Source organism: Molothrus aeneus, chromosome 26 (genome assembly GCF_037042795.1).
Source record: "Molothrus aeneus isolate 106 chromosome 26, BPBGC_Maene_1.0, whole genome shotgun sequence".
NCBI classification, from domain to species: domain Eukaryota; kingdom Metazoa; phylum Chordata; class Aves; order Passeriformes; family Icteridae; genus Molothrus; species Molothrus aeneus.
This window is the reverse complement of record NC_089671.1, coordinates 4,819,534-4,963,712: the sequence shown is the minus strand read 5'-3', so window position 1 is coordinate 4,963,712 and position 144,179 is coordinate 4,819,534. Positions and strand designations below refer to the sequence as shown.

At 39.6% G+C, this 144,179-nt stretch overlaps 1 protein-coding gene across 1 annotated transcript; it reads left to right on the top strand.

Annotated features, from left to right (window-relative positions):
• Positions 1-65,638: 65,638 nt before the first annotated feature.
• Positions 65,639-131,814, top strand: ANKFN1 (ankyrin repeat and fibronectin type III domain containing 1). Its single transcript, XM_066565981.1, has 18 exons — positions 65,639-66,106; positions 70,767-70,968; positions 78,076-78,286; positions 83,072-83,266; positions 85,280-85,393; positions 99,189-99,286; positions 99,887-99,977; positions 103,265-103,372; positions 109,614-109,713; positions 110,851-110,983; positions 111,591-111,707; positions 114,918-115,133; positions 117,197-117,363; positions 118,784-118,934; positions 120,724-120,892; positions 124,318-124,484; positions 127,660-127,879; positions 130,005-131,814. The coding sequence occupies exons 2-18, from the start codon at positions 70,783-70,785 to the stop codon at positions 130,796-130,798; spliced, it is 3,237 nt and encodes a 1,078-aa protein (XP_066422078.1). The 5' UTR covers positions 65,639-66,106; positions 70,767-70,782; the 3' UTR covers positions 130,799-131,814.
• The last annotated feature ends 12,365 nt before the right edge of the window (positions 131,815-144,179 follow it).

The following is a 144,179-nucleotide window of genomic DNA, read 5'->3' as shown; positions in this document are numbered from 1 at the left end:
GCTGTACCAACACAGAGCACCCAAAGATGCTGCAACACTTTTACCCACAGTGTCCCCTGTGTAAAAGTGTTGCAGCATCTTTGGGTGCTCTGTGTTGGTACAGCCCTGGAATTGCTCAGGACACAAAAGAAGGAGGCATTTAAAGAAGGATTAGTCTGGGGAAATCAGTAATTACAATCTGTCTTAAGATGAGAGAAAGGTTGGCTAAAGTGAGTATATTGCAAGGAAAAACACATTTTTGACAGTCTGAAAAGACATAGACACTTCCATGGTATGCTTTTGAAAATTTATTAACTTTTTCTGCTAGACTTGACCATAGACATTGGGATTTTTGGCTGAGTTCTGCTTCAACGTTTATCTGTGTCCTGCAGGTTCAGCAAAGCTGCTTTCATTTCCCTTTGTCCACTTGCTTGCTGTGAAAATAGATTTTAATAGCCCAGCCAGGAATTGTAATTTATGTCACTCAAACTGCATACAACATTTGCTATCCATGTATAAATATGCATCAACCTGGGCACCTACAGCATTACTTCTCTCTGTAATAATTCATGTCTTATTCTTCCTTGGGCATCTACAATAATCACAGAGGGCATGTAGACATAAAAAGTATGACAGAGACAAATTGTGAAAAAACAATAAGGTAAATATGTATTTAACTGACCCCTTCAGTTAAACAGCAATAAAAATATTCCATTATACAATAAAAGCAACAGTGTGGGTTGTCACAAAGAGTGTCAAGAAAGAAGGGTCCTGAAGGCATAATATTCCCTTCAGACATGAGATCTGTATTCACCTCCTCTCATAAATATTTTTTATTTCACAGAGGACTAACCACTTTTTCTATGCTTTATTTCTCCATGTGTAAAACTCACCCTCTCTCTGTTACACTAAATGAAGGTTGTTTGGGACAGAGGCTGTGTAATTGCACTCTTTGTAGAACCTTGTAGCAGTATTGGCTGATAGCAGCTGGGGCTGCTAAGTGCTGTGTGTGAAACAAACATTCTTGGGTTTGGTTTGATTTCACTGCCAACACTTCAGGTCAGCCCCTAAGCTACTTTAATTTTTAATTAAAGCGCATCAATAATACCCTTTGAATGCTTGCTTCTCTGTTGTTTCCAGCTACATGCTAATTGGTTTTTGTCCCCATTCACACAAAATTTAATTTTCTGGTTGTTATCTGGAGAATTTCCATAGTAATTTTAAGAGCTTTTTTTCCTTGCTGCTGTGGGTATGCTGACTTTTCCCAAAAGACACCTGCTCTAAAGTTAAATCAGATTCTTTGCCACCTTCTGACCCACTTCCCCCATGATTTCCATAGAATAAAAGCATTAGTCATTGACCTGTAATTATCTTTAATTCACTGGTACTTTCCTTGGACCAGCTGCATGAAGGACTGAAAATGGTGCAATGAAAAGACTGAAGCAGACACAGACAGTATCAGAAGAGTGAGCTACACACACTAATACACAACCGCATGTGCATCACTTAGCCACAACACAATTAACACTCTTGCCCCAAAGAAATTATGATCCAAGGCATTCTGCAAACTTTCAACAAGTGCTGTGTTGTCTGTAATGTCAACTCTCTCAGGTCCTACCAAGAATCGTACAATGTATGACATCTGCCTAAAATCTCATGTCTGAAAGTTGTAAGTCTGCATGAGAACATCCAGATTCATTTTAGGAGAAAAAAAGGGTTTCTGTCATTGCAAAAAAAAAAAGACTGGAAAACATGACACAAATGTTTCCTTAAGGTTCAGTAAACAGAAAGCGAAGTAAAAAATACCTTTTTAAAAAGTTCTTTTGTTTAAAAATCAATTTTTTAAAACTTAAGGGTAAGCCTGATGATGTTTTAGTACTTCAGGTTGACAGAATGATCAGTGGGACTATTCACAGGGTATAAAGATAAAAATGTGCAAAAGATCTTTGTCAGATCTGGGCCTACAGCCAGCCTCTCACTCCCCAAGAGCATGTCATATGGCACTGCTTCTAAATTTGGCTCAACTTTGTTTTGGTGAGTGCAAAATTTGTCTAGATCCAAAGCTTGTTCTGCATCTACCATTTAAAGCCTTTTCATCCCATGTAGAAACTCCAAATAAATAAAATTTACAAAGAAGCTTTTATCTGGCTGTAGATGTGTTTATAAGTAAGAGTGAAAGCAAAACAACACTGGGCAGGGATCCAGAGGCTGATACCCGAGCTATAAACTACCACTGAGCACAGTATTTAGTAAATTAAGTAAAAATACCTACCTCAGTTTCACTGCCTGAAGTCAGATAGCATCCTCCCCTTCTTTCCTTGATTAAAGTTTGCCCCAGGGAATCAAGATAAATGCTATGGCAGAAATTGAAAGGGATCGTTTCCTTCCTCTCCAACATTTTCCATGTAATGTTGGCAGCTCAATCTGCAAAGTTTCAGTTAACAAAAGAAATCTTTGACAATGACCTGTGTCTCCTATTGCAGCCCCATCCTTCTCCTTTACAACTGTTTATGCTGAATCACTTTTTATTTGCCACCTGGAAAAAGCCAATGCACAAGATAAGGATACGCTGTGCATGCAGCGCCTCCCTTAAAGCCTTACAAACTCCAGAAAACTCAGGAAAAAAAAGTGGAGTTTGCTTATCTCTCAAGAAAAGCACAAAATGTAACGACCAAAAGAAAAACTACTGCCAGGCAGAAAAGGGTTCTTGACTTGCTGAACCACGGGATATCACATAAACAATGCCCCTCCTCCATCCCTTCCTAAGGGATTCCTCCTCCTTGTCAGAACAGAGGGGGAATGTCACCTGAGGGAAGGCCCCTGTGCAGCCATCTGAGGGAAAACTCTTGTCACCTGAGGGAAAAAATGCTGTCACCTGAAGGAAATCTGTCACCTGAGGGAAAGCTCCTCTTCTGTCACCTGAGGGAAGGCTCCTGTTCTGTCACCTGAGGGAAAACTGCTGTGAGTGAGGGAAAACTGCTGTCACACAAGGGAAAACTGCTGTCACTGAGGGAAAACTCTTGTCACCTGAGGCATGTGGTGGAGGGCAGGGAGAGAAACACTCCTGGCAGGCCACATTCCCCATAAGTTTCTGAAATATTTGTACAACTTGGTGTCTCCTCTAAATGATGGAGTAAAGCAGAGGCAGGGAGGATATAGAAAGGGGATGTATTGTCAAAAAGAAAATGGCATTCCGAAGCTCAGAAACCAGAAGTGGAGCTGCAAGGCCTTGGAATGCAGTATGCTCTCCTGGACAATAATCAGCGGGGCCTCAGCAGCCCAAGTGACATTTTTGGGATAGCAGTGAGTCTTTTGAGGGTTTAATGGTGATAGAGCCAGATTTCAGACATCTTTCTTCTTGACTGCACAGTCCCCAGGGCTGGAGGGCGGCTGTGGGATGGGATCCAGGGCAGGGCCGGGGGCTGTGAATGTTGGTAAAAGCTGTGTGGGCTCCTGGGTGAGGTGGGACTGCTGAGGCTGCACAGACACTCCTCCACAAAAATCTCTGCTTAAATTTTAAGATGCAGTTTTGAACTTCAGCCACGTGATGGCCACATTTAAAAATTCCATTCCTAACAATGCTGGTGGTGTAGTGGCTGAGATAATGAGACCAACATGGATGTGGTCAGAAAACCCTCTAGGCAGCCCCACACAGGAGGATGTTTGTTTGTGTAAATATTTTATACACAATACACAATTTTGATTGTGTAAATACTTACTTCAATACCTCTTTGAAACAACTTTGTAATGAAACGTGGAGAAGAGGCAAAGGTTTTATAGTTGAGGTGGCATTGTGAGTTTAATGCTCTGGCCTGTGGTGGCATCTAGAGCCTCAGCTCTCACATTAGCTGAGCCGTGACCCCTCAGAGGCTTGGAATAAATGTAGCTTTTTCTATGTATACTTGTACACAACATAATAATATCAAAATAGAAATGTTATAATGACATTATAGCAATATAAGAATAGAAATATTATTTTACACTGTTTGTGGAAGAACTAGCCATGGTGTGGGACAGTGATTAGCCAACCCACCTCCTAATTTCAATATTGAAAGAAATCACACTAGCTTATATTTTGAAGTTTGTAAAGTTTTTAGATTTATAAAGAAATATGGAAGTCTAATGGTAGTTTCAAATAGAAAAAGGAAAGACATTCCATGTGGAAAGTGGGTGCAAAATTGGCATTCTGAAATTTTTCAGATTTAATTTCTTATTAAATAAAACATTAGATAGATCCAAACTATTTTCTTGGCTCTAGTAAATTTATGCTTTGAGCCTTTGATTGAACCCTAAACTATTCTGTCTGAATGGCTCACAGTCTGAGGCTTTTACCTGCAGACCTGCAGTGCTTTTGACCTTTTATTTATTTTGAAAGTATTAACCTTCAAATGATTCAAGAATATAATCTTAATAGATGCAATTTCCTCTTGCAAATTTCTTCTGACATGGCACATAAAAATGTTGTGGGACTGACTGTCATTGTTTGTACCAAAGTTCTTTTACTCCTACCATAACTTCAGGATTACAAGGGCTCATTAGCAGGATAATGGCAGTGTTACTTCAAACAGCATGGTTCCTTTTAATTGTCTTGAGACAATCTGACCTTCTTTTAAAAGGAAACCAAATAAGTTTATTGTTGCCAAAAGATCTTGGGAAATAAAAGGAAAAGAGGCTGCAATGGTACTGATTTTTTAAAAATTGAACAAAAAACCCCATATATGTGACTGCTAAAATTTGATAACATCTGGGAAATTTAAAAAAAAATCATTCCTCTTTGGATTACTTTAAAGTTTCTTGTGGTATTTTTAGACTTTGGAATATTTCTTTTAAACTTACTACAAAAAGTCTGTTCAATATTTTTTTTCACCAGAAAGTTGATTATCAAAGACTTTGAGACAGTCTCCTGAAAAAAGATCTAAAAAAGTTAAAAACTTGGAGGAAAACTACAACTTAATTTGTAGTGGTTCAGAAGTGTGGGGCTGGAATTTGGTTTTATGAAAAGCTGATTCATTTGGCTGAATTCTTCTGTTCAACTCCATGTGTATGTCAAATGATGGACAAGAAGAGCTACTTATTGTTCATTCCTAAATTTTAATCTCTTTGAGTCTTTGATCAATATAATCAAAAATAACCTGTCTTCACTTTGGCCACTTTGAGTTCTAGTAGTTGCTCATACTTAATAATGAAGAAAAAGAAAACATGCTGCAATTATTACTAACCTTTGCTTTCTTCTTTCACTCCTTTTTTCCCTTTCCTCACCCTCCAATGTGACTGTGGCATTGAATACAGCTGAGACAGAGCTGGTTCCAAACTCTGGTACTTATTTTTGGTTCATTAATTTTTGGCAAAGAGGGGGCACTTAATAGTCTGACATTCCCAGCAAGGTGGTGATTGATCAAAAGTCACCACAGTCAATGTTGTTATTTTTTCCAAATTTGTAAGTGTGTTATTCCCTAGGAGCCCACAAAAACAAAGCAATTAGTCTGGCTTGACAGGAATGATGGTGGCTAAACCAGCATCAGAAGTGAAGGCATTCCATGGGATTACCTTTTCCCTATCTAAAGTCTGCTGCAGCCTGATTTACAAAATGACAAGGTAATGTGTACTTTATTTAAAGTGCATTATCTGCATTATGCCAGCTGCACCCTTCAGGAATGTGGCATTGTTAAATGAGATTTCCACACACCTACAGGAATGTGCAGACACTGTTAGCCTAGTAAACACACAATCTTTTATCAATGACACCCTGTCTCTCCCTCTCCATTTCTTCCTGTTTGTGTTGTGTGTCTGTGTCAGCCTTGTTCTGAGCCAGTGCTGTCAGGTGAACTCTCCAGAGTCTGCTCAGCTGGAGCTGGGAATACCAGCCAGAAATAGCCAGCCCTGCTCAGATGCCCCTGCAGTCAGTAAGTGCCTGTGGAAGGTGCCCACAGCCGTTGGCTGCTGGGATTGAGCTTCTCCACTGGAGATGAAGTTGTAACTGCTTTGGGACAGTGGGAGGCTGGCAGCTCTTGAGAGGCTGATTAGTGAGGATCTGGGTGGTAAATTCAAATATTCAGGTGCTAATCCAACCTTAAGCCGCTGAGCTACTGGGTACTTTTATGTAGCCAGTACCTTTCCTGTGACTTGATTTCCCCAACTCTGAAGTAGAATTATGCTGCTCCTGAATTGGAAAGATTAGACATTATAAACAAAAACCATTATTGCTCTTATTGACAGGGAAAATACCCCAGTGGATTGATTTAGGATTTCATAATGTTGGTAATACACTCCTGAATAAGGTTATGTTGCAGCTATTCAGTGGGTGACACCTTGGCGCAAACAAGGCTTATGTGGGAGTGGTGAAATTGATAATACAAATTTGCTTCATACACATTTCAGTAATTCCACTTTGAATCTGTGGAAGATTCTCTGTGGGTGTTGATCGGGTCGAGAATATTGGACCCCTGCCAAAACTCTGGCGGAACTTATTTTCCTTCATTTGAACATGTACAACAACTCAGAAAATTGAGAATGTCCATTTTGATCTTATCTCAGAAGGTTTAGTGTCTCCCTAATTCTGATAACTGTATTTGGAGAATACGAGGATTTGAATGAGCCCTGAGAAACCGTGCCTCCAGGGTTAATGAAAGGAGTTAATGAGTGTGGTCTGGTACCCAGCAAAGCACTTCTGGATTGCTTGCTGCAGCTGGTAGACTTCCAGGAGGTGCAAGAAAAAGGAAAACTCAACTTTGTTTAGGAATACAGTTGGATGTCAAAGGCATGAGAGCCTGGAATTTCTGTCCGAGTTTTCCTGCATAGTGATAACGCAGCAGGACATTGCTTTCTTTGGATGTCAATGTCTGACTCATTCTTGTCTGAGCCTTAGTAAAGCTGAATAATTGGTGCTTCAGAGAAGCAGGGAGCTAAAAGTTGTCTGCTGAGGTTTGATCTTGAAGGGAGTGAAAGACTGTATGTGTATTATTTGAACTTTAGGAAGAAATGAAAAAAATATTATCTATCTGTAGTGTTGAGTCATCTTAGCCTGGCAAGTGTTAGGAGCTGCTTAGGTCAGCTGAAAGATTGGGAAGGAAAATACTGACTCAAGAATTTTCCTGTGTCAGCAGAGGGTCTCTGCTGCATTATGGGCTGGGATTTAGAAGTGGAGATCTAAAGGAGAGCATTATAAACAGCAGCTGCCTTAAAAACAGCCTCATTCCTTTGCTTCCGACAATTGCATGAAGTCATAGGAAATCCTACCATAGCTATCCCTTTGAATTTTTCAACAAACAATATTCACACCTCTGTTATTTTCTAGCCTAGTTACATTACTTAGTGCTTGTTTTAGAAAAGCTTGGTTATATATTCTTTTCTTAAATTGGCTTTGTCTCAAGCACAAATTTCAAATGCATCCAAGTGATTTGTAAGCCTAATCTGACTGAATCACTCCCGAAAGTTAGACCTGACATTTTTACAAGTTTTATTTGTGGGCTATTGCTAAAATGAATCTGAATATATTTTTTCAACTTCTTTGGCTGAAGGTTTCAAGAACCTTGTGGACTTCTTGACAAATAATTCTATTCTAAGTGTGAAAATATTAATTCACCTGCCCCTCATAGGATGACAGCAGTATGGCTTCTCCTTGGTGATGGGAAAAGTTTGGGAGTGCTTTCACAAAAAATTTGGAAAAGGCTTCAGCTGGGGCTCTCAAGGCTTCACTTACTGCATGTTCTACTGTAATTCCTGTGAGCTCCACTGACTAAGACCTTTGCCCTGGGCCTTGAACACAATTTGGTGTGTGCCTGAACACTTTGTTGCATTATAAAAAAGTCTCCAAGTGACAGCTACTTCAGTGTCCTTTTTGCTTTTTTCCTTCCCCCTGAAATAGAAGACACACCATGTTCCATTGCTTCTTCCAGCTATACATGCTGCATCTTCAGCATGCCAAGATCTGCTCTATTAAGAGTTGTAAATAGCTCAGCTGTGGGAGGATTTTCTTTACCTATGCTATGAAATGGTTTGTCTTCTATCAGTTCTTTGCATGAAGTGAAAGAAATAACGATTTACAGAAAAACATGTTCTCTTTGGATTGCACCAGAAAATCTTTCTTACAAACAAGGGAGACAATGAAATTTCTACCAGGTTCCTTTCTCGTCCCTTCTTCTTTAGCCTATTATGTATCCAGGGGATGAAAACAGCCTGTCACTGGCAAGACTTGTCCATAGAAGGTCACACTTAAAGCCTTGAGACTGTAATTATTTTGTCTCCTTGCTCTCCAACACTGCCATGTGAATGAGGTAATGGTATTAAGTGATTCTAGCTGCTTAATATCTTCACTTTATGTCCTAAAGGATTTCTGGCACTTGAGCACTGTGTTTGGGGACTATTAGATAGGAATATTTTGTTGAGAATTTACTGACATTGTTGAATTTATATCCTTATGTGTTTCCCATCTTTAAGTTATTATTTCCTCCCAATAATACAAATGATCCAAATGTCAAGATTCTGATTCTGCGTATTCTGCAATGAGTGTGGGGGGCAGAAATCCCAACTCATTGATTTCAATTCAAAAAGGTAATACCCTCTTCTAAAAGCTGTGTTATCTCAGTCAGATTCCAATGCAGAAAAATTAATCTAGGAACTTAAACTTTTCTTCTGCCACTGTGCTTAATATTTCTTTCTTTTTTCTCTAAAGTGTCAGGAAGTGGTGCCGAGTTGGCAGCAGTATATACCATCCCAGAGGAGGCTGTAAAGTAAGTGTTAGAAATGTTGAGTCCTGTCTATAAAAATGAGTTTTACTGAACTCTAAAAAAGTAGTAACAGAACTGCCTCTTCTAGCAGTTTTTGTGGCTATTAATAGATGTTAGTGCATTAATTATGTTCCAATGGAGATTTAAATTCTAATCCAAACTCTCCATCCAAATTGAATGCTTTTTTAACCTTAGCATTATCTGATAAAATTTCTGTCAACTCCTGTATGTAGAATGAAATTTACCACTGTATAAATAAGTAGGCTTGTGGGAATGATTCTTGATTCATATAACTAAATATTGAGGAGGAGACCACTTTTTGATGGAGAGCTTGCCTTGAAGATTCATGTTTCAATTCATCTGTTCACTTGTTTCACCACAGAAGTTATTGAAATTGAGGTATCTCATACAGTAGAATGAATTTAAGAGACTGTGTTAAAAATATGGCCCTTCATCAGAACATCAGAATTATTTCTTGTTATTCCTTCAAAACAGAAATTTTATTATTTAAGTAGTTACACTGCTTCTAATCCTCATGCAACATAATTGTCAATGTGATGGTGCTAATATTAACAGAGTAATTTAACTTATTGAAGGGAATATAGTATCTGTCAGGAGTATTTCAGCCTTTGCTGCAGTTCTGGTATAGAGGAATTGAGAATTTTTCCTTTTATGAAGACATAATTTCATTTTAAAGGAACATCTACTTTTTGAATATCATTATATTCATGAGAATTATTGCTTTAAAATCCATTTCCAGCATTGTTGTGCCCTCCCAAGCTTATTGTCAGTATTTTGCAGTTTTTCTGGGGGTTCAAAATGCCACAGGAGGACAGATGACACATTTCAATCTACCCTTACCATCTAATGTGTTACTTTCTGGTCTCAGGTTGCTTTTCCTTGAGCAGTTGGGCACTATCAGTTGTCGGTTTCCCCTCTATTGTTTCTTTGCTGCAGAAGCTCAGCAAGTGGGAGATGAGAGAACGACCGTGCTGCCTCTGCTTGGGGAGCAGGAGAACTCTGATAGGGATATAAATTATTGGAAGAGTGTCCATCTCAGGAATTGCAGACAGACAGAGCAGCTCTGAGGAAATACAAACTGTCAAACACAATTTGTTTCTGTTGAGGCTTGAATAACAGCAGAAGAGAAAAGGGGCAAAGCACACTGGAGTCACTGTATGTAAGTATTCTCAAATACATTGTTGAATTTACCTGATGAACAGATTACCACATACATTTCTACACACTACTTTTCATCTTTGAAGAATGAAAATTGCATTTCATTTAATGTGATGCATGAGCACAATATTTCTTTGCTGTTCTCTAAATATGTAGAATATTTTTTATGAAGAATGGAATTTGAAGTATTTGTTGAGGAGAAAACACTTTTGTTATGCCTCCCAAGGAAATGCTACTGTTTTAAACTGAGTATATACTGATACTATGATGAGTGTTCAATACCTTTTAAAGGGACATACTTATAAACCAGTAATCATCATATTTAAGACTGGATGTCCATAATTTCTATTTATGGAACTGTTTATATTTCTACTGTTTTCTTCAAGAGCCAGTTTATGGGAGGGTGTTAATAGCAATAATTTACCTGCATTTACACATGAGCAAACCCACTGAAAAAAACTGGCAACCTGGAATGAATATGCATAGAGTTTATGACAGTCCAAGACAAACTGGGGGTTTTTTTTAAGGAAAAGTTCTTATTTCCTTTGATTCTCTGCAGAAATGTAGGGGTTGGGTGTGTGAGCATGTGTGTGTGTGTTTGTGATAACAAAAGAAAAGTAATTTTGAGAGTTATCAAAAACTTCAGGGGAGCAGTTTTGAACAGAACCAATCAACTCCAGCCAATAGAAGATTAAGAGACCTAATTAAGATTAGGTTGCACTGTATTGTACCCTCAGACTGCTATGACACATGAAATAAAAGAGAATCCTTTGGAATTTCTGAAACCTGGTTATTAACCTGCAGTTATTTCTCATTATGTTTTCCACACACTGTCTATTAGCAGCAGATTCAAAGCTCATGTGCCTTCTATAGCAACAGCACTTCAGGTTTTTAGAACATTTATGTGGCACTGCAACAGGCTAGATTTTTTTCATGTTTTATAAACTGATTAAGATGCCTTTTGGAAGTGAAAAAGAGGGATATAAGTTTGCATGGATCTGTCTTCTCTGAAAGACTTTGATTTGACTGTCACTTGTCAGAGGCTTTAGATAAAGAGTGATTCATGTAACTAAACATTTTCCACAGAACTTACCTAAAACTCTGTCCTGAGCTCAGTATAAGCAATGATAGAAGGGTGGCCAGTAATTCACCAAGGAATCAATACCCATTTCCTTTGTTTTCAATGTGATGGCATGTCCAATTACACTGACTCTTTACTGCTAATCTCAACAGGCCCTCTCTTGCCCCTCTTGCCTTTAGTGTTCCTGCAGCTTTCCTAGTGTAGACTTAGTGGATGATGCTATTAGATATTGTAAATATAGGTTCTTACAACTACTTTCTGCATTTATAGAATAAATTGAGGACGTCTTGTTCAGTCAAACTGAATGATGACAGAGAATTTTCCCAACTATTAGGACTGACTAGAAATCCTTTCCCCTACTATTAGGACTGACGAGAAATCCTTTCCCCTAAAATCAAATCAGTTTTGGTATTTTTGCTGTGAAATCCAAAAACTACAGCTCTTTTTAGGTTTTAGGAGAAACCTGGTCACCCCCTAAAATAAGACAGATTTTTGTTTTAGTGACAACAACTTTCACCACAGATTTATGACTGAAAAAGTTCCTATATAAAATAATATTAAACTTCACCTGTTAGCTATATTTAGGATATTTTGCAGAGTTTAGTCCATGCAAAATTCATGTTGAACTCTAAACTGTTTTTTAGTGTGTACCTATAGAACAAATCAATGCATTCAGCGAAACTGTGGAATATATATAAAAAGCTTTTTACAACAACTGTGTTAATTTTGTGTAAGTCATAAACTCAATAATACTTGATGTAGAAAATTAATTACTCTCTAAGGTGAAGGGATTGGGAATTACTAATGTTTTGATTGCAAGTTCTACTGTTAATTATCATTGCAATAGTGTTCTTGTGGACTCTGCATTTATCAAAACCAGAAAATATCAGTAATGATGGTCAGATAGGGTTAAACTCACAACTGAATAGATTAACCGAGCTCCAAAATTTAAACCAAGCTAGCAAAATTTAAATCCATTCTTCCTCTGTAATTTTGCTCTTTCCAATGTTTGTCAATGCCCTTTGAGTATCTCTGTTAAAGAGGGAAAGTTCTTCTAAAGGTGCCCAGTTTGGGGATGTGTTTACCTCCAATTCCAATGTTCCATGCAGCTGAATGTACCTTGTAGAAACACTTCAGGGACTTGAAAACTTTGTTACAGAACTGAACTATCAAAACTAGGAAACAATTTTTCATTTAATTTTCCCCTCATAGTTTTGGGGTTTGTTCTTTTTTTTTAAGGTTCATTGTAATCTGAAGCTATCATATAATGCAGGAAAAAATCCCAATCCTCCATGAAAGCTAAGATTAGATTAGATTAGGTATCTGCAGCAAAAAACCTTTGTGGTATATTTTTATTGGGAGATCAGGTATTTTGAAATCACACAGCTAATTAATTTCTCCAATTTAATATTAAAATCTATGCACCTGGATTATGATGTCTCTCTAAGAAATAAGGGGGCCCAGGTTTCAATCTCTTTGAAAAGATCCATTTATTATGAAAAGCATTAAATCTCCCAGGCACTATTTTTGAAAACAGGATTCAGGTGTGTGAGGTCATTCGAGTTGCCAGGATAATGATATTTCTAAATGTGCTCTAAATGTGTGTGATTCTGGCATAAATGACAGACTTTCACTAAACTTGGAGAAATTTTCTTCTGTTTTAGCTGCCAGTGCTTGTGGGGCACAGTACTAGACAGCACTTGTTTGATGTGTGGCCGGACAAAGGTGAGAAGAGGAAAAGGGCAACCAGAAAACACTGATTGTAAATTTGTTCTTTTTCAAACAGTTAGAGCTACATTTTAACTTAGTTTATTTTTAGGTGAAAAACATTTTATCAACTGGAAGCCATTGGTGAATCAGTGTGAAACTTCCCAACAGTTTATCAGAAAAACTAAGCAAAAATGTTGCTCTACTATGTTCCCCACCCACTTATGTAGAATTTCTGCTTTGCAACCCAAACGTACAGCTTAAATGGCCCAGCTGATTATATGATTTGTTGCAAATACTGTTAGGCCTCTTTAAGTGGTATTGGAAAAATGCAGGAAATATTGGAAAAAATACAGGCAAGGTAGCCGTGTTGATGTTTAAAAGACACAAGTTTTGTATTTAAAGCACAGCTTTCAATATTTTTATGATATCTCTTATAGCAAGTCTCCAGCATCTGGATGTATTCATGAGTCCAGTACTGGATCCTCTGTTTTCAGCTTTAACAAAACAGTGAAAACTCATCAGAAGGTCAGATGAAAACATTCTGCAGTCTACAGCAGATTCTGAGCTAAATGGCCTTTAAGCTGCCTGAAGAACAATTGGGAAGTGTGGGAATTGCTCTAGAGAAGTCATGAATTGTTTTGGGATTTACTCAACATATTCTGATTTGGAATGAAAGATGTGATTATGGAAGCACATAATAAGCATTCTCTCCTACACTCACAAAGAGTTTGTTTTCAAATCATTCTCTGTTATACATGCTCAGATTCTGTGGCATTATATCAGCCCATGCACGGGCTTCAGCCAGGTTCCAGAATGGATTCCTAAAGATGCAGTGGTTTTTTCCTTCTAAAAGAATAAACAAACAGAATTCCTATCTGTCCTGCAAGTAGCACTGTTCTTGTGACAGCTGCTGTGCAGTGAAGCTGGGCATGTTTCAGGTGCCATGCCTTCCACCCCTCCTTAGAGCACAGAAAAGGGGTGAAGAGCACAGTTTATTTATCAGGTGGAACTTGTGTCTCATGTTCTATGAAAGAATGAGCTGACAAAACCTCAGGGCAGCAGTAGGTGGGGATGTTAGGCCAACCTCCCACCCAAGCAAAATAACTGAATTAAGACCTTGGCTATGTTGAGTCCCCACACCATAAAAAGGGACTTGGTGGTACAACAAGATGAATCTAAATCAAAACATGGCAAAGATAAGAACATATCTTACAAATCTCTGAGCCATGGTAAAACCCAGAGGCATTTTTTTCTTAGCGTAAGGGAGCACTTAAAAAGTTTATTGCATTTGACAATTTTTTTTTAAGCACTTTTGCAACCATGAGGAAAACTCTGTATCAGTTGTCATTGCTTCTTTGTGTCCTTCATTAAGGGCCAGGAAGTAAAATAAAAGCACAGAATTAAGCTCAGCAATCCACAGCACTGATTCATGTCCTCTATATGTAAAAAATTATTCATTGTCCATATATAGATATCAAGACAGCTACAGACTGCTTAATGACAGCCTTTTGGTCCAATGAATGTGTCAGTAAAGGAAACCAAGCATTTCTCTTAATAAAATGGTTTTCAGCATCCTTGAGGACTCATTAAGTGATCTCTTTAGAAGTCATATTCACTGAGCTAATTAACATGATCAGAATGTGCATTCCTTCCTTATGATTAACTTCATAGCACTGAAAGGAAAACTCTAAGTAAAAGTCTTACAGTGACACTAAATACATAGATCCTTATATTCTGTATTGGAATGCATGACACACTGGCTACAGTTTGAATAACTGTTTAAAGTATTTTGAAAGCAGCAAGGACATAATTCAACTTAAGCTCTCACTTTCCCTCAACAGAAATACACAGGGCATTAAACAGCTTGGGCAAACAGTCTGGAAAGTTACATTGCGGTTCATCTTGTTACACTTGGTGCTTTATATGTAATGGTGGTTTTTACTCTGAGTTCCACTCAGTAAACCTGGGACTTCAGCTTTTTTATGGAGACATAAAAGTTTGCAATGCCTAATCTTCTTTATTGTGATAATTTGCTCACCATGAAGCAAAGATAAAAGATATGTAAGGGACAAGGATTGCTTTCATCACTCTTAGAAGTTTGGTATCTCAGAGATTAAGAATATTAAAATATTAACCACAGGAAAAAATGTTACTGATGGCTTTTTAAAATTTTAAAAACTGAAATATGAGTGACATGATTTATTCCTGAGGCACTTGCATTGAAGTTTATTGGCACAGTGACATTTTTATAGCATCCACATGAACACTGTTCTATAGTATTGTCCTTTAGGGTTTTAAATCAGTAGTGACACTCAAGTATGCTGTTTCCTATGAACTACTGTAATCTTGGTTTAGTTCACTGAACTGTATTTGAATTATTGGAAGACAATAGTCTTTAGTGATACAATTTGATTGTAATAGGATGGAAAACTAAACGTTGTATTCCACAGAGTCTGTGACTGGAACAGATGAATGGGATGGAGTTATTTAATACTGCCCACACAATTTGGGCAATGAGTTTTTCAGAGAATTGCACACCTTAAATATTCTATTTTCCTCTGTGTCTGATGTGGTGCACTGACAGCCTGCCCTTCTTACTTTGCTTGAGCAGATGTCTTGTTCCAGCTATGATGAAATACATCAGTGTAGCTCCCACTAATACTCTCTGATTTCTATCTTATTGCTGGTTTATGTCAGTCTGTCAGTCTGCCTCCATTTGGAGATCTCTCCATGTTTGGAGAGCTGGCTGTTGAACAACTTCTAGTTGAAGCCATACTAATATATTTATTTAGATTAAACTTTTTACTGGAATAAGAATGAATGGAATTTGGTAATTGAAAGAGCTTTGAAGGTATCATCCCTGGGAAATAAGTTTTGAAACAAAAATGTGCAGATTAATGCAATTAATTGTGCCTTATATAAAGATTAGCTTTCTAAAACTAGAAGAAGATGCAGGTCAAGTAACAGACTAATGATGTTCATTTGCAAATAATACTAATTATGGACTATTTTAAAGGACTAACCTGCATTGTTTTCAGTAAGAAATCATTTATATATTTGGCATTATGGCACCATAATAATAAAAATAAGGTTTTAATGCAAATACAGATGCCCATTCAGACTCCTGGTTATTGGGCATGTTCTGCCCATGGTCATGAACATCTCTTTAAAGGACTAATATACTTGATTAATGACCACGATTTAGGTATTAAAGCTGACAATTAAAAAAAAAAAGCCCAACCACTAGATCAGTATACCAAGGGTGAGTTTGCTATTAAATTAAATCTGGGATCAGAAGAGCTGTCCTGATTGTTTTCAGCACTTAAGTCATTCCATTTCTTTTTTAGCATGTTTCAGTCTCTGTGAATTTTATCAGAGAATGCTGCTTTATGGGACAGTGTAGTTACAAATTACTGCCTCTGAAGTTTGTCCTACAGAGCAGGAGAAGGGGAGAATTCAGCTATATGCTCCATCTTTACTACTGCATTCCTTGGAATGTTCCATATGTTTACCTTTATCTGACTTCAGATTTTGTGCCTTTGTGGTTACTGGCAAGAGCAGTTGAATTCTTTCATGCCTGTTGCTTTAATAAGAAATGTGAAGCCACATACACAGTAACATGAGAACACAACAGCATGAAGCAGAAATAATCCCTGATGAGATGCATATCTTGAGTAGGGATTAGGAATGCTTTGCACCCAATTCTTTATGTGGACTGTTACTCTGAAAAATTCCAAAAGGGGGCAATCTTACCCTCTGCCTGGAAGTCTATAAATATAATTCAACTGAGAAAATACAGCACACTACTTTCTAAGTTCTCATTTACCTTAGAGAGCTGAAGGTTAGTGCAATGGTAAAAAACATTGAAGGATTTGGTTTTCTTTTTGAAAAGCAAATTTTAAAAGTGACACTGGATTTTCAAACTTCATTAACTGCAACAGTATGGATACATGTAATCACTTTCAAATTGTGATGGTTAAAATTATCTAATGCCCTCACTTAGAATAAAAAATCATGTTGTTGAGAGGGAGATACATTAAAAAGTAATATACTTAAATTCCTTATGAACATAAGGCAAATATGCTTATGCTGGAGACTGAGAGGAAAACAGAATCTCAAATTCATCCTTCTTTACCAGATGATTGGTGCTAACAAACTTGACATGAAATCTCTATACTAGCTTGGAGGAATGAAAATTTTGTTTTATAATTTCTTATCTTTCTGTAGTGAAGTAGAAGAAATTAATTGTAGCCACGTGCTTGCCATTAATTTGTAGTAACTTTTTTACTTCATAGAGTATTTTCTGTAAGAAGAATGCCTATTTTCTTTCTACATGCTGCCTTAGCAATGTGTTCTTGACCCATCTTTTGTAACTTGATTGCAAAAATAATTTAATTTTACAACTAGAAAATATTTCATATATATTATATATCTGGATCTACTAGCCCCCCAAAATAGTTTAAACAGATATTAGAAAGTCAACACCAAGCCAATATTCTTTGGCTGAACCCACTGGATGTTGAGAAGGAAGGCTGCAGGAAGCTGGTGAGGAGCACTCTTGCTGGTGACTGTGTGGCGCCGGATGCTGCAGTGCCAGCCCTGTGGCTTTCCCCAGGCAGTGTGAGTGTCCTGCCATGCCCTCAGACTGAGTGTCTGCTGCAGGTTCAGAGCTCTGGTACCTCACTGACAGCTCCCTGCCTCAGAATTCAGGGAGTTCTTTCAGGCCTCTGCTGAAGAGCCTGGCGTGCTGCAGGGACAGAGCTGGCACTGGGGAGTGTGGTTTGTTATGGGGCAGGTGAGAGCTGTGTGAGGGAAGGAAATGGACCCATCCAGCTCAGAGGAACAGCTGAGCTTGGCTTTGTCTTACATTTAGAGAACATTTCTGATGTTTTAAAGATACTCAACATTTGAAGAGACTTCTGAATGCTGACCTTTATGAACTGTCCAATAAGTTCTCTTTTTTACCCGCGGTTCATCCCCATGACACTGGGGCTGGGTATCCAGCCATGATACAGCCAAATCCTATCATGAGTCATTACCATGTGGAGCCTGGCTAAAGCTGATAGATTACCTGTAGTTAAATGAAATTCAGTATGTGATGTTTGGAGTCTTGGGCTCCAGTCCATACAGTATGAATAAAGAGGCACAGACTGTCAATCTGTGTCTGCTGCAGTGGCTCTGACCTCTGATTCACAGCCAAGAGGGAGCTGGTACAGCCACAGCTCCATTAAGCATTATGGCTAAATATGTTTTCATAAGATGTATTTGAAGCTAAAAAAAAATATAGCACCACTTTATTTTTATTGTGTTAAGCAGTGTACATAATTCTTTTTTTTTTCTTTGCCTTGCTTCACATTCATATGGTATAGACTATTTTAAACTCAGCCACATTTTTCTCCCCTCTAGAGAAGATGACCATACCAATTGCCTCACTATCTGTTTACATTCTGGAAAGAGTCATTTGGGATTTTCTCTTTCTGAGATAAACGTTTGCTTATGGATTTTTTTTTATTGTCACATCCATGGCATTTTTAAAGTAAATATGAGTACAAGGTTTATATTATTTTAAATGTATATTGTATTTGTCTTCCCAACACTGTGGTTTTTAGTACTGTGAATAACGTAGTATGGAGCCAGCCTATTAAACAGCCTGTTTTTGTAAGGAAACTGTTAGTCCACCTACAATATTCTATTGCTTACTGTGTTCTTCCAATATGCTTAGCATTCCACAACCTAAATGATCATTTGTTGAACAAATTCATGCTTTTATTAGTCAAAATACAGAGAAAACAGAGCCCCCCTGTTTCAAGATATTTGCTAATGCACGGTTAATTATCACATATAGCTTACTATAATTCATTTTACAGGGAGACCTCCTGCAGGTAACATACTAGCAGTTTATGAAGCAAAATAACCTCACTATAGATTAGAACTGTTTCACTACTGGTCAGACAGTTGCTGCTTCTAGGCCTTCTCACTTCACATTGCTAATTTGAACAAGGCTTTATTTTTATATTTGTCAGCAGCAAGACTGTAGCATGGTTGTTAAACCTCTCCCAGGCCTAATTAGAGTAGCAATGCTAGCATTCATAATGAATCTCGTGTCCTGGGTTGGAGGAGGTAGCCATGGTGCTACAGTAGCTTCCTGGCAGACAGTTGCTGGCAGGTTTAAGGTAGCTTGTGGCTTGCAATATTAAGTGACTGTTGAAATTCATTGACTCCACTGCGGCTTATGTGTCTAGATGACAACAAGTTTACACGGTTCTTTTATAGTTACAGCAAATGGGTCCATTTAAATATTTATTAGGTGATTATGGTGATGTGAAATGGAAAAAAATTGCAAAGTACAGTATTGCATGTATAACTGTTTTAACTGTTTGTACAAAATAGGCCTGTGGTATCATTTGAAATTACAGCATCTTTTTTTCCTCATAAATATTTATAGCATATCAGTAGCTAGGAATGCTAATTTATTTGCATTTTGTTTCTTATTTAATTTGACAGCCTTTTGGGTAGCCATTAAAGGCACTCACTCTGATTTGAATGAAGGATATTTCAATCAGCAGTTGAGTGGCATTTTGATTGGAGTGGATGAAGTTCAATTTTAGGAGTTCTTTTTGCTTTATGAGACACAGAAAGGAGTATTACCTGTGTGTGCTCGATGACGGGAGCACCCCCAGAAGGCCTTCTCTGAAACTCTTATTTCTGAGCAATTTGTCATAGCTGCTGCATTAAATGTAGTCAGTTTGGTTTATTTTGCTCTTTTTTTCTGGCTTAATAAAGATGAAAGTAACACAAGGGCCAGGTATAAATTTCTGCAAAAAATTGAGCAAGAGTTGTTGTAACATATAAATATGACTTGGATGACAGAACAAGCTATTTCAGGTCTATAGATAAAAGGATTAAAAACAGACAGAAGAAGAAATCAAATTCTTTGACAGCTTTGCAGCCACTGTTTATTTTTTCACAGCAACAGAAGAAATGGAAGTGAGTCAATCTCACTCAAGGGCATGAGAGAGCATGATGATATCTAGAGGTGTCAGAGCAAATATATACATTGGAAATGCCTTCAGTGATGGCACAGAAAATAGTTACAGTGAAGAGAAATCAAGCATAGTACAGTAAATTTAATGTGAATGTATGTGTGTGTCTACCTCTATGTGTAAGCTTACACATAGTATGAGAGACTTGCTCCTTGTAAAGAGAATAATTATGCTTCAGCAGCTTCTCTCATAGTGCTATCACTGAACTTCACTCTTGTTTAGGTATTTAAATTTGCTGCAAGTGGGTGGCAGAACTTTCTGAATCTGTATTTTTTAAAGAACAGAAATAAACAGCAGAGATAAATCTGAAGTCAACTCTTGTCAGAGGAGGTGGAAAATGTGCATCATTGTCAAGTAGAGGCAGGGAACACCAGCTGGAGTTCTTTGACTGTTTTGAGATATCGAGCAACATGTATCCACAGGTCTGACTTTTGCTTTGCTAATTCTGTGCACATACTCTCTTTGATAGTTTCACATCACTTTCAGCAGGCTCAGAATACTTTCTATTTTCTTCTGCTGAAAAATTAATTGATTATTTGGGCCAATTTTGCCAATTTCACTTGAAGAAAGTGGTTACACAGCCTGGAAATATTGACAGCCACTTGAAACAGAGATGAAGAATTTTCATACGTTTGAAAATGAGGTGGATTACTCTTCCAAACAGAAGAAGAAATTCTAAAAAGCAAAATGGAGACATGGAGTTGAATTAACTCTGCCCCATGAAGCTACTGGAACACCCAGAAGCTTCCTTAAGACATGTTGTGCTATGCCTAGGATTGGGATATAGTCTCCTTATAGAGCTCAAGCTTGCATGACACTTGGTTACTGCATTAATGCTTGTTTCATTACCAGTAGGAAAAAGCAAGATAGAAATCCTATAGGCATATGTTTAATGCTGGGTTTAGCTCAAATTTGGTGCCCATATTCAAAATTGAGAGAGCTAGTGACCAAAGGATACTGTTACAGTACCAGTATTAACAATTATGTATTACAGCTCAGTTGAGAATGGTTGTGCAGTTTCTTTTTTGCTATGAGAACTCAAAAGATAGGGGATGAATTATTGTATGATTATTTATGATTATAAAGTTATTTATTCTCAGGCTGAAGAATTCTGTGCTTATCTCTGCACTAGTTTTGGGTGAAGTCCTGTGATGCCCAAGATGGGAAGTTTAACACACAGCTCAGAGTGAACATTCATTGATGTGAAATGAGGACCATGGAAATGTGTCCTTGTGTGTCCACAACAGCTCTGGTCCTTAGGGCTGTCTATCAAATTATTTTCACAAGGACTAAATTCATTTAAAAGAGGATGAAGTGGCAGGGGGATAAAGAACATTCCTTAGCTTTTTGATCCTGGAATTTCTGTCCTATGCTTTGCTCAGATTTTCCAGTGAGATCACTTCCTGAATGGGGTGTAATATGAATAAGTGTTCTGAGAGGCAGGTTCAAAAGCTGAGCGCATGAAATTGGCCCAGCTTTGTTGCATCCCATTGGTGACAAAGCTGAATTTTGTTCAAGGTTTCCAATAAGCTCAGAATTGTCACTCATGCAGCTTGAATGAGATGAACTAAATTATATATATTGCATACACTTTTTTGTGTCAAAGAATCTGTGAAATCAACTTTTGAAGTGTGCATTGCATTCAATATAGATTTGACTGTTCATCCAGCGCTGTATTCTTCCCTACTTTGGTTTTCTGCCACAACTTTGTGCCATCTGTACTCAATATACTGTTAAATACTTTACTTTCCTACAGTTTAGTAGTTGAAGCTACTGTATTTTATACATTTCTTAGAACTGTTACAGGTTTATTGTTATAATCCATATTTATGAATTTCAATAACACTTCAAGGTGGGGATGTACTGGTTTCCCTACTGAACTAATATAGAAAGTAAGATGGAAATCTTGTTCAAGACAGAGTTATTTAAATCTGTCTCTGAGTACAAAGTGGTGCTTTCACAACTGAGTCCCTCGCCTGCTGACATTCCTTCTTGTGATCCATTTTGATGAGATAAAGAGGGGTGGGGAGATGGCAAAAACCACAGAGTCATGAGACAGCAGCACTCACTGCAGATGGCAAAATAAAGTATCTTTTTACAGTATCAGGAGAAGTTATTTTAGACAATCAGTAGTACAGTAAACTACATTCTGTCTCTGTGCATGACACCAGGAAATAAAAATCTGTTTTTCAGTTGAATGAAATATACAAGGTCCAAGCATCAAGATCTTAGCACTAGGACAAACTGGAAACTTTCCAGTGGAACATTTTTCTCTCAGCTAATGCCAGTTCACCAAAACCTAACACGTTGCATGAAAATGTCTATTCCAATGAAATTTTTGATGGAAATGTTCTTGGTTTGCTGCCAGCTCACCCGCTTTTCCCAGCTCTCAGCTCCCCGGCATCTCACGTGGAACAGTGCCAGAAAGTCAAGTTTCTTCACGTTCCTGGCCTGTTTGGCAGACTGCCACGAGGGATGGGAGTCTGGGCTCTCGAAAGTGGACAAGAAACCTTATACATGCACATACAACTGTACACATACTCTCACAGGTCATTTAAATCCATGTCAGTTCATTCAAAGTAAAGGGCTTTTTTTATATAGAGGGTCTTTTAAATATGACCCTCCTATGGAAAATTTCTCATGTTGGAATTTTAATTCTAACTTGCAACTGAAAAAAAAAATTGGAGAATATGAAAAATTCTCCTTATAGGGTGAATACTGGTTCCTGTGCAACAGCATGTTGCACTATTGTCACTGAGGCTATCAACAGCTCCATCTGCCTTCTCTCTTTCACTGCATAACAAGAGGTATATTTGTAACAGCTATAGTGCTTCACACTTAACCTTAACAAAACAAGATAATATTTTTAGAGCTTTGTAAATATTTGTTTTAAAAATTCCTTGTAAGCTATTTTATATAAGGCAGACAATCTTTTCTTGCTCACTAAGTGGACTGAGGGGATAGGGTTTCAATGTTGTTGCCTGAACGATAAAGAGAAAATAGGCACATATACTAAAATTCTGACTGAGAGGGCCCTGAAGCAGGAGCACTGTAATGTACTTTTCCATAGCCTCACTTCATGCACTGCAAGTTGCTTATTATATGTAATTAAATCAATAAGCTTCAATCACACTGTGTAGGTAATTTCTGACTGCAGGGATGTGTTCATATTTGGGACAAAAAGCAGTTGATTCAAGTAGCCACTAATGAATTCCTTTTCTGACTATTCTTAACACCTTGGATTAGCATAACAAAGTTGGGCTCTTTAGGACACTAGTACTTACTGCAGTTTATTTTTCAGTTGAGAAGATGGGATTTATTGTAATAGATACAGTTCAAGATTTCACTGAAGAAGGGTTCCTGAGTAGAGTTTCACTTCTTGTAAATTCGCATTGTTATCATCAAATCTGAGCCTCACTGCCAGTCTGACAAAAATTGATTGCTTTTGTAATAATGGAAAAATAGTAAATGTCCAGTATAGAATGCTAAAATCTCTATTAAACAGAGAAAATACCTGCCTTTGTTAAAATAAGGAGGAAAATATTGGTATTTTGTTTTATTTTGTTTTCTGGGGGCTAACATTGTGTAGTAATGCAGGAGGCTACATTGGTGCTGTCCCTTACTCTTTCACAAATGTGATCTGAATTTATCCCCCGTGTCTTTTTATCATGAAGTGACAAAATGGCAATGATCAGCAGAATGCCCTTGTATTAATAATAGCATTATATACCCAACACTTGTAAAAGGCTTAGATAAAGTGCACTGTTAGACTTACTATGCATTGATCTGTGGCATTGAAGAATTTTATTATGGTAGGAATTAACTTTGAATCTCTAAACATGTGTGGGTTTGCTTTTGTCATTGTAATTACACTGAAGAAGGTTCAATGGGTTGCAAGCAGCAGAAGAAAGTGGGTAAAGTATTGGCAGAAACTTCATTTCAGTCATAAAATCCATTGTCTCCCTTGCTGAGGCTGTAGAGAATCCCAAGATCTTTTATTTGCACTTGCCTTGACATCAGTCTATCCATGAGCAGGAGAAAATGAGATGAGTGTATTTGTGTGCACACATAAACAGCAGGATTGAGCAATTCCAATTAATACCCTGAAAGGAAAATAATACATAAAATCCCAAACTTTTAAAATGGTTTCCAATCAAATGTTCCTTGATAAAAATGATGCAACAGAAACCCATTTACAGTTGCTTTCTAATGTCCCTAAACTGAAGTCTGGGTTGCATTCTCTAATCTCCTAATCTTTTGAAAGGAATAGCAGAAAGGCCTCTCTACAAAGCAATTCTGACTGCTTTATTTGACTCACTGGGGCGAGAGGAAGATGGGAGGGTGTTGCAACTCTTATGCTGCAAATACAATTCAACATGTGCAATGAAGTGACAACTGAATTCTTCATGTCAAAGAGTCAGTGCTGGACTGGGGTATGTGAGCAAAGACATCTTATTACTCTTATCTGACTAGTGTTCTCTAAGAGCATCTCTGGTGTTCTCTAAGATTATACTCTAATCTGGCTGAGGGGAAAAAAGCTCAGCTCCCTGGAAAACAGAACACTGGCACTGATTTTCCTCAGCAGCTACCTTGCATTAAGTGAAGCTCAGCTCTTTACTGTAAGACTGAACTGACCCCCTCCACTGTTGCAGGCACTCACAGCTGCTCTCTGGTGGAAAAAGAAAATTCTGCTTTCCATACAGAAGCCCATCATCTAAGATTTTGAACTAAGATTTTGTAACTCATTTCTCTGACTGTTCTCTGGATATGTTAAGAACCTTAAAGTCTATGCTTGAAAATTTCTATCGGGATCTAAGTCTTTGACCATTTCTACCCCAGAATACTACAGTATTAAAACAGGTAAATTCACAGAAAAAAAAAATTGCACTGACGGTATTTTGGGGTGCTGGCTTTGGCATCAGCTGAGAGAGAGCAGGATATGAGTGTGCTGTGCAATGCATGTTGTGCTGTATATTGTCAGAAAGAGGCTGACATTTTGCAAACAAAATGTTTAGACTTGGGGGATTTCTGTTCCCATGTACCAACCTTCCTGACAATTTCTATCAGCTCTTCATGTTTTAGGGCCTCAGACTCACAGTGAAATCACATTTGTACTGAAGTACACATCCTACTGTATGCCTTAATAGCACAGAGGGTAAGATAAGAAGCAGGGGTTCCTAACTCCATGTGCTGAACTGGACTGAGCCCAATGGGCCTGTACAGAAGGCTGATTCTCAAATATTTGGGGGTTCAGAAATATGGCCAGTGCTGGGTCTGGGGACAGAGAGGCAGCGGGGCAGAGCAGCTACAGAAATCAGAGTTAAGGATTTGGGTTTGGATTTTTATAGGAGCCCATATAAGTAAAGGCACCTCTCTTCTATAGCCCATCATGAATACCTGTTAAATGCTTATATTTGTTACTCCTGATCTCTCCCCATTTATTGTAGTAAACTGGACCTGATTTCTTGATCAATCTCTCTGTAATCAGCTATCCTCATCCACAAATCTGATTACAATAACTGAATTAAACTGTGTGCAGCAGTGTATTGTCCCATCAGATGGCACAGAGGAGTTCTACAGTCTCCTTGGAGTCACCCAGATCAACTATTAATAGATGCTTTTAATGTAAGAATTCCTAGGTGGTTCCATTTTTCTAAGGTTGCAAGACATTCTGGACTTTTTATTTTCTCTCTGAAATTGTTGTGCTGTTTTAGGTACTTAAGAGACAGACTCCAAATGAAGCAGCCATTCCTAACCTATGCAGACAAAGGGAGTGGTTCCCTTAGCAACAGGAACCATGTGGAGGTTCTCAGAGAGCTCTCTTTTCCCCCTACTCGTGTTTTCTTTTAACTCAACATTTTGCACAGCATCTTGCATGGAGACTCCGACAGCTGGGCTGGAGGCAAGCAGCTCTTCCGGCTCTGGCTAACCCGTGCTCGAGGGGCAATTGTTCTACACTCATCAGACAGAAAAAATGATAATCATGGGTAAGTGAACTGGCAGACAATCAGAGTTCATGCTGAGGAGGGGGAAAGTTTACTGGCTGGCAACCAGAAGTGTCCAGCGCTTCCCAGTGGGCACGTATGCTTGAAGCAGGGGCACTTGTGTGATGCTTGCCTGTTTTTCTGGTGGGATTGCATGTCTGCATTTAACATTTCAGGGGTTGGAAACATTAGTACAACTGGGTTCCATCCTTAGCATGCTACTGACTTCCTTTACAGTCCTGAACATCTCATCTCACCTCTCTGTTTTCCTTCCTCATCCATTAAAAAGAGATTATTTGCCATGAGGATCTCAAAAGGAGTGTAAAGTACTGGATTATATTGCTTGTCAAAATTGTATTTGATTTTGAAGTTGATGATGAGGTGTGCATAACCTGAGATAAAGTATTGATCTTTTATAGTGAATTTAGCTAAATTAACTTTCCTGTAGATAGATCTAGTTGCTTTTCTTCCCGGTACTGGAGAAGAGATGTGTGCATGTAGTGCTTTTACATATATGTGCCTAGGTAAAAGAATTTGTGTATGCTGGTGTATAAGTAACAGAAACAGAGACGTTTATTTCCCTCAAAATAGCTACAGCATGGATAAAGTAGTAGCTGTGATTCAGTGAAATCCAGCATACTATAAAATAATGAAATTTAAGCTTTGTAGTATTGAAGTTATCTGCTGTCCCTAAAGTGTTATGCATTACCAGCGCTCTAGCCAATCTCAGTTGGAAAAGCCTAATGCATAAACCCCTAAGTTTGTATTCATTTTACCTAAAAAGAGACATCTGAATGATTCCAATGTTAAGCCAGTTTATTTTGTGGGGGACTTGCATAAGGGATGAATTTGTCTCTGTTTTTCCTAATTGGATGTAGAAAGTTCCTCTGGTCACAATTTTTCATCACCTTTGAATTAAAATTCAAGCATCCAAGTTCATATTTCGACAAATTGTGCAGCATGCTGATCATCTGGATGCAGGCTCCCTTTGATTCCACACTCACAGAGTCTCAGTGTCGCAGTGAATGCGTTCCCACTACAGGCAACTTAGTTCTTGTATTTCAGATGTGATTTGATTACTGCAGGCAAAAGCAGTCGCTGTCCCTGTATGCGCAGAGCAGCTGCAGAAGTGTCACGCACCAGCTCCCCACAGTCCTGTCAACAAGGAACTGTCATTGCTCTTCCTATTCCTTGTCCAGCACAAACCTACAAACCCCCTGCTCTGTGCTGGCACAGCAGCCAGCACCTCTGAGCTCTTCCTGGGGATCACAGGTGACAACAGTCACAACACTCCCATGTGCCTAGGTACTGATGATTTGTCTCTCAGCTCCAATTTAAATGAAGAAAAATTGCCCTGTTTGCACCTTTATGAATAATATCAGGTTATGTGTCTGAATAAAGAGGAAGGCAATAATGAGTCACTGAAATTAATTGTTTCCTTTTTCTGTCTAGGGTTATATTTCTATCCTTTTATACCCTACTTGATTTTTATTTTATATTGATTATATTGATAATATTGATTTTATATTACTGCTTGAATAGCTAGGTAGCTAAGGTACAGGATTAAAATACTGTATATTTAGTGTGAACAGTTTGAGTTCCTAATAACAATTTGGCTTGTACATTTTGCAATATGTGAAGAAAATCCTGGGTTTAGGGTGTGAGGGTCCTTTTAGCAAAGATTTTAAGTCATTGCATATTGATCTTCTGAATTACTTTCCCCATCCCTATTTGATATCTGGTTCTGCAGTTTTTCCTTGTTCAGTGTTTTTGTTTAGAATTTATTTTCAATTTTTATTCAGATGAACAAAAATGTCAGTCCTTTTGCCAGGCCTGTGGTTAGAGATTTTGTACGAGTAAGCCACTGAGAGCACTTTTAGTAACTTTACATTTACTAAGTTTGTCCTGTTATTAGCAATTGTTATACTGTAGCTTTTATCCCAGCATTTGCAGTGCACTGGATAAATGAAGCCTACCCAGAAATCTGAAGACAAGGAAGTAACACCAAGGGATCACTTTATCCAGAAACTAAGTAAATAATAAAAAGTCTAATGATTTACAGAACTGTTATATGTCTTAGAAAATGAAGCAAAGATAAAGCAGAACAGATTGATAACAACACCTATTTCAGCTGATGCTTTTCATATAGGACTAAGCTGAAACAGGAGAAAAAGTGGATGTTAGTCTTAAAGACGTGTATAGGAAGAGGTATGAGAAACTGATTTATGTGGCTGGCAGCCAAGGAGTTGGCAAAGGTTCATGGTTTTAGCAAGAAGAATAATCTCCCACAGATCAAATATCAAAATCTCACCATTTTTATATACTATATGATTTTTCAACACCAAGTAAAAGCCAAGGTTTATAACATAATTCTTTGTTCAATCTGACTTACTCATTAAAAGATCAGCAGATTAACTCCTCCAAGATACCTCTGGATACAAAGCAGATAATATATTAGGTTGTGTATGGCTTATGGCTTTTTAGGTTGTAGTCCTGGAAAAAGGACTGGTGTGATGGTCTGGGGTGGTGCTGCCCATTGCAACCTGTTATCACTTGTCTGGTCCTTCACTAAAATACATCACTACTGCATCAAGGTGGGCATGAGGCATCCTCTTCTGTAAAAGCTTTTCAGTATCTTTCGTGGGAAGAGCCAGAAAACCTAGGAACTGTGGATGGTTTCTACACAGGTGTTTCCAATCCTGGAACTGATCTGGCTTTCTCAGCCTTAAAGGATTTAAGAAGCCAGGACCAGTGACCATGTACAGTCTATGGCTGTAGCTACACTGAATACTTGGGTCATGTAAGTCCTAACTCTGGGTATTGTCTAATTTGCAGACTTTGTATTGTGGCTAGAGAGATGCATGTGGATCAAATGCCAATTAGCCTATGGGACTAACAGCCCAGCTACATGCTTAAACAGATGGAAGGTTTCAAAAAGGACCAGTCACCCCAAATCTTTCACTGGCCCTTTCCCCATCCCCCATTTAGTAATGTTGTATTGCTGAGCCATGCACAGTTCTTGCTGTAGCATTAGGTAGAGCAGTGTGCTCTTACTGACAGAGGTAACAGCAGCTGGAAAAACACTGCAGCAATGAGCTTAGCTTGTTCCAGGCTGATGAGAGGGCAAACTCTTCAAAGACCCATAAGAACACTCTTGTTTCTAAGGTGTACTAAGTCCAGTGTTTTCACATCTTCATTCCTAGTGTTGCCATTGTTAACTCATTAATGACAAAATTTTCTATAATCCCATTATGTTAAATTGATTATTGGACATTGTGTAAACTGTACTGAATAAACAAGTAGAAAATTTTAGAGCCCAAAGATTTATTTCACTGAAACATACATATTCCCCAGCAATTAAGATGTAAAACTAACAATGTGATGTGCTGAAAATATGATGGCAATGAGAAGCACACATACATTTTCTAAAGTGCAAGAGTAGGTGGGACATCTGAAAGTGTTCAAGCAAGGAGTTTGGATAAATAAAACTCATCTTAAAGTCTTTTCAGATTCATAAACATTATGCATATGAGAAGATTTAGATTAATGTTTGATATCTCCTCTTGAATGTTATCAAGAGAGTTTTAATGGACAGCTCTTTGGAGAACCAGTATTATTTCCTTATGTCCTGTTTCATTTAATTCTTTAGCCATGGGATTTGAGGAGCTGTTTTCTTCTCTTCCTATGTCATGTCAGTTTTCCCTTTTTGTTTTTTTGGGTTTTTGTTTGTTTGGTTTTTTTACCAGAAGAAAGCCTATCACTGATTTTATGGCCTCCTCTTGTGTCATATTCAAGCCTGTGTTAAGGATCATCTCATGTGTGATTCAGATTGGGTTTGTTCTGTGCTAATAAACCTTGAGAATTTGGAGTGCATTTTAGAAGAGTTCAAGATGAGCTTGAAGCTGTTGTCTAAACTTGCTTTCCCCAGAAGCATGTCAAGAATGCACACAGAACAGCTCCAAGGTCAGTGTTTGTGTCCTGCCTTACAGCAGAGGCTGAGCTAGGGAAGATGGAAATCTGCAGAGGGATCCTAAAGCACTCCTTTCTAAGTCTTTTAAGGCTAATGTCTCCTTTTCCTTTTGTGTCCTGACAATATTGAAATTAATGATTTACGGATTTAAATTTCACATGGAGTCAAGCTGAGAAGATGTACCTGACTCCAAGTTTCTTCTAAATGCAAAGTTGCTGCAGCTTTTGTTCCAAGCTAATCTTTGTGTGACTCATATGGCAACGCTCAGCAGGTCTGGGCTCCTGAAGATGTTCCTTTGAGGTCAGCAATTGTCTCAAGCAAATATTTGCCACTTCATAAATCTCTGCTTGTATAGGCTGGATTCTATAGCCTCTCTTTTGGGCAGTACAAGATTATACAACAGCCATCATGCATCACCAGGGGAGGAACAAATTCTTTTAGAAAAGGAGAGTAGATACTCAGACTGAAACACAATGTTTTTTGTAGCTAAACTAAGTTTTAGATCAGTCAGATTGTCCCTTGAAACAGATAGAAATTTCAGGTCCAGCATTTTAATGACTAAAGTAACATGTTGTGGAAGCTGAAATATGCAACCAGTGCACATTTAAAAAGTGAAGGAGAAGTTTGAAATATTTCACTGAATGCATGATTAGAGTGGTTGGGGCAGTTTATGTAAGAATATTGAAAATTATGACCATATTTCAAAAATTGTTAAAATGAAGTTCATCAAATTGGTTCAGAAGGCAGTGCTGAGTTAGAATTCCCATTTAGCCATTTATATCTCTTAAATATATATATATATATAAATATATATATCTTACTAGGCATTTTGTATATGGAAAATTTGATCTATGATCATTTCAAAAGAATATGAAAAAGAACTTGCCATTTTTATTGGATTCTGTCCAGTGTGACAATTGAAAATACTTTTTGGCTCAAAAGTGAAAATAATCATTCAATTTTTATTTCATACATAGCCAGAAAATTATTATTATTTAAAAATAATCAACATACCACTTTACTTTGAGTTGGAATTTCAAGCAGATGATGATTTTTAGGGGCTTTTGGAAACTGAATGGGCTGACATAGTATGAAATATGCCACATCTAGCTAGTTAATGTTGATAATTTTAGAAGTGGCCTCCATTGTCTAATGCCTCCTGATTGCTTTTCACTGCTGTACTGTGTATAAAGAAAACCCTGTGGCATCACTGGGCAGTTGAATGTCTCTATGTAGTTTATTTAAAATGTTCTTCAGTTTTCTGGCATAAATTTGAATTGGCTTAGACTGATGCTGCCTAAACTTGACCATGGTGGCCAATTTGGGATTGAAAGTGAATGCCATAATAATGGTATGTTCTTATATAAATTACACTTTGTGTCATTATCTGTATCTATTTTGAGCATTTAGGACAGCAAGTGGCTGTCTGAGTGCTCACAGGGGTAAGGATTGAGCCTCAGCTGTAACAAGTTTCAGCACTACTAAATTTAATTGAACTACTACAGGTCATATTAGCTAAAGAATGGTTTCTTGAAGCAGTACATGAACAATAACTCGATTTCATTCACATGATAAAAAGCTGAGAATTGCAAGACTTGATGTCTTATAGAGAGGCATGTTATTTTACATCATGACATGCTACAGGCATTTTTAAATTCCATAAGTTGAAGGGAAGATGAAGTTTCAGAGAGCATACCAGATTCTGAGCAGTGGAAGTGAAGGGAAAGAATGGTGCAAGCAGTTGAAAGAAATTTCTTTTATTTTGTCACTGCTTGTCTGCAGTTTAGGGATGACTATTGCTCTGGACAGCTCCCATCCCATCTCATTATTGTCCCTACCAAACAACTCTAACTCCTTGCTATTTTCTATTTAAGGGAATGGAACAGAATGGTAAAAGCTTTCCCCACTTGATATTTGCTGTCATGTTCATAGGGCTCTTTCTTTAAACCCACAAGATGCCACATTTAAGCTGTGAAAGTGGTGTTATTTACACTGAGCATAGTTAGTCCTCACAGCCTGATTACAGTGCCAGTTAGGATCAGGTTTAGATTCATCATTCAAGAGACAAAGAAAGCATTGGGGTAGAGACAGGAGAGATGCTATAGAAGGATGGTAATGGGAAATGTAAAATATTTTAGCCTGCTACCCCCAGCCTCCCTGGCTGTCCAGTCAGTGTACAGCGTGCCTTTCCAGGTGAGGTGGCACACTAAGAGATAAATGTATGTGATTTTATACAAACTTCATAACTTGCAGCTGAACGTTAATTATAGATATTAATTAGTTCTCTGTCTTTGCTGTGTTGTTATGAACCTCTCTTCAGTTTCTGACATGTTTTTCATTAGGTTGATTAATAGTGAAGTTTTTATTTAAAAGCTAGCTGCCCTGCGGGAATATGTAGAGAGCAGAAAGGTGATAGTAATGCACAGCTTTAGTGCTAGACAAACTGCACGTTGAGAATAACTGTGGTCATTGTTGCAGGGGACTTTTTTTCCTTTGAAACGTTTTGCTGAGCTTAATATTGATATTGAAAAAGGTGATGCTTTAGACTTCGTATTGCAGCTGTTGACATAAAGTGTGCTTTATTGTAAGCTAAACTGAACAAACTCTCTGTAAACTGTCTCAGACCTTACTCTTGCAAACACCTTCTCATGGGTCTTACCAAATTCAGCTCTTTATACATATAAGTGTGTTGATTTGCTTTCTTGCTTTAAATCAATGAGCTAGAAAGAAAACTGCCTTCAGGACACTGATGGGTTTGTGCATGTGAGCAATAAAATATGTAATGTACCAGCATTCTTTCAAAGTGCCCAACCAGTTTTATTGTCACTTTTATCCTACTCACAAAGTTTCCTTACAGGCCCAGGTTTCAACACTGACAGACTTCCCAAAAAGTGGCTGAATTGTTTATTGCAAGTTAACTAAACCCCTACATTTCTTAAAGAGAGTATTTAGATTTATCTTGGAATTTCAAATAAATTTTATAAAGGGGTTTTGTTAGGACAGAAAGGTAACATAATGCAAAAGCCTCTGAACTTTATGGAAGGTTTTAGCTGATTTCAATGAGCTTTGAACTTTCAAGGGATGTTTTAGAGAATTAGTGTACTTAATTACATACGACATTTATGAAACTGATAATAATTTTTTCTGTCATGCTAAAAACTCCATGGTCTTTAGGATCAGAATCCTGAAATTTTTGGCGCCCATTAACAGAGATGAATTAGTAGCTCATATTCATTTTACATTTGTTGCTGTTGTTCTTAAAGTTCAAAATTACATGTAAAACCCAAGACACCCAAGTGGTGAGACACAGGAATGGAATTAAGCAGGATCAGCTGCTAATCATGTCTCCAGCACAGATAATTAAACCCACAGATATCTCTTCACCTGGCTGATTCCTCTGTGTCTTATTTATACTGAATGCTTGAAAGGGAAAGTATTCTCTCTTGCTAACTGTTTGTAGAGGGTATAGACCCAGTTTCAGCAGGCTCTCTTGATACTGTAGCAATAAAAAGAAACCATTAAAGCCTAGAATAATTTCTTTAATTAGATGCTTTAGAGCTGACCAACTTGCGATTGCAGTAGAAATGTGCCATGCTGGCTGCTGTACTAAGGACAGAATAACTGGTTTGTGTCCTTGAGCTTGCCAACAATAGTCTTTTCAACTGGAGTTACCTTTATTTTCCCCAAACTGAAATGCAATACCAATATAGTAACAAACAGAACAAAAATGCAAGCCATGTGTCCATGTGTTACCAAATTGTTTTATTTTGAAAAATAACCCAAACTACTCTCTAGTATATATTCCTTCCCCCATCCGAAATCTATTATGTTAGGGATCTCCACAGACTTTAATTCAGTCTTTGCATTCAACACAGTTTTTATCATTGCCTTCAGATTTTTGTATTGCAAGCATAAGAGTAATTTTGTTCAAATCCAGAACTTTTCTCCTTTCTTGAACTATTGGTTTCTGTCCATAGTTCTCTGTTTTGTGGAGTTGAAAAAAAAATGACATTAGTAACAGTTTGTCATTTATAAAGTACCAATTTGGATGGAGGTCTGAGCAAACTGGTCTATAAAAAGGTGTTCCTACCCATGGCAGGGGGATGGAATGAGAGGAGCTTTAAGGTCTCTCCAAGCCCAAGCCATTCTATGATCCTATGAGTTTTACTGAATTTGTGTTGTCAATTTTCAATAGTTCAATGCTACAACACAGAATGTGCATCATGTTTGGTAAGTGTGAGAAATTAAAGAGAGACACATCTTGATTTTGTCCAAAGATTTACTGTCCTTGTCTCTCTGGCAAGATCAGGGAAATTCTTGTAGACAATTTAAAAAAAAAAATCAACTGAGGGTTAGAAGAGTAGAGTAAATCAGATCAATTATTGCCTTCCCCTAATGAAACATGAATAGTTTGTACATGATTCTACAGGTGAAATTCACCATTAATGGTTTCCTGTTCTTTGGTTGAATCTTAAACAGGAATGGAGAGCTTCCAGAAGTTCACACTCACGGTTCTTACTATGGCCACTGATAATGGCTTCCCCCAAACATGGGGCAACGTTCCCTGTGTGTGAGACAGCTCTGAGTGTTGAGAGATCAGTCAGCATTTCATAAAATAGGAGCTTGTTCTCCTGTACAAGGAGTATTTTAAAACAGTGGCTTTTAGAAATCTGTTTTTCTTGGGAGTCCCTTCATTTCTTGATTTAAAGGTTAGACTCAGAGATTTGTACAGGAAGAACTGGATTATTAACATGCAAAACCAGGCACCAGCAGACACATATTATACCTGTCTGAAGATATTTTTGAAATGTCACCTAGGATAGGTAATGGCTAATAGCTAGTAGAAAAATTCTGCAAAGGAAGCTGAGGTGTCAGAGTTTGTGTGCTAGAGAATGCAGCAACTCTGTGTAGTCACACTTAGAACACTCAGTAAGTACCAAAAAGTTTATTCCACTTCCTAAAGCTTTGGGGCATGATGAGTAGAATAAGACAGAGAATTTCTGCTAAGGAATTGGCATGTTGTAAATTTGTGTCCCAGAGTAATTTGCAGTGATTTCCTGGATAGAAAAATGCAACAGAAAATGAAAGGGAAATAAAGGAACAGACAAAAGCCAAGCTAACCTCAGCTTGCAGTCGAGACTGCAAAGCTGGAAAAAAACCCCAGTTTCCATCTGGCTGAACAGAAAGGGAACACGATCCATAAAAGTGGATATTGAGATCTCCTACAAGTTCAAACGAGGACAGCTATGCATCCTTAGAGAGACCATGACCAAACTTGTATGGGTAGAAATGTAAAAATAGCCTGTCAGCAACCTTGTGGGTTTGTTTTCATGTTCTGTAAGACAATCACTGGTGGCAGACAGACCTCCCCTCTTTGCTTCTGACTAATCTGCACAGGAGGTTCAAAAGTGAAATATGATTTTTGCCTTGTTTATCATAGTGAATGGTTTGTGGGGAGGGCTTATACTTGGTCAGATGTGTTAGGAAAAAGTGCCAAAACTAAATTATTTGCTAACTATGAAAATGAAATGCAGCCCCCTTTATGAGATAGGTGGAGATTTTTGCATTTAATTCTGTTTTAGTGAACTGCAGCCTCACAAACTGCTGTTGGTGTAGGAGTAGGACCATCATTTCTGCCTTGGTTCAAAAAGATTAGAAATGGCTCACATAAGCCAGGCACCTGAGCATGTCTTCATTTTAACTGCTGCAGTCTGATCTTCTCCTAAATTGTTTTCCAAAGGAATTCCATAGGGACATGGCTTTAACTGGAGGAGGGAAACTGTTCACAGGTGGGCTCACTTTCCCTTCCTCATTACATCTTCCAACAGAGCTGTCATCAGCATTTTGATTATAGGATTGATTACATCAGCATTTTGATGACAGGATTTTTCTGCCTCTCAGGTAAGTATTTATTGCACTTTAAACTTTTATGTCATTAACAAGACTGCATCTATTTTTACATAAGTGCATAATTTAGTATTTTACTGCTTGGGAGAAAAAAATATTTTCCCATACTGATTGAAAGAATGCTAGAAAAGAGACTAATGCAATAGGAGATTCCAGTCTTGTCTTACTGACTGCTCTAGGGATGCTTGCCTACTTGTTCCATGAAATCAGGATCTGAGCCAAATTTTGTCAATGTTTTAAAGCATAGATTTTCACAGTTTGCAAGTGATAGAAATCTGTTGCTCTGAAACTTCTAGGTTGTTTTCAGGCTGTCAAAGATCAGAAAGAAACTAAAAACTAAAAAGCCAAAAACTAACTGAGAACCCAAACCTTGAAATTTTCGCCAAACTGGAAAATGGGTTGAGGTTCACTTGTCACAGTGTAAGAACACTGAGACTGACACTTATAGCAGAAAATACTCCTTTCCTGTTTAGAATTGTAAAGCTTTTAAAGTAAGGTTCTTCAACTTGAGTATGGTGACTTCTGTGAACTTCTTCCAGTTTTCAGCTGCAAAATCATTGGGTCTCTGGAAATAAACAGTACAAGTTTCTAAATAAACCACTTCAGGTTTTCAGAAATTACCATCTTCCCCGTAAAGGTTTCTTCAACTGGCAGAGTAAATTCCCTTTATATTTAGGCTTTCTCTACACATCAATTTTGTTGACATCAGTGGATTCTTTATATGAAACAAGATGAATGTACAGTGGAGAAATGTCCTGAACAGCAAGAACATCTTTTCAGTAATTGAGCTTGCATACAGAGCAGTAAAGAATTTACATGGTTACAGATGTTTTAGAAGATTAAATATAAAGGCACTGTTACCTGCAGGAATGAAATCCATCTTGTCAGCTAGTTGGAAGACTCACTAGCAGGAATTTCCTGTTGTGGCCAATTTCATCCCTCCTTCCTCCGCCCCCATTACGTCTTTGCTGTGCCTCCCTCTCCAGCTCTATCCGAATATATTTTCACTACGGCACATTTAGGTATCAATCAACAGGAATCTCAGCTGCTGTTGTGCTTAGGGGACAAACTGTTCTTTCTTCATACTAACAAGGAATGCCTGAAATAGCCAGACACACAGCACTGATTGATGCAGCTACAGTTTATACACCTAGATTCAGACAGTCTGAAACTGCCAGAATTAATGGCTTATTATTAGAAAATTATATACTACTTAGAATATTATATACTGGCTTATATACTTCTGCTAGACTTATAATTTAAAACCATTTAAATGCCTCAGGCATAATCACTGAAGTTAAAGTTTTAGCTTGTAAAGTGCTTGATGGTGCAAATTAGACACATCTGCCTGTCTCAGGTGCATTTGCTCTTAGTGTTTTTGCTGTTTGAATAGGGTTTTTTTGTATTTCTCTGATGTGATATCTGGGATTATGAAGATTGATGCACATCTTTTTATAGATTAAGGTATGTCCCTATATTAACAGTTTAATTTGGGGAAACTTGGAAGAAAGAATACGGGACCCCAAAAGTTTAGGACTCTTAATGTTTCTGCATGAACAGAAAACAACCAAACATTTTCACTTGACAGCCTTGAGCTATGTGGTTTGCTTAGCTTGTGGGTGCCACTGCTCAGGGAAAACACCAGGAGGATCCTGAAGGAATCCTGCATTTGCTGTAGTGTTGGCAAACACAGCAACCGCTGCTTCTCCTGGATTTATTCCATGACATATACCAGAATTAAGGGCTCCAAAGAGAACCTGTTGGCAGTGAAGGGAAAGTACCCAGTGAGGTGTGACAGGAGTAAGATACTACACAAACAGGCTCTATGGAACAAGCAGCTCAGTTTTGCCACACACACGCTTTTTGCCTCTGCCTGGGACTCTTAACCTAATGGTGAGCCTTTCTAGTTTATACAGGGGAGTTTAGGTTTGTGGCTGGCTTTCATCACAAAAATGAAGCATGATTTAAAAGCTATGGCAACACAAAATACAGAATATTGAGCTATGGGAAGCCTGTCCAAAGGCTGCATTAGCCTGAGTGCTCAGAAATAGGCCATGGGCTGCCCAGGAGGGGAAATCAGAAAACATGAGGGACTAAAAGAGGCTTGTGACTCCAGCTGAGATTCAAGGCCATGTGCTGCCAAAACAACAGTCTGCACTCTGAAAAAGCTGCCAAATGTTCAGAGTACCAGGACACCTGAGCAAGGACAGTCCCTTCCATCATGTAGAGCTGTGGGTGGCTGCACCTTTGCCACCTGTGCTAATGCAGTGCTCTGAGTTTGTGTTACTGTGCAAAATTGTCAGAGAAAATTATCACTGCAGTTAAGGAAGTTTTTAACTGATGGATTCTATTAACTAAAAGAACTTTTCTGGGAATACAGAATACCTCAAAATATTTATGAAGGCTGATGGAAATACTTATTTATTTATCACCTGATGGATATATTATTATCATCCCTATTGTGTTTTAGCCTTGTCAGTCAGAACATCTGCTTGAATCATGTAGAACTTGTGAATTGATAAACTAGAAAAGGTGTTTTATGCTGAGCAGCAGATTTCTTTCATAAAAAGTTTATGCTTTAAAACCCCCTGGTTCTGTTATTTTAGCAGTCTTCTTTTAAAAGAGGATGTTTTTCTTTTTCATGGTCCACTATCCCATTCTCTCTGTCATCATTTAAAAAAACAAAAAAGAAAGATCTCTTCACTATTTCACTATTGTATATTACTTTTGAACTGTGCTATTCACCAACTTTCAAAGAGAGAGGAAGAACTTAAGAGTTGATCCAGCGGAAGTCAGAGCCCCCTGTGCAACCCTGAGGTTGTGTGGGGCTGCACCCAGGGCTGGCTGTGTACTGGGGGACACAATGTCAGCCTTCCTGCTCTGGCAAAGGGCATATTTTTTCCCTGTTTTTACTCCTGGTAGCTGAGCTCTGTGTGTTGGTCTGTAGAGCCCAACAATCCCCACAGTGGTGGCTGTGCCAGACCATTGTCCCCTGGTCTGTCAGAGCACTGAGTCACCCTGTAAGCAAACGTTGGGTGTTCAGTACATCCCTGTTCTCTTTCTACAAGAACTGCTTCTGAAAAGGTCCTTTGAACTTGAGCAGTGCTAGGAAAAACACAGTACTGATTTCACAGGTTATCTGAGGCAAAATCTTGTTTGCATTCTCTAGATAATTTGAGGTATCCTTTATAACGAAGACTTTCAGACACCCCTCAGAAAATAAAGCATTTCAGAGCCTTTTTTACAAGTTAATTCTAGTAAAAGTCCTTTATATTTAGCATGTCTTGGCGAATCTCAATACATGTACTGTATTTAAATGAAACATGACTTTTTTCTCTATTTATTTACATTTCATTTGTTTCAGACATAAATTCCTACTATAGTCACAATATGCAAGTGTTTGTGGTATTTTTTAAATCTGGCTCTGAATAGCTAATATACTTTTATATAAATTAGGGCTAAATTAATGACATGTTTACACTAGGAACATTAGGACTTTTTGCGCTCTCAAAGCACTAGGAAGTTCATGCAAGGATATATTTCTTATTTTTATTTAACATCCCAATTTTTTTTGACTCAGAGTCTTAAGGTTAATAGGCACATTTATAAATATAACCACATCAATCTATATTGTGGCTCTCAGTAAGTGCTAGAGAAGAGTTGTTTGCACAGGAAGTTAAGACAAATTAACTAAAGATATGATTTTAAAATATATTAGTTAAAGTGCATTAAAGCTTGGTGTGAATGTTCTCATTCAGAATAAAGTGACTGTAGTTCACTTTACCTTAATGCACTTTAAATTCACACCTTTCAGCTAATTTAGCTTAACTTCCTGTGTAGACAAGCCTTAAGATTGTTCCCATTAAATGGCTCTGCTGAGCTTTATTTTCTACTTCTTAAATCCAAACACGTAAAATAGTCTTACATTCTAAAGAGACTATGTTTTAAAAAGAGAATTTGTTTTGAGTTTTCCAGTCATGAAATTTGTTTGAATGGAGTTATAAGTGGTAAATTTTAATGCAAACTATATTTTGTCATTTTTATTTTTAATTTCAGGTATGACATTACTGAGAGATAGGATATATTTATTAAGCAAAAACCATAAGACCCTATGGGCAACACACAAATTATGACAAATCATACTTAATGAGTCTGGATTATTTTTACTTGGGAACCTATTGGAGCAGAATAAAGAGAGTTTGAACTATTTTTTTTTCAGGATTTCTGAACTTCTAAAGCTCTGGAGAAAAGATGCTGCACATGAACAGATTGACTCACACATACACAGTGATTTTGGTGCTGTGCGGATGTGAAACTTGGAGTGAAATCTGCACACAGAGCTCTGCCCACAACCCCTAGTCCCTGACATGGCAGTGCACAGATATTTTCTGTTTAAAAAAGTGACTTCCTTTCACTGTTGCTTAGCAGTAATTTTGGTAGAGGTATTCAATCTTAAAGATAGATGTTTGATGACTACTTACTGCAGTACCTTTGTGTATTTTAGGGCGCCTAAAGTATAGAAACTACTCATCATATTACTCAGAATAGATTTTTCATTAGTTTAGGTTTAGGTTTGTACCTTTTTGTTCTCATGTTTATTACCAGATAATAAACTGTTTCTGCAGTTCCCTGTAAGTTCTTGTCCCAAGCACTTCACAAGCCTTGGTGATTGAAATGGAACCAAAAACAAGGATGTGTATTAGTGGTTGGATCTACAAGAGTGTTGATCCCGTTCCAGCAGCCTACCTGAGCTTCCACTTACTTTTCAAGTATTTAAGTGGTCTCATTTTCAGTGGAATACTGAGACTTTTGAGGTGTTAAAGAAAATCATGTGCTTAATGGTTTCCAGGGTTAGGGCCAGAATGCTGAACAAATGGACACATTTTAGGGTTTAGCACATTGAATTTGACTCTGCTGATGGCATGAACTGTAACCAGGGAGTTCCGATCAGAGCTGACACGTGGCTCAAGAGACTGTGTGGCAGCTGATAGCTAAGTATGTGTGTAATAAACACTGTCATTCTGGTCTTCAGATAAGGGTGACAGAGCTCCAGTTATTCTTGCTATTTCTCTTACTGTTCACATTCTTAGGAAGTTGTGTTACAATCCTTAGAGCAGTCTTTATTAGCTTTGAACATGACTTCTGTTCCCTCTTTGCATTGTTGATAAAAGTTACAAATGTTTGAGACAATGAAATTATCAAGTACCAGTAATTCCAGATGGCCTTTTCCATAAAAATCAACCTCTCTGTGAAATAGAGGAACAATAGATGAAATTGTGGGTTTAAAATATGCATAAACTATAGTAAGCAGATATGGTAGTGACCAAAGACCAACTTTTTCACGCACTTCAATAAGATAAAATACATTAATTGGTGCTCAAAAATGGATTGGCATCTGATATGTGGTAGATTTTACAGACTATAAAGGAAACAACAAGTCTTTAGCATCATGTCGTGGTTTGAGAGGAAGTAAGTTTTCTGGGATATGAAGTGGTCAGGCCAATAGGTGTTCAGATTTGAATATTGGCACCTGGTTTGGCCACTGGGGACATGGATACGCCTCTGAGAACACAGGGGTTAAAAAGCAGAGCACTCCTGGGGGAAGAAGCCCTCTTGGGTTCTGGTGAGGGAAGCAGGTCAGAGCTCCCCTGGCCCAGATGCTGGCTGGGCAGGGGAGGGGAAGCCATGCGGCCGGGTGAGGTAGGCCTGGCCCCGAGGGTGGAAGGGTGCAAGAGCACCGAGAGGCATCGGGCAGCCCCCCCTGTCCCCCAGGAGACAGAGAGAGAGCCTGTGCCACCTTGAAATTTGATATCATGTGCTGGCAGCAAAGCCCGGTGGAGAAGGGAGGGGGTGCAGCGAGAAGGTGTCCGGCCGCTGTGGGAGATTCAGGTGGGCAGAGCCCGAGTTTTTAACCCTTTTTTTGGACAATGAAAACTTTACAGAACATTAACCTTTCCTAGAAGAGAGATAGAGATGGAATAGAAGAAGGAAATGTGCAAGTGTGAAGGTCTGGGCAAGTGAAAGATGTCGGGAGAGTAGAGAAGAACCTTAGGTGGGAAGAGATGATGGACTGGCCTTAGCTGGACTCTTCTTGTTATAGCCATGAACAGAACCATGTTTCCTGTGACACAGAGACTGCATCCAGGGGGAGGCAGTAGCTCAGAGCCAAGAGGGTTCAGTGTTGGTACCCCTCGGCCCCAGGGGCTGAAATTTGGGGGGGAGAGGTGTCCCAAAGGTGAGACTGTGCTCTTTTTGGAAGGGGACAAAGCATCCTTAAAAGGATGACCCTAGAAGCAGCTGTGGTCCATGGGCAGTGGTGAGAGCACTGGGCATGGAAGGAAGAGGTCATGATGGCAAATGTTCTCTGGGCGGTGCCACAAGTGACATGGAAACACAAGAGGTTTCAACTGTGTTTCCTGGGGAAGCCCATGGCACAAGAAGGACTCTTCTCCTCTTGATGAACTGAGAATTGATTACCTAAAGGGTGGTGATGGACTGAGAGTTGGTGATTTTGGGGGATAGATGTACTGTAAATTTGGTGGGGGGAGGAGGAAATGTTTTTGGAAAGTTTTCATTTTCCATGTGTGTTTCTTTTTACTTAGAGTTGTAGTTTAGTTAATAAAGTTTTCTTTTCTTTATTTCTAAGTGGGGGCCTGCTTTGCTTACTCCTGGTCACATCTCACAGCAGACACCAGGGAGAATGTATTTTCATGGGGGCACTGGCATTGTGCCAGCCTCAAACCATGACACATCATTAATGGTTCATGTAAGACTATTTTGCCACTGGCAGTTAGGATTGTAATAATGTTTTCTGTGAGTCTGACAGTAATGTGTTGCCATTTCTTGAATCAACCATAGAATATCATGGAGGCAACATGTCTTACTAAACACAGGCAAGAGGCATTGTACAGGTATTATTGGTGAAACAGGATCACCTACAGACCCTTTCTCATTAGGTTTTGCCTGTAAGAAGGCAGGCTTGCTGTGCAGGCAGATGATGGATGGGGATAGAAGGGGTCAGAGAAACAGGAAGCAGCTTGGTCACAGTCATGTAACAAGAATAGAAATGGAGTCTCCTGGCTCCAAAGCCCAGTGTGTTATCCAGTATTCCACACTGCTGCTCCACCTCTCTGCTCACTTGTTTCCTAAGCTCAGCCACTGAAATTGGACCCCCTGTACCCTGCATGTGACAAGGAGCACCACCAAAATTTTCAGTTAGTTGAATGGGCAGGTTTACCATATTAGTAAGTGTAATATCAAGTTTCTAATTTTGTGTGCAAAGACCATCATTCCAATTGTATTTTAACTCCAAAATAGCACATCAGGCAAAATGAATTTGGCACAACTAGTGAGTTTATCATGTCTTTATTTCCTCTGTGCATATGATAGGAACAAAGTTGCATTTCTAGTTGCTTCCAGACAAAAGTGTAGTGTGTGGGAAGGACTGTAAATTTCTTAGGTTTCTGCAGCCAAGTGTTTAGATAAAGGGATGACTGTCAAAGGAAACCTTTTTTCAAGCAGTTTTAGCTTCAAGATGAATAATTAACTTGTACCAGCTTTTAAGCTTAAGTCATAAACTATGTGGACTCTTCCCTGGTACAACCTTTTAATCTTACAGTAAGTTATTTTGTACAAAAAAAAGAAAAAAGGAAAGTTAATTCTATAATTCTGAATCAAACATTCAAACATTCAATATTGCATCAAGCTGTAGTGTGAGGAGGAGCAGTGAGATTTCTTCATTTACGCTGCACTTTGTGAGTAGCAAAGCATACAGGGAGAGAAATTAACTATCCCACAGCTACAAGAAACATTGTTCATGCTGTACACAAGGACATCAGCTCACAATTCCAGTATGGGAAAGTTCAGCTGTTGTACTTGGGCCACAACATGCTTTAATATTATCATCATTACAGTAACTCAAGAATTTCTATTTGGAAACAATTATTCATGCTGGCATTTAATGTGAAGAAATATGGGATACTACACCTCCAGATTTTAATTTCTAGATTAAAAGCCTCCAATATTTTGAAAGCTCTAGCTTCAAACTTTGACCTTCCAATGTTTTGACACATTCAAACATTTATCCAGGTACCATGAGAGGCCAACTGGAGCATCAGCAGCTGCATCCATTGGCAGTTTCAGTGAGACAGATCTTGCAAGAAACATTTGGGTGCACTCTCTACAGCTGATGTCTGCCTGCAGTTGAGCTGGCACTTTCCAGACGTTTTGGGCAGACCTGCCCTACCACATGTGCTTTCAGTTCCAGGTACACTCAGTAAGTCACATCCTTCAGGAAGGACCCAACCCACTCCACAAGCTCTCTTTTTTCCCTGCACCCCCAGATTTGCTCCATTCCCCATGTGCACAGCAAGATCCCCACCCAGGAGTTCTGACATGATGTTTCCCAGGTGTTGTTGAGCTGACAGCACAGGTGTTGCACAGCAATCTGTAAGTATTGCAATCTGGATTTCCTGTAGGAGCCCCAAAGGCTCTGTCTCACATTTAGCTGAAGCGCATGCAATCTGTAGAAACAGAGCATTGAGTTGTTATAGTATGGATGAATGAGAGATGAGGGAGGGAAGGAACACCTCAAACCAACTCTGCTGTCACAGAAAGTGCTCCTGACTCTCCAGTTTTATGTGCATGTGCTCAGGTAACTACAAGCACGTGTGTTGATGCAGCACTGCTCCTCAGAGCAGGAGATGGGGTCAGGGCTGGACACCCCAGCAGCAGCTGTGCCTGGGGCTGAGGGTGTGCCCAAGGTTAATGCAGGCTCAGGCTTGCACAGGGCAGTGCTCAGGATGGATGGGCTGAGCAACACCAAACAGCCCTGTGCTGCAAACACTCTGAGTACCTCAGAGTGAGCTGCAACTTGTGCTTCACTTGCACTATTATTTAAAGATTCTTTTTCTTCTGAAATACAGAAGAAAATTATTTCCTGAATCTCCATAGAAAAAGAAAGTTGACCTTTTTAAGTACGGTAGATGATTTAATTGTTGATGGAAATAAATTGCATTGTGTAGCCACTCCTATGCATGGTTTATTTACACTGCATGTCCTATAAACATCTCATAACCTCACTAAATTCTCTGTTCACTAAAAGAATGTGGCCAGTATGTTCAGATCTGCTTCGTTTTTACTTTTTACAATCTTCTTTGTCTGCTCTTAAGAAAATTAATTTGCTTTAGAAATTACACTTGCATGCAAATTATTGTCAGATAATAAATACAGCCTAAGTGCCAGCCAAAATACACCAAGGTCATGGCTCTCATATTTGCATTCTGTATTCCTTCACTGTCCACTAAGGCAAATTAATTACCCTGTGTTTCTTTTGCAAATCAGCAGGAGGTAAATTGGTATTGTAGAAATGAAAGGGAAGAGTCTAAAAGAAAATTGTCAATCAATTTGTTAAGTTTTAATTTCTCCTTCCTGCATTGTTTTGCAACATCAAAGCCTGAAAATTAAATGCCTGTCATTGCTCTGAGCATTGTCCTAGTGCTGCTGGCACAGGAACTGTGAGCAGTCAGAGAAAATGTCAGATGGCTTTTTGAATAGCAGCGAAAGGGCATTATGAGAACTTGAAAAATCTGTTTCCTTTAAGTTCTAAAAAATCATTCATTATTTGTAGAGCTATTGAATAATTTGAACTTTTTTTTTTTTTGAGAATTCTGGTATCTTGGTCTTTCCATGTGGGAGAGATTCCATCTCAATTATTTCATGAAGATGATGATGTGTCTTCTGCCAGTCTAGGTCATCCTCCATTATATTCACTGGCCTTTAAGTTGGGTTTATATATAAAAACAGTGAAGTGTTTTAAAGTGTGTGCCTTGCTCTTACTCTTTACACCTGGGTTTAAAGAACTGAAGGATGAGGCACAACCACAGTGTCTGTGTATAAAAGGGAGAGGCACTAGGGTTGAAAAGGAGCTGAAAATATTAGTAAAGCCTATTTTTTTTTAACTTTATATTTATATTTACAGGTAAGTCTGGTGAGTTCACAAAAGTCAAGTGGGTTGGTTCCCTCATTGAAAGGGTTAAAGATCTGACTGATCTGAACCTTCAACACTAGTGCAAATTGAAAGATGTAAATCTGATCTCACAAGTCTAGACATAACTGTCAGCTACTTCTAGCCATTGTTCTGTATTTATTTTTATGTTCTTATTTTTATTTAATGAACAGGTTATTTTTCTCTTCCTCTGTAATTCTGACTTCATTCAGTAGAATCTCAATCTGCAACTCCCCTTTAACTTTCAAAAAAATCTCTTCCAAAACAGGTTCAGAAAGCAGTTTCCTGTGAATTTTTATGAGGATGTTATGAAAATTAGGGTTGCATTTTTGACCCCATTTAATCTCCAAGCATCTGGCTTGCACTGTTCTGTTTGGTGATGTTTCTTTCCCCCAATATGACTTTGATAAATACTTTTGGTAGGCTGCTTACCCTTTGCAATTCAAAGCATTAGAGTTATTTACTACACTCCTGCAAACTTTCCTATTGTTTCCACTGTCCTTTGTATCAAATAAGTTGAAGACCAGCACCAGCTTTGCAGGAGATTGATTATGTGGCTGTTGATGGCTGCTTCTTTGGTAGTTTTGAATTTCAGTGCAGAGTAAGAAGAACTGTGCAAGTACTATAAAATTATATCTTTCTTGCTTTTATTTTCCCTTTGCACATGATGCTTTTATTAAGATGATATACTATTTTTATTTGCCATGAAATCTTAGTTCTACAAAACTAATTTAGTTCAGATGGAAATACTTGACATATGAATTTTTAAGAACTTTGATGTCCTACAGGACAAAATTCTTTTCCCGCACCTTTAGTCAATGAGCTGTATTTTTACCATCAGTAATATTTACTTTTTTTTTTTTTTTTGGTAGCATAGTGGTACCCCACTGTGAGAAGATACCCATTGTAGTAGGCACTAAACCAGCATTGATCAGCAGAATTCTTGCTCAGAAGAAGTTAGAGTCTGAAAATGAACATAGAGAGGAGAGGAAAGGAAGGAGGTTTTATCCTACTTTTACAGAGGAAAAACTTGAATGGCATAAAGACATTTTACTGCTGTTAAAATCAACTAATTGCTTCAAAGCCCAGAGTCACTCTCTGTATAAGTAATCAAAGTGAAGACACCTAAGTTAGATATACATGTCTAAACAAACATACTGGGGAAAAATTAGCGTAATATAAGCTACCCCCAAATACATAGGATTACATAAGGTAAATCAGGATGTGACCATCTGCTGGTGGAAAAGACACTTCCAGTGGGAGTATTGGCAGTAAAAAAACAAATTATATTCGTGGACATGTATAGTTCAGTGCCCTGATGATCAAAGAAAATTAAGAGGCATCTCAGGTCTTGTGTTCATCCTTAAAAATTTATTGTAGAGCCTTAAAGTTTGTTGACCCATAGTTGTGTGGTGGTTCTGTTTGTTCTACAGCAGGGTTATAAATAAATAGTCTATAATGCTTTGGTTTACTGGGAAATAGCCTTTGGAAGCACAGAAAATGTGACATCTGCAGTGTTTGCCTGCAACAAAATCTCTCATTTACCTGTGGGAAATCTTGGTCTTGGGATCTGTCCTTTCTGGATATCCCTCACCAGGAGATATCCTCATGAAAATAAAATCCTGATGTTTTTCTAGGAACTTGTATAAAAAGCCCTTTCGATTTATTCATCTTAGAAGAAGATGGAGAGAAGACTCACTAAAATTAAGCACTTGAAATGAGAGGAATATTTGGGAACCTTGTAATGTGTGTGGTTATGTCTGCCAAAAAAACGCCAATGTTTGAAAACCAAAAAATATATCTAATCTTAGGTTTTTGCTCCACCACGTTTAGCAGCCAAACCAAGGTTAGCAAATTCATTCTGTGTAAAACAACAAAACTCCAGATGGCATCCTTTCATTGAGATATCTAAATGAATTTTGTATTTTTGAGAAAATCAAATGTCTCATAATTTGAAGAAGCTTCAACTTGGTTATTCTCTTGGCACAGATTATGACATAAACTAATAATCATTTGAAGATCTGTGTAAAATCTCAGAAGTTAATTTTCCCTAAAATCACCTCACTTAAGCCATATCTCTGTATTTAACTCACAGATCACTCTCTTTCAAGCTCGGTGAGGAACTGCTTTTACATTATCTCACTGGATAACAGACAATCCCCAATAATTAATGCCAGATCCTCTGCTCTGATACTTTCATGGAAACCATTAGGCCAATGCCAGTTTACATCATTTGAAGATCTGATCCAGCAGGTATAAAAATGAAAATGGCAAGGCAAAAAAATATGAGCAATTTGATATCAATAAAAATGTGCAGGAGGTCAGGGAGGAGAGAGCCTTTTCAAGTTTTCCTTTGACTTTTTATCCTAAAGAAGAACGTTGGTTTTTTCCAGTCATTGAGCAAGATAATGCACAGCAAATGATAAATTACAAAAGAAAATAATCTGTTGCAATAAAACCTGGGCAGAGCCCCAAGTATTTGTTCCCAAAGTATTTATTTTTCCCCAGCTGTATTTATGTGTGAATTCAATGATGTTTGTAAAACAAGTATTAAAAATTGTAACATTTGGAGTTATGCGCATTTCCAAAAAAAGTTTCTCCTCTTTCAAAATTCAAACTTTGACCTTTCTGAAATTTCACTATCACAACTAACAAGGTCCAACTGGTTTTTATTTTGCAACGTTTTCAGAAAAAGAAATTTCAATTCAGAAGTTGGGATCAAATTTCTAATACAGAAAGTTACTCAATTGCCCAGAAAAGAAGCTATAATAGATCAGAGAAGAGAGCACAAGTTATTGTCTCACTTTGAGTAGCAAATATATTTTGGCTTGTATTGAAATTATTGTTGCCATAACTTATGCCCAGAAAATATATATTAATAATTATTTACAAAGCAAAAATTGAGTCAGTGACAAATACAGAATTAACTCAAAGAGGGGATGATTTCTTTTTGTAGCAGTCGTAGAAAGCCTCAAATGCAAGTTCTTTTGAGGAAAATTACAGCTTCAATGATGAAGTGAGTGAAAAAAAAGAAAAAGAAAAAAAGAAGAAAAAAAGAGAAAAAGAAAAGAGAAAAAGAAAAAGAAAAAGAAAAAGAAAAAGAAAGAGAAAAAGAAAAAGAAAAAGAAAAAGAAAAAGAAAAAGAAAAAGAAAAAGAAAAAGAAAAAGCTCAGATGTGAGACCTTTCAGTGGTTTTGGTTTGTTGATTAAAGATTTTTTTAAATTATAAGATTTTTTGGTTTAATGTATTAGAGAGTGTGATAGGTTTTGGTGTTGGTTAATTATTAATGTATTCATTTTTTGTTGTGACATAGGATTAGGAGAAATGTAAAGTAGGTTTAAAATTTTAAAAGGGTATAAAGAAAATTTATTAATAGTAATTTAAAGGAGGAATTAAAAGAAACTTTTTTGAATACTTTTTTTTGTTTTATAACATTTCTGAATGTAGAAAATGAAAAGTTACAATTGGGTCCACCTGCTGGGGGGACAGCAGCAGAAAGGCAGAGGGCAGCCAGGCTCTGCTTGAGCCCTTTCCCTTCTGGTGGCCCTGAGGAGCCCACGGTGACACCCCGGGTGCTCCACTGCCTCCCCAGCGGGGAAACTGAGGCAGGAGGGCTGGGAGGGGGAGCTGCTCCTCACAGGGCAGTGAAACTGCTCAGTGCCCCTGAGCCTGCGTACGACCCCGGCCAGCTCTGCTCTGTCAGGAGCCGTTTCCAGCCTTTTCCTGAGGTGGATGACAAAGATAACCCTGCCTGGTGGGAGCTGCACAGGCAACTGGGAACAGAGGCTTAAACATCTTCTCCTTCACAGTGGATCCTACAGAGGAGGAGTTCCCTGTCTGGAGTGGTTTGGGTGTATGCTGGGGCCTAGCCTCACTATAAGGAATGGAATATATGGAATCAAATGAAATTCTATATGGGACAAGAAATGGGGTGGTCTTTATAGCAGGGTGGTCTTAAACTGAGGTTTAATGTATGTACAATATACAAACATTTTTGACAGACCATTAACACCTATAATCTTGTAAATATTTGCAATTTTCTAGATCATAAATATAGCTGCATAAGCAGTTCTTTCAGGACATCATTTATACTCCATTAAAGGTTAATTTACAAGTTAGTACCTTATAGAAAGAAGATATGTGTACTTTTATGTTAACTTTCTGTAAAGGGAGACTGGTGTCTCCAGCAGCAATTTGTAATTCTCCTGTGACACTCCCAGTGGCACTATTCAAAGCACTATTTGAATTCTTTTCATCAGCTCATGTTCACAGCAAACTTAATCTTCTGTTTGGAAGGTGGAGGGAGAAAGAAAAGAGAGGGAAAAAAAAAAAAAGCAAGCTAGGTCTTAGCTCTTGTGTCTGTGTTCCCAAGCATCCAACTGTTTGTTTGCACAGCCTCCCCTGACACACATTCTCATTTGTCACAGTGTGATGATACCTGCTGCTGTCTCTGAGCCCAGCTAACCAGCCTGCCTGGGCTGGGGCTGGCTCGGGGGGGAGGTAAATAGTAGGGGATTGACTCTGTGGGCTATGACTTTATTCACTGTAATGGCATTTGTGCTTTCTAAAGATCAAAGGCCAGGAAAAAAAAAAAAGGTGGGGGCAGGGGAAGAGAAAGAAAATTGTTCACTGTAGACCTAGTCAGGAGCTTTCAGAAGTGCCTGTGAGAAATTAGGTGCCTCTCTTGCACATTTGATCATCTAACATTGAAATCCTGGTGAGAGAGCTTAGAGAAGGATCTGAAGAGAAAGGAGAATAACCACTCGTAAGTCAGGACTGCTGGGGAAGAATGAACAAGGAAGGTGCCAAATTTAACTGGATTTTGATTTATTTTCTTTTTCTAAATGCCAACTTTGCTTGTTCAGCCTGGTAGTTAAACAAATGAGAGGCTTTAAAACTGCAGTTAGCAACAGATTAAAAGGAAAAAAAAAAGAAATCTGTTGTAAATGCATATATTTTGTTGCCAGCTATTGGGATAAAAGAAAGCTTTCTCAAATGGTATGGTATGGGTTCTACAATGGTCTCTATGGGTTTATTTGCCTTCCATAGGATTTCCCACGAAGAAAGATGAAAGCTTTATGCTCATTAGTCACCAGGTACTACATGTTTATGTTCCTTATTAATATCTTAATACTGTAAAGACTTCAGCAGCATTTTTTTTCCTGTTTCGAACCACTGAGCACACTGCAGAATGTTCCAAGCTTCTGTATTTCATATATGGAGCTTCTTTCAGCTGGTTTCATGCACAAAACAGAGGGTGGTCATTATGGTGCATTCACATTACACTAAATAGGAGTTAATGATGTATTCTCACTGTACTGTTTTCACTGAAAGATCTTTATAAAAATTGAGGCTTTTATCAAAACACAATGATATCAACACTTCAGTAATTTTCTTGGGCTTAGGGATGAATTTCTCACTAAGACATGTGAGAACTGGAAACTTTGACCACTGTATATTGCTTTTGTAATTTTCCAATCCATACTTACATTTCTTCTCTGAAAAAGGCAGATCAAGGAGTAATTAGAAACTCACAGGCTGCAGACTGGAGTGGAGAGGAGGGGCTGAGGTACCGCCTGTAACCTCAAACTAGTTGTTCCCAATATTTTTAAAAACACATCTTATAAATCCAGGAGCACCAGCAGTGTTGAATGAAGTGACTGCCTTCTTGAAGCCTGAACAAATGGGGGTGTATTTTGGTATGAAATTCAGTGAAAAGCTGCAGTGAAAAGCTGCTGCTATGAATGTGGCTGGAGTTGTACAGGACAGCCCTGTGACTCCTGGTGTCACACCCCTGCTTGGAAACCTCAGTATTTTTTCCATGACCAAAGGTGCATCTTTGATTATTTTGACAGGCTCATTGATCCTGATACCAAAGAGCAGCTGTGTGGATGCTTCTGCTGTTCTATGCCATGTGCTGTGTGCCTTAAAAATCACAAAAAAAAGGTTGAAGAGGCACACATTAAAATGGCAGAACTGCACTTCTCAGTCACACATCAGTCAGTGCCCCCCTGAGGCACAAAGGTTTGTGCTCTGGGTTTGTGTATGCGAATCACAAATGTGGGTTTAATTTATCTTGTAGTAGTTACCATAAATAGCCTTATTATAGTTGATGTTGTAAGTGGGTGGGCAAAACAAGAGTAATCATAAAGGAAAATCTAAAATTATTCATTCACAAGGGAGGTCATCAAAGAACAGTTTCTTCCTACAGTCACTGCTGCAGCAGCTCTGGGGAAGGAATGTGAGGTTTAATGGCTGTGTAGGTGCTTTAATATAATTTAGAAGAGAAATCATGAGCCTCAATGTGTGCAAAGCCTCACACTATTCGGTGGAACTGGGCCTGTAAGTCTCTTTGCTGTTGCAGGCTGAAGACAGCTGAAAGAAATATCAAAACCACAACTTTAATAAAAGCCTGAAAATGTAGATTAAAGCAGGATTCATTCTATTAATTTTTTTCCTTGGATGGAAGTTATTTCAGCTACATTCAAAACTTAAAGGAGTGTCTGTTAACTGTTAAAGTCACTGTTTAATAATCTAGCAGACTTGCTTGGAATTGCATTAAAAACTGTTTCATGTAAATTGACTCAAAAATACATTCAATTGCCTCATTTTTGAAGCAGTTCTATGTCACACAGTTATTCAAGCTCCACCGAAGGTTATTTGAGGACACCATGTCTGTGGGACATCTTTCTGCTGATAATTTTATATATTTTATCATGAATGTGTCTACATTTATCAAGCAAATGTCTTTTCCCTTTTAATTTACAGAGTAAGGAATATATGAAAGAAAACAGTTTTTCTTTGCTGTTGTGAGGGAAGGGAAAGGTACCAGTGCTTATGAAATTACTATCTTATGGTTTGTTTAGGACACAATTAAGACATCAATCAGAAAGGGCTGCTTCCTTCAGTAGCAAAGTTAATGAGATATTAACCAGCACTTTGAAGCTTGAAGCTATCATTCTACTATTTCACAAATCCCCCAAATTCCTACCTTTATGGTCAGTGGTAGTGTGAAAGAAGACTTTTAAATTTTTCCCTATAATTAAAAAAAAATGCATTATTTTAAATTCCAAATGTAAGAAAGCAATTTTGATCATTGAAATAAATTTCTGGGTATAAGTTATCACTCAACTGTTTTGCTTTAACCTGCTTGCAAATTGACAGTGCAGTGTCTTTCTGGGTGGCAGCCAGCTCTGCTGAACAGGAGCTTGCATGTTCTGAAGGCACTGACAACCCTTGCTGAGTGAATGCACCACACTTCTGATCATTCAATAGAAAGCATAAACAAAAGGAAGAGCTCCCAGAGCAGTTTGTCCCAATCCCTCTCTGAAGGACTGTATTTCACAGGAATTTTGTCACCAAGGTGACCATCAAAGCAGGGAGAAAATCAATCCTGATTTTCTGAGAGAAGGACACAATCTAACAGGTATCTAAATATTTTCCTTAGGAAACTTGATGCAACTTTTTAAAAGGAATCTTCAATGACCTTCTAACCAGGCAGCACAGAGTTGATAATTGAAGCATCTTCAGACTGTAATGAACAGCTGCTGAATTGCAGCAGAAAACTGCAAGTTGAACATTTGCACAGATTTCTTATCATAAAATACCATTTTGTTACTTAAAATCTCCTGGACAGCTCTTTATCCATCTCTTCAATAAGTAGCTATCATTTCTATTTCCCTACATAACAGTTCATCCAAATGACTGAGATTGTGGAGGCTTTCCAGAAAGACAAAAAGCTTGAGATAAATTCATGTTTACCCATTCTCAAGCAGAGATCCTGGATTGTTTGCTTATATTTTCAAGATACAATAAATTGGTGTTGCTTTCATTGTTACACAGAATCCATGTAGTTTTGCTTCATTTAGCTTTTGGAAAAGCAGATTCCTATTTCCTCTGACACAGAATACACTTAACAGAGAGGGTGTCCTATTTTTTCAGCTGTTTATGAACTGCTGCTGTAATTGAAGAACTATGATCAGAAGTTGCTTTTAGAATTCCCCTGCACGTTTTCCTTATCCTGTCATAAACCCATTCTAAAGATAAATCTGAACACATCCTACACTATTTCTTTTAAAGTTTTCTCATTGAATGATACACATCTATAGGAACTTACATAATTATTTACTAAAATAGCACCTCACTTTCTTCTACTGACTGAAATTGTATCATTTTGTACTGGTGAGAATTATTTATCTAAGAATATGGCTACTCCTAAGGCAAGGAATTATTCCATCTTTGAACTTAAACCTCCATCTCTTTTGGTTTCTCTATAATCTATCCTTTGTCTATCTTTTGGTACTGATTCAATTTTCAGCATCTCTTCCTGCCTTGAACTTTATCTTGAAGAAATTGTGGACACAAGAGTGATTTCCCTTATGAAATCACTATTGCTAAGCCTTTGCAATTTTTAAAGAAAATGTGTTTCAAGATTTTTTTTTTTAAAAATCTGTCTCCAAACGAGGGATAGATGGATGCTGCACATTTGGATTCCCTGACAGCTGCTGTGATGGTATCAGTGGAGGTTAAAGAGACTTTCTGCCTGGCTGTTCAGATTTCATACAAGGTGCCAATAAGGAACAAAGACACTTGAGTAGTGGGTATTAGCAAAAAGTTGCAGAATGTTCAACCTGTGGCTAAGAAAAGGCTTCCACATCTTCTGCACTGTCCAGCAAAAGAATCAAACCAATCAAAACGTGCTCCTGGAGCAATTGACTGGCTCAGGGCCTGTTGGAGTTTATGGTGCTCAGTAGCTTTGGATGGGAATTTCTGATCCTTGACTGATCACATTCATTTCTCATTTGTTAAGATTTTTGATTATAATTTTTGTATCATTTATTCTTGATACAGTGCTATTTTCAGGACAAGACAGATAATGCAAATGTCATTTTCTGACCTTTTTTAATATTGACACATCAATTGTAAAGAAACACAATTTGGGGTTTTTTATTTCCTTATCCATTTGTTCCTGGATTGAAAAAAAAGTCTAAAATCTGGTGTTATTTCAAAAAGGTGATATTGTGTAACAGTTTCCTGCTTGTTTTGTCAGAGACAGTGTTGAAAATGAGTTTATATTGAACTGATATAACATACTCTTTATAGAGAGAAAATGGGGGAAAATCCATTGTAATTACTTTCAGATTTCCATTCCTTTCATACTTCACTCATAAGCTTAATTTTCTCACCCATCTGTGTATGCTAATTGGCTGTATTAATTATTTCATGTTGAAAGAGACTACTTCATAATTAGTTGGTTGTATAATTTGAAGCAAATGCTACAGTGAATTGTACCTTTTTTTATTTGGAAATCATCTGCAAGCAGCTTTCTCAAAAGTGCTATTTACAGCAAATTATTTACCTGGTACTTATACTTCAGGAATTGCTAATAATGTCTGAAAACTGATTTGGGGTATCTAATATTTCATTTTTTAATGTATTCTTACTGTCAGTTACTTTTTTTTAGATAGACACCTATCTATGTATTAATTTTCACTACAGTAATTCCTTAATTTTCCTGATTGCTTTTCAAGGAAAGGAAAACTTTTCTGAGAAGACACCTGGTTTTATATAATTGTTTGCTTGGAAATACAGATGCTGCTTTGTGTAGACAGATAGATGAAGGAAATTAAAAGGAACTGACTGTGCTTTGCAGCATGCACTGGAAAACCATATTTTGCAGGGAAACAACTTTCACTGCAAATTCAAAACTTGCCACTGCAATCCTATTGGATTTTCTTGTATCCTCGTGATCACTCCTTTATTTCCCACTTTATGTTCAGAAGTATTTCTGGAATGCAAGTGACATTCAATTCTTGCACTGTCATCTCCTGTGAGCACCACGTGCACGTTTGGAAATACTCTCTGAAAGTAGAAAGAGTTTTCTTTTCCATCTTGACAGCTGATTGACAGCACAGAACAGCAGTAGCTCAGTACTGCCAAGGTTTGTAGGGCTGGTTGTTTGTGCTGTGATTTTCTGTTTTGAATAGCTGAATCTAGGGTTGAAGAAGGAGATGAAAGTAAGTATTTCTCATGTTTCATATCTGTAACCCACTGGGAGGCTGTCCCTATCCAAACCTAAGATCTGAGCCATCAGATCTGTGGGAGATATGCAAAAGGCAGTAATTTAGAGAGTTTGTTATTTTTTGCTAACTAAATAGGAGCCCCCATTATGGAATGAAGATCATATTACATGGAGCTGTGGAATTTCACATAAAATTAGAGAAGATTCATTTCACTTTTAAGCCTGAACTCCTTATTTTTCATGAGGGCTCTATGAATGATTCTGGCTGAAAATACCAGTTGTATTCTCCATATTATTTTCAAAAGCCTACTGAACAAAATGCTGCTTATTAAAATGCCCTTCAATGGTTCATAGATAGGTTTGTGAGAAAAACTCTGACCAAAATTTCTGGTTTCAATGGTGTATAACTATTTCTTTAAACTCATATTAAAAATATTTGTAATTCTTTTAATCGGGTTTTCCTACTACTTATATTTAGAGGCTAAATTCTGTATAAGTAAAGGGGATTTTATGCAATCTTTGTGGTGATGGACTGGTACTATTAAGCTTGAATCTGTGCTTCTTTGAGTGTTAAAAACCACAACTGCTTCACTTGTCTTTTTGTGTGTCTCACAAAGTCGTATTCTCCCAGCACAGCTTGTGTGCTGATATATCAGAGCATTCAATTTTTAGATTGCCTATTTTCAGGAGAGGCTGGTAGTTAGGCTGGGATTTCTCACCTTTCTAAAAAATCATTCTTGAAGTATTGCACCTCTTTGAACATTTTTTTTTTTTGAGTGTTTGGGTGTTCTTCAGAAAATCCAAAGAACTATATTATGAGAATATGATATCACAGTCTCACAGTTGTATTTAAACTGTGAGACTGTGACACAATAATGGGCTCAGTAACCAAACGTTCCTATGATATCAAAATATTCATGCTCTAGCTTTTGCTGAAGTGCAGGTTCATTTCTTAGAGTTAAGCTGGTTTTTAATATAGACTAATTTAAAGAAAAATGATGGAATCATGCACTGGCCATCAGATTTATTCTGTTGTAACTTCATGTAATCTAATCTGTGGGCTTTTCAAACACAAGTACCAATGTGGCATGTCAGTAATTTGAAAATTCAGTTCCATGGTAACTTCTTGAAGGGAGGCGGGTGTACAATAAAAGTTAAATGAGCCAAAATTGGACAAAATTCCAACATTTCTGTTAAGCCATATGAGGAAGGATAAATAGGCACTGGAACAATATAAATGTCCAATTCCAGCTCTCTCACAGGTCGACTGAGTAACCATTTAGATAAACTCTCCCTTCACTCTCCCTGCTTTCATTTTCCTGTCCGTCTATTTGCAATCCATGAAACTTTTGAATGTTTGTACTGAGAGCAGTAATTCCAGTACAAAACACTCATCTCACAGAAGTCAGTGAGAAAATGTGTCTCAGTCTTCTGGTAGAATATTGTAAAAGAAATTACTCTGTCATTGAAAGCTTCTTTGTTAAAAATTTTAAATGGATTTTTAATATTTTTTTCGTGGCTCCTCCTTATCTATGATTCAAAGTTGTTCATATCAGCTTGGCTTTTTTCCCCCTTCTCTGTAGTTCAATATTTCTCTCAAGAAAAGTCACCTTATTTGCACTGAACATTAGGCAACAAAGCCATCTGCACCAGCAATTCTTAGAGCAAACCCAGTGATTCATGTTGAACTCTGCTTCTTCCCAAGTGCAGCTGGAATAACCAAATCAACCTTCTGGTTTTAATCCAATTTAGATAAAAGACAAAGCCAGACAACAAATTCACCCTGCATACTGATAGTGGCTAATTTTCAAATTCTTAATAATTATGGCCCCTAATTAAAACCAAACTACACGGTTTTATTACACAGTACAGGCAAGAGAACAGATAAGGTGCTTCCAAACTGCTGGAGCACAAGATTGTCTGTTACAGGATTGTATATATTAAATTGTTATTCACCTTATTGCAAATCCATGGCTTTATTGCTAGCTGAGTAGCAGCACTGGATATTGCACGGAATTTTTTTGCAGTTGTGCTTGTTTGGGAAAGTGGCTAGAGGCCCAGAATGAATTCTCCCAGAATGGTGTCTGCAAGGAGGCAAAATATATTCTCAGTTGCAATCATTCAAAAGACCTTCATTGAGTGAAATGCTGCAAAACATGGCCTAAAGCATATTATTTACCAATTTTAAAAATGTCACAAAACAGGTATCAAAATTGGTGTGATAAATGTGGACATTTCTGTGTTTGTGCTTTGTGTGTGTGTGTGAGGGGCTGTTTTGGGAGGAAGGTTGAAGCTGTAACCAAGAAGAGCATCTGAAGTAAAACCCTGAGCATTTCTTTCTGTCCCAAGGCTCAGGTGCCACACTGATCAGGGCTGCTTGAAGGGTAATTCTCTTGCCAGAGAGAATATCTGTAAGATTTCACTTGGGCTCAATGTTGCCTATAGCTGAGACTGGCTGCATTACCATGTGAGAATTCAGTGCAGGTTTGTGGGGAGCTCATTACCAGTTTTCAATGACGCACATTCACACAGACCATGCCCCTTAAAAAAACAATGCAGAGAAAAGGTACCCAGTGAGAGGTCTCACATTGTGTGAATTCAGTTAATTTTTCCTTATAGCACCTCATAATTTTCCAGAACAGAGATCATTAATCATCCCAAAGTGTGTAGAAGTTTGGGCAATAGCTGTAAGACCACCAAATGCTGACCCTGAAGGAAATTAATTACTGAAGGTGAAAAGCAAGTGTTTTCTTAAATAAGCCACCTAAGCTGCCTGGTTTTGCAAATATTTATTAACACAATTCAGATGAAATCAGATCAGCACTTCTGGCTGGAGAGAGTGTTGTTTCATTGGACCAGGAGTCCTCATTTCCAAATCCATATTCAATCTTTTAACACAGCAGCAAATTATATTCCCCATCTGTCTCCTGTGACAGCACAAATGAATGTAATAACTGGATGGTGATGTACAAACACTTTTGAAGTACCTCATTTATAAAATATAGGAAGTAGTTATTTATAATAAGCTGTTGGGGAGTTGGGGTTTTATAGTTTTTGAAGTTTTTAATATTTTCAATTTTCTGCATGTAACTGAAACATAAGTGAGCATGTGATAACCAAACATTTCTGATACCCGAAACTCTTAGGGCAGGGTGAGCCTGATATCTCAAAGGTTTTCCCAGCCAATGTCTCTGTTCTAGGACTAACAAGAGCTTTACCATGATTTGAAGAACAAAAGGTCCTGAGACTGAAGCAGCTCTGGCCTTGAGCTGTCCCACCCACGGTGAATCTGGGCACTTGCCAGAGCCCTGCTGTGTGCTTTAAGCACCTCCTGCCCTGAGGTTAACCAGCATTGTTCTTTCTGATTTGAGGGTGAGTGAGAAGGAGTAAAACACATCCCAGAGGGTCTATGAACAGGATGGAAGTTCATATAGACTTTTGCCAACACGTCAGGACTTGGCCTATGCCCCAACCCCTCCTTGAAGAATTGGCCTGATAGCTGTTTCCCAAGGACTTTGCTAAGTCAGAGTTTGAATATGGGAGATAAAGCCCACAGTTTTATAGTCTGAATCAGATTCTCTTTGACCTGCTGGAAAACAGAGTAAGTCATGTTGCAATGAAACAGAATGAATTAACATTTCAGCCATGAAAAGTAGGGAGTTTATTTCAGATTTTCTCACCTTTGGAGTTGGTGGATGCATTAGTTCAATGTAATAAAGAGAGAGAAATGGGAAGAGGGGCTGTGCACTAAATTAATCCAAAAAGTGTGTGCTCATTAGGGAGCAATTATCACTTTGTATTCTATTTTGTTTGTGAGATGGAGATGGGACTTGTGGCAACATGGCAACACAGCAAGGCCAAGTACTGATGTTTATTGCTCAGTGAGAGGCTGGCATGACTAATTGAGAGGGAACAGATTCATCAGGTTTAGACCTTAAAAAAAGTGATGGCAAGATATTTTCATGAGCTGCTATTCTCACTACTACAGTTTTTAAAAGCTTCCACTACAGTAAAAAAAGAATTATTTTTGTTAAAGCATTATATAGATCTGCTATATTCCAAACAGACAAGATTTGATTGCACTTCTTACCTTTTAATTTCACTTTTATTGAAATGTTACACTTGAGGTAAAAACAATTCCATCTTTTGAATTTTGCCACTGATTTTGCTGTGCCCCACACCTCTTGTAAAGGATAAACAATTATATGTCCTTGTCTCCCTAAAGTATAAAAAGGTCTCAACAAAAACTGTTATGTCCATGTGCATTGCCTCTGCAGTAAACCTTGAATCTTCATGATTTGAAGCTATTATAATTTCTCAGAAAAAAAGGAATGTTTAAATGTTCATTTGAACTTATTGTGAAAAAGAATGGCAGTTGCAAATCTAGAATTACTTCACAGCAATCTTTTCTATTCTGTTTGGGTTTTTTCATTGCTCCTGTGATGCATTCGTTTGGAATTCCTCAGAGTTAATTTCATTTAAACTCAAATGTAAATGAACAGCCACATCAGACCAAATGACTGCAGTTTGAATTCTGCTTGTGGAAAATTCTCACAGCCAGGCAGGGGGATGCTTCCCTTTTGCAAAGATAACCTACAGAGCTGTTCACAAAAGCTGACCCAGGGAGACAGATCTCCTTGTGGTTCTTCTTCTGATAATGCAGACAAATAGGCTCTTGGTTTGAATTGTTGTTATCTTGAACAAACTGTCTCTATCAGGATCTGGACAAATTATTCACCCCAGGTAAATGTTACCCTTTGAAAATAGCCCCTCTCTTCCTACTCTTTGTCCTCTGTAGCAAAGTTTTCCTGATATGGTACTTTACTCTGGGTTTTTTTGTTGTTTGGTTTGCTGCTGTTTTTATGTATGTGTTTCTTTTTAAATGTCTGATTTTAATATGTTAAAGTCACTAAATGCCATAAATAGACTTCTGCTTTAATCAGGGCAAACAAGCTGCTCTTTAAGGAGTATCTGCTTAGTGAAATAAACAGTGCTTGGGGTTCACAGAACAGCAGGAAGTTGATCTTCTGTTATCAAAGTTCTTTCTTTATTCAGAATGAAAAATAATGGCACTTGTGGAGTATTTTATAACAAATGCTCTTATGCAAGTATTGAAGAAAAGTGAATCAATCTTCAGAAACAGGCCTCGTATTAATAAGTATACTGCTAATTACTACAATCATACAAAAGTTGCAATGACACCTATCTATATATTTGTATGTTCTTTTTGGTCTTTTTAAAGACTGTGTCACAAGCCTAAAGATGCCTTCAGTTTAAAAAAAGAAGCTGCTTCTCTGGGATGGTGTGTGTCTGCCTCTGTTCAGTTTTGTTCCATGCTCAACTTTCCTAAATTCTAAATTCTGGTTTTTCCTTTATTCTTTCCTAATCTAGAAATTGCCAGCTATGAAAAGCTTGTTAATTTCTGTTTGTAAAATCTTCTGGTGTAACTTGAATTAAATGTAGTGCAGCTGGGAGCAGTCATGGCTGAACAATACATGGCATAAATTATCTCTATGTGGAGTGTCTGACTAGATAACATAATCAACAGGAGGCTGACAAAACATCACAGCTGCCTGTTGTTGCTGACAACTTCATTATTTCCATGATGTTCAGATGGGTAATTTGTTTCTGAGGGCCAGCAATATCTTCAGACATGTCCAATGGTCTCATGTACTTTTATAGGCTTCCTGAAACTGCATGTTTTTGCACAGATTTAGGGGGTTTTCCTAATCTGGGGAACAATTGCAAGAACCACCAGCAAAGAGCTCTGCTCTGCATTGGTTTTGCAATAGAGCAGCACTCCCATATATCAGAATTGGTGCACACCTCCTGATAGGTAACAGCAGGTGCCCTTTGATTCCTTGGTTCAAACAGGGAGGGCTTTGAGGCACTGATGGACTTCTTATACTATTTTATTTCTGTTTACCTTAACTTACACTCTAAAAGATCCCAAATGACTCAGTAGTTTTGTAGCTCTGACAGCCCAGGCCTGATTCTATTCCACTGAAGCCAGGAATTATTATTCTCAGGAATTTTCCGAGTAAAAAGACAGGGGTAAACAAGCCACTGTGACTGTATGAAAAATATGCCATCTTTAAAGAATTCTGACCAAACAGTTCTGAGTTTCTGCTAGTTCATTTAAAACCATATTCTGAAGTACAAGCAGCAAGTCCACAGCTGCCACAAAGCAGAGAATTCCTCCCATCTGCATCTTTCCTCCGGGAATCTGCAAGCCCCAGGCACGGGTGCATCTGCCAAGTCCAGCCCTGCAGAGATCCTGGATGTCCCGGTTCCAGGTGGGGCTGACAGGACCCTGGGCTGGGAGCTGTGGCTACAGAGGAAACCTGGGGGAGCCAGGGCTGCCAAGCTCAGTTCCACTTGTCACTGACATCACATTGCCTCAAACATTTCAGAATACTTGGGAAAATTATTCCTAAGCTTAGTCCAAACACAATTATTTTTTCTTTACTCACAATTTCAGAATTTTTCAAGTTTGATCATGTCTGTGACTGATCAACTGGGAAATATTTGTCTTTTTCATAAGCATACTGAATACTTCTGTGTCTTTGTGGATAATAGGTTATTTGCTATGGATTTGGATCAAGAACACTGGCTAGAGTAACTACTGAAACAGTAAGACTCAATCAATGTCCTTGAAGAAACACAAGAAACCAGGGAACAGGACAGAGAATAAACAAATTGGCAAAGGGGTATGTGGGAAAGATGATAGGTAAACAAGGAGCCAGAGAGGCAGGAATTGCCAAAACCAGAGTTGGAATTTACTCCAGTACGTTTTATGTATAATAAAAATATGCAAGAAAGAATGAGTGTGGGGACAAAGAAACATATACTTTTATGTGTTTGGGGGGTTTGTTCGGTTTTTATTTTATCTTTCCCACGGAATATTTTTGACTGTATGAAAAAAACTACCCCACTATCTTGTTTCAGGGAGAAGAGTTACTTTAACTACCTTTTAAGTAATGGATTTTTAAAATGAGTGCCTACAAGTGTCAGAGTTAGCCGTGTTGTCATGTCATTTGGGAAGGGGTGGAGATCCCAGTCCCAGGTATCCAATCTACCTGGCTCTGGCTCCATTCCTGAGACAGTGGACGGAGATCTGATATTTGAGCAATATTTGTTCATTTTGTGGGACTGTGAACAGTCTAAAATGCAGCTTTGTCTCGTAATGATGGCAACAGCTTTGCCATCGTTGCAAGTAAAGCCAGGCTCCATGTCAGTTTCTCCACTCCAAACTTCCCACCCAGATTCTAGGGGGAAAAACCAAATGTTTTTCAGAACCACGGGCACGCGATGTAAAGCAGAGACACGCTGGGGTTCGGGATGGGGGGATGCCCTGCTGGGCATCGCGTCCCGGGACAGGCGAGCCCTGCGTGGCCGCCGCTCCGGGGACCTGCCCGGGCTTGGGAGAGCCGGGTGGACGCTGCCACCTATCGATGGATGGAGGCGCGAAACCCCAGCCCAAACACGGAGCTCTCATCCCAGAAACCTCCCAAGGTCTGGGAGGAACAAGCAGAATTTGCTACGTGGAGTTAATGGCCAACGCAACGCTAAAAACACCTGTGGTGTGTAAAGCTGAGAACAGCACAGGGTGAAGGTTTGGGGGACACTTGGCACTGAATCAGCCAACTTGGGCAGCCTCCTTAAACAAAACGTACCACTAAATGTACATCTTCACAAAAACAGGCAGCTTTAGCAGCAGTAAGAGCAAGAGCAGCTTGTGGGATCAGCTCTCCTTGTGTGCTGCAGGCAGGGAACTTCTGACTCGCCAGTCATGGAAGGAAAACCTGTCACAGGAGGTTAAGTCAGCAGTGTAAGTGCAGCCAGCAAAATGCTCTGTGCAGCTATGGAGAGTGGAATGCAAGGGCAAGAAGAACTGCATGGCTTCTTGATGGAAGCATCAAAGGCTGAGGATGGGCAAGTTTCTGCAGGAGACCAGACTAAAGGATCTTCTTCCACATGTTTCATCATAAACCCAGGGTCTATTGCTTCTGTAGGTCTTTTAGTCTTCTTCTTTTCTAGAAATAGATGTAGGTGCCTCTCACAGTTATTTGCAAACATTCAATAATAATTTTTAATAATTTAGTTTTTATCGTTTACTAAATGTATGATTACTTCTTTTACCTTACTGAGCATTGTTTTGTGTCTTCTGGATTTTGAACAGGCTAATGATGAATTTATATTCATAGGTCAAGAAAATCATAAGTAAATTTTCTTAAGACAAAAAAGCTAATTGTATTTCACAAGAACTAGGCTTGGGCAAGAAAACATCTTGACTTTTACTACTCTACTAAATACTGTTTGGGTAGAAAAAGGACTAAGCATTTAAAAAATCAAATGGCAATGTAAAAGGGCTGCTTTCCACCAAGCTGAAGGGAGAAAGCAGAATATAAAAGTATTGAACCGCAATGAGAAGGTGCTAGAAATGTTTAAGAATACACTGATTTCTGGACATTCACTTTATGTTTTTCCCCTGAAAACAGCTGGAAATTGAGAATTCCTTTACAAGTGAGTTCCATAGGTGAGGTCTATACAGGCAAAAAAAAACTTAATTGGGGACTTTGACTTAGAAGAATCATCCCTATTTAGCACAGCACTGAAAATGGAGTTCCTAGGCTTACATTTATTTTTAACTGATTTAGGCATTTCAGATTTTCGCATGTTTTTTTCCAGATAGTATCTCAGTGTTAGAGAGGTATTTGGTGGTTTTTGAAAGAATTCCAATTCCCTCCTGTTGGCAAGAAGCAGTGACCTCAGTCAGCTCTCTGACTAATGATCCTTGGAAGGAGCAGAACAAAAGAGGGAATCCTGTAAATGGAGGGCCTGTGATTTTCAAGGTACCGGAGAAGGAATGCTGTGCATAGAATATTGTAATAGCATTTTACAATTCTCTGCTGCAGCAAAGCAAGTAACTACTTGTATTTGATATTCTCATTATGCCCCATAACTATATGCATTTGATATTCTCATTATATGCATTTGATATTCTCGTATGCCCACATGTCTGTGTGCATGTTTACACATACATGTACATGCAGGCACGTGTGTTGATAGAAAACCCCCCAAAGAATGGTTTGATCCATATCCAGATTGGTTGAAAAATACAGATTAGCTTCCAGTTCCATGGCATACAAATGTCAGGCCCAGGACTACATTTGAGCTTCAGCTACTTGGGCAAAAGGATGCCCTTGGGTATGAAGCACAGCACCCTTAGCTGAGGTTTGAAGTGTGGGAGAATCAGGCTGATCAACAGATTTTGGGAGATTTCCAACATTTTCCAAAAATCATGTCTGAATTAAACCAGGGAAGAAAACTCAGCAGGTTGTAAGAGTAGCTCTGGTATCTCCTTAAAAATAATCCAAAATACTTTTTCTGTAGATATTAATGGTCACTGGCTAGGACAAGGAATTGCTTTGTTTTGGTTCTTTTCTATTATCTGATGTTGCACTGGAGTTTTCTGATTGCATGAATTTAACCCAGTGGACTGTCTAGAAGGATAACAATTTCCTAGGTTGTTGTTTATCTTTGATTGTCACCTTCATTGTTTTTAGAATTCTGTATATGGGTATTTGAAATATTCCACATTTGACTTTGTAATATTTTTTGTGGGTTTCTGTGGGTTCCAGCATTTGCAATTTTTTTGCCCTATAGTAAAAAATGAGATTTTGAAATGTCACTATTTTCCTATTTTGGAAGCTCCTAATGCAGACATTACAGGATCTGCTTTAGCATCCATAGAGTGTGCTTTTGTTATCCATTTAATAATCTTTTTGAGGCGTAACCTGTTCAGGCTGGGAGCTTTCCAATGGTGTTGCAGATGTCCCACAGCTATGGCTATGCCTGCTGCTTTTGTTGCTATGATTGCAGACAGCTGGAGTGGTAGCTTGCTTGGAGAAAGAAGAAACAATACATCACATGCAACAAGCACTACTGCACTGTGATTTTCACCCCTTCCTCTCACTGTTTTAGCATAAAAACAGCTGCTTGAGGATGGCTGCATTAATGTCTTTTTGCTCATACTTCATGCCAAATTAATTGCAATCACAGTTTTGTTTACTCTGGCAGTAATTATTTTTTCTACTTGCACGCTGTGCTGCTGATCAATTTTAAAGGCTACAACAAGCTAAAAGCACACAGAAGTCATGGCATCTCTCACATGGAGGCTTCACATATTAGTCACTCCTACAGCTGCACAGGCAACTGGGACAGAGTTAAGGCACCAAACATTCTACCTGTGATACAACACTACTTGCTTTAAATACCGTTCTGCTCTGAGGTTTTAGCAGCAATCTTGGACTTCAGTAATCACTAGTAACAGGCTTTTTCATATCTGATCATTCATGCAGTGTAAGGAAGAGATTTACTCATTCTGCCCAGAGGCTGAGCCAGCAGAGACAGCAGAGCTAATGTGATTCATTGAAAGAAGAGTGGGGACAATTAACAGCAACTTGCTCACCTTTTGCCTTGGATAGCCTAAGCTGGTAAGTCAAATTTAACTCTTTAATGCACATATTCCTAATTAATAGTTTCAAGTATGATTGATTCGTAAACATACAGTGCTGAGGGGTTTCTCAGCTGTTGTTTTCCTAAAATCCTAAGAGAATGCTTTTACAGCTATGCTGTGCCCTACCAATGCACCTGTCTTTAGAGTGTAGCATGTATGTGCCACAAACAACAGAGGGTGATCTATAATTTAGGTATTTCTATTTCTTTCTCTGCAACATGTTTTTGAGGGGCATGAATATTAGGTCAGTATTTGACAATTAAAAAGGAAAAAAAAAAACCACAAATCTTTCGTAAAGGTAACTATTTTATATTCATTTGTATTTGAATTTGACTTTTAAAGGACCCTGGTGATGGGGAATAAAATGGTTTAGGGCTTAGGTGCAAGTAGAAATCTGATCACAAAGATGAAGCTGCAGGATGAAGTATGTGTGCAGAATGAAGTATGAAATATGACCAGGGAGACCTTGATCCCTGGTTTGGTTCCTAGCTGTAGCACAGTGACAGTCACACTGGTTTGATGGGTATTTCCAGGGCAGTAACTGTTTCCCCAGAGATCTGCTGCAAGACTTGTGTTCTTTAATTCTTGGAAATGAAAACTGCTTTTAATTATATCTGGTTATAAGGGGAGCTGCTGTTGTTATTTTTTCTAGTCCTGCCTTTCCCAGTAAAACCTGGTGCTGTGCTGCCTGTTGCAGTGCTCACCTTGCTGTAGGGGTGCAAATTAGATCACACAGGGCTACTCCAAACCATATGGAGAGGTCCTTATGTCATCCTGACCTATGTCAGATTTGTGCAGAGGCTTCCAGACGTGACAATCTCAAATGGGGCTGTTCTGCACATCTTCTTTTTCTAAATGATTAGTCTTCCAGGTGCTGCAAAAATTAGTTCTGACAATGACACATCCTCAGGCTAAGTGCATTTCAGCTGGGGTATTTGTTGTTTCAATCAAGACAATGCGCATTTCAGGTCTTCACCTGATTGTTGAGGCAAGGATATGGTAGTAAAAGAAATAAAATTAATGACTTTTTAAAGGAGCCTAAAAATACTCTCATGAAATAGTTGGTTTCTGTAAAAAAATAACAGCATCCAAAAAACCCTGTGCTTTCCATCACAGAACCATGTGGATTGAGCTGTCTCTTTTCCTTATTTCTTATTACGCTTTTCACCCAGGATTCTGCCCAATCTCATTCCTATTGCTCTACTGTTAGTCATTTCCAGCCTAATAAGATACCACTTCCAGAAAGCTTTACAGAATATTCAACTTGCCTTTTTTTTTTCATTTCATACTTGGTATGTGACTAGGAAGGATGCTAAGTAATATAATCTGCAGTAGCATTTTGCACTTTACTGTTTCAGTACACTGGTGAAAAAATGCAGCTTGTTCACATCACAGTATTCCAGCTATTGCTTTATTGTTCCACAGTTATCCTCTGCACTTCTTTGGGATATTGATGGTGAGTATACAGGGAACACATCTATGTTTCAAGTCATTTGTGAATCACCAATTCTGTGTGGATAGCAAAGATGCCATCTGTTTTATTGTTAACTGCTATTTCGAGGGTGTTTACTTAGCTTTGCTATAGATTCACCCGCTCTTGACTTCACAGAAACATTGATGAGATTAGAAAAGATTCTGTTCTCTTCTTCCATCAGTGTCAGACTATGGATCTGCTCTGGCTTTTTACTGGCAAAGCTTCCACGTGTGGCAAGGGCATGCTGTAGTTACTGTCCTCAGAAGTTGTTGTTTAGGTGGTTACTAACACACTGCTGTTTTCTTCTGAATGGATAAATCCTGGTTCATTGACCAGATCAAGGTGGGAAGGACTCCAGCTACCCCAAGGAATGGGAATATCTGGAGTCAAATTATGTTTAGTCACAGTCCATAAGAACAGTAACCCATGCCATGGGAAACAGGCTTGGTAGTTAACTGCTCTGAACCTTTCCAGGGTTGGTGACACAGATTAGCACCTCAGTGATGCCTAAATTTGCTTTGGTTCAAAGCTTACACCAGCATTCTAGAATGCTGTAACAGAGACTCCAGTTTCTTTTTACAGTGTAGACATTGAAACAGAGAAAACAGTCCTGCCAGCTGTCTGGGTTTTGAATGTGTATTGGGACAGGTGTCACTAGAGCACCTCTCCCAAAGACTCTGATTTCCTGGAAAACTGTCCAAGAACTGACAGGTGCTTCTCCTTTACTTACTCAGGTTAGTATTTTCTCATAAAAGAAAATGCAGCTGTCAAGCTGTTCTCTGTAGAAATTTGAGATTCTGGAAACAACTTCTCACTTCTCAAGAAAAACTTGAACTTGATGACTTTCAAGAGATTCTGTGAAAATATCTGGGCAACTGAGTTGAAGAAGATGGAGACAAATGCACTTCCTGCATTAGTGAAGGCTGGAGTAGAGATAGGGCTTTCTTTGGAGACAAGCTGGCTTGTCTCCAAATCCATTTTTTTTGTAATTATTTAAATCCTTGAGAGTATTAAAGTCAGCAAGCAGGTAGTTTGGTCTAGTGAGACAGGGAGGACTTCATATTCTTGTTTTGTTTAACTAATACCACAATAGGTAGGAGAAGTCCTACTAAATAGATGTTCCTAATCTATTTAATGTATATTAATAGTATATATAATGCTTCCTAAATATCTACACAACCCCTCAGTAAATTCTCATATTGGCTTCATGAACCTTGTAACCTCTCTTGTGCCACTCAGATGTGCTGAGCCTGTTGCTTTTCAAATAAAAACCCATAATCCCAAAGTAGACAGTGCAGCAGGCTGACCTGCCTTTGAATTAAGAATTGGTTGGGTCTGCTCTTCTTTGAGGTTGGTTAGGTTTGTGTGGCAAATGCAAACTCTTCTTTCTATCCTGAGTTCACTCCCAACTGTGTGTTAGTATTTGTGTGGTATTTGGAATTCAAAACTTGTAGTCTTGGAATCAGATTATTTTGGAAAATTGAAACTTCCTTTGCAAACATGCCTATGGCACTCCCTGGCCTATTTTTATTCCCTATTTGGGTCTGTGTTTTGACCCATACTTTATTGATGAAATGAAGTAGTTCTTGAAAACAGAGGTAAAGGGAGAAATTTATGTGGGACAATCTGTAGCACTATGTACTAACAGAAACTGTGTTACTCTCAATAACTGAGAATTAAATTATTATTAAATTTGGTAACTTTGTGAGTTTCTTTAAAATTCTAATAACATAGAAAAGTGGGAAGTGGATAATCAGTTTACTCCATAAACTCAGAGAAAACCAGTCAAAAATCCTTGCAGTATTGCTGCCTCCTGAGTCCCAGAGAGCTTCTGATCATCTCCACACTTGCACATTTATTTCAGGAGTGCAGCTCACATAATTCCCTTTTGATTGCACACACTGTTGTTCTAATGTAACAAGTCTTTTCATCCCATATGAAAATTGTGTTCACTCTGTCTCTCTTCCTTCAGAGAGCTGGTCTCTCTTCAGTACCCCAGGAGCATGGAGAATATGTGAAATTAATTGTAATGAGATACTTTTATGCTTAGGGTGTCTGCTCACCAAGTGTACTGTGAGAATGGAAGATGTAGAAAGCTTAGGAGACCTGGGTGGTGTCTTTAATCTTAAGGACAAATATCTGCCAAAACCAGCCCCAACAGCAGAATGACTGTTTAGTAAAGAATGCTTTTACTGGAAATAGTCCTTAAAGTCTGGTCCCGCCATCCAATTTGCTCAGAAGAAGGCTGAAACCATAAGAACAAAAAAGAATTTGTATCATAGTACAAAAAAATATTATTTCCAGAAAAGATACTCTGAAAAGGTAGCCAGGTTTACTATTTCAATGTGTGAAGTCTCCTAAAGAGGCATTCTGCCTTATATCTGTGTACACACTCATCAGGGGAAAAGGAATATGTGAAGAAATGGTGCATTTTTTCACTTTTTCACTTAGAAATCCATAGGGATAGTTTCCTATGTCTGCAGTTGGGTCAAATCTAATTGTTAGTTTCTCTTCAAAAAGGTAAAATTATTTCCACATAACATACTTCCAGAGTTAAATATTAATTCAATTTTTCTTAATACAGAAAAATTACTGTAATGATAGAGCACAGAAAGTATTGTTTAATTATGAGATAATATGTAAATCCAATTAGGTGAGGCAGTCAGAGAGAGGCTCTTGGAAGGGTTTGTACTCTAAACGGACGGGGCAAACACAGAGCAGGATAAAGTAATACAACAAATAGACACAACCAGTGCCTGCCCACTACATGAGGAAAAAGCCACTCGTTATGAAACTGTCCATAGCAACATTTACTTTTGGGTGTCACTTTTTTCTGACACCCGTATTCCCAGAACTCACTCTGCAAAAACATTGTTTCCCTCATTAATTGAAACTCCTTCTCCCTATATGAATTAGCAAATAATTCTGGGGTGTTCTGTTTTATTTTTTCATCTTTAATTATCTGTCTCCATAGATATCCATGAGTGTATTTCCATAAAGAGGGATTTGCCACTGAAAAAGCCCCAAATGTGCCTCTGTGCAGAAGCCGTGTGTGAAAGTGATTTTAGGCCCAGCAGCCTTGCACTGTGTTTCAGTGACACACTTCTGATCAACGATGCTGGTCTAGCAAAACCTCACTAAACAGCTGCTATTTTCCCTCTAGAAAACCCTGGCTGAGAATGACCCAGCAAATGCATAACTTGAGCCTGCTGCAGAGCAAAAAGCACAGCATGCCCTCGTCGCCCAGCGCGGCCAAGCGGCTCTACCGGAACCTGTCGGAGAAGCTGAAGGGCAGCCACACGTCCTTCGACGAGGCCTACTTCAGATCCCGCTGCGACCGCCTCAGCCTCCGCAAGGCCTCCATGGTAACACCGCCCCCTGCCCTCTCCCATCTCCTTCCTCAGCTGCCTTTTCATCTCTACGTTCTCATCATCTTGCTTTGTTCCCTGACGAGTGCTGTGTGTTCTTCCTAGCTTTACCATTAATGACCCTTTGTCAAAACAGAGTTTGACCTTCTTGAAGGGTAAAGACAGGCTACCTACTCAAGTGGTGATGCTTTATTTTAGGAGTAGGGTTGTAACTTGGCACTTACATGACAAAAGGTGAATTAAATCTATAGATGCAAGTGTTTCTCTTACAAGAAAAGAATAAAACATGATTTGAGAAAAGTGAAGATGACTTTTAATAGAAGTTCCCATTTTTCCACATGACAGAGCAAATGGAACTTTCAGGCATGACAGATAAATGTAAGGCTACTACCAGACTGTGGTGATGGTCAGTAGATAACTGATGCTTTATTTTAGGAGTAAGGTTGTAACTTCTGGTGATGTTTTATTTTAGGAGTAAGGTTGTAACTTGGCACTTACATGACAAAAGGTGAATTAAATCTATAGATGCAAGTGTTTCTCTTACAAGAAAAGAATAAAACAGTTTTGAGAAAAGTGTAGATGGCTTTTAATAGAAGTTTCCATTTTTCCAAACAACAGAGCAAATGGAACTTTCAGGCATGACAGATAAATGTAAGGCTACTACCAGACTGTGGTGATGGTCAGTAGATAACACTATGGAAGAAAGAGATCACATGTGAAAGAGTCTGGCCTGGGTACCCCATCCAAATCCCAGCCCAGTACTCTGGTACCAGCACAGTAAAATATAGAAACCCCTGATGGAATTAACCCTCACAAGGGCTCCCGGTGCTGTGAGTGCTGGTGAAGTTACACAACCCCCAGTGCACATATTTTAGGGAATGGACTTTGTCTCTGAAATAACAGCCCAATGTAAATTCAGTGTACAACAGAATCTTTTCTACTTGCTAGGGGAAGATGAACCTGCTTGTGGATATTGCCAAAACAAAATAAATCCCACTTTTTCCTAAATAAGAAAAACAGACACATTCTTCAACTTCTCCTCTGAATTATTTTGAAGGAAAGAGTTTTTCTCTACTACTGAAGAGCAAAGTCTAATGACATTGTTTGAATGCACCAGGAGATGCCCCTTGGAACCAGCACTCTGCTGCACTCAATCAGATGCTCAGTGCATTGCAGGACTGAACTCAGTATGGCTGGGCCAGATAACAAAAATATCACATTTTGTCAGAAGGAGAAAGGACACTCTAGACTCCTTTAATACTCACAAGTTATGTAAGAGATGTATTATATAAATCAGTGCAAGAATTGGAAATTATTTTTAATACAATTAGCTGATGCTGTCCCCTAGGATTGTGCTTTCCCAAAGTCAGAAGACCCTTGCATGACCTGTGGAGACTGTTGTCTCTCTCCTGTGAAGAAAGACCATGACCTGAAGGAAGCAGGGGACCATGGCTGCTTCCTCTCAGCTCTTCCAGAGCCAATAGATTCTTGTTTCATAAGAGAGGCTTGAAATTTAAACAAGGCTAGTGAGCTGGAGAACAGCCTTTTCATGGTAGCCAGCTGTGGTGTTAGCTGTAGCAGCTCTGCTTCTGAGGCTTTGGGTTTCCAAATGCTTTTCAGTTTGTAAGGATGATTTGAATTGAGGTCTCAAAGTATGAACTGTGGGGAAAGATTCTTTAGATGAATTTTTTTAGCCACTATCTTATCTTGTCTTCTTTTATTTTTTTCAACTTCAATTGCAAGCGTGACTGAGGGAGTGAAGGAGGAGGATAAACCAGTGCTGGGGACATGCCAGAGCAGACTGACATGTAGGCTGAATGAATGCCAGTCTGTGACCATATCTTCTGAGCAGTGTTTATCTAAATACACCTTTCAGATTACATTTTCCTTCAAACATGGGCTCTTCTGTCATACTTCACTAATAAGAAGAGAAATTGCCAGTGAGCTGAGCCAAAAGACAGAGGAGCAGGGCACTGCTGCTGGGGGCCTCTGCTAACCCTGAACCAGTAACTCAGAACCTCAGATCTGTCCCTTTTCACTCTGATCTGCCAGCAGTGGGAGTGCCTATTCCATCAGTTATCATCATTAGGAGACTTGATTTTATGTTGTGTGGTTGGGGATTTAATGGGACACAGACATATCTGTGCTTTGTTCCCCCAGCCCACTACACTGTCATGGGAGTGTCACAGCTTTTGTCACTGACAAAAACCCAGCAGAGGAACCTCCAGGTATCACCTCCAGGTATCACTAGCTCAGGGTCCACAACAGGCAGTGAATAGACTCCCACTGAACTTGAGAGCTCTGGATCCCATTCTATCCATTCTGCTTGTTGTTTTCCCAGTTTTCCCTAGAAATAAACTAGGATTTATAAAATAAAATAGCAAGAAAACTATTAGTGAAGGGGTGGAAATATTCCAGGTCAAATTGCTAGCTCATGTATTTTCTAATCATTGAGTTTCTGTGCTGCTGAGCTAAGTCAAGGAGTAAAATCATGTCTCCAGACAAGTGAACAACATTTGTTAGAATTTGTTTTCTTTCAGCTTTGGCTTGTGAAGAGTTTTCTTTCCACTCTCTCTTGCTGTGCAACACTTTCCATTCAGTAAATTGTTGTCTTGCTGCAGACATAGCAATGTCCCAAAATAGCTTTATTCTTGAACTCATGTTTATCAAAACAAGTCTTTGCAGAAACTACTTTACCACTTTTTCCAACTCCAGTAGTACATAGTGGACTTTTTCAGTCAAACTTAGAGCAAATAGCTTGAAAGGGGCACTTCATTTTAATTAAGCTACATAAGATTGCATTTCTAAACACTCTGGCACTGAATCACTTACTGGAACATGGTTATTACTTACTGCAAAGCAATACTGTAGTTCTTTTCAGTATATACATTTGTGCATCACAGCAACACCTAAATAAATTAATCACATAGCACAGCTGTCCAGCTAATGATTAGAGGCTGCAGGACTGAGTCAAGGAAAAAGCAATGTAAAAACTGCTCCTAAACTTCACCCAATCACTTTTAAATGTGATCAAGTTTTCCTTTGAATTTAATGCTTTTTTCCTTTCAGAGCAGAAGAAAGTTATCTAGTAAAGGTAAATGATTGCTCTTATTGGTATTTGTGACAATATCAGCTGGACTAAAATGGAGCACTGGGGTTTAAGGATATTACTCCTTATACCTGTTTGGATTTCTTATCCCAAGGCTGCAGATGTCTGAAACATGCTGCAATACCAGAGAGCCTTCTACATGGAATGTGATAAGCTTTTTGCAGCAAACTACATTATTTTCAAATATATTTCTGTTTTCTGTGTGAAAGCAAATAGGGAAAAGTTGGTCAGGTGTGTAGAATGTCTGGACTTGGAGAGCTGGGCTGGATGCAGCTTTCCAAATGGGGCAGTTCACTAGCATGGGTGAAGATGTAATAGATACTTTGCTGCCTCTCCTGGATGTTTTTTGACTGTCTAGCAGAGTTTGATATGCTCTTCTATGGATAAGGGATGCACACATGACCATTTAGAAAGGCCACATCACAGCTGCCATGATTTTACACTCTTTGAAGTTACAAAACTTGCCAATGTATTTCAGCCTATTGCCTGTGTCTGAATTGCTAGTTTGGAAAACCTGATATTTGCAATTTAATCTTGTCATTGTTTGGATTGGATGAAGCAGCTTATAATAGTCATGCTCTGTTTCTCGTTTAAATCAGTGCAGCTTTTTCAATCAGATTTCTAATGAAATGAAGAAATAGAAATTTGCTTTTATTTTTTCCCTTTTGGTGAAACGTTCTTGCCAGCAGGTCAGTTGGCAACAGCGTTTACGACAAATTTAACTTAAACATGTGCTTAGATTCTGCTCAGCAACTTACTTCTTAGGGCCAAAATTTCACAAATACTTCAGGTATTTCATTTGGCAAGCAGAAGTCTGAGGATGCATTTTCAAAGCACACCAGCAGGTCTAAATCATGATAAGCAAAAAACCCCAGTTTAAATCAAAATTTTTATAAGAATTCTACAGCAATCTGACAGGTAGGTAAAATCTGTTAAGGGGTGTGTGTGAGTGTGTATATTTAAAAAGGAAAAAATGCTTTTGTTGGCCATAATTTGGGTTAATTTCAGCTATAATAGTGAAATTAGCCATCTCTCTTTTATTATCATGTAATAGTGAATTTTTGGTTTGTACAATGGAAGAAACTTAGGAGATGTAGTACAAGATTTCCTGAGTTTCTCACAAAATTTGAATTAAAGCCAAATAATGATATTGAGCACTTAGAGTAGCACTCTACAAATGCTAGCTCATTTAACTTTTGTGCACATATGTAAAGCAAATCAAAAGATAATTACTTATTCTGTTTTTTAAAAAAGGGAAAACTATGTGGGTACACAGTGCTACAGAAGGCAAAATGTGAAGAGAGAAATAACTACCTTCCTGTCCTGAGTGAGCACCACAGCCTTTCACTCAGTAATATCATCAGCTTTACCTTTTTGTTTTGCCCCCAGACTGTTTCCAAAAATGAACTTAACTAAAAGAAATGCAGACCAATGCAGTCATTCAGTTTCCTTCAACCAATTGAAGGAATTGTAATATGCTCTTGTAATATGCTTTGATTAATTCACTGCTAAATAAATAAGTAGATTTTCATAGCTGTGAACAGTTACAAGAGTAATATGCTTAAAAAGTCCATCTGTTCACAATTCTGCATCATAATAATAAAGTCTCATAGAGTGAAGAGCAAGCTTTCTTTTACCTCTGTACTTCAAACATCAGTGCTCTCTGTATGTTAATTTTGAGTGCACAATACAGTGACATACAGCTATTAAATCAATATCACTGTTGAGTGGAGATGAAGACGTACAGAAGTATCAGAATCATACCAATAATTAAAATATTGTGTAATTATAATTACTTAAAATTCTTTTGATTTCTAGCAAGAGCACTTCATCCTTTCAGGGTATGGGCAAAACACCAGAATAAGTGTAAGGTTTAGGTTTCTGATATCAAGATTATAAAGGTGTTACATAAGCAAGACAGCAGGTGTGTGGAACTACTGGAGTGATAAGAAGTATTTACTGCATTGCAGTAAAAATTTCTGACATTTTTAAAGTTTTCCCTTATAACAAGAGAAATATGTGCTGTCTTCTTTTTTAAAATTTTCTGGACATGTGCTCTGTCTAATGACAGTGTATGTCCTTACAAACCCTTTTTATCTTGAATAGAGCTGCTTACCATTCAACTGTGCCTTTTTCTGAGATTTTTTATCTCATACCAACCCCAGAGTATGGCCTAAGTATCTGATTATAAAATTAAACCTGAGTCTTACCATTTGGAGAAGAGTCTAAACCCAAGAATGTGACAGAACCCCATGAACAGCACTGATGTTTCAGTCGTATCTTTTATTCTGCATGGAAACCTACAGAAAAAATATTTCTCCAGCATGAGCTGTTCAGTACTCCAGTGTCTACAAGGTGATTCCCAAGTCAGCACTACTGTCCTAGATTTGCATTATTGCTGCATAGCTCATCTCACCCTTAGATTGTCATCGTAACATAAATATCTCATTTCTTTACATTGGCAGTTTGGGGTACAGGGCACCTTCTGCACGCTCGTCCTCCTGTTCTGCTGATCCCCAATATTCAGCACTGATGGGGTCCCTCCCTACTAAAACTTTTAGCTAACAGCACCGTTGCAATTTCTCAGTGTGGTACCAATATTTCACATGCAAAAGTAGACCAGAAGACCCTTGTCACGCCTGAAAATTTCAGAAGACACTTTTAACTTCAAGCACACTGAAAAAAAGCTCCCGTAGAACTGATGAAATTCCAAGGTGGAGCTGGGGACTGCAGTTTCCAGAAGTGTTTGGAAACCCTTAGTCCATGTGTTTTAGAAGGAGACACACAGATGTTCCAGCAGGCCAATGTTGTTTCACTGAGAGCAAACTTGGACACAGATACGCCCAATAAAGCTATTGATAAATTGATATTTTAAAAAGAAAATGAAGTTTTAGTGTGGTTGAAGTGTTAGCTTCCAATCACAGTAGAAGATGGTTTCAGTTCAATATGTATTTCATGGAATAAAGAGTGCATTCTGTGATGAGAATTTTCTCAGTGGTTTTGGGACACAGGGAGCTGGTTTACACTGTGTATCTGAATCTGTGCTTTGAGCCCTCCTTGCCTTCCTGGGCCTCTTGCTCCTGCTAATTCATTCCAAAGAGGGAAAAACCCTATCAGGTAATTATGGCAATGGGACACTGGGAGAGAATTTAAAGAATCTTGGCAAATAACTTGTCATTACTGCAGGCTCCAGAAGGATGTTCTCATAAAAGAAACCTGCAGGCCCTGCTACTCTCCTGCACCTGCTTCTCCCCAGCTCAATTAGGAAACAACAGGGGCCTTTGTACTGTGCCATTCCTTTATCTCCTTGACATTGCTAAGGAAAAGGTTCAGTGGTTCTCCCTGCCTGAGAGTTGGTGCTGTGGAAGTTCTCATGTTTGGCTGCTTGTGCTCTCTGCTGCTTAGACTGGACAGTCCAATTTTCAGTCCCATTTCTACTTCTGTTTTTAAGGCCTACAAATTTCAAAGTTTCCTCTAGTTACGATTTAAAAGCAATAATACAGGCACCTAGAAATAACTGAGGTGGTAGAATGAACACACTGGGTCACACTGGAACTGGGAAGGTTTCTCTGCAGAACTGCTTATTTGATATGGATTTTCATAATCTGATCTACTTGAAATGTTGAGTTTGAAAAATTCAGTAGTCCAAGGCTCTGCCAAAATTGTAGTGTGTCATCCACTTTCTCACTGCAAACATAATGTTGCTCATACAGTTTGATTACAGGACAGATGTCTAAATAAAAATGTGTTTGTTTCGTATGGATTTGAATGTCACTTGAATTTTCCCACAGACCTGAAGCAATTTCAAGCACTCCAGGGATAGACCAAGCTCACTTTTGCTGCAAACTTTGCCTTGCTTCAAGCTGAGGCTAAGTTGGGGCTGGAGGCACAATATTTCATTTTAAGGAGCAAACTCACAAGACACAAATTTTCTTTATTATAAAGCACTAACATATGAAAAGTTTTACTGAATTTCTGTCTTTATTGACACACAGAACTTCCAGTGCAATGAAGCTATGTTTGAGGCTGTAGAGCAGCAGGACCTGGATGCTGTTCAGATTCTTCTTTATCAATACACCCTGGAGGAACTGGACCTGAACACACCAAACAGTGAGGGACTCACTCCTTTGGATATTGCCATTTTGACAAACAACGTCCCCATTGCCAGGACCCTTCTGCATGTTGGGGCAAAGGAAAGCCCACATTGTAAGTAAAGAACACAAATTGACTTAGATAATTGCTTGTATGAGATCAGTTCTGCTGTTAGTGAAAATCAATTACACGACACACAAAAATTGCCTGGTTTTATCATGAAGATGATTATAACAAGAGTGCTGGAGGATATTTGCAGCAATATCTGCTCATTGAATACGTGCTCAGTAGATTTGTTTTCTCTCTCTCAGATACACCAACTAATCAATCATGTTGAGCTTCTAATGTGATTAACACTGGGGCAGCTGTGTTAATAGCAACCTTGAGAAAAAAATCTTTAAAAATATGGCAACAGGAACTCAGTGATTCAAAGATCGTGGTCTGAAATGCAAAGTTTGTCATCAAAAATGAAAGGATGATGGGTTGTCTAGACTTTGCTTTATTTTTATTATCCTTTTGATTTTGGCTATGCCTTCAGGAGGCTGGTTGTATTGAAATCTATCACTTCCATTCCCCACAGACCCCTCACCACTGGTCTTCAAATGGCCTAAAAGCCCACTTAAATGAGAATTTCAAAGTTCTACAAAACCAGAGAAGACCTATACAAAAAACAGACCTCATTTTACTGGAATACCAATATTGCTTATAACTACATATTGTAGTTATAAAACTTCTTTGTATTCCTTCATGAGGCTTTTTATGCCCGGTTTGTGGGTTGGAGGGTGACTTACCAACCCAATTAATCAACCATATACCATGACACAAACTCTGACGCCTTATGTGGGTCTAAAAATACCCCGATGTAAGAGAATTTGTTTTAAACTGTCAATGCCTATATTTAGGACATTCCCAGCAAGGCTATAATGAGACTGTGTTTGAGGGGTTCGGCCACTGCAGACTCTGCCATTAATTTGAAGTTAGTTAAATTAACAACATTTAGTGCTGGCATGTCAATCTCAGTGCTCCAGGAAATTGCACCTTGAGGCTACTAACATTGCCAGTTTTTTCACTGGAGAGTGTGTGTGCATGTGCATGTTGAGTTTTTTTGCCAGACCCTCAGTGTTGGTACACCTTTATTGCTTTTCTATATCCACAGCACTTATATTATCATTTATTCTGGCCTCCTTTAACCTTCCCTGGAGATTTTTGCATAGTGTAGCTGCTCAGTGAAAAGAGTTTTTTAGTTTTATATTTATTTGTTTATTTTTCTGTCATGGTTCATGACTGAGGCTTTAAAAAAAAGTGTGACAGCATTTAGAGTACATGATTGACTGCTGAAGCAACATTCATTAACCATGACAAATCTAGAGGAAAACACAGTCTTGAGTGTTCTAAACAGCAGTAAAAAAGACTAAACTAATTTTTCATTGACCTCATCTGTAAATAAATGCAGTCTGATGGTGAGCAGGGGCAATCATAAATTAGTATTCATTTCCTGTAATTAATGCAAACATGCCTATGAACACAGAGAATATGAATATATAACCACCTAATTTCCATTTCAAAATATAGCCACCAAATTTCCACTTCACTTATCTTGATTTTTAGTTTTTCTGATTGAAATAATGGATGAAACATTCCCAGTAAAAAGCAAACGATCATTCTGTTTGGATTTCTTACCTGAAAGGTTTGCAGTGGCTGTTTGACAGTGAAATGCAAAAACTTATTTTCAGCCCTCAGAACAAAGTTTCAGAGCATCTTTGTGCATGGCTTCACTCTTGTGGAACTGATGGCAGTCACCTTCTATTTCGTCCATACTTTCTGCTCTGCTTTTCGTACTCAACCAACCCTGTTCAAATTAAATCCTTTTTGTATCATCTCAGGGCTGCAGGAACATGATCCAGCACCCAGCAGGAGCATTTTCATTCCTCTGTGGTGGGCAATTGAGCAAGACTTCTGCAGGCTGAATGGGAGGGTAAAATCCTGACTCACCCAGTTTTGGGACTGGACACAGCATGTCTTAATGGGATTAGAAGTGTACAAGACAGATGCACAGAGCTGGGAAAAGGTGGAATGGAAGAATTCCTCATTCCAAGTGCAAACAAACAGCTTCCTTCACAGAAAACCTCTGCTCTTTCACTGTATATATTAGCTGTAGTGATCCAGCTGAAATTTCATTATAGCCTCTAACCTAACTCTGCAGAAAAGAGGATCTGGAGGACAGATAGTTTCCATCTGTATCACCTGGATTTCTGCCTGGAACAGCAGCAGATAAAGCAATAGAAAGTAAAACTGTGATCTTCATCTCCACATGGAACTCAGATTGTATAAATCTCAACAGGAACCCAACATCTTTTATAAACAAAGTAACTAAGATCAGAGAGCAGAGCGTTTAAAATATTAATTTAGCTGGGGAGAAGACAAAGTGTTATCTTTTCAGTTACTATCATTTATCGTATACTCATGGTTTGGCTTGTTCATGTGAACCCAAATAAAAATAAGATTAAAATTCCCACTGGCTGATTGGACATCAGAGACTCGACAAATGTGGATCTGAGCCTTGATTAAACAGATAGAGCCAGATCCTTAGTGAGAACTTGAACCAATGCCAATGCTCAACCACCTGAAGCTCTGGCACATAAAATCTCCTTCCTCAGTCCTGTTGTGCTATCAGATGTGTTGCATGTTTATTGTAGGCATGGATCCAGGAAACCCTATCACCTCTGGCCTCCCAGTAAACAACAGTTCTGAGGATACGAGCAGGTTCCAGGGAGCCTGGCCATATGTCCCTGATGTCCATATGAAGAATGATCAAACTTAAGAAGGCTGGCTTCAAGCCAGCTTCTGAAAGCAAAGTCTTAGAGACAAACATTCTTCAAAAACAACCCTTTGGATGTCAGAGGTGTTGAGTAATTCTTTGTTCTCCTGTGGCTGTAAAGATCCCAGGCCACTTTTCACATCAATAGGGTTATTCTTAGACTCTGCTAAACTCTAGCTGTCATACTGTTATGAGAGACAGAGACAAAAGTTAAAATGAGAGATGCAGGCTGGATAAAACAAACACTTTTTCACTATAAGGACAATGAAGCAGTGGAACTATCTCCATCCATCCTGGGAAGTTTTCAAGACCAGACTGGAAAATACCTGCAGTAACTCATTCTGACCTCTTGGCTGAGCCTGTTTTGAAGAGAAGGTCCTTTGTCTAGAGAAGGTCCTTTCCAATCTAATTTGTCCCATATAATCCCAGTTTAGAAATAATGCATTCATATCCACATACATATTTGCTCCTGTCGTGTTTTGGTGTCAAAAACCTATGAGAGTCTTGGTGCTTTATATGGTACAGTTTGATGTTTTCAGAAATGTCTGCTGCTCCTGACTTGTGCAAGTGAATGATGGGTTCAGTCTGTGTAAGACTCCTGCTGTTCCTGTGAAAGACTTGGGGCAACCAAGAGTCTGTCTGTCTCTACTTAGCAATTCCTCACTATTGCTAAGAGAAGCCACATGTGCCAGGGCACTGATTATGGAAAAAAGAGGTCCTTTAAATTAAGGCTATCTCAGAGCTCTTCTGCAAAAACACCAAACACCAAAGTGATTTTCTGTGATTTCAGAATTCCTTCTCTTGTGCACTCTTTCCTGCATATTGAAAACCAAATCAATACCTGCATTTATTTTCAAATTAAGCATCTTTACAAGTCCTACTTTCTAAACTGCAGATTGAAAAATTTTAGGCTAAGAGCAACTCTGAAAATAGGACTTGATTCACCACAATTCACTGTACAATCAAGGGGCTTGTTTGGGAACTTGGGCTAAAATCAAACCTATTCTAGTTTGTAACCTATGTGATCTTAATTTTCACCTTGATGTAGCCCACAATAGTTCACACAGAAAATACGAACTGCTAAACATCAAATTAATATTATTCTGAGCATGGGAGGAAAAAATCTCCATGTGGCAAGCTGCTCACTGCCTATCAGAGGACTAATTAAATTCTCTAGACAAAACTGTGACACAAAAAGCTGGAAAGAGATGAATTTACCAGCCATGGACCTTAGGCACAAAAAATTCTTAGTTTTGCCTATCAGATTCTCTTCTTGTTTGGTGAAGTTTATATATTGTGTTTGTAACCAGTACAATCTCCTTTTTTTTAATGTAAGTTTACAATATTATACCGAAGCAGAGGTTAAAGAGCAAGGTTATTATTTGAGCTTGGTTTTCATATTCTGACTTACAACAGATATGCAATTTCAGTCTAATTAAGACAACTCTAAGCATATGAGAAATACCTGAGGAAAAAATGTGGCAAATTTATTAATGCTGTTAATGACATTTAAGTGGCCAGATCTTTAAGGAAAATTAAAATAAATGCAATAATACAGAAACACTGTCAGAATACAACCTGACACCCTGTTGTTCAGGGTGCAGGTAGCAGTCAGATTAAATGCTGGCTGCAATTCTCCTGGAGTGACAAATGTGGTTCTGTTGAAGTGGTGATCCTGTAGAAAGGCTCAATTTTCCTCTGAAGGTCCAGTGGTGGTTATGGAGGCCTTGTCCTCTGAGAACAAGTGGAGAAAAGGCTGCTGTGGTGTTCCAAACCTCAGATCATATCCAGGTAGGAATGCTTGGTTCCTCCCCCTGGGTGGAGCATCTCCCAATGGGATGATGTCATTTTATCAGCCATGCAGTGACACTCAATGGCCCATTAACAGAAGAGATCCCTCAGAGTTATCAGGGATGAGGCATGAAGGAAATAAGGAACTCTCCCCCACCTGGTTTTAACAGCTTATGAAGATGGTGATAGAATACACACTTTTGGGTACATCTTACGTTGTAACCTAAGATGCGTTCTGAGCACGGCCAACATTTTGCCAAGCACTACCTATTTCCCTCTTTTCCTGGCAGTTGTGACCGTGGAGAGCAGGTCTGTGCACCTGAGCATGCTGGTGCAGGAGGCCCAGCAGAGAGTGACGGAGTTATCGGCGCAGGCAGCGAGTGAAGGGCTGGGCACGGAGAGCACCGAGAGGGAGAAGCAGCTCAGGGGCTGGGAGTGGAGGGCCAGGCTCTACCAGCGCATGAAGGCCGGCTATGAGCATGCCCGTGAGTATGTTGCCTTTTTCTCAACTTGGAAATGAAACTCGAGGTAATTTTCATAAGGAGGTAATAAAAAAAAGAATCTTTATTTGAAGGCCTCCAGGGGCAGTTATAGAAAGATGTCCACAAAAGCCCACCCCTACAGGGATGAGTACATTTTTATAGGTTTTAGGAAATTAGCATAATGGATAAAAAGCACCAATTAGGAGGATAAGTGGTGATGCAATCCCGCCCCCCAGGTCAAGCCCCTTGTCTGGAGTTCCCCCCTTGGCACGGGCTGTGCTCTGTTCATGAAATGGATCTCAACGAGTTGTTCTCAGCCTTGGTTCCCAGGAAGAACCAAGACAGCACTGGGACCCTGCACCTCCCAGGGCTTGGAGCTCTGGAATTTGTTTTGTCTTTCTCCTTAAGGAAAGGCTATGGAAAAGCACTGGGCAAACTAGCTACTAATACAACAGGCTACAGAGCTCCAAATATAGGTGTGGAGAATACAGAGAACATATAAAATGAAAAAAGGCAAAAATGACATCAAGTACAGGGAAGCAGCAAAATTCCAGTCAGGAATCTGCAGCTGAGAACCCTCTCCAAACATGCTGATCCTCACGGCACTACTGTGAGTGGGGGCTGGAGGAGGTTGGGATGAGGAAAATGAGGCACAAAGGCGAAATGGCCTTTCCAAGAGGGAGAAGGAAATGGCTGTTAGAACAATAAAAGGACCAAATATCTGAGAGAAACAAGCACATGGCTCCTTAGGTTGCATAAAATTAATACAACATCCAATATACCAACTCTTCATTCAGGATGCAATGATTATGCCCTGCTTATCTCTTTTCACATTCACTCCTGGATCTCATTTAACATGTTCAGAATTTAAAACAGTATGCTATAAAACAACATATGAATAGGCAGGAAGAGAGATGGAGACGTTGGCCTTTTCTCTGTTGTAATTTGATTATTTTTCAAAAGAACTTACTAGGATTGTTCTAAATATTTGATCAAGCAGTGAAATTTCATTTGGCACATAAATATTGTGAAAATTTAACCTTAATTTTGATAAGCACTAATCTTAATTTTGATATCCATTTCATCACCTCAGCCAAAAATTGAGTCACTTTAAACAGTTGTACAAGTGAGTCTGTATCCAAATTAAATGGAATTTGGGCCCAAGTGAAGGAGTAAACAGGCCTGAATTGTTTCTAGACATGTGGATCTTTTAGCTGTATCCTATGTGATGGAATACAATCATTGCCATTAACATTTTTAAAACCATCTTTGTATAAATGTACTCACAAATAATTTTTGCAAATTTATTGTATGTTAAGGTTATTTCTTCAAGACAGATGTAGTGCTCCTTCTCTTAGATACTAAATACAGGAAATACAGAAATAGTGAAAGTTAATATACTGACGTTTTAAATCAATCCCAGCAGTAAGTCATGACATTTTTGTATTTGATTTCTGAATTGAGTCTATTGATATTCTGCAGATTAAGCTTTTTTTTTCCCCTTTTCTTTTTTAAACAAAAATGTTAGACCCCAATTGACAACTATATTTTGGAACTATTACACCAAAACATTTGCGGAATTTGCAATTTTTGAATCCCAATAACATAAAAATATTTTCTGGTTTTTGATAAATTTGAGTTTGTTAGTGAAACCATCAAGTTTTCATTAGCTCTTTGTGGTTTTGTCCTTTCCTTCTCCTCTTATCCACCCCAAGAGATTTATAGGGGCTTTTCATTGACATAATTAGCATGGATCTGTTTTATTGGGCTACATATATGCAGGAAGATATTTTTAAGTAAAAAGGAGCCAAAAACCATGATAGAAACAAATGGTGTCTGCAGGATATTGTTAGTAGGGTCACTAATTAAAATGCTCAAAAGGCAGAAAACACAAACACCTACAACCCAAAGCTCACAATTGCAGGGTGATTTTCAGTGGGTTCTTTGAAGACTCAGGAACATTGTTTGAATAGGATTTGTTGTGCTGAGGAGCTGATGTTTTCTCTTCTCTCCCAGGAGCCCCCGAGGCGCCAACCAATGTCTGTCTCATGGTAACGAGCAGCACATCACTCACTGTCACCTTCCAAGAACCCCTCAGTGTCAACTCAGCTGTGGTGACCAAGTATAAAGGTACTGGATTTAGACATCTTTCATTCCCCTTAACAATGTACAAAAATTTGAGGGCTAAGTGGCAAAGGTATTTATATGCAAGAGGTTATATTATGATGCAAGTAGTGTTTAAATGTAATTATTTTCCCAGTAAACAGACATAGAAGTGGAATTTTCTTGAAAGATTACCCAAGGACAAAATTTTTATTTAAAAAAAAAGAAAAATAAATTAACCAAAAGCTTTCTCCATGAGTGCTTTGAAGAAGTTTGCTTGACTCACTGTGGTTAAGACATCAGCTCAATGACTGGGTTGAGATGAGCAGTTACAAAACACAAACTAACTTTTGGTGCCTGTGGGCTCCTGAAACCATGTGTATCCTTGTAAAAGCCAAACCCACACCACCATTCCTTAAAGGAATGCCTCTGGAAGCTGAAACTTCTGGCACAGGCATCATAGAGCCCAATTAATTAGCTATTCCAGGGCTGCCACATCATTCTTGGAAGAGTGATACATTTGGGGTGGCACCAGTTAGTTGCAAAGTGGAATGAATAAGAAAATGCTTCCATCTGAATAGCCCTGTTGAATAGAGATGGTTTTAAAACAGAATTTCTGTTCCACAGGAAATTCCAACATTAAGGAAAAAAGCAAGTTTTATTGAAGATTAGAACAAAAATTAGAATTTTTTAAATTTCCTGTTTAAAGGAACTTTCAGGTTTTCTACAATCTTTGGAACAGTAAGTTCTTCAGTGTTCAGCACCGCAATCCACAGCCTCCAGCTTGCAGTGGAAGCATGAATCCTCCCACAGGTCAAGGGACTGGGGATCTGAAGCCTCCTTGGCCCTGCCCAGGGGAGTCAAGGAGTGGGAGCCTCAAAGTCCTCTCCCTTCATGCTTTCTGCTGTGTTTGTTTCTTTGTGTTAATCATTGAAAACTCCTTTCAGAGGTGCCTAAACCTGAAGTTCCCATACTCACAGGCAGCACTGTCCTGGCTGTGTGGTGGGGAATGTTTCATGTTTCCATGGGGGTGTCCTAGGGATGGTTTCAAGAGGAGAAATTCAGACAGACCCCGTCCCTCGAGGGTCCAGCAGCTCAGGGAGCCCTTCCAAAAGTGGGACAGGCAGTGCACAGACTCCACTGGCACCAGCACAAGCTCCCAAAGCACTACAGGAGTTTATTTTGGAAAAGGTACATTGTCTCTTTCCTTCCTCCTCCTGCTTCTGGTCACAGATTCCACTCATCACTGGCTAGGGCCAGCAAAATAATTTTTTGCATTCTATTAAAAAAAAAAAAAAAACAACCTCGCAGACACTACTGAGGCCATCAAAGTGATAATGCCCTGACAGCCTCAGTAGAAGGCAAATTAATGTATTACACCTAGTCAGTGTGCAGTGCTGCAGGAAGTGTGATTTTCAAAAACATCAAAGCCCTTTAGAAGCCTAAATCTAATTTTCAGCAATGGGTTGTGTTGCCAGGAAACTAAATTTCATTTAAGAGCTTCCCACTGCCTGATTTACTTGAGAAAACAATACTTGGGCTCCTAAAACACCACCACCTCCTAAAACAAAAAGTTTTCTAGAAAATATCAGACTGTTCTTTGTAATAGTTGTATTTTAAATAACCCTGAAACATTGTCCACCTCTAATTATAATGATTCTTGGTATTTTTACAGAAAATCACATTCCCAAACAGAGTTCATTTTTAAAAATAATTTTGTGAAGGTTGCGTTACTTTTCTCTTGGGTATTCATTTAGGTTGAGTCTGGTTTGTACCATGTCAGTGGTGTCCTTTTTTTGATAAACACAGCATTCAGAAAAATTTAATCCAACCTGACCTAACTTTCTGATCAGACCAGGTAGCACTGCCCTGTATTTTGAATTACCTTCACTCATGATCATTTTATGCTTCATCAAGTTGACAGTTAGTCTTGTCAGAATATTCTTTTTTAATCCTTTATCCCAAGAGACTTGTATATTTATGGTTAGATAAAAAGAAAGATCATTAATAGCTCCTTTTGGTGACTTTCAGGAATTAATTAAGCACTGGTTGTAGAATTGTTTATTACATTATGGAGTGAGATTCTTTGTGCTACTTTGAGGGGTCATAAAATGAACCTTTCAAATGATCACTTGCAAGAATGATTAGAACCAGCTAACAATTACTAGCCCTGAAAGGAGAGCTTGATAACAAAGTGTGAGGATCTTTTTAGTCAGATATATAAACCTCCTGTCCAGAAAACCACCGAAGTATTTTGCTATTTCTGGACAAAAAAAAAAAAAGGCTGTTGATGTGGGGTTTTCCCCCCTTCAATACTTTACCATTTCTTTTTCTAAGCAAATTAAAATTCAGGAGCATTTGCATCAGTGTTTAGGGAATACCTGCTCATTAACAGAAACTAATAATGTTCTTTTCTCTGGACCTGAACTGTAGGGAATAAAAACTGACATCAATTCTGTTCGGCTTAGTTTAGTTCCCTAAAAACAGTGAAAAACTGCCAATTCAATTTATCCTGTGTCATCTTTCTTTTTTCTTTCTTTCTTTTTTTTTTTTCTTTTTTTTTTTTTTCCCCAAAGGTTTATTTGCCCAAATGTTTTTTAGAAACTGGGCTTGGAACATTATCTAACTGTCTGCTGTTTTCCTGTGTGTGATCTTTTCCCTTGTTAGCTGTATAACTTACAAATAATCATACAGGAGAATAATACTTTGCACTCACTCTCTAACCACTAAAACCATCTCACTTCATTAGGAGATTTAATTTTAACCACACACGGTGAATGGGTATTGACTTTGGTGTCCCAGCTGGATGGCAGCTCAGTGACTGCATTCTGTTCAGCCATTGCTTTAAGGAGCCAGAGTATTCTTTACTTCCTCTCCTGGATTGTTGTTTAATGTTGCAGGCACCATCCTAATGGCTCCCTTCAGTTTCCCTCTGGAGCAGGCTGCAGCGTGGTGGTGGCTGATGTGAAATGATTCCTAAGTATACTGTAACTTAGTAAAGTGTTTTGAGGCTGGAAGCAGACAGCCATGGCATAAATCAATAATAAAAGTAATAATCTGCTCCATGCTAAGAAAGACTCCAAGCCAGAGACACCTCGCTCCAGCCAGTTTTAGGAAGGATGTGAAGCATCACTGTAATATTGAGGGGAAAAAAACCCTGCCCTTGGCTAATTGTGCCCTAGAGCCAAACTTCACATCCCACCATGGAAGTACTTAGGACCTGCTTTAGTTTTACATCTTTGAAAACACAATCAAAACCTTCCATGTTAACATACAAAACATTTTGCCACAGTTTGATGCCAGGGAGAGCCTTCTGTTTACACCACCACATTGGTACTGCAGGATGTTTTGCTATCCCTGAGGTGCAGCACTGCAACCATCTCCTAAAAACACCCCACAGCAGCATAATCAGCACTCAGACAGCACTCAGCTCCCAGGAACATCCTACTAGAGACAAGCAGCAAGTGCTTGCTGGACTTTAAGAACTGTTGTCTTTCACTAACCAGGTTTTTTGGGTTTGCATGTTCCACACAGCACATACACATAAAGAAAGAAGGATTTTTCAAAGAAAAAAATTAAAGGTAATGTTAAATAATTTTGTCATATTTATTTTCTGTGGATTTTAAACCTGATTATTATTTTGCTTTTACAGTGAGTAAGTACAGATAAACCTCTTCTTACTGCATGATTTTTTTTCATCCATTTCCCCTGAGAAGTAGTCATAATAATGTTGTGATACCAAAGTATAGGATAAGGAAGGAAAATGGACATAGTGCTGATCACTACCTACTGGAAAGGATCACCATGCAATGAAAAATCTCTGTTTATATTTTATTTACAATTTTTAAACAAACATCTATATTCCCTTTTGAAGAAAAAAAATGAAACAGCTTGTATAACCCAAGTTGAGCTAATTTATTTTAGAGCCTGGAACTATTTATGTTTGAAGAGAGAGGAAGAAAGACATGTTTGATGTAGCAAACAAAGCTAATCTTCTCTGTTTGGTTGTAGCTGTGAATGCCAAGTTATTTTCCAGATAGTGATGCTGAGCTGTCTGGGCCACTTTAGCCCTTGTTACCTTTTTGTTTAGTTTGGTCTTTTAGCAGAGTATTTCATGTTTGTTAGAACTTCCCGGCTGCCTTCCAGGATTTCTTTTGGATGGAGAGATTTTTATTTTCAGTCAGTGTAGCTCTTTAAAACACAAAACAAAACAAAATAGGTTGGCTTAGATCAAGAAAGGAGGAGTCATGTTTTGCTTAAATTTTGAGAAAATGTCGTTCCCTGCGTCCTTTCTTCCGAAGCATTTTGTGATCCATTTCAGATTTATTTTTTTTTTAATGAGAATAATTGTCTTTGAGTCACTGTTTCAGTCCTGGCTGGATATGCAGTAGCCCCAGGATGTTGCTGTCACATGGCTGCATGAAAAGGGTCAGTTCCAGTCCAGAATAGACCAGTACAATTTACTGTTGTCACTGGGAGTCTCAGTAAGGGATGGGGGAGCTGCACTCAGGGTCAGCACCTGTGCTCAGGAATGAGGAGTCTGGGCCTGTGTGAGACCTGCCCTGGAGCTCCAAAGAAACCTGGATCTGGGATTCTCAGCTGGCTTCTCACCAAGTCGATGGAAAATTTACATTAAAGATTTCAGTGTGAAAAACCTCCAAGACTTTACCGGAGTGATCTATAAATTTTGTGTGATTCTGCATGTTTTATTCTTGGGGGTCATCCTTTCACAACCAAATAATCTCATCATTTTGTGTGGGCTTCTGCTTGTCCCCATGAACACATACAAACAGCAGATACCACATTTTTAATTATGTGTTTGATATGTTTATCAAAAGTTGGCCTTCCATGTTTGACCAAGTTTGGATTTGTTCCATAGCAGGCTCCCTGCAGTGATCCTCAAAGACCTAAATATCCAGATATATTGCTATATCTCTGTATCTCTATATCCATATCTACATATATTTTTCTCCACTTTGGTGGCAACTATCTGCTCCCACAGCAGTGTCAGAGTGGAAAGCAGCAAGCCTGTGCTTTCTTCAACTTCTAGAAGAACCCTGGTTATGGAAATGAATGCTTGTGGAAGTGAGTCTTATGAAAATAAAGTGCTTTAATAATAATACCTCTGTCTCTCTAAAGTAGATGCTGTGTCACTGCTTGATTCTGGTCCAGTCCATAGTGGAATTGAGCAGCATTCTGCACTTGGTCTTGAGCCCTTTCCACTTATTATTCAAAGTTTCTTTGTGTATTTTGAAATTCATTCTCTCTTTTTTCAAAACAGTTCTTGCTCCATAAAAAGAAAAGAGAATACATTTCTTTGTAAGACATTTGAATTTATCCTGCTGAATAGGTGTGGTCTGATATTTTTTACAGTAGTTCATTTATGGCATTTTATTAGGTCTCCCGGGCACTTTATTTGCACGTTACATTTTGGTAGCTAACAGGACTGTGCAATTTGATTTCTATTTTTATGCCTAGCCAGTACAGAAATGTATAAAAGTTAAAACAAACCTTTCTATTTCTAGCTCCTGTCAATGTCTGTAGTATGTGCTGGACTTTACATAAAATTTAAGACCTTCTATTATTTAAGTTTGTTATGTATTTAAAATCACCTTTGAACATGAATCACATACTAAGTGATGGTGTAATTAACTAATGTAGCTAATCAAACACCAGTTATTCAGCTGAATCATTCTTTCCTCCTGCTTTGTGTTTTATAAGGATTTTGAACAGCAGCTCAGGATGAATAGCTATGAGAAAACCCAGACATACAGTCTCTACTTTTGTCTGCCTTCATTTCTGAGGAAAAAAGCTCATATCATGATGTTGAATTTTAGACACTGATTTGCCTTTTACATTTGCTTTGACTTACCAAAATTATTGAGTTTTGAGGTTTTTTTAATTGTTTGTATGTGGCTGTTACAGCTTCCATTTCATAGGTATGGCACAGAAGAGGTGAGTTCCTTGTAGTCAGTGGCAGGACTGGGACTCAAGACCTTCAGCTTCTGTCTTAAAGGAGGTCAATGATTTAGCAGATATTTTGATTAATGGATTTGGGAATGAAGACTTAGTGAAGACTTAAACAAAAAAAGAATGTCTTCAAAGGGTTTATGGCAAAGTTTCCCTGGTCATAGCTTCATCTTAAGTCTTCTCTGGCCCATCATGGACTTTCTTGGACCATTGACAAGCATCAAAGATCTAGACCTTATTTACCTCCCCAGCCAAAGCCTGATCCTGTACTAGTAATCAGATCTGACCCCGGAACTGATGCCTGTCTGTAAATTTGGAATCAGGTCTTGGGATCTGCTGCAACCTCCTACCTTGTGTATTGAGCATAAACTGCAGGGTTTCCTGCTGCATGAGTGCCCAGTTAGTTCAGGCATGAACACCCCGTCAGTCTGTGCACAAGCACCCAGTTAATTTATTAATGAGCACCCAGCTGGCTCCCCCATGAGCTCCTTCTTAACCCAGGCCTGAGCTTGGTCTGTTCACACCTGAGCATCCACTGGGCTCCCTCCTGAGTGCCGTGTTGGGCATGGATGGCAGTTTCCAGTAGCCAGGGGCAACTGAAGGAGTGGGAGGAGGTCAGGAGAAGCCATGTGCTGCTCACAGCTGGCCTGGCCATGTCTCAGTGTGATGGAAAACCCAGCAATGAGTAAAAGCCACAACAGAGAGAAGGGAAGTTGACAGTAGGAGAGCAGGAGGACAAGCATATCAAGCTCAGTCTAGGAAAGATGATGGGAAGGTGTTCACTTAGATGTTTTTCTAATTATATTTACTTTCTTCTACTTTGAATGAATTATTAGAAATTTGGGTTAATTTTCAATAAATTAAATTAAGTAAAATCTCCCTAAATCAAGGATGGTTTGCCTGCCACATCTGTCTGCATTGCTCGGGAAGGTGAAAGCTCTTTATGTTACTGCAGGGATTACTTTATAAAGAAATAAAAGCCTTAAATATGTTTAATCAACGTCTATGCAGCAAAGGCCCTTTTCATATCACAGAGGAACTCGAGAACAAGGAGTGGAATCCCATTAAACAGATTCCTTGAATTAGCCTCTGAGTACTTCCTTCCTTTGTTCCCCATGCTGTGCAGTGCTCTGCTTTGCCTCCTACCTTGTGATAGATTACTTTTTGGTGTGCATTTTCCCAGCTGCTGATTATTAATTCAATTTTAACGTCACGTTTTGGGCTGAAGCTGAGCCTGCCCGTGCATGCGCTGCGCCGACGCTCGCCCCTCACGTGGGAGCTTCCCCGTGGCTCCGGCTGCACAGAGCACAGGAGAGCAACGCTCCCACTGCGAGGGGAAGCTTGCAGAATCCAAGCCAAGCTTTTCTAGCATGTCAAGCCTCTGCATAAGAACCCCATTTATTCTTCAATCCCCTCTCACAGTTCTCACACATGTTCTCTCCCACTTTTCCTTCCACGGCCACAGTGGGGTATGTTTGTAATTTCAGGGCTGAGAAGCAAATCTTGGCTGTTATTATAATCCATTGTAGCTTTCTAACCACTGGCCCACATTGGAAGGCTGCATGTGCACCCACATGGCACATTTTCTTACTTATTTATAAAATGTTAGTGAGAAATGTCATTTTCACTAACAGAGGAAAAAATTTCCTTCTTGTACTGGGATAGCTGGCCTTATTGCAAACAGATAGAGAATTGCTGGGATTTAGAAAACGCTAATCAAATACTTGAGAAAAAAGATCAATTTTCTTTTTATATTCTCTTGGTGAGAATTTTATTAAAATTCAGTAAAAATAGTATCTTATAAATCATTTATATAATGCAGATTTGCTTTAAGATGAACTAGTCATGAAACCATGATCAAGCAAAGATGTGTCTTTGGCACCCAGCCTGCTGTCATAATGGTTCCCATAAATGTCAAGACATAAAATAGAGTATTCTGGCCTGGGTCAAAGGAATATCAAGAAACAGGGCCACAAGAAAGGTTATTTAACATCATTGGTTATTATTAGCAGGCGTAAAACGCAAAGGAGCCCAGAGCTGTTGGGAAGAAGATTTACTGCAAATAAAGTATTTGATTATTAAAAGAAAAAATATCTGAAATAAGTAATGTGAAGATTTATAGCTGTGGAAGTTCCAAATGAAGATGTGCTCTCTAGGAATAGTCTAGATATGCTTTTTTTGGTACTGTCTTGCACTGCTCTGTCTTGTTCTGCTGAGAGGCCCTTAAATCCCCCTCCAGCTCTTTCCTACCACACCACAGCAGTGCTTTGTTTGCCTCAGGTGGGGACAGAGCTGTTTGTTTGCATCTTTTTTCATTCCTCTTCAGCTTTACTGATGCTTCTCTTTGTACTAACCCAGTACAAAGAGCCTTGGTTAAGTTTACAGAAATAACTGAAATGATAGGTAAGATCCAAAATAATAAAGATTAGTATTTAGAGAAGTTTAGAGCACAGTTTTTAATTTAAGCTGTACCTAGAAATCCAAGTCCTAGGCCATGACTGTGTTTTAACTTCTGTGTTTGCACAAACTGCTCAGTGCCAAACATTTGTTTTTTCCTAATGGAAGCATTATGCTGTCAGTAGTCCCTACAGCTGGTATGACTTGTCTTTCTCCTATCACTTCTTGGAGGATTTCCAAACATGAGAAAGGCATGAACACAGCCTGAACTGAAAATCTGAAAACATTGGGTTCCTTTCCTAAATCAGGCTGGAGACAACGGTTGAAAACAGCAAGGAGGAGCTGACCAAATACTGCAAACAATGTTCTCCATCAGAGCTGGTCTCTACCAACAGATTCCTGCTTTTCACTAATGTTCAGGTCTCTTCACTTGTTTGATAAATATATGTTTAGGGTCTTTCATCCTGATTTTATTCATATGAATGGCAGAGTTTAATGCCCTTAAATCCAACAGCTAAGACATTATGAGAGTAAATCATTAAAATTTTTTAAAGAACAGCAACCAGAAAGATGGCGTGAAGTGGTTTCTGGTGGTGCTTTCTGTCTGTTTTCTATTTCAAAGGAAGCTAATAAATAACACAATTATTTGTTTGGACCTTGGAAACACAAGATAAGACCACCATCAGCCCAGGCCCTGGACATGGGAGGAGGGGAAGGAGACAGAACCTTCGCTGCTCAAGCCTGCCTTAAAAGCTTGAGTGACAGAATGCACTGCCCAAGGTCACTCAGCAAGTCAATGGCAAATGCAGGAATAAAATCCAGAATTCCAGCTCCATACACTACTCTGCAGACCCCAAGAAGCAGCAACAGAACTCCTGTCCTTCAATCTAATTAATCTACTCAGCAATTCAGTAATATAAGTGCAAGGAAAAACAAATGTCAAGACAAGAAACAAATTCTACAGTGGCTCAGGCTATTTACTTGACTCAGGAGAAGGTGCTTCCCTGAATGAATCTACAATAGGGTCAGGAGGTGTTTTATGTCTTCCCTTTGCCCTTTATCTGCCTGCCTGTCTCTCTGAGAAGCTGCTAAAGGCATGCTCAGTATAACAGAAGGATTGTGAGTGGAAAAGAAACAGGTGAAAATAAACTTCTCCCTTTATTTTAAAGTGCGTGAATTGAGTATTTAAAATTAAAAAAAAAAACCCTAGGAAAAAAAAAACTTGGCCACAAGTAAGTTACATAACTTAAGCCAGTCTAAAATTATGTGCCAGCAATTTACATGAGTTTTATGTAACTGTTTATACTGCTGTTTATTTAAAAATTACTACTTATCTTGGCGACCGCAGCAACACATCGTGCATTTGCTAGCTCTGGAATACAGGGCACCTTCATTAAAACACATAGTCACCAATATATTAAACACACAAAAAAGCCCTGCTCTGACATAACATGAAGTGTCAGATGGAAAGCCGCAACAGCAAAGACATTCAGCGTTCACAACAAAGCAGCCCTTTGGGGTGTTCAGAACAGGACTGGAACATGCTCCATCCTTAATTCACCCAACAGCTTTCAGGTCCTTTACAGCACAGTTGGTGCAGTCTACAAGACCAGCTCCTGTTCCTGGGCTCTTATAAAGGACCCTCTTCATCCTCAGCTTTCTATACTTGAGCATGTTCATAATTAAGCATTTACATGCTGAGGTGAGGCAGCCTTTTGTTCCCTCTTAAAGTCCCAAGGACTTCAGCGTGACACAAATGGTTGGTAATTTCTGTTTGCTCTCTCCTAGCACTCTCCCTCTCACAAAGGAGGCAAAGATTTAGCTAAATCTTCATGATGGGTTGCTCATGCAAAATTAGATCATTTTTAGGTCCAGATCCTTCACCAGTGTAAGACCATGAGTGAGTGGCTTTGTATTGGTACCAGGAACAGCTGCAGACATCCCACAAGGCCAGGCAGTGGGAGCAACACTGGCCTGATACATGGATTTTGCCCTTGTTTTGGGGCCTGTTGACTGAAAAAGGTGCTCTACCCCTCCTTACTTAATTTTCACTTCTATAAAATAGGAAAACTGGTATCCATGTCCTCATAGGGGGTTTCTATCCCAATGAATCAGTATAGCAGAATATTCTGTATTATTTTTAGATGACCATTACAGTAGAGACCTAAAAACTGGCAATGCAGAGCAGGAGATATAAACCTAAGTGATAAATTATTTCCATCAATTTGCATTTCTTTAAAGCTGTATCATGTCATCTTCTCACTTGAGTTGGTAAAATCATGGGAGGAAAAAAGTTTGTTAAAATTATAAGTAAGCAAGAAAATTCCAAAACTTGTTATGAGTTTCTTTATGACAGATATACTTTGAAATGAGGGGAAAAAGAAGGCACTATTCCAACACAGCTGTTGAAAAAATATTTATTTTTCAGTTATGGAAATTTTTATTGAAACTGGGGGACGGGTTTTTTCCAAAAGTGAGGTTTTAAAATAAATATATTTGAAAATTAAGTTTTGAGTAACTTTGGATACACCATCTTGTTAGGTAAATATCCTTTAAAAGGAGGGTTCTCAACCATGATAACCATAACCTGATCCACAGGCAAATATCATATTCCTGTGTTTCAATTCCATGGGGCTCAGACACCACTGGCTAAGCTAAAAAGAAAGCAAAATGCTGGCATTGCTGGCTGCATTGCTGGCTGAGCCTCAGCTGGCAGCCAGTGAAGGATGGGATGGTGGGGAGACCACGGGGCATCCAGGGTGCACCTCAAGGCAGGACGAGCACTGGGACACTGGGACACCCTCCCAAGGCAGCTGTTGTCCCTCGAGGGGCTGGGACATCCCAGTGTCACCCAGCACCCAGGAGCTCACTGACACCAGCTGGGGCAGCAGCTTGTCCTGGGAGATCAGAGCACGGCCCTGTGATTTACTATCACAAAACCTCTCAAACTTCCCTGCTGCTCCTGACATGGCTTTGAGGATCATGTCAGCCCATTCTCTCCTTGGAAACTCAGTGTCTCTCCCTGAACTCAGCAGCCTTTGATTATTTCTTAGAACAAGCTGCCATGTGTTGCTAGTCACAACACCAGTATTGTGGTGTTCCTGCTGGTCACAGGCTTGTAGACAGGTAGGATTGCAATCCTGCTCAGATTAAGGCATTAACTCCTCTTCAGACAGTGTGCCAGCATCTCTAAATGTTGGGAGCACTCCTCTAAATGTGAAATGCAAGTGGAAGGGCTCCCACATCAAGGACAGGGCTGCAGTTTGTTTGTGTAAGTTACCCAAACTTAAATATGCCTCTCAAAATACCAGGTTATGTCTGGGCAGCCTCCAGTCCATGGAACAGTTAAAAATTTGGGAGGATCAAAAGCTGCTTAGAGCTACTTCTCTCATCCTTGGCTTTTGCTTTGTGCTGCCCAAAGTGTGGCCCAACCACTGCCCCTCTCTTGGAGCAGGACACTGGGGCACGTTTGGGGATTCCAATGAAGGCAGGATTTGCTGGCAGAATCTGTCCTGAGTGACACTGTCTTGCTTGACATGAATCCTTGAAAAGAAAAATGGTGTCTGAAGTGACTGCAAGCCTGTTGACAATACATTCAGCAGCTTGAGAAGGGTTTTTCCTTCTGGTTTCTCCTTCTGGAAAACAGAAAACATGTCTAAGTCTGCAGCATGTGTACAGTGTCTGCAGCAATTTAATACGAGTGGAGTTAGAAACCTTGAAAATCACGGTTTACAATGGAAACTCTGACAGGCCATCAAGTTCAATGTTGCTTTTAAGTATTCCTATAATTAAACTGTCAACAAAACCCTACAATACAGTACTGCAACAGTCTCTACATTTTCCTACTAATGTGCAGAGATAGCTTTCACCAAAGGTGGCAGTAATTAGGTATTTAAAACCCGTGGAAAACTAGAAAAATACACAGTGAAAAAATTCAATGAGAATATAAAAAACCAATCTTCTTTTCATTGCAGCAAACACAAAAATGTTGCAGAGCATGCTGTGCAATCATAGAAACAAAGTGCAATCATAGAAAAGGAGTGATTAGGGGAGAAGGGAAAAATGAGTTGTGCTATTGATACTTGGCTGTTTCAGAAAAATGTGTTGGCAGTTAAATGTTATATATGCTGAACAAGAAATTCTCTGAAGCCATTTTCTTTTAACGTGAAAATACCAGTATGACACTGCCAGAAGATGAAAATTCCACATGTTGAATTTAGAATACCTATATCCTCTGATCTATTCTAAATTATCAACTCCAGTATTAATGAATATACAAATAAAATTTCTAAAAACTATTTTGTGAATAGATTTTAGGAAATAAAGGAAAGCTTTATATTGAATTCTTTGGTGTAAATCCAGGAAATTCATGAGATTTCCCGGTTTCTACTGTAGAATAATTCAAGAGATTAATTTCACTATGGTTTTGATAGGTTTTCCTGAAAGTTTGAATCTGAAGGTACAGGTCACTAAATCCCAGAGGTATGACTCCAGGATTAACCAGGATGGTACCTCTCATTAATATGGAATAATTTAAGAAAAAAGGCTGGTTTCCTGCCTGCAGCCATCTGTTCCTCACTTGCACATATTCTTTTTTCAAAATAATCCAGTAGTATTTCTTGGTCTGCTCAATACTATTTTATGTGCAGAGTAATTTTTTCAAGTACTGAGGAAGAGTATGGACAGCAGGACTGCTGATTGCATAACCCCTGAGCTCAGCAGGAACAGGAGAGACAGGAGCACTTTGGTGAAGGTGTCCATCACAATTTGGGCTGAAGGAAAGATGGGAGGGATCTGTCAGCCCAGAAGCAGCCAAATCCCTCTGAAAGTGGATTCAGCTTACCAGGTCATGGTGGAGCTCTGTAATTGCAATGACCAGAGCTGCAGCAGGCCTGGCCAGGAGAGCCAGAACCTCTGAAACCAACCAGGAAGCTCCAGTGAGTGTCTGGTCCAAGGAGAATATTTCTATCCTAATTAGCCAAGGGTAGTTTGTGGGCCTGAGGAGCCAAAAGGATTCTCTGCCCATGCCCACCTGTGCAAATCCAATGCAAGTCATTGCAAATCCAATGGTTTTTGTTGGTTAGGATGTATAAACTGCCAAATGGCATTAACAGGTCCAATTCCTTCACCTTCTCTTTTCCACTGCTTCTCTGTCTTTAAAAGGAAACTGCTTAAATGAGCACAATGGTAACTCAAAGTAATTTGTATTGCAGTCTATTTTTAAGCATTCTTTCCTGAAAAGGTTTTGAACAATATTTTGGGTTTATCTCCCATACACAGAGATATAATTTAATCACTGTGTATTTGCTATACATTACTGTTGAACATGACTTTTAGTACCCACATGGACTGGGAAACTGCTAGGAGAAAAGTTAACCTGTGAGTGATTCAAGTCCTTTGGCTTCTTTGCTTGGACTGGTACCTGACTTGATTTTCTCCTGCTATTTGTTTCTAGTGGAATGGAGCTCTTCAGAAGACTTTTCTCCTTTGGCTGGTGAAATAATTATGGATAATCTTCACTCTTTGAGGTGCTCCATCACAGGTCTCAGGACGGTGAGTTCCAGAGGACTAATTTAGACCTTCATGGCCTGGTCCCCACAGTGATACAAAGAGAATTTGCACCACCACCCTTGGAAATTACTGCAGTGCCTTTCTTGTAGGAACATGTTCCAGTGATTGAGCACAATATGTCTGGTGGCCATAATCCAAAAGTCACAAAGGAATAGAACCAGTTTTTGAGTTATCATTCTCAGGAGAAATTGGGAAAGACTGGAGCAAAAGCTGCTGTTTTCTGGATCATGGGATAACCAGTGCAGATCAAAGGCTCTTGAGAAATCTAGACCTGACTCTGATGACCAATACCTCAAATAACAACTCTTTCTCTTCTCCTTCTTCCAGAAATGCACATGTTGATGGCAGTCATTCTCATTTTTGTTATTTGTCTTTGTATATCTATTTTATACCAAACAGAATTGGGTCTCAAACCTTGTCCTCAAATCTTTGTAATAGACTGGCAGCACTGATCATGGTGCATTTAAATTATTAAAACTATTTAAGCTGAAAAAAAACCTTTGTGAGGCACTGCTTTGCAGTTGTTACAGCCAAGATTTTGAATGCAGTGATAGTTTTGACTCCAGTTGTTTCCATTTGCAGGGCCAGAGATATTATGTCCGTGTCTCAGCATACAACATGAGAGGATGGGGACCTCCATGCAAATCTACTCCTGAATATGCTTCTCCTTCAAGTAGGTGGGGTTGGTCTGGCCTCCAGTTTGCTTAGTGATGTTGGAGTTCACAATGTAATTGTCATGCCATCTAGGAGTGAAATAAATAATAAAACTCAATTCTTTCCAACCCTCAAAAATTAAGCAAAATAATAATTGATGTATATTTTTGTCTCAGCTTCTATTCTTCTCCAGTCCTTTGACAGAAAATTGTTTTCTAGTCATTAACACTTTAAAAAATTAGAAATATTTTAATCTTCATTTCTCTTAGTAGAGTTCTGATATATGGAACTTCATTTATCAGTACATTAATAGATCAAAACCTGATTCTGAGCTGCTAGAAGCAAAATACTTACAAGTATCTCATGTAGTTTTATGCTTTACCTTGTAGCATTACAGATCCCATTCACTGGACCACTCTTACAGCATCCTGTACATAAAATATTCCAGTGTGGACACACATGGTGGTAGGATGTAGCCTGTAAATGTTGCAGAAATGTCAAAAAGAAAATGTTCCTGATCCAACCTCTGGCAGTCTTCTCAAACTTCATTAGGGCTATGAGTTGTCATGTGTAATTTTTAATCTATTATAATCACATTGTATTGTTAGTTGCTTTTCAAGACTTAGTGCTCCCTGCCAAACTGGCTCAGTGTATTACAGCTCCCCTTGTATTGATTAATGCAGTAAAGTGGGACTTCTCTTTTCTATTGCATTAACACAAGTTTTTATTAGGCTAATGTAGCAATTTAATAACCTTGCATGCTAATGTGAAAAAATATAACAAGCTGTACCTACTCTCAGTAGTCATAATGGAGAGGGTTGGATGAATAAGGCTTTTGCATTACTATTGTCCCATTTTGCTTCATTTCTTTTTTCTTGTGTTTTCTACCAGAACTAGGCTAAAGAAATATTCTGCTTGAGAACAAAAATGGGCTACAATAATGGGGAAAAAATCTACTGTGGATAACTGAATAACTTGGTAATGTGCAATTACCTTGACTATAGCCAGGTGTAACTACACAGGACTTGGCCCCAGAAACCCAAAATTTACATCAGCTGGGGGACAGATTCTTTCACAGTAGCTGCCAGTTATTCAGCCAAATATCCCCAAAGAAGGAGCACTCCTGGCAAGACAGGTGGTATTTAAGACTGCAACTTTGTATGATGTGAATTTTGCTTTCAGCATATTGCATTCTCTTCCCTTTTTATAGTCCCCTGCTATTAACCTTCTGAAATCTGACATTATGTGCCAGTTCCAAAGTTTTGGGGTGTGAAGGAAATCTTCCTGCCGATTTCAGTGGACCAGCACAAATGCCATGGAGAGAATTCTGTTCATTCCCCCTGTACAGTATCTCAGGGTGCTAAGAGCACAGAAAGTTCTGTAATTGCTGGGTTTAGGGCCACATGCTTAAGCTTTACAGTAAGACCAGCAGAGCCTAAATGCAAATCTTTTCATTAAGTAATACTCACATTAGAGAGACAAGATGTAATTTACCATTGCAGTTACTGGGGGCAGAACTTCCCTATTCACATGACTGCCTTCACCACTGGTTTTGAAAAGCAGAAGATTTGTGCTTGGCAAGGAGGCTGCAAGCTGACATTACACCAGTGCTGCATAACAAAATATGGCCCTGAGCTAAAATTTAAATGGGAATACATTAATGCTCTACAAAGTTGTCTGTATCAGCAGCCATGAAAATATGCAGAGGAAAGGAAAGCTTCAGGGCCTGATGCTGACCCAGTCCAGAGCATCAAAGGCTGGTGACACTCTTGGACATGTGTCTCTGTGTGATGACAGAGAGCACTTGCCACTTCCCCCACACACAGCGGCAGCCTGTAAAGTGGTGGCCAGCATTGTGCAGCTTCTCTGTGAAATCCCAGTAGACAGAAATATTTCTAGGTTTATTCATGATCAGGTGAGTGATGGACAATGACAGAAGCTAGTCTGGTTTCTGTATCATTTTCAAGGTAGTCAGCAATGTGGAGGTTCAAAAAGTTTGGAAACCACTAGGACAGAGAAATCACAAGGTTTGTTGTGTTGTTTGTTTGAAACTCTACCAGTCTGAAAACACCAAACACTTTGATACTTGTGAGTTCCAGCTGGTCCTTCCTGGCTGCTCACAGGAGCTCTGAGGACATTTTCCCCACACTGAGCAGTAAATGCAGCTGGCCCTGATGTCTGCAGTAGCACACAGCACACAGGACAGCCCCTCTGCGGCTGTCACACTGCCCACAGGCTATCAGGATACCAAATGTCTTCTCTTTCCAGCCTTTCATGGGGCTTACTCTGGCTGCTACACTAAATGTAAATAAACAGGTATTTATATCCCTGGCATAGTGAGCCCATTGGAAGGAATGCTTGAGTCCAAACTTGCACTAGAAACTGGATCTGTATATTTAGTGAGTGAGCAAACTGCTGGTGGCTATGAGTACGTACCCAGCCTCTGTGCCAGCAAGATGGGAGCATGTCTCCTGTGCAGACAGATCTCTTAATACCTTGATCCACCATTCCTTTGGGCCAGGAAACTGGTGCAATGAGCTTTTCTCATTATAATCAAAGTATGAAAATAGCCAAGTCTGGAATTAAAGAGCTCCTTTCTGATACACGCAGTTTCTTCCTATTTATGATGAGTTTGTTTTTTAAAATGAAGCCTGAGATTCTCATTAGCAACAAGTGAGTGAAAACAAAGTCTGTTGGAGGTTGAATGTGTGTGGGACAAACGCAGCAGGTTTTTGCCTCAGGAGTGCAGTGCTGAGCAGCCCATGGCTCCAGGGCAGGAACTGCCAGCGTTTGTTCAGGCCTCTGCTGGGAGCAGATCTCCAGAAGTGATTTTACTCTAAGCATGTTTCTCTGGCTCCAGGGCAAGATCTGGGAGTAGGAAGATGTTCATTCTCTGCTTTGCAGAACTGTAGGTGAGTTGTGGAGCCTCCTGATGTTGTCAGCAGTCGCAGAAGGAACACTGTGTGACCTTGGTGAGGGGCTGAGTGCCAGGACAGGCTGAGAGCAGCCCTTACTGCAGCACCAGAGCCCATTCATGGAGAGAAACAGCCATCGTCAAGTCAGACACTACAGGAGCTTCTCAGAGCTGCTTGTGAGCTCTTTGTTAATAATCATTGTGATTAATCACCCAGCTGGCACAAGGCAAAGAAACCTCAGTGTACAGGTTACAGCAGACTTAAAAACGACTCCTGCCTGCCGAGATGTAAAACTCCTCTAGAGCCGAGAAGTACCAGAGGCAACAAAATATTTTTAGACCCTCTCCTGCACCTTTTTGTTTCATTTCTGTTTATTTCCTTTGTTCACTAGACTGGAAAGACTGCAGTGGAAGAGAGCCTCGGCACAGGGGCCACACGGAGGCCCTGGAAAGGCTCCTCCAGCAGGTCCGAGCCGCGCACCAGCACCACAGCTGCAGAGGTGAGCAGGAGTGGCTCTGCTGGGCACCGGCTGGAGCCTCGCTGGTGCCTGTCATTTTTAGCAGTTTTCTAACTAGGTCATACCTTCTCGTTCATCAGGAAAAGAAAGATATTAATGTTGGCCCATCTGGAATCACTTTAGCACACTATCTCGCTCTTAACCCTTGAAATTAGTTGGATGAAAAGGTCTGAAGGCTGCAACGTGCACACACACAGGCACAGGCTTTCTCTCTCCATACTCTACACACCTACTGATTTGTTTTTCCCCACAAATTAGTTTCACACGGGATTCCACTAAAATGTTTCAAGGAAGGCTTTATTATTTTTTCATATAAAGAAATACTTTAGACAGTTAACAACTGGTTTGGATCAAAAGGGAGGAATTGGCTGCCTCCAAATGGAAGATACTAAGTGGATGGCATGCCAATCCATAATGAAAAATACTTGCACAATGCAATGGGAAGATAAGATTGCTACATTTCAAAACAGAATGGATCAAAACTAGGAGAGAGTTCAAATCTCAGCCGATCTTCATTCATGAGAAACAGACTGTGTCTTGAATAGCTCAAGAGCCATAGCAACATCTTGGCATTCTTTTTAGAGCCTATATAAAAACTCCTGTTCTGTATGGGTTGTTGAAAAGTACTATTTATTTTCTTAAAATAAACTTCTAACTGGAATAAAAATTGCAAAGGGACTTACTTTAAACAGAAAAGTTAAACTATCATGAAGTTTTCATTTTTCTTCACCTAGTATGACTGATATGTCAAGTTGCATCAACCGATTTAAAATCATAGAAATATTTTGAGCTAAAATCATCTGGTTGAAATGAAAAGATGCAGCCTTTGTTCTTTACTTGCAAATTTGTAACCATCACACTGATCCATAGTCTGACACAACCCATTGTAACCATAGCAACTTAAACTATTCATCTATGATGCTTGGAAAGGAGATATTGCAACAAAATGTTGTTTCTCTAATTAAAATTCATGCAAACATTATCACTTGCAGGTGGTCTTGGTACTGAAAATAGAGATGATGTATTCTATCTCTTACATGGCTTTTTGTGCTATTAAAGAAGGGATTTTTGGTGATACAGTTTTTCCTTTCTGGAGTTAGTGCCTATCTCAGCTCTTTCAGGCCACCTTTCAAGTCAACAGGGACTAAGTGATGGAACATCTGAAAATATTCTTAGTACAAATTGTTTTACTGACATAGCAGCCCAGAACAAAAGCAGTTATAAACATCATGCAGAAAATACCTCCTTTTGACATTCTGACACCAGTGCCTGCTTCTTATAAAATTTCACTGCTCCTGAAATTAACCCCAGTCTCAAAACTGAGCAAAGATCACTTCATTGTTGATTCCCTAACACCTTTTCCTTGAATAATAAATTACAATACAGAAAATGTGTTTAGCTCAGAACATTTTCTTCTGTTCCTGAAAGGGTGTGGGACCTCACATGGGGCAGTACCACACTGGAGTCAGGTTGAGCAACACCCTTGCCTCCAACCAAATAAAAATCTCATAATTGCTTGTAATGCTAGCATTACACAGTAGTATATTTTGGATAAATATGGTATCATCATAGGAGAACCTTTGGAACTTTCCTTAAATATATGATGATGTCAATCTGTTTTATTTTACTCATTTGGTAAGAAATCAAAACAAAGTTTGCAGGAAAAGTAAGAATTATGACATCACTTTGACTCAAATTTTATTCAGATATTTATCAACCTCAGTGGAATCTGAGGAGTTTGATCAGGGATCTGAGATAAGCTTCTCAGAAAACCCCAAATAACAGCTTTCACTAAATGTAATACAGATGCTTGATTTCTATTCTTAATTTATGTATATTAGCATGATTGACTGACAGGGTGGAAGTCAGCCTGGCCCTGCTGTTTACACACAGGCTGAGGACCTGCCCAGGCATTTTTCTGTTCTTTGCCATGATTCCCTTTACCACATTCCAGTCAATGCCAATCTTGGGATCTCTGTTTGCCCCATCTGTTGTAGAGCTGTCAGTAAACAGCTGGACATTGTTTGAGGACAATCCTTGACTCTGCCTCCAGTGCTGATGAGCTGTGAGGGCAGAGCCAGGCTCTGCAGGAACCAGAGCTCAGTGGGAGCAGAGCTGGGATCAGTCCTGGTGCCCCACAGTGATTCCTGGGGGGAGCTCATGGGAGCAGAGCTGGGATCAGTCCTGGTGCCCCACAATGATTCAGAGGGAGCAGAGCTGGGATCAGTCCTGGTGCCCCACAGTGATTCCTGTGGGCTCAGTGGGAGCAGAATTGGGATCAGTCCTGGTGCCCCACAGTGATTCCTGTGGATTCAGTAGGAGCAGAGCTGGGATCAGTCCTGGTGCCCCACAGTGATTCAGTGGGAGCAGAGCTGGGATCAGTCCTGGTGCCCCACAGTGATTCAGAGGGAGCAGAGCTGGGATCAGTCCTGGTGCCCCACAGTGATTCAGAGGGAGCAGAGCTGGGATCAGTCCTGGTGCCCCACAGTGATTCAGAGGGAGCAGAGCTGGGATCAGTCCTGGTGCCCCACAGTGATTCAGTGGGAACAGAGCTGGGATCAGTCCTGGTGCCCCACAGTGATTCAGTGGGAACAGAGCTGGGATCCATATTGGTGCCCAGGCACCCCCAGTGCCCCAGGGTGATTCCTGTCCCACTCGTGCTCCTCGGGCTGGCTCTGAGGGCCCGACAAGTGACAGGAAGGTGGAAAAAACTGAGAGTCATCAATCTGAATGGTCTGAGACTATCTGAACAATGCAGGCAAAAGCCTCAGAAGTCAGAGGAGCTGGAGGACGAGTCTGTGTGCTGCTGCTCCTGTGGGATCTGGGAGGGGACATTGCCCACATTCCAGGCAGATCTTTGCCCAAGTCTGTTCATTCAGACTCTGCCTTTTGCCCTGTGCTCTGCATTGCAGGCGCTGGAGAAAACAAGCTTACAAAAATACCAGGAAGAATACACTGGAATGTACAGTGAGTTTAAGAGCTTTTGGAATTAGATCAGCTGTTGCTTTTGAACCTGCTCTGTGATATGATGAAATCTCCTAAGGAATTACTTAGGAAGCTTTGCTTTCATATGTTTAATCTTCTGGAAAACCCTGATGATTACAAACAACAGTCATCCATTTGTCTTCATAATTCCATGCTACAGACTATCATAACTGAGTTAGAACAATTGTATGTCCTGGCAACACTTCAAATATATTTTTTAAGTATTTTTTTTTCTTTTAGATCTTTCTTTCTAAACAATTCAGAGTGGATTAAGTAATTGTGTGATGCTTCATTAAGAAAGGAACCCAACTCTTCAGTAGAATTCTTACCAGATATTTTCCTTCTGAAATTCAGTTGAAATGTATTTTACTAGACAAGTCAGAGGTGAAATAAAAATGTTCTCACTTTAATTTGATTCACAAGCAAAGTACATAGTTTTAATTGCATTTAGCAAAGAGAAGGATCTCTGATTCCACAAGGCATTTAAGATGTTTATATTATATTTTTTTGTGAGAATATACAAAAGTAGACTTGAAAACCAAGCTATAGACTGAGAAGTTCAGGTTGAGAATTTAAGAAGAGACCCCAAATGCACACAAGCTTGAAGGGATGGTTCTTATTCTTCTAATAGGTTGCTTTTAAGTATGGATTGTAGTTACATAAAAAACTGCAAAGAAATCTTTATACACCCTCTACCTTCAAAGAGAATGCCTTCCAATGTCATAAATACACCTTTTTACTTAATTGTTGCCTATTTCAGATCAGGTTTCAATGCTTCTGATCTAAATCTAATCACTGGAAATTCTCCCATCTTGGCTGCTATGTGCTCACTCCCAGGCTTCTATTAAAAGAGCTCACAGCTCAGTTTCTGTATCATTTGTTAATATAAACTTACTGTGTTGCTACTGGTGCTTTTCTATGAAGGTTACTCTATGTTATTTATTAGTTAATTAAGTAACAGACAAAGTTCCATTTCCTGCAGATCCAAATTATCCTCTAATCTCAGCTCCATGTTTTCTGGCTTCTAGACACACAATACTGTAAAATAAAAGCAAACAGCAATATAGGAGAGTTTACCATCTCCATCTAGTTTTACATTAATTCTTTTGCTGTTGGCTTCTGCAAAGCTGTGGACTAAACCCAAACCACTAAATAGACCAATAACATATATTTCACTTGTAATGTGCCCTCTTATTTTAATGCTGCAGTCTCTTGGTGTTTTATACAAAATTATGTTGCTTTGCCTTCAGTAATTTCCTCCTCCATTCCCTCTGTATAGATGGAGGGAGTACAGAAGAAAATAATTAGAATGAAATTTATATTCCTAAATTGATCTTAACCTTGGAAGAATGAAACAGTAAGAAAGGAGTTTTTATGTAGCATTTGGTTTACATTACTGCAATACACTGAAAAAAGTTCACAGTAAAATAGCCATTATCTGAGGAGATATGGATAGAAAAACAAATTAATATTTTTGAAAGAGAAGAAAACAAAGGAGTAGTCATGGATTTGGATGAGTCTGTTTAAGCTGAAGAGTGAATTGGAGAATGTGCCATGGAGAACAAGTTTGCACTGGGAAGACAATGGATGTGATGATCTAATAAGTCTCATACATCTGAACTGTATGATTTCACCCCCAACAGAACCTTGTTCTCTTCGTACTCCCTGTTCCACAGAGCAGTAATTATTGCTAACAATGTGTCTGCTTGCTGGGGCTTTCAATGTGCCAATCGTGGTGCAAAGTTATTCAGCATTTAAAATATGCTGAGCACTTCCACAGATGGGCTTGTGAAAACAGCAAATTTAGATGTTCTTCAAATATTCAAAATTAGAACTCACCAGGGAGACACAGGCAGACCCCTCCTATTCTGCACCAGAGGTAAGTGGGAAGTACTCTGAGAACACCTGAGCAGATGATCTGCAGCTTTCAGCAAGTGGCTCTTTATGAGCCATGGGTTTTTTCCCTCTGGAGAAGGGTGTCCCTCAAAATGATTCACACTTCAGTCTGGATGGGGATCCATGCTTCATCCAAATAAACAGATCCTGGAAAAGTGAGATGCACTTTCACAGTGACATTTTTTGTTTTGTCTTTCTTTTCATATCACAGCAAATATCTGAATAATTAACTCCATTTTTCAAAGTATTTCTGCTGTTTCTCTTGTAACAACATTAAACAGCACAGACATTGCAAAAACCAAAACCAAACCCAAACCATGTTAAATGCCCATTGCTTTCAAATCCAGGTATGAACAGCAACTGCCTGTACATTATAAAGTCCTGCATGTCCCTGATTGCCACCTCTTGGTGTCCCCTCCAAACCTGCTCACAGGCACACAGGGGTTCACAGCTGTTACACAGAACTCAGGGCTTTCAATGCCCATGGGAAGATATTTCCTTAGCTTACAAGGCCATGCATGAGAGAAGACATTTAGTCAAATTCATCAAAGTGAAAAGAATGCAATGTATAAAAATTTAACAATATTTTTCTTAAAACATTGGGACAATTTTATAAAATTCTTCTATTGGAGAGCTGGTTCAGAGATGCTGGCAGGCACACAATAGGTCTCAGCTTTGACATGAAGTGAACAAAAGAATTTAACACCTCTTCCTTGGACTCCAGATTACTAGGGAGCAAAGGTAACTGTGGAAGCTCTGAGGCAATAATGAGTGGAAGTTGTTGTGATGGAGAAAAAAGATCCAAGCAACAACAGATGCATTTAATGGGATATAGAGAAAGATGAGGGTTAATCTGGTCTCCTCAAAGCTTTTCCTTAGGTTTCACTGGTGATGCTGGGATGTCAGTGTCAGCCAGTGCATCAGTTATTCACTTAGAAGCTTAAGCTACATGTGGTAAGAAATTTAGAAATTACAACACCCTAAAATGTTGACTGATGATTCAAATTCCTTCTTCGGTTTTTGAGACCACTTGTAAAATTCCCATCCTCTCTGAGCATTAAGAGTATGTAGGGCTGGTTCAAGCTTGCCTCAGAGCCAAACAGCTTTATCTTGTCTGAATTTGCAGCAAGTAAGGAAATTGTCTGCTGCTGTGTATCACTAAGTTAATGAAAACACCATCAAAGGGTTGCATTTGAGCATCTTTCTAAATGTTGTCTTTTGAAAGGAATGTAATGGGCACTGACTGAAATTTAGTACTGTGGTTCAAGAAACAAAGGTTTTTTATGAGACACTAACTGAAATTTAAGAGCTGGGTTGGGTTTGCTTCTTTTTCCCATTTCAGAAAGTTCTAAATTACAAAATGCTGGTCGCAAGCAATCGGTTTCCAGAAGCCTGAAGCACCTTTTCCAATCATCAAACAAGTTTGTGAAGACTCTGAAACGGTTTGTCATTCCTTCTCTGTTCCAGGCATTTTGAATTTTGGCAGTTGTGCTCTGTATTAGAGAAAAGAACCTTAGAAATATGTGTGAATATGCCACTACTGATGAGACAGCAATTGGTCAGAATGAACTGATAAAATCACAGATGTGTAAGACTGGTGCAGCTGACAGGAAAATAATGCTCCAGCTCCTACTGAAATCAATAGAATGTTTTCCTTGTTACTTTTGGAAGTGGATTCAAATTGTTACAGAGTGAAATATTCTGTGTAAACCCAAAGTGCATCTACTGAGCTGTTTGAAAGCATTACCTCTGGTTCTGCTCATTAATGAAACTACAACATTTATTCATTCATAATATAAAGCACAGAGCTCAGATAACACTTGAATAGTCCAGGCAACAAGCTACACACGTAGAACTCTGACATCCTCAGCTGGGTTTGCAACCCACTGTGACCCATCTCTCAGCCCTAATTATTTGTTTTAGCAAATGGAAGTTGCTTATGCTAGATTATTTCTTCTTCCATTGCCAGGAGTGTTCAATTCGCATTTTCTTCTTTGTATTATGATAATATTTTGATTCTTTCAGAAGAGCTCTCCAGAGTCTTTAAATTCCCTGCAGTAACTACTTAACATATGTAACTAATTGTGAGGGTAAATATTGAAAGCAATGATCTCTATAAACAGGTTTGCAGATATGTTGGCCAAATTACACTCAATTATACCAATGTAAATCCATAATAACCCAACTGAGTTACTTCAGATTTGCTCTGAAGTAAAGGAGTGCAGAACTAAGCACATTAATGATAAGTTTTAGTAAAATTTCTGATTTCTAAAGGGCATAAGGCCTCCATTGTGTACTGTGTACTCTGTTAAAATTCTCACTGAAACTGATGTCAGTGGCTTGCACAGATCCATAATCTCTTAGATTCATGTAGTCTCACATCATCTAAAGTGATAAACTTCCCAAATATTTTTCAGAATTTACTGACTGAAGATGCATGATCTTATATTACACAGAAGTTTAGACAAGATGTTTCACTTTGTCTCCTTAGAACTTGACATCTATGATTCTTTGACTAATTTTGGCATGAATGTGAATAGACATGAAAGGTTTTTGATAGTGTTTCCTTCTCTCTTTAGGGGACTCTACTTATCTGTTATACTTTTTTACAAAGACAATTTGTTAGTAACCAATGAAGATCAAATCCCAATTGTGGAAATCGATGACTCTCACAGTAGTTCAGTTATGCAGGATTTCCTGTGGTTCACAAAGGTAATGGGAGTCTAATTTCATCTACTGCTTCTGCAAATGTGTTGCTAGCAATGCATAGGCCTTAGCTCATCACTCTGAATGTATGAAATGATGTCAGTAAAAAGCTGAATGATGAAATGCTCTATCACTCATGTTAAAGGCAATTTTCACAAACCAGTCATGTGGATTAAATCCTGACTGGGCCACTGACAGTGATACAATTAATTCTTAAGGTATGATCCTAGATGAGTGATTGCTATGTGGGTACTTACAGGTTTTATGGACATTTAGAGCAAGAACCTAAAGAAATAACCAGGAGTTTTAAATTTGATACTGTGGTTGTACCATCACTCAAGTTGTCTCACACTACTTTTTTTATACCACTAAGATCAGTAAATCAGTTTTGCACAGCAGTCCAAAATCAATTGAAACAGGTTCATGTTTACAGAATGCCTCCTGCGTGAGTCAGTATCTGTGCCATGTTTATCCAGTCAGCTGATTCCCGTCTGCAGAAACACAAAATGTGAAATATCTACTGATTTTTCAAGTCCAAATTGCATTTTAGTATCACTTCTGCTTTTGCAAATGCTGAGAACAAGAACTGGTTGAAGTGGATGTGTTTTTGCAGCTGTCGTGCATGTGGGATGACATCAGGTGGCTGAGGCAGAACATGGCAGTGTCTGTGTCCTCATCCACAGCACTCCAGGCCAGGCAGAAGATGCTTTCAGCAGCAGCCCAGCTACAGGTGGGTCCCAAGGCATATTTCTGGCTGTTAGCTCAGTGACTTTCTGCTCTGCAAAGGACAGAGCTGCCAGCTGTCCCTAGAACTGTTCTTTGGAGCAGCAATCTCATCTCCAGAGAAATGAGGCACTGAGTCTCTCCTGCCAGGAAGGAAGGAGTTATAATAGAAGTAAAGAGCACGAATAACAAAGGAAAGAAACAATAGGAAAAAAGAACAAAAGAAATAGAAAAAGAAACAAACAGGTATGAACCAGTAAATAATGACTAGGCAGAGAAGCTTGTGAGTTTGCAGATTGAGAATTCAAAGTTATAATCCTAATATCTGCTGCTTGACAGCCTCTTATAGGCCTATTCATTATTAATTATCAATCTCTTAATTAAGCATTTAAAGAATGTTCTGTTCCAGCCCCTGCAACAGATACAACCTGAGTGTTCCCGAACAGGTCACTTAAATCCTTCTATGTCTCAGTTCACTACCTGTTATGCAAATAGAAATTACACTTTCTCCAGCAGAACATTTCTACCTTTATTGCAAAGCTTTGAAGTTGGGTTAAGTTGGGTTTCACGACAACATGAAATCTCTAGATGGCAGGCAGACACTTTCATTAAAATAGTTACTTTTGTGGGAAAATACATTTTCAAAAAGCTGTATGCTTTTTGTTATGGAAAAAGTATTTCCAGGCCTCACTTTCTGTTGTTGAAGCCACCAGAACTTTCCAAAAAATCAGTGGTGCACTGCTGGCATTACTGCAGATGCTCACTGCTGGACACTGCAGGCCACACGTCCCCCCAGGCTGCGTTACAAGGACCTGGTGTGCAGCCCCCCCTCACTGTGGGACCACTGCTGACAATATGCATGGGGGGTTTGTTCTACCCCTTTTGTGAGCATGCTGGGCAGGAGAGCAGCCTTCCTGGGCAGCCACCTGTCTGGACTGATTTCCCCAATGTGCCCCAAAACCCAGCCCGCTGCACATTACTGGGGGAACACCTGTGTAAGGCAGCAGCTGCTTGTCAGTCCTTTGAGCTGTCACTAGAGGAAGTTTTAACTGTATCTGCTGAATGTTCCCCCTCTGGGGTTGGCTCAGCTCAGGTGGCACACATTTGGTTAGTTCAGCTCCATTCCCCCTGCGCAGATCCCCTTGAACAAAAATCTGCCCTGGGAGATACCCAACATCCCCAGGGTATCGTGGTCTTATTGTCTACCAGAGAGGCAAAGTGCAGAGCTTGAAACAGAGAGACACAGCAAATATGCCCATGTGGGGCCCCTGCTGAAGTTGTGCCAAATTTATTGCCTTAAATGTCTGTTCTGTTGGCTTGGTCCCTGAGGAGCACAGGGATTGCCACCCAGCTGCCAACAGTGTGTGGCCTCATGGGATCCACCAGTGGAAGGATCTCAATAAAGTTTATATGGTTGAATACTTTTTATTGAGGCAGTTAATAGACTGACTCTGCAGGAATTTAGGACAGAATGGAAAAGATCAGTGATGACACAGCTGCTCAGGGACTAGATCAGTAGACTGAGACACAACAGGGACTGCAACTTTGCCTGTTGTTACCACCAGACAACTAAAGCAAACAAAGCACAAGTGATGGTGTAACCAGCTAAGCAGACACAAAACTTTTTTAGGGCATGAATCAGTCCCGTATTGATATTAGTAGGTCCCCCATTCCCTGTGCTAGAATGTCATTCACAACACAGCAATAATAAAGAACTGTTTGTTTTCATCTGGGCACATTCATGTGCTGCAGTGATTAATATGACAATTAGATGGCTAAGAACTACTGCCAGGATCTGCCCCAGCTGGAGACACGGGGAGTAGCACAAAATGTACACTCAAGACACCCAGAGTCAGTCAGAAAAGGAGACAAACCCCAAAAGGTAGAACAGTTAAACAAGGCAGAGGAGATGGGCTATAGAGACCCCAACAGTCTGCCCTGGGAAGAGATGCACAAAGCTGAAACAGACACCTACTGCCCAAACCCAGGCACTGTGCTGACTACTGAGAGTTTATAAACAATTTAATAATATTGAAGTTGATAAGTAAATACTGCCTGCTAACTGCAGATAATTAATTTCAGTATAATCTATCAGTTTACAATGTCATTAAGTTAATGTACAGCACTTCCCCAAAGATACAATGTGCTTCATTGTGAATACAAGTTTTCTTTTTACACTACCCTTCTCCCTATCCAGCTTACTGTAGATCTGTTGAAAAATCACAAGTAATGAGCATATTTTAAATGTTATGCATTTTTCTTTACAACATCTGGGAATCTCTTCAGTGGCTGGTCACTGGATTGAGTGTGTTTGCACCTATAAGCAGATGCCTTACTGTGTGAGGAAAGGGATTTTAACCAAAATATGTATTTTATGTGGAGTCTTTTAAAATTACTTTTCTTTAATCCTCACATATTTTCCCGGAGAGCTTTGCCTTGGTAGTTTTGTGAGTTTCTGCCTGTTTTGTCTAGCACATTCTTGGTATCTGAAGTAAAAGGATTTGTGTCTCTTCAAATCCTGTGCTTCACAAGCACACTCCACAGTTTAGCTCCAGAATTATTTACATTCAGCACAAACATGAGGGTCTCTTGCTTTTGTTGCTGAAAATAATCTGAATAATTTTAAAATGGAGACCAGAGAATGGAGATTACAGTTAATGAACATAGCAAAAAATATTTAAAGTGTCTGTTATGAGTGATTAGGGGAAAAAGGAAGAATTTTATATGATGTCTGAGATTTGGTCGTGGGAAGGTTCAGATAAGCACCCAGCTCTTAAGCAAGTTCAAATCAAAGGAATCACCAGCAGACCAACAAGTGCTTTCAAAAATAGCATCCTTCATCTTTACATGACTGGGCAAAACTAGGAAGTTTGGCCCAAATAAGTGAATTTCTTTGCAGTAAATAGGTGAAGTAATTTGCCTTTTACAAAGACATTGGGTCATAATAGTCTTTCTGAAGTTCTTCATTAAACATTGGAGTAAACCCTGCTGGACCAAATGCATCAGAGGATCCACAACTCAATCCACAAAGACAACCTAAGGGAAAACATTTCCTTTTGTCACTAAATGGTATGACTGTAAGGCAAGGGTTTGAGAAACACAGTGTCTCATTTTTAGTGAAGCCAGTAGGAGTGATGTCAATGAGCACAAAGTTATGTTTCAAATTATACTCTCCTGACATGTGATAAATAACTTTCATTTTGTATTTGTTTTCTAGAATTTGCTGGGAACTCACAATTTAGGCAGAGTTTTTTACGAGCCAATCAGGGATCGCCATGGCAATATGCTGATAGTTATTGTGAGAGAAGTGGAGAGTCTGTACTCATTTTTTAATGGCAAATGGATGCAGGTATCCAAACTACAAAGCCAGAGGAAATCCCTCTCAACTCCAGAGGAGCCAACAGCATTAGACATCTTGCTTATAACAATCCAGGTAGTGCTTTGCTTCTCTTACTGTGTGTTATTTGCTTTTGTAAAGCCTGTGCCAGAGCCCTGATTTTTGGAAGCGTTTTGTAGACTTTTAGGCCTTAGTCCAGTGCCCAATAAAATTAATGGCAAGGCTCCCATTGAGAGCAAAGACTTATATGACTTCCAGTGGATCTGGGATCAGATCCTTAATATGCAAAATATCCATGAGATTCTAAAGAAATTACCTCTAAGTCCTAGCAGAGAATAGTAGTTTCTATCAATTTTGGGAAACCAGGCTATGGAATTTTGTAGCAAGGGATATAAAAAAGCTTTAAAATTCTCTGAGATGTTCTTAAGCACCTATACAGACACTTAGAATTTCTACACTCTGTAAGATTTTTCCATCCAACCTTGAAAACTAAATCTAGGTTTTAAACTTTACTGTTCTACTTAATAAGCTTGTTCTGTGGGGTTCAGGGTTCCTTGGAGCCTGGTATAGCCACTAAGGAATCCTTTACTGACCATAACCCTCCTTTAATTTCTGCATCACATCCTCCTAGACTTGCAATTAGAGAAATGCCAAGGTAAGGACTGATCTCAGAAGCTGCTTGGCACACGCAGCTCAGTTACCATCCCTGAGTGGGGGTTTAGCCCTTCAAGAATTCTCTCTGAACACACATTAAACAGAGACAGTTCATGTTAAGATTAATACATGTTTTCTGTAGGTAACAGCAGCCAATCTCCCTAAAACTGTTGCACAATTACCCAAAATACAAGACAAATCATTCTTAGTCCCTTCTTTAGCACTGTCCATGAGATGATGGCTGCTGGGGTTAATTTTTGAATTAGAGGCACTTTCTGGGGCACAGACTCTGCTTTTCGTACTGGGAAGTGACAGGTAATCAAAATATATGTTACCAGGTTTTAGGAATGTTAAAAAATTTCCAAAAGACAATAAAACTTACCTGATCTATGCTAGATTTAATGTATTACAATGTGTTAAAGGTGCAGAAAATTGTCAATCTGGGCAAAAGTTTTATATTAGGAAAAGCAAACTAAAGTCCTGATCAGATTTCCACAGAGATCCTAGTGGAAAAAATGTTCCCCTAATGGTTTACACATTCCTATCTAATGCCCACCCTTTCTTCTATTACTTGTTTAATCATCGAGTGGGTATTTTGTTCATGAAGTGCTTGTGAAAATGAGGGTCTAATTGCACTGGTCAGAGCCAAGCATAGCACTGGCAGATAATTTGATGGTTCCAAGAGTAAAGGCATAGGGCCAGGTGTCTTAATCCTCACCCACTGCAGAAGCACACATTTCTCAGGATGGATGGCAGCAGACATCATTTTTCAGGTAGTTTTGGAGAACTGCTATACATAGCTCTAAAAATGTCTCGTGGCCTCAGCAAATTCTCCATCAATACTAATTTCTTCTAAGCACTATTTGTTGATAAAGATATTTGTTCAGAAAACGCTGCCACTTGTTCAGTTTTGCAAACTACCAACCCCCATGCTGACAGAGATCTTCCTGTTGACAGCAGGTGATACAGAGCAGGTTTTGGAGAGATGTGGGCTGGATCTCCTTGGGGACAGTCCTGGCTCCTGCAGCCCCTCTCTCCCAGCTCTCCCCCAATGCTGTTCTGCTCCCTCTGTGCAGTCACCAACCAAACCCAAACCAGGGAACTGCTCAGCTGAAAAACAACTGCTCCTTTTCCCAAGTTGTTTTCCAGAGGAATCAGTTCCCTGACCTGGCTCACCACTGAAATGATCAGACAGGAGGCAGAGGTGGGGGTTATTTAAGCCAGTTTAAACACCACGGTTGCAGAAGATTGAAACCTCAGGTTGTCAGAGCCAATTCCTGCATGACACAGAGACCTTAGAGATCCTGTGTATGGCTTTAAGTGAGAAGTTGTCCAAGTGTACCCGAGCTACCAGAGATTATTCATATGCTTAAGCATGTGCTTAAATGCTTTTTGAATTGGGAACGACGGCTGTAAAAACATTTGTTGCTTTTTGCTCCCAAACTCTTTTGCTTATGTGGAAAAAAAAGAGGAGATTTTTATGTAGGACTTTTCCCTTAAACCAGGACATACTTTCCTATCACAAACGAAGTCAGCAGCGCCTCCCTCCTGGCTTGTACCTGGGTTACCTGAAACTCTGCAGCTCTGTGGATCAGATCAAAGTGCTCGTGCTGCAGAAGCTGCCCAATGTCCTGTGTCACGTCAAAATCCGAGACAACAGCAACGTCTCCAAGTAAGTGAATATAGAGATTTACTTACACACAGAGAGAGAGAACAGTTGGTTTAAGTTTGAAACAATTGATCAAATGCTAATGCCAAGGCAATTCTGCCATTGCAAAATTGTAGGTGGCAGCATGGTTTGGCTCTGGTGTGTGGCAGAAGGCTTTGGCTCCAGCCTGTGCCAACCCAGAGAGCCCTGCTGAGCTGAACAGGTGCACCTGAGTTTCCCCAGCACTCTGAGAACCTGTCCAGAGCACATGGATAGGGGCCCATTGGTTGCTAAGGATGGTATTCCATGGTTATTCCAGTCCTGCACAGGGGTAATGACCTGTTCAGAAGATCATAGCCTGCAGCCCGGACTCAGCCTTCAGTGGATTCAGTGCCACCCTTTCCGTGGATTTTCACTGACTGTGGAGTGTTGGTGTGGGGAATTTTTCTGTTTATTCTGTTGTGTGATATCTGGTTTTTTCACTCTAAACCACAGCAAACACACAGCAATTGAAAACCATATTTATAAATGCAACCAGCCAACAAACTTCTGTGCTTTGGAAAAGCCATTCTCCCCTTGTCCACTGCTTCCCCCTTGTCCATTGGCAAGGGCCCTGTTTGTACTGCCTGGTCCTTGCCCAGTGGAAAACACATTTTATTGACCTTTTTCTGGAGCTTTTTAATCTTGTGTCATTTCAGCAACCAGCTGAGAATTTAGCATGAGGAAAAAGGAACTGGATGTTTACATAGACAATGAGGATATCCAGAATGTAGTAGTGAATACTAACAACAATGTTGGAAGGAAAAGAAAGGCTAAGGCTTCAGAGTTTATAGCAATCCTTGACTCTTGAAGTTTCAGATCAGATTTTTATTTAGGAACAGATTATACCACAACTATTACTTGTCTTGTAGTGGGGTTTCCTGTACATTCTTTTTTTTTTTTTTTAATATTTGATGCTGGCTGCTATTCAAGACTGAATACTAGGCAGGGTGAATTAGGGATTGGATCCAGAACTATGATTCCCATGTTTATCAGGTCTCAAATAGAGACACATGGAGGAAAGCAGGAAGTTCTGTGGTTGCAGTCAGTAGAAGATAGTCCTTCACAGAGATCACACTTCCTGCTAATTGTAGCAATTTCAAATGCATGTATTTTAAAATATTGTGGTAGATAGGGAATGCAGAATGTGAAAGAGAAAACCTGGAGTGAGAAGCCTTACTGAAATATTTCAAAGGCAGTTGGACTTCCAGAGGAATGTTCAGCCTGATGTACATGTGCTAGAAAAATAAAACTTTTCAAAGTTCAATCAAGATTGCACAAGTTTAGAATGTTTTGGTATATGAGGATTAAACTATCAACAGATCCCAAATGCACATACACTGAATTCCTGCTTGTGCATTGAACTGTTGTTATATTTCTAATTTTAACTTGACTCAACATACAGAGATGAGTGGGAATGGATCCAAACACTTTCTGGCTCAGAATCTGTGGAAAGTATGGATCATACTTCAGACTGCCCTACTCAATTGTTCTTGTATGAGCTCCAGACAGCAGTGAAAGCTCTCCTCAAACAGATCAATCTACCTCTGCATCAGGTATTTGCCTTTGTGGGATGTATCACCTTTTTAAAACCCCATTCTTAAGAACACAACAAAAAGCTACAAAACTCTCACTGAAAAGTAGGGATTCAATGTCAGGGTTGCAAGAAAAGCAAAGCAGAGAAGTTTTGTATTCCATTGTTCTGAGGGGGAACACCTTCAGTAAAACAGTTCTTGTCCTGGACATGCGAACAGGCAAGGATTAAGAGGCAAATTTCAACTGCCTGCTATTTTCTTCATCTTTTAGCTTATTTGTGCAACTTCAGGCAGGTCCAAATAGGCACTTTTGCATGAAAGTTGTAGATTTGAGCACCTCTATAAAGCTGACAAAGAAAAAGAGGCGTTTTTGTAGGCAAGCACAGCAAGTGACAGTTTTCTGGGAGGCTTGAGTGAGGCTGTAGGAAAGGCCCAGTAAAGACACAGCATTTTGCTGTTCTTTTGCACACAGATGAATGTACCCCTTCTAAAACACAAAGTCCCAGACCTCCAGATTTCTGTGGGTGAGGAGAGGTGTCTGGCTTCTGGCTTTACATTTAGGTACAAGAAATGCATATGTGAATAAATAAAGTCGGGGAGAATAATCTATGATGTGAAAGATCCATGAAAAAATAAGCTAAGAAGTTTGTTTCTTGTTTACATGAATTCCATTTTATTTTGGTCTGCAAAGGTAAAGAGGTCTTAAAGCAGAAGTAAATCATCTTTATATTCACTTCAAGGTCTGTTTGTCCAGCTAGAAAGATGTGGTCTTAAAATAAATTAACCTGGGTTCTACATTTCTTGATTTTGAAAGGTTTAGGCTTTGCTTTTAAAAAGGAATCCATCAGTGCTTCACCTTCTGGCTAGGGAAGAGCCAAGTAAGACTCAAGTAAATCCAAAATTAAGACAGATGGTGTGCTGCCTTGTGGTCAGTCACTCTAATTCAATAGGGCTCTGTACAGGTCTCTATATTACTGCATTTGCTTGGAGGTTATACCTTTTGTGCAACTTTTTTTTCTTCTTTTAGAGTTAGGGACTAAAATATTGAAATCACTGTGCAATATGTTTCTGAGGCTGCAGCTCAGCCAAGCATCTGAGCTCATCCATTGTGCCTTAGAGATGGATATCAACATGACCTTGCAGTTCAACACAGATGCAAATGGTCTGATGGCTCAGCACCAAACTTTTATGTTAATGAATTTCATTTTTAATTCCACGGATTTATTTATGTATTTTTATTATTTTTGTGGTAACTAGGAGCAGGGACAGTGGCACTGGGGCATAGCCAGGGCAGAAGGCAGTGCTGCACACAGCAGCTCTGAGCAGCCTCAGGCCACTTCTGCCTGGGCCATTTTCTCTTGCTGCAGCACTTGTTAAACCTTTTCAGTGCTGTGTTGAGGGAGAGCTGCATATTTCTCTTAACCAACCCTAAATTGAATCTTAAAGGTTTTTAATTGAATCCATTTTCATGTTTTCACATAATTATGCAATCATAATCTTGAAAAGCACATGGCATGTGATCATTTTCTGCCTAATAAGAAACATAAATGTTGTTTTCAGGGGGGTTGTGCCTGTGTGTGTTGTTTTAATGTGGAACATTGCAGCTTTAAATCTTTATTTTATGTAGTGACATGAACCCACATTTAGCCACCACCACCCCCCCCGCCCCAAATATTTATGTTTTATAAAAATTCCGAGCTTGATGTTGTGCAAATTTTCTTTAATGTTTTATATCATTTGGGGTGTTGTTTATATAAGTGCCATGTTGTAATTCTCTCCTATTCCTTCCCCCGCGCGTGTCCCCGTACAGGCTAAGCACTTCCGTCTGTACACACAGGAGGTGTTGGAACTGGGTCACAATGTCTCCTTTCTTCTCCTGCTCCCCGCCTCAGACGACGTCTGCACTGCCCCAGGACAGAATAATCCTTACACCCCACACTCAGGATTTCTTAACCTCCCTCTTCAGATGTTTGAACTTGGTATAGTAGCTTGCTTCACCTAGAAATATTAACCCAGTCTCCTTATAATAAAATCACAAAGTTGTATCTGTTTTCCCCCTTGTCCCAGTGGAGAGTCAATAAATCACATGATGGCTTTGGCAACAACACTCCCCAGAACGGTGTACAAGTTACAGAGGGAGCAGGGCAGTTAAAGCATGCACTGTAGCCATCGTTATTGAAATGCAAAGCAGACAGCAAGGCCCACAGTTATCCACTATGTGTCTATAAGCTGCTTTGCAAGATGATGTTCTTTAAAACTCAGAACCAAGAGATATTACACATGACACAGCAAGGCTGGAGTGTGACAGGAGATGCAAAAAACATCTCTCTAAGTTGTCACAAGGATAATTGCTGGTTCTGTAATGGGGAATTATGCAGATCCTGATTACAGATGGTCCTACTCAAGGTCCGACTCCTTCACAACTTTGTGAAAGGTCTGAATAGATTTTCCCACATGAGGGGCATCTTTTTCCTTTTGATACCTGGAAAAATGCAGGAGACTGTCCTATTGCTGTGGTGCAGCAAAAGCCTGTTGTGAAAAATGCCAAAGCACTGGACTTGAATCTCTTTCTTTGGAGAGCACATCTTACGCTGTAGCAGATTCAGCTCTCTTCTTCCACTGCAATGCTGACTGGGCAAGAATTCCCCAAAACAGAGTTTTCCAGCTGTTTCACAGAAGACATAAGATGCTTTAGCTTCAAGGTCCTCTATTTCTCATTTCTTCTTCTTTGGTCCACAGAGAAAAGAAAAGGTTCCACATAAAAGCAGCTCATAAAGACTTCATAGTTCTTTTTAGAAAGAATATTAAAATGTGGGGGCTGCTGAGCCTTACATATCAGTCTGCTCTGTTTCCTTCTGGCCTGTAAAACTGGGGATCTTTCTTTCCTCTGCCTTCAAGAAGAGAGAAAGATATGAGCCAAAACTGATAGAGTCAGTGCACCAGGAGCCACTGCAGGAAAGGCTTTAGTGGCAGCTGTGTCCCAGTGATGTCCCTCTCAGATGTTTATGTGACACCATTTGCTTCCTATCTCCTGTGCATCAGTGCCAAGTGCTGGTCATATCATTTATGTAGGAGGTTAGATATTAATGGAGCGTCTTGCCTTGCCTGTGTTTCTGCAGTCACTACTCATCCATGACCTACCATCACCCAGCAACACAAATTTCATTTGGATCAGGCATTTGCAACAGCACTGGATTTATGGCACATCAGCCACAGCACACTGTGGTGCTGTGACAGCTCTGGGGGTTTCTGCTGGGTGGACAGATGCCAGCTGAGCTGCCACACAATTATGAGTGGAACAGCCACACAATACATGGTGTAGTCTGCCAAGGAAAAGTTACCTCTTCAAAGGACAGCTAATGTAAGAGTTAGCTCAGTGCTTTGGGTCACATGGCCATGGCTGCAGTGCCCTAAAGCCAGACTTTTATCTTCTGATGTGCCACCCTGAAGCCTGTTGGCCTCTGAGTATGGAGCACATCATTTCTCCTGGTGAGAGGGGCCTGTTGCCTTGCTATGCAAATTAATGCACAGAGCATATTAATCTCTGATGCAATTAATCTCCTCACAAGAGGTTGTGCAGGCTATTTGATTCTCATTAGGAGGAACACAGGCCAGGGGCAGGAGTGCCTCTCATTTCAGGGACACAGCCTGCATGGGTCTGACAAATCAACAGAGCCTGCATGGGATGGTGTGGTGCCACCAAACATGCAACAGACCCATCTTCCAAAAGGCATTCCTGGTGCAACCCTCTCTGTTCTGCAATGTTGCTGCAGTGGGAAAACAGTTCATGGTGGAGAAAACAGCACGGAAAGCTGAATTTTACTTTTGAGTATTTTTTTAAGTAAGCAATCCTCAGGCCAAAGGCAGATGACATTTCAATATGACTTATTATATATGTATCCCTGATCTTCTATAAAGTGACTGTGATTCACATCTCAAATATTAGAAGCTTCCATTCCCCATTAGCTGGTGGCTACCAACTATATAATTGCATAACCACAAAAGACTACGTTGAAGTAACATTTGTTAAAGTAACATTAAAGGGTCTGACTTAAAACCACAAAGGCTCGAAACTTCAGCACTGGAGCCGAAACCGCAGCTGTAATTCACTCAAGAGTCCACCACATATGGCATATGTACTGGAAGACCACACACTATTCACACTGGATCCCTGCAATATCTAGGCATTGCTGAAACCAGAAGGTAGAATTCATTCTTTCACTCTTTTTTGTGAGATGTCTGTGTTAAGATTAGGCCTTTATTGTTAATGCTAAAAATGTTTCTGTGATCGGATCTCTCAGCTGAACAAACTCTTCTCAATCTCAATTATTCTAATCATGTTGTTTGTAAGGGATAAGTAGACATTGGACACTGTTTTCATTTATTTTTTAAAATATTTGTTATGAGAAGAATATATGCATTTTACACCTGGAACACCCTGAAAAATGCCCTGTCCCAGTCCAGGGGAGCAGCAGCAGTAAATCCGACTGGCACTCGCTGCTCTAACAGGATCATGCTGTATGTTTGCATTTACTGCAGCACCAATGAATGGGGAAGTATTTCTGAAAACTTGCTCTCCCTCAGCAAGTTTGAGTATGTCTGCACTGCCATTTGGAGAGGTAACAGCTCCGTTTTGCCTGAGCAGTGGCAGGTCCTGGAATAATGTATCTTTAATACACCGGATAAATTGACATTTGCAAAGCTCCATGGCACTGTAGCTATGCTGTCTCTGTTACCTCTGGTAAAGAAGATAGATCTGTGCTGCTCCAAAGTCAAATTACACAAAGCAAGAGGTCATGTCTGAACTTTCTGTGTTACCCTTCTGCAGGAGAGTTCAGAAGATGATGCGTGGTAACACCTAAAAGAGTTTTAATTATTTCTCCCAAATTGTGATAACAGTGCAATGCTTTCCTGCCGAGTCATTTACATTGAAGTTTCTGATTTAAGTCAGCACAGCCCAAGAGAAAGCTATCAGCCTTCAAATTTTTTTAATTGTTTCATTCTGAAACACTCAATTTAAGAAAAAAATTAAAAATGAGTTTCATTTTCCAGCCATGTCACTACTTTCTTGATAAAAGAAATGATGAACTATAAAAGCCTCAGAAATAGCCTTTCTGATTAAAGCTATCAAGGGCAAGATAGCCTCTGGAGCTGCATACTAAGGACGTGATTATCCCTTCACTTAGATGTAATTACAAATGGCTCTTTTGAAATCAGTGAAGCTACTGAGTAAATCCAGTGTAAATGAGAGGACAACTGAAGCCTGTATTATTCATTTCTAGCTTAAAGAAACCCATCCAGAGTTAGTTACTATATTGAATAAAATTTGTGTTCTGAAAGCTAAGGATTTAATATTTCATAACCAGAATGTAACAATTTTCCTTTGCACTTGGTCTTTTCACAGCTCATTTTTGCTGTTACAAGGAAAAATTTATAAGCCTGTATTGCCGCCTTTCTGCTGTCATAGAGCTGGACTCTCTGAAAACCCAGCAGTCCCTGAGGGAAGCAATTTCAGACAGTGAAGTCGCTGCAGCCAAACAAAGACACCAGCAAGTTATAGACTACATACAGGTAATAGTCTGTTTCTGACTATTCCAAGGAGATTTTAAGGTGGCTTTCTTAAAAATTGCATGGGGCTGTAATTTGAAATCTAAATGGAGAATTATTCACAGACATCATAAAAAGAGCAGTTGTATCAAAAGTGCAATTCTGTTTTTATGAAATTCAAACCCAGAACATGCTTTCCTTAGTTGTTGCTTTTATAGAAGGATTTTTATGGGTAAAATCAAATGACAGTTATACTAGACTGTTATAAAGAAATGTGTCAGTCTGCTTGTAAAACTCCCTCCCATCTAACGTGAGGTAAGCTAGCACCATGTCTGGGCATTCATTTGTGTAAGAGTTTTTCTTTGTCTGTATGAACTGGGGACATTTTTCACCACAATAATTTGGCAATTAAAAAATTAAAATGAAAATTCAGACTAGGTTGTGGAGACAATCTCCACCAACAATATCACACTCAGGAACACAGCTCTGCATTTCAGATGTCAAGCTGGCCCCAAAAGCAGCTGTGAGCCTGGCCAGCACCATGCAGTGGCACTGCTTCAGTCCTCCAGTGCAGGAGGATCACCAGTGTTACCATACTTGTCCAATTTGCTTATTCTCTGTCCCTCATCCTGATTTTCCTCTACTTTCCCAAATCAAGACTTTACCTACTCAGCTCAGGGCTCTTTGAACTACACTCCATTGTGCAGCACAGCAAAGCCTGTCCTTTTGCAAATGATTTTGATAATTGGTTATTTATAGATAAAGCTCATTTCTTTTGCAGAGTATATCTATAGGCATGGTTGACCTGTCTCTCTACAAGAGAGATGCAAATAACTTTTCAGCTCTATATTCTTAATATTCAAGCTATCTTCTGTTGGAATAGGGGCCAAGACACCATTTATCCCATTGACAAGATGTTTGGCCCTCCATAGTTATGAACAAAAGCAAAATATTTCTATTTCTCTTTGTTCTGCATGCAGACCCTCTTTGCCTTGTCCGCTTGGAGCTTTGGGCAACCTGCGGAAAGGCAGAGAGGGAAGATCCATTGTACTCCCATTCTCAGTCACCCCATTCTCACACTCAGAAAATCTAGCTTTCTTGCAGTCTGCAGGAGAATTTGGAAAAATTTTATCCTTCACATAAAACCCGAGCACTTTTATATTAATATGCAGGTACTGTATAGACAGCTCTGTGTTCCTCTTCTCCGAAGTGTTTGAGTCACATATCTGTGCTGGGAAAATATGGGAGAACATTTTAAACTGCAGTGTTTTGTGCTGAATTATTGTGACAGTGTATTAGGCTTGTCAGGTTTCCTCTCAAATGAAAACCAGCTGTATTCCACCTATTGGCAAAAATATCTCTGCCTACCACATACCACAATCTTCAGTGGTGACCACGAAACCACAAGAGCATTTGTGTGATCCCAGATCTAAGACAGTGTTGAAGTCACTACACAAACCAAACATTGTAAAGAGCAAGGAAGTCTATATAAATGCAGTTCTGAAAAGGAGTCAGAGGGCAACTGAAAGTAAAAATTATTGAAAAAAACCCCAGCCAGAATGTAAGGCACTTGGAGTCTTTACCAGAATGTTACAGAGAAAGGGAAGAAATCTACAGACACTGAAACTAAAACTGAAGTTAAGCTGTAATTCATATCATGTAATGCTTCAAATGTTCCTAAATTGTAAAAAACCACCGTTCATTACAATGTCCTGGGAGAAAACCAACAGGATTTGCATTTTAATAAACTGCATGCAGGATGGTTCTTGTTTGGGGTTGAGGGAGGATCACAGAAAGGATGTATAAAATCTCTAAAATCAAATAGGTGAGATGTTTGCTAACTGGAATTCTCTTCATGGAGCTACACTGAAGTCTTGAAATTATGCAGGATTATGAATTAATCTCTGAACCATTTGCTATTCTTATTGATGTATATTCTTAGCTCATATTAACTCAGTGGCAAGGCTTGCACTGACATCATTGGGGTCGGGATTTCACCTTTATATAAAAATGGCCATACTAGGTCAAAACCAAGATCCAGCTGCCCAGCTATTCTGCCTCCAACACAGCTCATCAGGAACTACCCCAGTAAATCTGGCATTTACAGCATCCCTTGGGAGTAAATTTCACACTTTGAATATGCATTTTGTGAAGTATCTCCAGCTAAGAGAAGTCGTCTTCAAATATCAGTCAGCAGGCTCTCTGATCCCTCTGGCACTCTGATTCCTCTGTACTCCCCAGCAGACAATTGTCACTGCACACAGTACCCCTCACTTTTGCCTCTCCATTACTGACTGAACTCTCAGTGCATTCTTGCAGAATGTAGCTTGTGTAACTGCAAAGCAGCTTCCCTCAAGCACTGCAATATTAATAGGAAGGCTCACTTGACATTCAGAACCTTCTGAAGGTAGGAAAAGTGCAAGGGAAGTTCTAGAAAAGACACTGTAGCAGGAGGGTATTTACTCACAGCTACTCTCATTTGATGGTTGCAACATTTGCTCAGCCATCAAAGATCTTGAATGGCTTGAAGATGATGTTTAAAGATGTTGAAAGTGTTCCATTATCAAAACACTCTTCAGACCCACATTAAACAGCATCTTTCCTCTCTGCAGAGATACTTAACCTACATCCTGCTATTGATTTAGGCACTTGTCTCTTATTGCCATCAAAAGGCATGTCTTACAACTGCTTTTGGGTAGATTTATACTTTTAAAATGTATGGAGACTAAAATTGTAAGAGAGAAACTGCAGTTTGGCTCATAGCTGTGCTTCTGCCCTCCATTTATGTATCTCCACATGTGTATGTTCTTTGTTAAAAACTAGGTCTGACCTGAGCAATTGCTTTGACCTGGGTTTGCAAAGATGCTCCAGATCTCTCACTTTTATTCCAGTGCAGAATCAAACCAACTTCCAGGTGTGCTATAAACTGATCATATTTTTACTCCATCAAAATACAGTTTTCATTTTCTCTCCATGTCAGATTTTAGGTCTGGATTCACCCCTCCTAACTACCCATTCTTAATTGAGGTACCTCTTACCAAAATCAGTTCAGACCTCCTCAATCTACATGCTCTTTTGGGAGATCATGCTGCTCTCTCTTGGCAGTGACTACAGACTTGCACTTGAAAAAGTACACACTTAGGCAGAATTAATACTCATCATACTTAACTGTATTTTGTCACTATTGTTTTCTTCACAGCAAATTGATGAGATCTGGAGGGACATGAGATGGATAACAGAAGCACTGCAGTATGCAAGATACAAACAGCCAGCAGCAGGCCTGCCCATAAAGAAGCTTGTGGATCTTTCAGAAGAACACTCTCAAAAGAAAATGAGCTCCACCTCTTCACATCTAGATTGTCTCCCTTCACCTCCCCCTTCTCCTGAGCCTAGAATCCAGAGGAGAAAAGCTGTGAGTGGTAAGAGAACTTTTCTTTTTTTACCAAGCACTCTTTGAACTCACTTTTAATTATAACAGTTTTTGTATGTCTTTTCATAAAAGGAGTAAATTTTTCCCATACCTGTCAAGGTATTTTAACAATCATTTGCCACTCAGTATACTGAGATCCTTCTGTAATCTTTACAATCATTTTTTACTTTCAGCTACTCAGAATAACTGCTCATCATCAGCCAACTTTGTCACCTCACTGTTCCAGATAATTTAATGCACTGGTTGGAAGGGACAAGTGCTATCACTGGCCTCTCCATGATGTCCAGAATTCCAGTAAAATCCATCCATGGTGAAAGCTGACTGCTTCATTTTTTTGCCTACACCAACAATCTGCTCTTTTATATGGAGGGAGCTTTCTCTTTGTCCCAATTTCAGCTGCAGAGCCTATGCTAAAGAACATTATCACAAGCTCTTCAGAGCTCTGATGATGGCTGTGTATTAATTGTGCACACGTTCAGAGTTTTGTTTGACTGATGAGACATGAGTTGTTAGCAAAAGCTGTTGACCCATTCTCATCATTCATGTATCTATTATTCTTCCCCACAGTTTTCATTAATTTGACAGAATCTAACTCAATTTTTTCCATAGTTTCCATTTGTCACCTTCTGTTTCTCAGGTATTACAGCATTTTCTTTCCAGGCTTTCAGTTTTCCTCTGTTTTGCAGCAATTGTTTCTCATGCCCCTCTTGCTTTGTTTTGATAGAGCAAATTTTATTGCCAGTTGTCCAGTTTAACAGGTGTTTTCACACACCCCTCAGAGTTTTCAGTGTTTTAGAGAAGCATTTTGAATTACACAAATAAGTACCCACCTCACTGACCATTATTAGTTCACTGCATAGCCAGAAAATTAAACTGATGAAAGAAATGGAGCACAGGAAATAAAGATGAAGCAAATGAAACAGCAACACCCATTTTGCTACCAGAATAAGGACTTTGGAGGAAAAAATAAACCATCATTCTGCTGAGATGTCTTTAAGCAACAAGTAAATGAAACAGCAGAAACAAAAGCAATAGATGCTGCATTAAACAACTGCCATGAGCATTATAGTAATAATAATTTGGGTTTTTTCAAATTGGCAGTTTTATACAGTTAAGGAAAATTAATAAATCTGTTCTGATTAGATTTCATGCAGTAAAAAGAAAAGAAGCCTGAAGAGGCTGGTGCTTTGCTTCACTCCATTATACAGTGGTGTTCTTTCTCAGCACCCCACCCTGAACTGTTTTTCCCCTGTATCACAGACCAGGAATACAGAATAATCCTTGGCTCTGGTACAGTGCAAACTGCAGTTTTATCTTGTCCTGCACACCCTGGATTCATTAATACTGGGCTCTATGGCAATTTACACAAGCTCCAAGTGAGCAGTCAGCACTGTATAAAATCGATGTTTAATTCCTGGAATCTAAGATAAACTATCCAGAGCAATGGAGCATCAATCTATTCTATCACACATGCCACTATTTATTATCTTATTGATCCTTCTGAAGCCCAAAGACAGCAGCAGTTTCAGTGCCAGTGTGAGATTTGGTCCACAAATTCGCATTTGAATTCTGTGTGTCTGTTTTGGATTTGAACACACAATGCCCCTGATGGCCAAAAGGGCAGTTTTTATTTATCAACCTCCATGTTGTGCCTTGAGCCTCTTACCATACTTATAGTTGCACACCGCTCACCATTACAGAGATATAAATCTAGAGTAACTTAACTGACATCTTTAATAAAAACAGAACCTGGATTACAGATTTTCTCTGTCACAAATCTCCATGTCTATGAAATTTAGTGAAAGCAAGATAAAAGAAAACAGATCCTCTCAGAACTTAATCCCAATTTAAATTCAATTTTTCCCCATCTTTAACATAATAAATTAATTCTTTCTGGTTCTCCTAATTCTGCCACCACCTGTCTAACACATCTGTGACTCCTCCCTGACAAATCCTCCCTGACTGCCTTTGCTGTCACCTCGGCCTGTGGCAATTTCACAGAGGAAACACACATACATTTCCAGCACTGGAGATTTAAAATTAGGACAAAACCCACATAAATGACATGTCTCTGCTGAGCTTGTCCTGTGAGGGTTAACCAGTTCTCCTTGCAGACTCCCAGCCCTGCTCGGATGAAGAAGGCTGCTCCGAGGTGTTCCTCCCCACCGACAGCGACTACGACTCCAGTGATGCCTTGAGCCCAAGGGAATTGGACGTGATTTACTCCCCGTCCCAGGACATCTCCCAGCAGGCTGGCAGTGGCCTGGGTGGCAGTGCACCCAACGTGCTCCAAGCCCACGACCTGAAGCCCTGCCTGGCGCTGAGGGAAGGCCTGACAGAGTGTGGTGCCTCGGACACCAGTGCTGAATGTTGCACAGAGCAGATGAGCAGTCTGACAATGTCAGGGCTTACACCGAAAAGCACGGACAAGTCCTCCAGCTCCAAGCAGCCACTGGGCTTTTTAGGGAAAAAAAAGTTGGGGAAACACCAGCATTACAACTACTTCAGCCGGCAGCACCGCTGGCTGCGCGTGCACAGCGAGACGCAGGCAGGCTCTCTGTCAGAAGGTGTCTACACCCAACACCTCATGAGATCTCCAGATCTGGCTCAAGAACCTACCTCCAGCAAGCAGGTGACCATTCCCATTGACGGGTCTCGGAGCACCTTCGTACCTCATGCATCCAGCCTTCAAGAGGATGGCAAAGGCAAGTATGAGGAACCAAGGCAGGATGTCCATAGGATACATGTGGAGCCTTATGAATCATTTCTGGATGGAGAGGGCAGGTCCTGGGCAATGAGCACGGAGGCTGTAGAACACACAGGTGTGCACAGTGCTATGCAACAGACCACGGGGCCAGAGGAGCAGTCGGGTTCTGCTGTCCCAGAAGTTTTCAGCAGCACCCTTTAACCCCAGAATCCTGCACTGCTTCCCATCACTCCACATGAGATATGAGCATTGTGATCATAAAGGCCATACTTTCAAAACCACTGGTGAAAATCCAGCTCCTGAAATGGCAACTTGTGCCACTCTAAAGAATCCTAATCTTTTGACTTCATCACCAGATTTCTGGTCTCACAGAGGTGTCATCTGTCATGAAGTGAGCATTATTGTTACTGGCATCTGCAGCTTTGCAGGTAGACTCATAACAGTCACCACATAACAATGTGCAATTGAGTATCAGGTTTTGCAGGTCTCTGCATTTCCATGTTTCTCTGAGCATGTAAAATTTTAAGCATGAGTGGTTCTGCCTGCAAGTTATCAGAAGTTGTAACATCCTTGGTGACCTTATGTTAGGACTGTGTCCTAAAAGTCTATTAACTTGTTTCCCACCACCTCTTGCAATTTTTTTTTACTTTTCAGCTTCTCTTGAATGAATTTAGGTTGGATATAGCTGAAATACTAATAGGTCTAGTAAAACAGATAACCCAGAGTTTCTAGCCACTTAAAGGAATGAAAATTCTTTCATTATATAGAAAATGTAATCAACACCATCTCTGGATGCTATCAGAACCTGACATAATTATCACAATTGTTTTTTCAGGAGCTTAGATTTCAAATTATTTAAGTAGCAAGTTATTTTAAAAGCTCGGGAGATGAACCTTTGAGGTCAAGAGCAGGCAGAATGAGGCCAGGTTCTAGACAAATAATATGCAGGGTGTATATGAGATTGAAGCAAAATTTTTCTTTTCTTTTCCCCACCAAACAAGAGCACATTTTGTTGTGTTGGCATCACTCTCACACACCCATTGGAAAGAAACACCCCTATTTTTATTCCTGAATATTCACCATAAACTCCAGGGGTATTTGATCAGCATGTCTGAAGCTGGGATGTTCTGGCAATTCAGATTAGGAAAGGTTGGGATGAAGTTTGAGTGTAAGATTTTTTTCCTTTGGGCCCCAAATAAATACTAATGTAATAAGGAGGTTGGGATCTTACTGTATTGTGTAAAGGCAAATTACAGTGAGTCAGGATTTTTTCCTTTGCAACCACAATAAGCACTACAGAAGATGATCTCAAAAATGAAATCTATATTAATAAGAACCCTAACACTGAAGTTACTAAGAAATGAACTAATGTGTAGAGAAACCCCAGCTGTTGCACAAGCTTTAATTTTCTTAAACAGTTCTTGAAGTTTAATTTTATAGGCCACATTCCTGCTGGTTAAATTCCCTCACTCCGTGTTTGTGTAGCCTTCTGCCTTTCAGTTTTCCAGCCTCCAGGTGGATACATTCTAAGGCCCCCAATAAAGAGATTTGAGTTAAATAGTTGAGTTTACAAGTCCTTGAGGTAAAGGTAAGGATTTGGGCCCATGATCTGTGGTCCTTATTAAAATAGCACTTCCATAACCCCAGTGCTATTAAAATCCCTGCGAACTCAATCCATAAATTCAAAAATAAATGTTATTCACTATTTTATGCTTGGTCAGTATGTGGAAGCCAAGAAGAGTCCTTGCAGTGATAGGAAGGGCAAAAAATTTCTATAAGGGATTTACATTTGTAACTTGTCTTTTTGGGAGCAGGAAGTTAACTTCTTGAACAAAAAATACTCATTCATTACCTGATCCACAGTGAGGATGGAAAGGCTTCCATTCACTCCCACAGGGTTTGGATGAGACCCACACCAAAAATTCCTGTGGGTGAGAAGATGCAGGGGGAGCAGCAGTGGCAGTGCCCATTTGCAGCCAAAAGGGCACACATTGTATGGAACTGGGGATGGGGAATGCCTGACTCACCACAGAGCCAAGCAGGACAGTCTGACTGTCACTGAGGGCACTCACAGCTGGTTACTTCAGATTCTGTTTATTAGCAGAAGGCTTTTCACCAGGAAGAGACAAACAATGTAATGCTCCTGTGCAGAACCAAAATAATTGACACAGTTTTCCAGTGTTCAGCACCTCGCCTGGGCTCCCCTAATCTGTTTCGCCTCTAAAGAAAACTGCCATAAAACTATTAAAGAATAAAATAACCACACACTGAGGCCATATGTTTTGCAGGAAGTGATGAGATAAAACAAGATGCTCCTAAATGAAACCCACCTCACTTTTCTTTGGCTCATCAGGAACAATGAGGGCAAGAAGTAGCAAAATCTCCAGCAGAGAGGCACACACTGCTGGTGAGATAAGGACGTAACAATCTCTTGTCTGCTCCTGCTCCTGGACCTTTCCAGAAGCTGTCATGTAGCTAATAAAGGACTGGATTCTCTACTTGAAGGAAGGCCTTGACTTCATCATAATCTTCTGTGCTGAGATGAAATTTGACTCTGGGGGTGCAAATACCAGCCAAAATCTAACCTGTCCTACTTTTAACCTTGCTATGGAAGTAGTGTTTAGGTGATGGCCAATGGGATGTGCTTCCTTGATCTATTGCCTCCAGACTGAGGTTCTTCCACAAACTTTATTAGTCAAATTACTAACTGATAGTTCTGGGTTTAAATATTTCTGGCTATAAAGCACTGACTTATCTTCAGGTAAAAATACATGTTCTTTGTTCAAAATTGCTATCCCTACCTATTTTGGATCTCCTTAAAAGAATAGTAGTGAACACTCAGAGATAAATAAATAGTAGAAAGCAGTGCCTTTCAAGTACTGCCATAATACAAATCACAATTCTTCTGCAGTTCTCTTAAGAACATCACACACACACATTTCACAAACAACTTCAGCAATTGAAAAGAATCCTGGGAAATGCACAGCACAGCACTGTTAGCCCCACCCCACAGAGTGGCTCCACCAGTAACTCTTCTGAGTAGAGCTGAGCAAAGGCTCACAGTCCAGAATTAAATTAAAATTAGGAATCCAGGCCTTTAATTACTGGGAGCCCTTTCTCCAGGCTGAGCTCGAGTGCCCCTCCAAGAGTTCTTGCAGAGAGCTGGGCAGTGCCAGGGCTCAGCCTGCACCACACCAGTTCCAGTGGCCAGCAGACAGTTCATTCAAAGGTGCCTGTGCTCTCTTTGCATCAGTTGAAGCTCTCCTCTCTAAAGGGTACTTGGGCTTTGCAATTTCTGGGTCTCTCTTACTCATCCATCTGGCACCAGAACTTTTGTCCTGCATTTTTCAGGGAGTATATTTTCTCCTGGTCTGAACCCAGTCCCTCCTATTTCTAGCCATGACTTGGACTGGCTAGAAAAGAATACAGTGCTTTAATATTATGACTCCACAGGAAGAAGAAAAAATGTAGACCATATCTCCCTGTTTAGTGGTCTCAAACTTACCTGTTTCTGTTGGTAGGAAGTGAGATATAGGTAAACTGCAAGGTTTACATGCAAAATTTCTTGCATCCACAGAAAGGCAGTCTGCAAATGGACAGTTTGTCTCAAGACACCTGTGGCTCAAGCATTTATTTCCCATGCTCATATTTTTTACTTTGTTTTAGAGAATAATTAAAAATTGGATTTTTTTACATAGTAAGACAAAGAAATCTATAAAATAATGCTTTTAAATATAGACATTAAAGGGGGAGAGAGGAGATGGAATATTTTATCCTGAATATTCATGTGTTTTGGAAAGAGACAGTGCATCTTTAAATTCTCAATGGAATAAAGAAATACATTAAGTTGCTGGTCAACTCTTTTAAGGTGTTTAAATGCATGGCTCGTGACTGTTATGTAAAATTTCAATACAGCCTTACAAACAACAAAGGTATAGTGTATTTGAAAATAGGGTACACAGTTTGGGAACTTACTATGAATTTCTCTAAGGTGTTGAACTTTGCCATCAGCAAAAACTATTTTCAGTAAACAGGCCCTGAATTTTCAGACAATGGAGATTTCATCAGGTTGGGTCTCTGATTTTTCCACTACAGAAAAAAACATAAGTAACTAGAATGCTTTATTTGTAAGTATAACTTATCTTTTGATCACATTAAGTGGAATTCATAAGGGTGAATCATGCCCAGAAGTGCTGTTGGCCCCACATATTCTTTGCAGAAAAGCAGGGCAGCCTTCCCCAGGGTGGACCCTGGCACACTGCAGCTGGCAGCAGGGACTGGCCAGCAGGGCACCCATCCTCCCTGGAGCAGCCCCCGGAGCCCTCCTTTGGCTTAGACATTTCTGCAGAGCCAGGAGGCGTCACCTTGATCTGATCGGGCTCTGGAGCCACCCATCCATCATTGCTGATGCTGGAGAGATCCCAGCAGCTCAGAGTCACCTCTCCTCAGTGCTGGTGTGTGTGAGCTCCGATCCAGGAGCTGCTTCTCAGCCTGGTTCCTCAGTCATTTCACAGCACAGCATCCTGGGCAGGATGGGCCCTTACACCAGTCATTCCATAACAGGGGAAGGTGTTACTAAGCTGGGCTATCACTAGGCTACAGAAAACCACCTATGTAGCTTTTCAAAAAACTAGGACCAAACTTTTTATGTTTATTGTTATTTTCATTTTCTTTCTTGGAAAAGCAATGTGAAACTGATCTGACATTGGAGAAGCTGATGTGGCACTAATCTACCTTATTACTGTGAACTGTCGTAATTATTGAGCAGATTTGAAGCTGAATGCACAGAGTTTTTGTGGTTTACTTTATGTAAAGGTCTGTTTGGGCACAGTCCTGTTGTCCTTGGGCCTCACTCCAGGTTCTTTTGCACCAGTGCAAATCAGCTGTTTCACTGAAGCTGGGTCACGTACAGACCATGTACAGACCAGCACACCCTGAGGCACAGTTCCATGTCACCTGAGACCTGGACCAGTGGATTCATCATGAAAACAACACATTTATGTTGGTGTAAAAAATGATGTGTGTAAGGAAGACAAAAGGCATTTGATCCCAGAATATTCCCCTGGAGGTCACAGGGATGGCTGGAGCCGGGCTCAGAGAGTGAGCCCACCACACTGTGTGACACCAGCTGGACTGGGGGAAGCCTCACTGCAGAATTCACTATTGCTCCTTAGAACAGGGACCACATTTCTCTCCCATGTTATGCAAATGAATCCCCTTCTGAATGCAGTGGGAGTTCCAGTCATTTTGCTGATAAAAACAAAGACTTAATAGGGTTATTGGGGACCTGGGGGAGGGGAAGAGGGGTTGTTTGTTTTTTCCCCTCCGAGAAAAAGTAATTTAAGTGAAATGTGCGAGGCAGTGTTTAATTGCTTCCTGCCTTGTTTGTACATAGCAATTTGGCTGTTTATTGGTTGTCTTTGTTGAGATTTTTATTGTAACTTGTTTCTATATATGCAACCAAGCGTATGTTAACGTTTAAATTTTGGTACAAAATAATGCACAATTTTATGTGCTCTGAAACTTTGTAAATATCTCAATGAACAATGTATGCTGTGCTAACTGTGAGCTTGGGACTTGACACAATATTTTCACGCATATGTACCTGTGAATGGCTTGAAAAAAATCAAAATATATATTGAGGATGGCCACAAGCCAAGAGTAAATGAGTGCCGTATGACTCATGCTTCTTTAATAATTCCTGAAAGAGGCATGAATAGTACATAAAATAGACAATAAAAATAATTTTCAGGACTACAAATATTTTTTATAACTTCAGATATTAAATACTATTTTAGAAAAAAAAGATCGGTTGGTAAAAGAAATCTTAAGTTTATTTGAGTGAATCATTGTCATAAAAATGTTCTTAACATAGATTTTTTTGTTTGATCTAATATCATAGAAACTCAGCTCTTTCAAGATTTAGAAGCCTTGAATTGCTCTTGCATTCTTACCACTCCTGTGATCTTCTAAAATTATGCACTTCAAGTCCTCATTAACAAAGAAATGCTGGTGTGTACATTCACATGATCTTAAATACCACATGCACTTGTGCACAATCTTTAAACAGTATTTCTTGAAAAAAAACCTGTGTTTGACCATCATCAAGTACCCCCATATGTGAACTTTAGAAATCCTGGAAATCTGAACATAGTTTGTGTTTCTCCCTGAATTCCTTTATTTTTATTGGAAAGTGACTTTTTCTATGGCCAGGCTTTCAAATCTGGTCTCCAAATCTTTATTTTAATTCAGAAACCTGAATGAAATAGGCATGGTTTCCAGGTTTGTGGGTGAAAATACCCTCCCATAAAAGACAACAGAAACTGAACTTTTTTCACATATTCTTGTACACAAAAGCAAAGCAAGACACTTCTAATGCAGTGTGGAACTCTGTCACTGTACGTAAGCAAGGGAAACAAGAACAACTCTGTTTTGAATGCTGAAATCAAACTGGAAGAGCTCTGCTCTGGGTCACAGTTTACCTGCTTTCATAGAGGGACAGGTTTCTGAATGTGTTTTAACAGTCAGATGATGCCATAACTGGAGTAAGTGTCATGGCCAAGGTCACACAGACAGCTTGTGGCAGAGCAGGGACACAATTTCCTGGTCAGCATCCTCCCAGCATCAGCATCCTGTGCACAAGTACATGTGGCAATGTGTACCATGGTCTGTATTTCAGCTGTGACATCCCAACTCAATGCAAGCTTCAAAATTAACACCATGCCACTGGACTAATATTGGATATTTTCACCCATGGAAAATATTTTGACCAAAACACAGCCAAAGTGGAGTTAAGTGGCAGAACAAAATAATTCTCAAAATGTACGGTAAAACATGTCTGTCATTTCCACTACCTTGATTTTTAATTCCAAAACATTAAGATTGGTACCATTGTTTACTAAGTTAGTAAAAGGAAAAACAAAAAAAACCAAATGAAAGTAATTATTCATGTACAGTGACTTTAGAAATTAACTGGGGATTACAGTTCAGGACAAAGCAGGATTTTTGTGTGCATGTGCTTCAGTTCCTCTCTCTGGTGCATTTTGCATGTACCATGCATTTTTGGAGCCTGGTTGTGTGTATGTTTTGCTTGCCCTGAGCTGAGATTCTCCTTTCTCTCAGAAGATCAGTGAGTGAGCAGTGCTGCTCCCCCAGACGTTTCCAACACATCTGCCATGAAGGACAGTGCTGTTCTGTACCTGCCTCTGTGTTCTCTGCTGTTTTACTGAAAAGCTTTAAAACCAACTGGAAAGAACTTACAAACTCTTCTGGGCATGTTTGTGACTCGCTCTTCTGACAGCATAAGATACCCATTTCACTGTTCCACTCCAGTGTATTGACCTATATAAACTCTCATCTCTCTGAAGAAACTATTAACTTATTTTTTCATTCTGTCTTTAAATAAAAGCTTTGGGTTTTATTTGCGCTTTTTGTTTGTTTTGAAAGCACACAAAAAATCTTCATTTATAAGCTTCACTGTTCTTTTTCCCGGGCTGCTCTTCTCCTCCCCAGACTGGTTTTTTCAGTCTCTCTGTTCAAACAAATATATCTTTTAGCAAAAGGCTATAAAAATGTTTCTATTTTCTTAAAATTTTTAGCCAATAAATATTAATTAATTGCTGCTAATTAATCAGTAGGACTTCTTTTTCTTACCTGTGAGAGTAACATCTTTTTATTCTGACTGTCCAATTCATCTTTATTATACCACAAAGAGTCAGGTAGAATCATCCACTCTCTGCTTACACAGACACTAAATTACAGAAATAATAAATGGAGCAGCAACTTTTAAGCCTTAGAAACTAATATTAAAGAAATTTAAAGACAAACAGCCTTTAATACCAGTAAATATATATGCTTCTTCTTGAAATATCAAAATCACTGAATTTGGCGAGGTCAGCATTTCTTTTACTGAATCTGTGTGATATTTTCAAAATAGATTCTTTCAAAATTTCAACCAAATATTATTTCACAGGGGGAAAAAGGCAGTGCCAAAATGTTTTGTCTGGCACTCTTTGTTATCACTTCTTTATAACCCGGAAGCAAAATATTTCAAGTATGGATGCCTTAAAAGGTGATAAATAATTCTGTAAGACTTGAACCACCCTCTGTAAGAAACACCAACATCTGCCACTTGGGCTGATTTTAGTGGTACTTGGGAGTGCCACTCACTTCTGAAAATTGGGCTTTTTGCTGAAGCCCTTCATGACAGGAACGTGGCTCCTGTTGCCCACAGCTGTGATCATTTCTGGACCACAGAAGATTTTTCCACCTATGTGGGGGTTCTTCACAAGAACCTGCATGGCCTTTGTCTTTTCCCATATTGCTTTTTAAAATATTTGAGGAAGAAAAATATTGTTTTGGTTTTTTCACTTATCTTCTCTTTTCCTGAAATGGTCACAAAAAGGAGCTAAATTGGAACCGAGCTCAAACAGTGGAATGCCCAACTCGCATGGCTACACATGCTTTGAACCCAGCCACAGCAGAACAAGGATTTTTTTTTTCAGGCTTTCTTCTGGGGCACACTTGCTTCTTTCCCCCTTCTGTGCCTTGTAGTTTGGTCTTGATCCCCTGCTCTCTCGTGGCTCCATCCTGATCCCTCTCTTCCTCGAGTCTGAGTCACAAGAGCAACAACCCTGCCTGCTCCGACCTACTCAGTGCCTCAGCTGTTAAGGTAAAGCCCACGCTCCCGAGGGACTCACGTTTGAGTACAACCCCTGGATTGTCAGGGCTCTGGCTGGCAGTGCTGCCGAGGGGACAGTCTAAGGCTCTATTTTAATCTTCTGGAGCCCAGCCAAACACTGGAACGGAGCTGCCAGCACGAGGGGGGCCCTCCTGCTCACTGTGCCTGACCTCCCATCAGGAGAGGTGCTGGTGTGTTCCTTCTCAAACTACTAGGGCTCTTTCATTGCGCCTGACCTCCCATCACGAGTGCTACCAGGGATCCAGCTCCGACTACTGGGGCTTAACCCTGGCCCGGCTCCAGCACACGAGCCGCACGCTGCTTGTCTCCAGATGCACTGAGCGTAAATCCAGACTCAGCTGCAAGCGCTGCTTCAGGTACGCTGCAGAGCAGCCACGGAGCGACGCCGACTGCTCGTCCTGCCTTAGAGAGCTGGATGCATCCCCCGCACGCTTTTTCAGCTTTAGTTTGGGAGGATGCAAACCAGCATTTCACTGTGTTTGTGGTCCCAGCCTAAGCTTGTGCACTGCAGCTGGTTCTGTCCTGTCCTGAGTCATACTGGCTCCACAGCCCGTTCCCACAGGCAGTGACAGAGACCCGGCTGTGCCATGGGCCAAAACCCATACACAACTGCAAAGCCGAGCATGCCTTCCCCTCTCCTGGATACCCAGAGAAGGAAATTTTACAAAAACCCTGGCAGAGTGATGCCCAGTTTTGATGCTCAGCACTGCAGACTTTCCTCCAACACGGGCAGCAAAGCACAGCAGCGCTGTCCACCTGACTTACTCCCGGTTTCCCCGGAGTGCAGGACACCAGCCCATCCTGGCTTATCATAAATCACCACATCACCCTCTGTGCCAACGTGACACCCCTTGCAACGCTTACTTTTCACTGAAAGATAAATGTATTTTTACCAGCCTAAGTCAGTGTGTCCTAATTTACTTCGAGTGACGCCCGCCGGGTCAGTTCTAGAGCTGCACAGCTTCACACCAGATTTACACCTCGGCAGCCCAGAGCCTCTGGTGCCGCTGCGGTGACCGAACCTGTGGCGGTGGGACAAAGCTTTGTCTTGAGAAGGCTCGGCTGGGGCTCGGTACGGGGCACGGGCTGAGCCCGCCCTTCGCTGCACCGATGTCCCGCCTGTGTCCGGTGTGGCACAGCCCGGGGTGTGCGTGGGACAGCCCGGGGCTCACTGCCTGTGCCATGCCCGGGGAAGGGACAGCTCGAGGGTCGCTGCCCGAATGTCCCCGGTGCCCCCGGCCCGTCCCCGCCGTGTCCCCTCACGCCCGCCCAACATGGCGTCCCGCGGGCGCCGCGGCGCCCCCTCCTGGCCAGCGCCGGGCAGTGGCGGTCCCGCGGGAGAGGTGCCGCCCTCAGGGGAGCGCCTGGAGGGGATCCAAACCCCTGCGGGTACTGCCCGCAGCCCTGCCCGAGGCCCGGCAGGTCCCTCCCCAGTCATGCTGAGGCTCATCCCGCTGGATCGCGGCCTCTCTTTCGCCACCGCTGTCGCAGGTGTTGGCACTCGGGACTCTGAGGTGAGCGGCACCGGTGGAATGGGACAGCGGCCTTGGCTCCACACACAGCGCCAAACCCAGGCTGAGCCCCCCAGAACGCGCAGCCATCACCACCCGCCCTCAGCTCGCTGTACAGGACTCTGTGCGCTGCCCTGGGCTGAAAAAGGTTTTCTGATAAAAAGCGGTCAGGAAACACCACTCTAAGTCACTGGGAAACAACTGATGAGCGAAACCTTGCAGGCGTTGTTGTTGGTGGATGAGTTTTTGGCAGCTGTGTGTCACCCGGGCTCGGGAAGATGGTTAGCACAGGGATTCTTGGCAAAGCTGAGCTCGTAAGGATCGCTCTGTTTGAGTGATTGCATCACCGCAGGTTCCTGAGTGACTTCAAACCCAAGATGCATATTTTAAATCTCCCCTGCCGTTGCTGATAATTTGTTCCATATTTACCATATTACTTAGGACTTGCAAATGGGGCAGGTTTTTTTAGAACATAAATGTTAATTGAATTAGATGGCCATAGCCACAGCAGGCCGAGTTCATCCCTGGTCCCTAATGGCATGGCAGTCCATGGGTTTAACCTTCAGGGTGAATTTAGCACTATTGACTTTCCCTCAGCATTAATCCATGGTACTTGAGAAGAGATGGAGCTGTGTAAACTCAGATGGTAACAATTTCTGATTGAGCTTTGTGCTGGCTTTGGATCCCAAGGTTTTCAAAGGATGAGGCTGCTGAAACTGTATTGCTTGTTCAAATTTATGGCATTGATATATACAGTTCTGGACCTACCCAAAGACCACAGTATCTGCATCTGTCAAGGTAGGAATTGGGTAACAATGTCGGTAAAATAAAAGGTTGAATGGAACAAGCTTTTAAAAGCATGTTTCCTCAACTGGGGTTTTTATGGTAATGTTCTTCCTTAAAATCAATCTGCAAACTCCCCATTACCTCAGAAAAGGGGGCAGCTCAAAAGGCAATAATCTCATGCTCTGGTGTTCTACATCCTGCAGAGATTGCATCCAATGTCCAGCATTGCATTGTTAAAATAATTTCATAAAATTACATTTAAGGTGCCATAGATACCATTTATGGATAGAATATCTTTTATCATGTGATCATGGCTTTTACTTTGGAGCAAGTATGGAGTAAATAAGATCTGTGCTGTTGGGATGTGCAAGCTGATGGGAGAGCCATTGTTTCTGGGACAGCTTTTAATTTCACTTTCAACCTGCTCTACATTATTTGCTAAATCAATTTACAGAAAAAAAAAATCAGTTCAATCAATGTTTGGGAAAAGATGTTTTAGTTTTGGCAATTAATTTTAAAAACAACTGAAGATTCGTTTCAGTGAGAGAGTACAGCTGTCAAGAGTACAGCTGTCATGAGCCTCAGCTACCTGAGGCTGATTACAGTCCAAGTAGACAACAATACAGTTTTCAGCTTTCATGTTAAAAATCTCATTTGAAGTGTGAAATTAATGTCTTTTCCTGGTATGTTTCTTGCTAGATGTCTCCTCCATTTGTGGTTTAACCAATTATTTTAACTTTAATTCTTTGCCAAATGAGCAGATTTACCACATACAGATCCCTCTTAATGCAAGTAGTAAAGTATTTCATCCTGTTCTGGAAGTTAAGACTTCAGAAAGGTTCAGAAGGATCAGTAAGAATGATTCAGGAGTTGGAAACCATACCTTAGAGCAAGACACTTAGGCAACTCTTTCTAGTTCACTTAAACAAAAGGTGACTAAGAGCGGTTAGTTCAGATCCTGTTCAGTTTATGAGGAGGCTTTGGATCATAGAGGTGTCCTAACACGGATAAGAAATTCCCTTCTCAACCCCAGTGTCAGGGTACTGGAGCACTTTGGAGTGAAATAGGGAGTACAGTTAACTTTTGGAGACACTTGCTGAATATTGATTTGCCCTTTGCACTCTTCAATGTGAAATTTATGTGGAAAGAACCAAGTGTTCCCATCCCCCTGTACATTGGTGGACATGTTTTCAGCACAATCCAGCCAGTGCTGCTGGTGTGACAGTATCTCCTGTGCTTTAATCCATACAGGAATTCTTTTGGTCTACATTATTAACCAGCCTGAATATCCAGCATGTTAGCAACCACCAAAGTGAGGTTTTAGCCTCCATGTGATCCTTTGCAATTTATTATTAGCTTCATATTCTGTGGACTTTCATAACACAGTCTCTGCCTTTTTGGAATGAAAATCGACAGCTGTGGAAAAAAATGGCTTACTCAGGCTGCAGCTCTTCCCGTGTGGCCTTTGTGATCCTGTCCTGATGACCAGAGGCCTCTGGAGGGTGCAGAGAGCCTGGAGCTGTAGTGCACCAGTACCTTCCTGCTGCTGCCCCAGTTTGGGACATGAGGAGCTTCTCTGCTAGGTCAGGTTGTCATCACTCAGCAGGGACAGTTGCCCAGATGGTGACCTTGCTGTCTGTGCTGTGCCCACGCAGGTGTGGGAGCATCTTATCCAGCTCTCCATGCTAATTTTTTCCCAATTTTTTGATTTGTCAATCCACTGAGACCTCTGGAAAGGACATTGGAAAACTATTGGAAGTGTGATACTGACTTCAATCTTCCAGCCTGATGAATACATAGCTCTGGCTCTACCCTGTGCCCTCGAGGCTGACAAGAAGGCACAGTTTGAAAGTGCAAGTTAATACACTGTGAAGGTTCTTTTGGTGTAAATTGATGGGGGCAGGCAAAAACACATGTAGGAACACCGAGGCTACAAAATAAATAAATTGGGACTTTCTGCATCCAGTTCTATTAAAAACTGGGATAGAACTTCACTAATTGGAAGAAGTGACAGATACCGAGAGTCAAGTGGCTCCAATAGGAGTGTTGATTCTGGGAGATGAGCAAAGGTAAGACTTGCCTTTTTGGATGCAGATTGGCAGGAGTGAAAGTTGGCAGAGCTGAGCCAACAGTGAGCTCTTTAAAAATCCCATCCTTGCCCTTTGAGTTCTCTGGGTACTGTGTTCCCTTGGGCTGTGTGACTGTACACAGCAAAACACCCTTAAGTACTTCCATGCTGGGTTTGAGTATTGGCTCATGCTCTTCTTCAGTTGCCTGTGGGCAGGTTTATAAATTATGTGCTGAGGCTTATTTCTTTTATGTGGTTTCTTGAAATATGCTTAAACATAGGAGATATTTAGTCAGTATCTTTGCCTCTTTAAAAACCTTCTGCTGTGTTACTCATATATTAGGTTTTGGGTTTTACAGAACCTCTTAAAAACCTCTTGACCAGCAGATCTGCAGTAAAGGTGTGCTGGCCACAAAGCCCACCATCCTGGTGCCACCATGTGCTGCTTGTCAAGGTGCCCCTTCTTCCCTGGTTCATCAACTGAACATTGTTGGCAACAGTGAGCAGTTAAGTAGC

What these genes read in the sequence shown, in the direction of transcription:
- ANKFN1 (XM_066565981.1), top strand. Translation starts at nt 70,783, where the DNA reads ATGACCCAGCAAATGCATAACTTGAGCCTGCTGCAGAGCAAAAAGCAC. An exon ending in GGCCGGCTATGAGCATGCCC is followed by an intron (nt 83,267 to 85,279) that starts GTGAGTATGTTG and finishes CTTCTCTCCCAG; the next exon opens with GAGCCCCCGAGGCGCCAACC. An exon ending in TTTGTGAAGACTCTGAAACG is followed by an intron (nt 109,714 to 110,850) that starts GTTTGTCATTCC and finishes TTCTCTCTTTAG; the next exon opens with GGGACTCTACTTATCTGTTA.